The following is a 138,014-nucleotide window of genomic DNA, read 5'->3' as shown; positions in this document are numbered from 1 at the left end:
TGTAGAAGTAAACCAGCATGAAATGTAGAAAGACCGAGTTGGCACGAAACAAATCCGAGGGGAACGCTGTTGCCGTCGTTAATTATTTTCCATGGTGGATCTGCACAGCATCTGTGAGGTGCTAGTCAGGCAAAGCCGGGATGCAGGGACACGAGGCCTTGCTCCACCCCTGGCTGCTGCCTGCGTGGTTGGAGAAGGGTAAATACTTTTATTTGTTTAAGTGAAGAAATAGGCAAATTTTAAGGTCAACTACTTTTTACAGGATGCATTTTAAAATACTTTGGGAAACGATGAGTAGTATTGTTGGGTTTCCCTTTATTCCCCATCACCGCCAACGCTGGTTGAAGAGGTTGCTGTGTTGCTTTTCCATTTCTCCCCCGTTGCCTCGCAGCAAAAATTGGAGACGTGGAAGAATTTAAAAAAAACCCCAACCCAGGAGTAGCGTTTCCTAGTGATACGCCCATGTCCTTGGTTCTGTAATAGCTGTGGTGGTTCTGTGTTTGTGTGGCTTTACAAAAATGAGTACTAGAGCTAATCACTGGATTTTCTTTGAGAAGTCTCCCAGATAACAGAGCTTTTTAAGAGTAAATTCGCCGTAATAGCGGAAACTGGGATGTTGTCATTGTACCTGCTAATGTTTTATGCTCTGTGTGGTGGAGAGCGCTGCTCTTCAGAAGGGTTTCCAGAGCTGGAAATGTTTCCTTTGCATACTAGTTCTTGCAGGTATTCACCAAGTAAATAAATATATCAGTATAATAAATATATCAGTAAATAAATATATCAGTATAATAAATACTTGGTGTTCAGTTATCACTGGGAATGGAATGTTACCAGTGGTAACTCTCTAATCAAGGTAATTATTCTCATATATTTTTTTCTGCTTGAACGTTGGACCTTCTGGATGGGTCAGATGGGCTGACACTGGTCTGATGTCTAAAGAACCATGCAAATGTTTATTTACTACTTCGAATTACTGGGTTCACCTCCTGGGTTTAGAAATCCAAGTCCTGTCTTGGCTGGGGAGCAGGTGAAGAGCGAGGCACCACTAGAACATTAGAGAGGACTTTTAGGCTGCTTACAAGGTTTATTTGTTCATTTCTAACGTCTTTATCTCAAGATCTTACAGTGGTTTGTCAAAGATTCTCACACTTACTACGACTTTAAAAACTTGGTGACACTTCCAGAGGTCTCCAAAAACCCCCTAGAGAAGGTGAATTGAAAGGAGGCCTGGTCACATTTAAGACTTTAAAAGAAAACCAACCCCAAGCAGGAAAAGCCCCACTCTTCTGATGCTCCTTTGCTCGCTGCAGACTGGATAGAAGGGAGTCCAAGAAAGTCGTAATATTTATAAAATGTCATTGTTGGGATGGCGAGACGGGCTGAAACACTGCTCTGAGTGTGAGAGGACTAAATGGGATCCCACTGGAGCAAAGTTTTAAGATTTAATCGGAGGATAAGGAGCGTCTGCTGTGCTTTAGCATTTCATTTTCTTGGCAATTTCTAGTTGTGGTAATGGAAAAATGGATGATACTCTGAGGAAAGGGAAATAAACAGATTTTCTTATTAATACAGTAAATTCAAATCCAATAGAGCAAGTAATGGAATCTGGTGGGTAGCATGTTTAATTTTGAAGGATCAAAACAGTTTCACATGTTTCGAAGCAAATTAATTGAAGAACTAACCTTATCTTTTCTTTGTAAAGCAAAACCCCACCTGGCCTTGAAGTCTTTTAAACTGCAACTAACAGGCCTGTTTCTGTGTTCTGTGAATTTCTGATACACTTCGAATGTGTAAATATTTACAACATGTAAATGTAAATAAGTAAAAGCAGTGTAAATATTTAAGCCTCTCACACCCTGTGAGGAGCAAAAGCCACCTCACCCTTTTACTGCTGAGGTGCCCTGTGATACATTCAGGTTTCATGTAGGTGGAGCACACAGACATTTATTTACATCTCTGTAGCTTGGGCAGTAGGTTCTGGCTGTGTCACCGCTGGCTGCATTTAGCAAATGTCCTATATATTTTCTATTTCTAGATTGGGATTTATCTGGAAGAGCTAAGGATGGTTTGTTACTGTCTGAAGAATTCCTTCTTGCAGTTTCCATGGTATTTCTCAGGGGGGGTTAGCAAACTGGAGATCCTCTTAGGGCTTTATTCTAAGTGGAAATGGCCAGTTTCGCGATGCTGTGAAATTCTTAAGGTGTTTATGACACCAAATCCTTCTGAAATTGCACATCTTGAAGGACTTTGTCAGATCTCATTGTAGTGGCAGGGTGGGAAAGGCAAAACAAACTGTGCTGCTTTGAAGAGGTAGGTTAACTCACCCACACTGGTGTGAATGTTTGGGGACAAACGCTGGTGCCTGTGGAAAGTGGCGGGTGTGAGAACTCGTGAGAATTGTGTGTGGCACCGTCAGCCCTTCAGGCGCCGTGAAAAGTGAGCAGAAAGGTGGCGAAGGAGAAGTTTGGGCTTCATTCCTTGTGGTCTTGAAAGAGCTGTGGGAAGTAAATAGAACTTTGATTAAATGGGGATGATTTTGCTGGACAATAGAAATTGATTTTAAAACCCCCCAAAACAGAAAAAAAGCCTTTATTTTGTAAAGGTTTGGAGTTGGTTGCATCAGAGCTCAGCTAAGCTTAGGTTTAACTGTATGTTTGGTAGTCTTTACGGGGAATTTGTAACAGGAGCTGCAGAAGAGTAGTTTAGAAGATAAGAACACAAAGAATGTAGTAAAAATAAGCCATAATCTCTGAAGAAGGGCTTTATTATTTGTGTTTTGTGGCATCCTAGAAGTTGTCCGCTGGGCTGAGTGGGCTGAGGTTGGGAAGCTGGGGGAGGTGAATGTGTCCTCTGGGAACTGCTTTCACTGAGAGCATCACCTGGGCGGGTTCTGGAGGAAGAGTTTGTGCTTTCAAGCTTCTTTAACATGAGAATTCTCATTCCTTACCTATCTTATGGAAAATGGTAGCTCTATTTTTTTTTTTTTTATGACCTTGAAAGAGTAAAAAACACCCCTAGAAAATTATATTTTAATTTTCTGCCTTAATTTCTCCATTCTGTGGATTTGAACGAGCACCACAAATGATACAGTAGCCAACATATTTTCTGTAGTGTGTCACGGAAGAAGCAGCTGAATATGGGTGGAAGCTGTGCGATCCCATAGGAACCAAACCAGATTCTGTCCTGAAAAAGAAATTCCTCCCCCCACCTCTTATTTTTGTGTGGAAAACAATCTTTTCTAGCCTGCTTGTCGAGGTGTTCTAATGGACTAAAAAAAAACCCTCTGCATTTTTACTCAGTTTTGTAATGTCAAATGGCTTTACACGTTCCTTACTGTTCCATGTGTTAGTGATTATTTTTAAAGCTTTGCTGCAGTGATGTATCGAACCACATGGCACTGAGCAGTGCGACGTTTTGCTCTTAAAAAGCTGGCAAAGCACCGTGTTGAGAAGGGATTTGAACTTATTTACAAAATCCCAGTAGAAGCATTTGATTTCCTATAGGTGATTTCCAGGATGGGGAAGTGTGAACGCTGCACGTGTTTGTGTGTGTAAATTCAACCCAAAAAAAGTGTGGCCTGAGATTTCCTTTCACCTTTTTAAATTCATTTTGTAAGAGTGCTTATTGGGTTGTCTGGTATTAAGGATGCTGGAGGATTTACTGGTTAGATGAATAATTTCCTACAGCTTGTAATGTAAACGAAATTGTGCTCTGGAATGAAAAAAAAAAAAGCTTCATCTTGGGAGTTTTATTTATTTTCACTGAGATTTAGGAGAGCGTAGTCATTCCTGTCATGTGGAATTAAAGCAGTGGTAAGGAGTTGCACATACCAAAGTATGAAAATGGATGTAGCTAATTGTGATAGCTGTATTTCAGGTTGTAAGGACAAGTGGGGAAGGCTTTCATGAAGTAATTAGAGTGTTTTTTAATTTTAGATTTCTCAGTGATTAAATTCTTTCTGGAGCACTGAGTTACAGTTGGAAAGGAATACATATGTGTTATTTTATGTGTCTTAATATTGAAACAAACTGATGAAAAATAGTGCCAAGAGAATTTTAATCATGGGAAAAACAAGCTCCCTGAAACCTCCCATGCAGGCTGCAGTGTATTTTGTTTTGCTGGGGACTTTCTTCGCCTCTTTAAAGAACTGAAGCGAAAGGAGAAGAAAGTGAATTTAGTTTCATTACATAATGCAAACCTTTCCCTACCATTGTCTCCATCTCCTCTTTTCCGCTTAGTTTGTCTGCCAGCGAGTGATGAATCACTGACTTAGAATGGGATTTAGGGTTTTGAGTGGGTTGAGAGATGCCTCTGCTGGGGACGGCTGAAAAATCAGGAACAATGAGGTTAAATGTAGCTGTTCGGTCTTTATTTAACAATCTGCAAGATGGCCTTTGCTGATGGAATGACTTAAATTCCACATAATTTTGCACCTGAGTATTTTTAATCTTTTCTGGTAGGACAACACAGTTCAGCACACTCCTGCCTGTATGGGAAAAAGAATGGGGCCAAGATTTTTAGAAAAGAAATTGCAGAGTAGGAAGCCTCCGCTTCAATTACCACAAAAGCAACAGTAAATCCTCTAAGAGTCGGGTGAAACACCTAATCTTTACCTTTTGTTCGCATAAAGCCATGTGCCGCTTTGATGTTCCCTCTGTACAGGGAAGTGTGCATTAGGGAAAGGAAAATTAAAAAAATCCAGCTCAGATATTCTCAGGTTTTTGTTACCAACTGTCAAGCATTTTCACTTTGTTCTTTCTCGTGTTTCTGTTCATGTCACCCTGCATTGCTTCTCATCTAAATATAACCGAGACCACACTCTTAAATATCTTTTTTTTTTTTTTTTTTACCCTTGGGAGTACATCAAGTTTCTTGAAACTGAGCGCAGGCAGAAAATTTTCAGAGAGCTTTGAAGAACGAGGAGTTATTTTTGTGCTGAAGAGATGAAAATAAAGCAAACCTTTACACCCGCCCTTCTCAGGAGCGCCTTAAAAAAACAAGGCTACCTGTAAACGCACACACACGCCTGTTTACACATAAATAAAGCCTCCTGTGGGGAAAATAAAACCCAACCCCACCAAAAAACACCACCAAAGCTGTATATCGCTCTTTCTTAGATCTCCTCGCAGCTGGGGAGCAAATGGTGTCTCAGTCCCAAGGGACGGGAACCAGCCCCTGTGTCCATCGGCCCCCTCAGCCAGGTTGGAGGCGAAGCAGCGCTCTCCCGCCCGCGCCCCGCCGCCGAGCTGCTGACAGGGCGGCTAGGGGAGGGCGCCAACTCGCATTACCTCATCTGTATACTCTAATCTATGAAAAAAAAAATGTGCGTTGCATAATAGATTTTTATCTCGCTCTGAAAATCCGCCGCTTTAGGTCGCCTCGTAGCCTCTGGCGGTGGCAGCGGCGGCGGCAGGAGTCCGTCCCGGCGCTGTAATGGCGGATCGGTCCGGGGCTTGTCGGGAGAGGGAAGGCGCGCGGGGGCGGCGGGCAGCTTCACCCCGGGTGTGTTTTAAGCGAAAGGCGGCTGGTTTCCCTCTCCGCGGTGCCTTGGTGAGGGGAGGGGGGCGCGCAGCCCCGGGCCTGCGGCCGCCTGAGCCAAAGGGGGGGGGGTGATGGTGGTGGGGGAGAAGCACCCATGTTGTTTGTGCCTCAGAACCGGTCTGAACCGGCGGGAGCCGGCAGGGCCCGCCACCGCACCGCCCTCAGGGCGGGGCTCGCCGCGCCGCCCCTTAGCCGCCCTGGAAACCCGGCGGTTAAAAATACCTCAGCTTTCACAAAACCCTTTTTTTTTTTTTTAAATGAAAAAAAAACCCCAACCAACCCCTCACACTGGAGCGAGTTTCGCTCTTGCGTGAGGATTTCTTTTTTTTTCTCCCACAGCGCGGTGGCTCTGCAGTGCAGCGGCGGTGCCTGCCTAGAAGCGAGGTCTGAGGGAAGCAATCGGGCTCTCCCGACTAAATTACCCTCCTCGGGTTGCTTTTTTTAAATTTCACGAAACCTTCTTTCAGCACTTGATGTTTTGCCCACTCAAGAAATGCATTTTCCCGCTGAAAGAATGAGAATTCCCCCCCCCGCCCCCCCGAGAAAAACCCCAACAATGGATTTAAGCCTGCCCACATCCTACTGCCACCTCTGCTGCGGTACCAAGCAGCTAGGATGCAGCCACGAAATGGAATAGACATTGGGGTTTGGACTCGATGGTCTCTGGAGGTCCCTTCCAACCCCTGCAATGCTGTGATTCTGTGATTTCAACGTTGCTAACCCCTGTGGAAGAACACCCCCCCCCTCCATCTTTGATATGAAAATACAGTAAAATCTTTAAAAACGTTATCTGTGAGTGGGTTTTGCAAATTATTTTATGTAGTATTCCTTGTATGATCTGTCCTAAAAAGAGTGGACTTGTGGCAATTAATACCCACGCCCCCAGTACTCCCGATAATAGTGGGCAATTACAGGCTCTAAATAAGCAATTAAGCCTCTTCCTAAATTTGCAGAAATAAGGGTTTGTCTAAATCTGATTTGTCAGTCTTTGTTTCTGTAGCTGGGCCCAGAAGGGCAACTGCTGCTGCTCCTGCTTTTTCAACAGTGCATTTGATTCCTTTGCCTCTGTGGGCAGAGAAAGGTTTTTGTCTTTTTCCAAATTAATTTCAGGAGGGGAGTCTTAAAAATGCATCATGTTTGGGAAGGGAGTCCTAGAAAAATACCTCTCTTTTATGACAGTGATAACTATTCTGATTGTCTAAAGCGACTTACTTGGTTTGCATCCTGTTAAAGAGATTTATTTTAATGCTGTAAAGGCTTCTTGCAATTTGGTCCGAGTCTTTGTTACCAGATATGAGGAGTTCTGACAGCCACATCCAGACCCTCATGTGAACCTGCCTTTAACCTCTGCTGGGGAAGGAAGACCTGCTGTGTTTTAAAAATAACATTACTAAGTCACCTGTGGACAGCTGCAGGTCTGCAGGATAAGGAGGCTATCTGGAGCGAAGCTTGGCAATTTCAGGTCTTCCTAACCTCTTCTTTCTTTCAGGAATTGTGGGAAAAACCTGAGCCATATGGAAGGCATTGCTCCCATCGGTGTCGGGGGAGATGTTGTACTCCTGAGTTTTGTGTTGGGCTGTTCATTAGGCACTAAAAATTGATTTTCTTCCCGCGGGTGTGCTGCTGCCTGAGGAAGGTACGGTGCTGCTGGTGGGTTGGGTTTGACTTCGGGGTTGTGCGTGTGCGTATTAACAAAATGGTCACTTCTAATTGCGTTTTTAAGGCTTTGATTTCCTTCCAAGTATTTTGCTTAATCATCTTGAGTAGGCTGAGGGAAGGAAAGAATTAGCTGAGGTCAGGGAAGTTGAAGCTGCCCGTGTTACTTCTCAGAAGCCAGGCTGCTTCTGAGGGATCCTGAAGGCAGGAAGAAATCTGCCTCCCATTCTCTTCCTGCTGTACGCCGAAAGAGCGAGGGGAGATCAAACTCTGAAACAGCCAAACAAAACAAGGAAATGGTGTAGCATGATAGGCAGCGTTGGCTGCTTCCCTCTGCCTGAATGGTCCAGATTCCCTTTTCTTCGAGAGAAATGCAACTGGGATGTGAATCATCGCTAAAATAGATTAGAGGGACCGTAGTCTAGAAGTGCCTCCTTGTCTCCAGTGATGATGAAGGGAGTCTAGACAGCTCAGATGGAGACACATACATTACAGGCACCAAAAGGTGGGGGAGAGGATTCCTGTCGTCAAGACCTTTGGAATAATGGGCAGTTTAATAATTTCTAATGAATATTCACGTGGAGGGATGAATCGCAAAAGAGGAAGGCTGTATTGAACGCTTCCTGAAAAAATAGCAGACGTTGTGATGATCAAAGGGAAAATCCAGCCACCGCCTGTGTTTAGTCATACGTGTTTCCATTAAAGCCTACACAGAGTGTCCCTTCACATCTTCAAGGTCGGTCTTGCAAATAGAGCCTTCAAGTTTTTTCCCAAAGCAAATGTTTTCTGCTCTGCCAGAGGGAGGACCTTCCTCTTAAAACATAAGGGCTGGGAAGAAGAGCTCTCCTCAAGGCCTATTGGTGAGACATGGGCATTAACCTTAAAAACAACTAGGTAATAGATGCTGTGCTTTAACCAAGGTCACAGGGATGTGAGGGAATGGTAACCTTGTTGGGGAAATAAAAACAGTATCATCCCTGAATCTTTACCCATTGGATTAACCGGGTGGCTGATGCACTTAGGTTTGTCCTTAACATCAAAGCATCAAGCATAGACCATCTGTGACATCACGAGTGCAGAAACCACTCATGATGGCATCAAGGTTTTAAGCAGGAAAGCTGCTTAGCGGGCTATTAGGTACCCCTCACCAGATCATTACGGCCAGCTGGTAGTACTGCCTGGAGAAGAGGCTGCAGCACATACACAATATATATGTGTCAGGATGTCATCCTAATTTTTTAGAATCTTGAAGGAAAAAGCTCAGTTTCCAAAAGGAGGAAGAGGGATATGTGCACTGTGCAGATGCCATATTAATAAAAACCTTGTGGTGTTATTTATTAAGTGGCTATCACAAGAACTAAACCAGCCCTCTGTGTGCATGGCATTAAGAAACACGACTTTTCTAAGAATCCCTCCTCCTCGCAAGTATCCTGTAAGAAAGGTAGAGGTTCCTCTGGTTCCTGATGCTTGCTGGGTTTCAGAAACCAACACCCCTTCTCCTTCCAACCATGGGGTCTTTCTTATGTTTGGAGAGGTGAAATGTGGAGCCCTTCAAAGACGTTGCTTTGAAAAAAAATCTGGGGTTCAGCATGTAGTTGCTTCATTTAGCTCAAAGCGATGATTGTGGCTAGAGACACTTAAAAGTCTAGGGTGGCAGGAGAAGGAGCTTCTGGAGAATCGTTTGTATGAGCGGGAAGTGGTTTTCAGGGCAGCCTCCTCGTTTTTTTACACAGTTGCCCAACACCTTCATTTTTATACCTGGGGAAAAATCCAAAAGCCTCATCAGACACTTAAGAAAAGGGAATAATTAAGGCACATCTCCAGCAGGTCCTGGCAACAAGGGCATTCACGTATTTCATTATCTTTCATCTGAGTAGAAAGCTTTTCTAGTATGATAACGTGTGAAAGAAAGGCACTGTTCTCCTCCTGAAAGCAAATTCCCAAGAATGAGCAGCACTGGGTCCCCACGGACAAATGGTGCCGGGCTGGGCTGATTGAGAGATGCAAAGTGCCCTACTTATTCTGGCTGCTACAGGTTTGACCTCCTTGTATCATCTGACACCTCGTTTGGTAAGAGGTTGCTGCAAGATCTCAAACCCTCAAATTATGTAAGATTTACACAGTTGCTTTGAACTTAGTCCCTCCCTTCAATGTTTGTTTACTGCCTCGTACGTCCTGTTGTCTGGATTGTGAAGGATGAATAGTCACAGAAAGGAAGCTATCCGGTTAGTGCAAATATTCTATTCGTCTTGGCTTTCTAAACGCGTGTGGAGCTGTGTTTATCCCTGTTTCAGAGCCTGGGAACACACCAAAGACGTCCTGCGCTGGTCGCTGGTCGGGGCTTTGCTGGGTAAATGCTGCCTTGTGAGTTTTCTGTTTGTTTGTTTGTTTTGAGGAGGTGGGAAGCCAGGAACGGTTTGTTGTGTTTCTCCAACAAATAGATGCTATCTAACATCTATTTCATAAGTAGTTCGCGTTCGTTTTGCTTCTTAGTATGCAGTTTCCCCTGTAACTTCAGAAATCACGTGTAGAAAAAAAAAAAAAAAAAGGAAGATGCTTAATTAATACTGTATGTGTGGCTTACAGCCTGCGCCTCGCTGTGCTGCTATGGTTTGGAGGTTTTTAAAGGCTGCTCTCTGTCAGCACTAAATCCCAGCAGGGAAGCACGCAGGTGGGGCACACAGGCTTTGCGTGTGGGAATTCCTCGGAGGACTTCTCTTCTGTCCCTGATCTCCAGTGTACCAGCTGCCTTGCCTCACGCTGCTCCTCCTTTCCCAGCCCTGGTAGCTATATGCTGCTGCTGCTGCCATGTGCTGTGGAGACTAGGGATGTACAGGCAGTCGAGCCGGGGAGTTGTGAGGATGTAAGGCATTTTTCTTTTGTGTTTTCCCCTACTTTTGCATTTCCCCCCCACAAATACCAATGTCCTCGCCCTTGCTTTACGATCTCTAGTTAATGTGGAGGAACACTCCCAGGCTTTTGGAGAAAGGGAGCAGGATGTGCATCTTAAAGAGACAGTCAGTGGAAGTGTCCCTGGGCTTCCGACCATGTGGAGCTTTAATCACTGAGTTGTAACCAGTGCTGCTGAGTTAAATTACAATAGGGTGTTTTTTCAGAAGTTACTCTTAAGAGACAAACACAAAACCCACTCTGTCATATGATACTGGTTTGGGTTGGGGGTTTTTGTTTGTTTGGGGTTTAGGTTGGGTTTTGTTTTTCTTTCTAAGGCTGGTATTGCTGTATATAGCTGCTCAACCAAGGTAAAGATACATTTTTCCCCACCAACACGATGCATATTTGCTAGGCTGTGGCGGTTTACCTGTTTCATACAAAAATTGTCTTTTTTATTTTGTTTTTGTGACTTTAAGTGTTTTCTACTCTGGTGAAATTGCACAGAAAGTTCTACTTTTAGTTGTATTTTTATTTGCATGTGGGCAGAAAATGAAGTAATTCCCAAATATAGTCCTAGCCAAGAGATCCATCTGTTCTCTGCATTTTTAAATGGCAAATTAATCCTTAGCATACAACTCATCAAATGTCTTCTCTTTTATAATGTATGCTGCCTGAGATCACAGAAATGACATTTTTTTTCCCAGGCCTTCCATTTTAAGTAGTCCTTTAGGTGAGAATAACAGCTACCGTTCTGGTTTGACAAAGTGCTCATGTGTATATTCCAGTTTGCTGTTGTTGGTCTAAAAAAAAGGATATTAAAAAAAGCCTCCAAAGTTATTCTTCCCTTCATCTCTTTGGTGCTTCTTTAAATGGCTGTAAAAGACAGAATTCTCTTTGAAAAACACCCTGTACTTACTTCTGATGGAGAACTTCAGGTTGTTTTGTGCATTTTCTTTTAGATTTTGCTCTTTGGACAATGGTGACCATTTTTAGAAGTACTAAACTTCCACAGCATTATCTGCCCTAAATGGAATTTCTATATTAAGCTTCGCATGTTCCCAATTTCACTTAAGAGGCATTGTTTATCAGCTGTGTATCTTGGCATGCCTTTCATTGCAACTCCCATCTGAAGAACAATTCCATTTGTTTAGAAGAGAGGATGCACCATTTCAAAACTGCTCCGAATTGGGAATTTCAACAAATGGCAGTTTGTGTAAGGCTAAAAACCAGTGCCTTGAAGAGGGAGGTGAGGAGCTCACTCTGCCTTCTGGCAGGGTAATAGAGCACAAGGTTAGGGGCCGTGCCGGGAAAGGAAGGTAAGGAGCACCCAAGGATGGAGTCACTGTACAACAGACAAACGAGCTCTCAGGGATGCAGGGCATAAAACCAGTGCCAGGGTTGTTTGTTGGTTTATTTTAAGGTGTGATGAATGCTTTTCTCAAAGACAAAGGTGGAGTTAATTCTGCAGGTCTTTTTGCCATGATTTCCCAGCAGCTTTATGCTAAAAAAAAAAGGGGGGGGTTATACCACTGCAAGACTGAAATAACCCAGGGGTGAATCAGAGCTGGTGCTTTTTTGGTTTTAACCTATGGGTGAAAAAGGTTTTTTTATCCAAAAAACACCTAGTGCTCAACACAATGTTATTATAGTTAAGGCAGAATGCTTTTAAATTTGTATTACCTGTTTATTCCTAGCAAATCATTTGACAGTGCCTGTAAGGCAAAAGAACTTGCTTTTTACTCCTCAAGTAAATGTGTAGTAACAAACTTGGACGCAATAGTGGTTGCATTTTAATTGATATTTTACTCGCCTGGCTTATAGACAAGCACTTAGAGTAGGGTTGGTGTGTTTTTATAAGATGCATAGTAGATCTCTTCATGAAAGCAGTGCAGCTGTTGTTTAGGAAACTGCCTTTAAACATTGCTTTCTCGGTATTTTGAAAAGATTTGGCCTCCCGTGAGCCAGGAGATCAAGTTCCTCAGCCTGCTTCCTCGGTGATTCATTGAATGACCTTGGGCAAAGCCACTGGCCTCTTCTTACCTTATTTTTCCATCTGCAATGCAGGGACGTTAAGACATCCCAACCTCCCATGAGCCTTGAAATAAAACGTGGGGTGGGGTTTTTTTTGTTTAAAAGATTTCATATGCTCTGAGGTGACAGTTGCACAACATTAATTTAGATTGTCTGCTGATAGCTGGCAAAAGCTGTTTACTTTAACAGTGTTACACTAATTTTGGCTGAAGGGTTGAAGGCAATTTTTCTTCTAGAGCGAACAAGCCGTTCCTCTGCTGTAACGGTGAACTCTGCCCTGCTGTTTTCTTCTAAGAGTCGTTGGGATTGCAGGCTTTATCAGTGCTGGCAGCCTTGAGCAGCAGCTTTTCTACAGGCAAGTCCCAGCAGCGTTTGAAATAATTTGGATGAAGCCTGGTGTGGTTGGAGGAGGTGGGAGTTTTTTGGGGTGGCTGCAGCAGGACTTTTCACAGGGGCTGGTTCTGGACCCAGGGCTTCTTCCCTCAATGTTAAAAATCAGAGGCTCTTTTGGGCTCTCACATTCTCACACCCACCCTCTTTCTTCCCTCTTTGCATCGGTGGAAGTTTAATTGTGGGAAAGCTATGCCAAAGAGCTGGCTTTGTACTTCACCCTCAAGGCCTCAATGACTTTAATCTTTCCCAGCACCAAGCTCTTGTCACCGTGGCCCTTTGCTGAGAAAGCATTTCCTCCGGCTTCCCTGAGTTTCGTTTTGAGCGTGAGCCGGTCCCAGTGTTCCCAGGGAGTATCCGAAGGGGCAGGCTGGGGAGTCAGGCAACTCCAGCCGCTCCCAAGTTCACACCAAACCCATCCATGGCCGAGATAACAGCCAGCGCAGCATAGGGAGCAGAGGGCTTGAGTAGGGTCTTCCAAGCAGTAGTAAGTTGTCACTGCTGAGTTGCCTGTTCACTGCCTAGATAGGACGATGTGTTTGGAACCAAGATTGAATTGATTTGGTTTTTTTTTTTTTCCCCAGGTTAGTGGTTTTTATTCTTGGCTGTACCAAGTTCAAGCCTGAGGACTGAGGGATGTAGGTCGAGGAGTGAGGTGGTAACACTGACTGTGGGGTTGGGCATGGTCTCCGTCAGCCAGACAAGGATTAATATAAACATACATATTTTTAGTGATTGTGATGGATTATTCATTTGCAGGGCAGAAATAAAAGGAGGCTGTGGCTGTCTTGGAATTGTCAGAGCATTTGGCTCCAGGGAAAAGGTGGTTCTAGGGGTGGGAGTAGTCCTCTGTCCTGAGCAACATCTTCATTTTTAGCATGATTCATTTCAGCCTGCTGTTTCTCATTGAAGTGCAGGTGTCAGACATCGTGCTAAGATGATTAAAGCGAATATATTAATAAGGCCTGTGACAGAAATTAAAATGTCATGGTAATAAGGCAGTCACTCAGCATGGGTTAAATATATAGTAAATATTATCTGGAGACAATGTCATAAGAAATGTACCGGCCAAAGACAAAACACCATGCTGCAGACTGCCTGTGTTATTTGGCCAGCTGAGAGACAGCGAGTTGCCATGGCTGTGTTACTTTCCCATGGCCTTGAAACATCACTTAATTTCATTTATTTCGATTTAGGATTCCAGCCCAGCAGGAGATTTCTAAGTCTCCTTTCTGGGGCCTGTTAAGACAGAAGAAGTTAGGGGAAAGAGGATGTCCTAATTCCACTCACTTGTCTGCAATATTTAATGATCTATCTTCAGAGCAGTAAATACTACTTTTATTTGTTGTGTGCCTTTCACGAGCGTTCTCTGCCTACATGCAGTAGGTCCTTTCTTACCCCCTCCTTCCCTCCGCGGATTGTTTTATCATAGCTGTGTGTTGTTAAATACTTCTGAGGCTGCGTGTGTGACATGTACAAACCAAAGTTCCTTGGGTGGCAAGTTCTCAGCGGCTTGAAAGGGTGCCAAGAATGTCAGGCAGTCTCGTCCCAGCGTGCTTTGCACCGTGAGCTCCGAAGGTGCCTGAGGCCGGGGTGATGGGCACATGGTAATTACACCCAGAGAATATTAGATGTAGCTCTGTGCTCCCTGGCTTGCTTTCTCCACCCTTTTCACCCTGAGCAGCCAGAGTCTGCTTATATACTTACTGAAAATGTAAAGCTTTGTTATGAAATGGGAGAGTGGGGTTCAGGCTTTTTGTGCTACACACGTGTGAGCTGAGCCTCTTCAGCCACTCGCCTCTACTCTGCAGATAGAGTAATGACTTGTTACCTCTTGAGCTCTGCATACAAACAAACTTTGCCTGGTTTCCCTGATACCTTTCACAGGTTCACTCCTCCTAGTTAGGGAAAAAACCCCAATATTCATTCCTGCAGATGTGACAAATGGGGTTTCTTCTCCTTACACACACACTGATGTGGACTGATAATACACAGGGTGCATCGTGTGTACAAAATGACTTGCTTCTCACTTACATATTTAGGTCAGCACTGGAACCTGCTCCAACAAAGGGATGCTAACCTCTGCCCAGACCTCTTGAATTTTCATCCTGGTCGTTAGTGTGGCAGAACATCCATCTGGATTGTTGGAGTAACCTGGTGTTCATTGTCTGCGTTTTATGGGAATGGGCTGCTTGCTGTTCTTATTACAGACCTGCAATTTGATGTGTGCTTTTCTACTTGCACATGCGTAGAGAATGGGGGCAATGGTGGTTAAATACTTCCTTAGATTAATGTAGTGTTTAGTAGTAGGACAGAAATAGCAGCCTGTAATGGACCTCTGCATCTAGTATTTCAGTATATCATTTTTCATCCAGAAGAGAAGTCAAACTATTTCATGGGCAGAGATCCTTTAATCTATAGATAGAAAGGAATTTGATTCATTTTTAAAAGGTTTTTCTTTTTTAAGCAGTTAGTGTCACTTTTTTTGCTGGATGTTGGGCTGGCAATAATCAGGGGTTTTTAAAAATTATTTTTTTAATAAAATGAAGGGATATTAGTGCATTGAGGATACTTAACACAGGTATTTGTGTCTTCTGGGTAGAGCTGATCAGCACACAGAACTGTCACCAACTGGCTTGTGCAGCTGGTGGGTTTGTTTTTTTTTTTTACATAGAGATCATCTACGGTGACTTAACTGTGATCTGAAAAGGGAGGGACAAGAAGAAAGGGTTCCTGTTGCTTCCGACTGTACATTAACTTTGGATTTCCTGACCTGACTTGGGAATCTGCTGCTGACATCAGCCGTGAGAACAACCTGCCGTCAGCTGGGACTTGTGCTGAGGGAGGTTGTCTTGTGTTATTGTCCTGAATAGATCTTTCTAGGAGATAATCTTTACTTAGAGATTATTTTGACAGGGTATTGGATCATAGCTGATCTAGGCAGAGTTCCTGATTTCAGTTAATTTTGGTAGGGAAAAAAAGGTAATCGCTCTGCATATGTCTGGAAAATGAATCCTGGATCATTTACCAGTTCTGGTTAAACATTTTTTAAAGGCAACTATTTAAAAAAAAACAAAACCAAAAGACAACCCACATTTAATTTTTTACTTTCTTTTTTCCTGCTGGAACTTGGCACGTGTTCCCTTTGATTGAAAAAATCAAAGGGTTCCAAGTGATTTTAGGTGGCTTGTTTCTTAACTTGCTGACAGTTGGAGGTTGGTTTTGTTTTGTTGTTGGGGTTTTTTGTTGTTGTTGTTGTTTTGGGTTTTTTTTTTTTTGGTTGGGTTTTTTCTTTCTTTCCTACCCTGAAGCTTGGCAGCTCATCGCTCCCCTCACGTGTTACTGCTTCTCTCTTGCTTGATTTTCCACGAAGGCTGCGGTGTTTCCTGCCTGCTGTAAGGAGGGGGGTAGTTACCAGCCTTACAGCTGACTCACCCTTCTCAAATCAATTCGCAGAAATGACGATTGTCCCACATTTTAAAACTGCACAAAAAAAAAAGGTAGGGCAGGTTGTGAGATCCCTTGATTCAGCGCCGCAGCCATTGACGGAAAGCAGCGGGTATCCTGTTACATCGACTGGTTTGGAGTCTCTCTTTTATCTCCTTTTTTCTGGGGAACAAAGAGAACCCTTCACTTTGTATTCTCCGCTCCAGCGCTTTCATTTTTTCATACATAAACCCAGCGTAACTTCATAGTTAGTTACTACAGCTGCAAAACGGAGTTGGTTGAAAAGATGATGTTGCTGTGGAAATGAGGGGTGAGTTATATAGGGGCCGTGTAGCAGGATTTGCAATGCCATCTTTGCAGTTTTAAGGGAGAAAAGGAAAATTCTGTGTGCTAAATTAGCTGCAGTGTACGGAAACAGGGTGTGTTTGGGGCTCGGTTTTGGTGAACCCCATTGCTAGATTCTCACCCGTTGAGTCCTTGGGACTCTGCCCATACAGATAAAACTTTAAGGCTGGATTATGAGTAGATTTTATCTTGATTAATAGATACATAGTTAAATACTGTGAGTAAGAGCACACACATCCTTAAATCCTTGTAGGCAATTACAGAAGGCAGACTAATACTTTAAAAGAGCTTGTAAACTATGCTTGTAATAAAGTGCACATGTGAGAGAAGGATGTTGTGTCCACCTTATTAAAATAAGAACAATCTTCTTTATAGCTTAGGTTTTACATCTGATGTGGCTGACAGTAAAATCAAAAGATCTCTGTTCTGCCTTGCCATGATGCCACCATAAAAGCTGGAGCAAAAACCGGCTGAACAAAAGAGCATCTGAAATCCTTCCTGGTTAAAACTTCCAAGTTCTTCCTTAAATGAGCACACATCACCAGAAAAAGTCTGCGAACCACCGAAGAGGCAACTGAAAGCCTGAGATGTTTAAAGAAGCGAATTCCCAGCGCAGGCTCCCTCTCCCTGCAACGCGTGTGTTGTGACAGCTCAGGAGATTAGTTTTTCTGCTTGCTGGCATTCTGCTCCGCTGAGTTTACATGGATGTTGAAGAGCAGGTTTTCCCGTGTTGGGAAAAGGCTGTGTGCCAGAGCACGCCGCACTCCTGGAAGAAATCAGCTTAATGCTGTTAGTGGAACTGCAAAATGAGGTTACAAAGCCATTTTCTTCACTCCGTGTTTGGCCTGTCCTGAGACCTATTGATTACTTGAAATACTTTCAAGAAGGAGCTTATCAGTGTGGTTATTTTAGCCTGTCTGGTATATCCCCCTGTTAAATTTCCCCTTGCTTGTTTTTCTAAAAATCCTTGCAAACCAGTTTTTGCTAGAAGAATTTTTAGTAACTTGTATTTTCTGGGAGTTGGTGAAGGGCAGTTATTTTCAAAAGGAGTCACAGGGAAAAGAAAAAAAAAAACAACTTATTCCCACTTTAATACCCTGGGAACATGCCCTTGCATGCAGCTTACATGCTTGAGTTTTGTATATTTTTAAAGCTGGGGTAGTTGAAAAGGAGTTCTGTTTTTCTGCTCGAGACGACACATAATTCACTGTCAGATGCTTTATTTTGATTCTGCTCTGTGCTATAACTGGATGACACAGCAGCTATAATTAACTCTTCCATCATTCGCCTATTCACAGAACATAAAACCTTTGACTTACTTCTGAATTATTATATCCACATTTCTTCAACTGGAAAAGCAAGGAGGCTTTCCCTAAAGAAAGGGGAATTGTTCCTGTTACCACTTATTATTATTTTTCCCTTTCTCCTTTCTAAAAACAGAGTCAGGAAATAATGATTATTATTTTTTCTGGAATGTCTCAGTCTTCATTTCCTTAAGGACACACATCCCAGAATCTCCCCAGGGAAGTGGAAATTACCAGCGTGATCCCCATTTCCTAAAATTTTGTGGAATTCAAATTCTTGGTGTAGAATTTATCTCCCTATTAGGCTGCTGCTTCATTGCTTGGACATCTCACAGTGTTACCCAGAGATTATCTTTCTTTTTTCCCCCCAGTGGAATGCTGTAATTTTAACAGTATGTTCCATATTTTAACCATTCTCATAAAAAGCTAAAAATAACCTGTTCCCATTTTGAAGCTCTGCTCAAATAGAAATTCAATGCTGCCTCTTACTTAAAAGATAGAATCTTAGCAAAGTAGAGTATTCAAAATGCAGTAGGAACTGTGTCATTGATCATAAGACCCGAGCACCAAGATGTGAGAAGGCAGAGGCTTGCTGCAGCCCTGTCTTATTTTAGCCTCCCCTGGGGGAATGGTAAACACACGGTGCTGCTCTCAACTTGGGAATTATTTTCAGCTTCTCCCCACACATGTTTTCTGACTTTATTTGTGTATTAAATATAAGTTTCTCTATTCTTTGCCAATATATTTCATGGTAGTAGGGGATTGCTGATGTTAACCCTTGAGACTACTGATGGCCTGTTCACATGGGGATGGGTTTGGCCTCCTTTTCCCAAAATGCTGTGGGGAACTTCAATTTAATGAGGACTTGGGGTGATCTGGAGCTGGCAGGAGGGGGAGGGAATGGGATAAATAGGCAAAAAAGGGGAGAGCAAATTGCAGTGTGCTTCCCTGTGAGTGTTATGTTAACAAGGAGGTGAGGCAGGAATAAAGGTGGTTTACAAGTTTGGAAGAAAAATGAGGCTGTGGGTGGACATCTCATCTCAGTGGTGGGAAATTCGGAGCTGAGAAATGCAAAGGACTAAGATTTAGTAGGGGAAATACTCCTGGCTATGAAATAACAGGTTGGGTGGTGCTGGGCAGCTGCTGCCCCTTGGCGAGCACGTAGCAGAGTCTACCTCAGAAGAGGAGGGCAGGAGGAAGGGCTCGGGTTTTCGCTCTTTTACTGGCATGGCTTTATTTTCTCTCCTCTCCCAAAGCGACCCTGAACTTCCTTCTCAGGGGACAGAGGAGTAGGAGGAGAGTGTGTGGGAAAGACCCACACAGCTCAATATCAACTGGATGGGAAAGGGTTGTAATGGGAGGGTGAAATCAGGAGAGTTTCTCATGTTTATTATTACTTCTGCATTTTTGACCTTTTTTGTTTGGCTTTGTTTTTGATCTGGGGTGTTTTTTATATCCTCCTTCGTTTGCAAGCATTTTGGGACAGACATCACTCTCTTCTGCACCTCCTAATATAACAGGGACAGAGCCCAGGGGTGTTTAGTACTGTGCCACAGCTCTCGTTACACCAAGATGTTCAGAGGAAAAAAACCAGCAGTTTTCTGGAATGTTTTAAGAAAAATGACTGTGTCAGTGTTACCTTCACTGTACCCCACAAAAAAGGAGCATAGTGGAAGAGGTCACAAAATCAAAGCATGAAAATTGATTAGATGTCTGAAACAGTTACCCTCAGAAAAGAATAGAAGATGTTAAATGGTTTAACATAAGGAGGGAGTATAAGAAGCCTATGAAATCATTCTAGATGGGAAAAAGAGATAATCTTCCTCATCATTTTTCAGATAATGATGTGGAGAGGAACATAAAAATGAAATGGAAAGCAGCGGGTTTAAAACTCGACGAGGTTATTTTCGTACGTGGCAGATCTCTCCCCCTCCAGCCTCCGAGTTAAAATTCCAGCAGAATTTTTTTAGAGCGCTGCTCGTGTAATGGAGAATGAGAGTCTCCAGGGTTATGTCAGACAAAATTATTTTTAGCCATGTTATAAGCCCTTGTGCCTCGGGGAAGAAATCAGCCACTGAAGAAGATGACGTGTCCCCACTGGGCAAGCTTTAATAACATTATTCTCTGTATTTCTTGCTCTCCTGCGAAGCATCTAACGATCTGCACCGTCAAGAGTTGGTGGACTAGATTGACTCTCTGTATGATGATCTAATATGCAAATCCTGTTCTGCTGGAGTTATTGTTTGTAAAAAGATGTTCCCTGGTCTGAATTCTTTATGCCCTGAAGTTGGCCGTTGAGGCTGAGCTTGCAAATGGTGTTTGCTGGTTTTTACACCTCTACACAGGTTATTCTCCAGCAGTTGATGGGGAAGAAAACTTGCTGTGATGTTCTCACGTGAGATTTTTATAGTGGAGGTTGGGTTCTTTTTGTGAAGATGCTCAGGAGGCAGTAAAGAGAACTCTGGGGTCAGCTCTCAGATTGACAGCAGCACCTGAGAGCATGATAATATTTCTTTTTCATACATAAGAGCACTGGGAGGGATTTTTAGGCTTCAGCAGACCTGCGTGTACCCTCTCTGTATTTCTCCAGTCTTCCCACACGGCTCCTAAGCTGATACAACATTGTATTACACTTAATTAAATCTCTGCCATTGTCACGGTGTGTAACAGGATCTATCTGACATTTTACCCATATTCGTTTCCCTGGCTGTCTCCTCTGAGGGCTCTGTAGAGGAATATTTGTAGAATGACTCTAAATTCCTGCGTGTAACTGGGCTGTGTTACAGAGGCAGGGTTTTCTGCATCAGACAAAGGACAGAGGAAGGCCTGTAGACAACCAGAAACTCCTGACATTGTGCTTTTTAATGAAAATACCCGTGTCCTCTGGTCACTTTGCATCTCCATGCACTCATCTCTCCTTTCCTTCGTCCTGTTTATAGCAGTGACTCCAGCAGCAGCTCGAGTGACGAGTCCCCGGCACGGTCAGTTCAGTCTACGGCTGTCCCAGCGCCCGCCTCCCAGCTGCTTCCATCTCTGGAGAAAGATGAACCCCGCAAAAGTTTTGGGATCAAGGTTCAAAATCTTCCTGTGCGCTCGACAGGTAAATTCATCTGGGGGAAGTGAAGTAGGAAAGGAGGGAACAGGAAGCAGGTTAGGGACTGGTTGAATAATCTGTATCGTGTCTTTGACACGGCAGCCACGTGCTGCATCCAAGGATGGGATTCTGTCTCTGCTTCTGCCTTGGGTTTTGTGTGATGGTGGGAAAATTGCTTCATTAGTGGCCATCTGTGAGCAATCCTGCAGGTCCCCAGCTTGAGTCCCTGGGCTTGAGCACTTAGAGCTACCAGAGCTGGCACATCCAAACAGCAACGTGGATTTTCCCAGGGGAAAACCTGAAGCATCTCTCATTTTTCACTTAAAACTTGGGCCTTTTATTCTCACCCTGTTTCACTTTCTTATTTAATGCAAAAACTTCAGGGTTTTCTGTTTGTAGTGTTGAGTGCTGTAAAACACCCGTGAGCATATTCATAACAGCATTGAATATTGTGTGGTAAATAATGCAAGAAAGCACTCAGAGAGGAGTGTACGTGATCACACCCCCTTCCCTGTGCTGAATGCAGGAGAGATGCCACAGAAAAAACCAGCATGGGATCATTTGTAAAACAGTTTGTAACATGATTCACGGATACGAAGGCACTGGCTGAATTGAAATAATATATATAGACTTTGTGAGCAGCACCCTCACAATGTTAGTGCTCTTTCTGTAGGTTTAATTTCTGTAACATCTCTTGAAGTGACATGATGCTGAGGCAAATGCCCCACAGATCCCAGGCAGATTGTGTGGTCGTGAGTCAGATTCTGCAAATTCAGATGAATCTGCTTAGTTACCTTTCCATATGGACTGAACTGAGGGCTTCAGAACTTCCATCTCTGCTCCGGGTGCCTCAGCCTGGCTTTGGAAAGCTGCTCTATGCAGTACCTGTGTGGGGTTATTAATGAAGTAACACTCTCTATTCCTTCTTCATCTTGAATTGGATGTCTCTTAGAAGTAATAACCATATGCTGTCAGCTTCAGCAATGTAAAAATGGGTTTAAAAGTGGAGGCAAAGGAAAAGGTCAGCCAGAAGGTTTTGACATTGGCAACGTTAACACCCAGAGGTAAAATGGCACCTTGTGACCACCGAGATTTGGGTTAAACTGGGTGAAGTCACATTTCCAGAGGAAGATCAGATTTCTTCCTATCGTACAAGATGCTATTAAATAAAATAACATTTAAACCCCCCCCAAAATAGGGTGTTTTGTAGTACTAATGTTTATTTGTTGCTTTAGATACAAGCCTTAAAGATGGACTTTTCCATGAATTCAAGAAGTACGGAAAGGTGACATCGGTGCAGATTCACGGGGCTTCTGAGGAGCGGTATGGACTGGTGTTCTTCCGACAGCAGGAGGACCAGGAAAAAGCACTAAATGCCTCCAAAGGAAAACTCTTCTTTGGCATGCAGATTGAAGTCACAGCCTGGATAGGACCAGGTAAGGTCAATCCTCAATCCTGTTCTTGGAGACGTGTCTGCACTGAGCATATTCACAGGCTATTGTGAAGAGGCAGCACAGAAGTAGGAAATATTAAAACTCCTTTTCTACAGAAACAGATTTTAAAGAAACTGTGAAATCCATGGGAATAAATTCCAGAGCAAGAAGAATGGATGCTCTTAGGTCAGGGAGAGAGTTCCTGTCTGAAACCTCAGAGAAGGAACCCTGCCATCCTCTCAGACAGTGAGATCTGCTGGCTGTTGGAAGAAACAATCTCATCTTCCATGTGCCAGAGGAGCAGAAGCCAGTGGGTGGTGTAAGCGTAGCACTGAGTCCTCATGGGCTTGTTTTTCTGCTTTTCATTAAAGCATATAACAATGGCATCATTTTTGAAGCTAAGGCAGCACAGCCCAAATGACCGACCAGTGCAAACTGTAGCACTGAGCCACGTGGTTAAATCTTGAGTCAGTACTTCAATTGCTTGTTTAAAAATTGATCCCTGAAAACAAACTTCTTCCACGTGATGTTCCCCGAGTACAGCGAAGCCTGATTTGAATTCATGCATTCAAGCAGTAATACTTGTTAAAAGGAGTGAATTTCTAGTTAAAGGAGTGAATTTCTAGAAAAGCAGTCAGCTGCCTTTCACCTGAGGATGCTCGCATTCCTCAGCGCTCACCCTGTGGTGTGATGCAGAGATTTCAGATTGCACATCAATAACAGTTCACACTGTGTATTTTTGTCAGAGACCTTGGTTACTCATTCAGATCGTATCTGCTCGTCAGGAAGTAGACTTGAACAAACAAATCAACATGAACCCAACCCACATGAAAAAACACCTCTGCGCATTACAAATTTCTTGCTCTCTCTTGCTTCTAGAGACAGAAAGCGAGAATGAATTTCGTCCTTTGGATGAAAGGATAGATGAGTTTCACCCAAAAGCCACCAGAACTCTCTTCATTGGCAACTTGGAGAAAACAACCACCTACCATGACCTTCGCAACATCTTCCAGCGCTTCGGTGGAATAGTGGTATGTGAATCCTTCCTACGATATAAAGCAGCATTGCTTGTTCTTGCTGTAGAGACCTGTAAAACCCTACGTGCAGCAGTAATTCATAGTGTCAATGACAGATAATTCAGTCTATATAAAAGTCTGAGTCATTCATCTTGCTGGAATATACCTGAAAGCTTTGCTTTGCATTTGGAGCGATATCTTTGCACGCTCGTATAGAGGGGAGAACTTAGCAGTAGAAACAGCCCTAGGAGCATTTACAAGAAACGTGTCTTCTCCAAGCTTGGAGCGCTTGCAGAAAAGCCTGGCTGGGTCGTCGGGATGTAAATACGCCTGGTGCTGTTTTCATGTTGAATCATTTCAACTCTCTGAAGTCTCAGTTCCCCTGTTGATTCCTGAAACAAAGGGTTCGGTTGCTGCCTGGGGAAGTAGCCATCGGCGGTCACAGCCTGCGCCCTGACAATGGGGCAGAGGCGGCGCGGAGCAGACGGATTAGTGATGACACATGTGGGATTTGGGGTTTCAGCTGAGCAGGCTTATCTGAAGGAGATAAAGCAGCAGTCGCCCCCCTCCTCCTCTCACGCCACCCTCTATCAAGTCGTATCAATACTGCACTTGAGAGAAATCTTCCAAAAAAAAAAGGTAAAACCCACCCACAGTGAGTTCAGTTAATTGTATCTGTGCTTCTGCACTGATAGTTCATGTACTCACTGGCATCTGTGGCCGCTAGTGAACGTGCTGTGCCTTACTCATTCTGTTCTGAAACCATTTTTGTAACTGTTGAGGCACCAGTCACGTCCTGGGAGCACCATAAGTACTTCCCCCCAAGAAGAAGGGGAGGTGTTCTTCCGTATTCGATGTGGACAAATACAACGTTGACATTTTGTGATGTCTGGCAGCTCTTCAGCATCCAGCCTCCCCTGTATCTTTGACATCAACATCTGATTTGTGAATTCGTACCCTGTCTGTGGCTTAAACCCTTTTCTACTGTTCTACCAGCAGAGCTGTCCCGATGAAGATGCTTATCACTAGTAGCACACTGCCTTGTTAAATTGTTTTTTCTCTGAAGTAGCACTGTCCTGTCAGCATTATTAATTGTGCAGAATCGAGCAGCAGTGCTGCCTTGCACAGTTCCCCTGAAAACTTACATGCTCAGGTGCAAAAGGGACCAGCTTTGTAACCTTTCCAGTGGGTAATGAGCGAAGTAATGATGTTTTATTTGCCTGTCAGACAGAATTGCTTGCCCAGGGTGAGTGGTCAAGTGTAATTTGCCATGGTTGCAATCGTGCTACTTCAGACACTTGGAAATGTAAGTCCTCTGTTAGTGTTCCACTTAAGTCATTAGGCCAGGGTTGTAGAAGTCTAAAGAGTTGTGTAAATCTCCCTGTTTACTTCTGTTTTCCCAGTTAAAGAGCTCTTGGGTGAGACCATATCAAACTACTGCCTCGTCCCTAAATTTATTAACCATGAAATTAGTCTGTCCTGCATGTAGGAACATTGGTGCTTAAATTCACGTGCTGGCCTTGGCATGGAACTCGCAGAGGAAACTTGTGCTGTTTAAACAAATAAAATGAAACACTCCACCTTCTATTTTCAGCTCAGAATGAATCATAACATCATGAGTTTCTTCAGAGGCTTTCGGTACATTTGCCCAGTACTAATGCTGAACCTGAATGTTAACCAAATGTCAGCTCCCAGCTTTCCTGGGTTTTTGAAACTGATTAAAGTCAGTCTTCATGAGGTTTTTCGTAGCCTTCTCGTGACTGTGCTTACTTTGAACGGGCCTGTGGTGGCTTGGGATCAAATACCAGCAGCGATAGAAGTTGAGAATCCTTTTTTTTTTGCCTTTGCAAGTGCCAAGATGGTTCAAGGGACGAGTCCAGCATCACTTTCTGTTTCTAGGAACAGGACGGATCATGTTTATTTGGAAAAGAAACCCCACTTGCCTCTTGGCTCAGAAATGAGGATTGGAGCAGGTTGTTTCCACTTGAGCCTTCACAAGCAAAAATTAATCTGTATTTCTTTGATTCTGAGTTGTCTCTTCATGAGATAATATTAACAAACTAAAGCTACTGTTTGTTGATCAGGTCAGGCTTACTTCCACGGGGTTGAATTTTAAATCTGTGTTATGAAGAGCTTCCTCTATCAGTGGTGAGGATTTGGTTTTGCTATTGAATGAGACAGATCAGAACAGGGAAATTTTAAACTGCCTCCTATTGTTTAAATCTTCTCTCTGAAGAAAATAGTAATTAAAACAGTGCTTGCTGTGCCATGTGTCTCAAAAAAAACCCCAACCTAATCCATTTAGCTCTGATCAACACTGTTAAATGTCTTTCAGCCATTCTGACTGCCGTTGGTTTTGGTGTGTTTTTTTTCCCCAGGATATCGATATTAAGAAGGTGAACGGTGTTCCTCAGTATGCATTCCTGCAGTACTGTGATATTGCAAGTGTGTGTAAAGCAATTAAGAAGATGGATGGGGAATATCTTGGAAATAACCGGCTCAAGGTAAAGAAATCCCCCCATGGACTCCATCCTTCTCCTTGATACCTTCATCATAGGCTATTTCCCAGCAGCGTGGTTGATGGAAGTAAGATGTTTTTTAACATGTAGCTCCGATTAGCCCACGATGCTTTCAACCACCACCATAATTGGAACTAATCAGCATTTTCTATTGGCTATCTCAGCAATGAGCCCCAGGATTGAGTAGGCTGATGTTCCCTGGCCTTGAAGGTCCACGTTTGGCGAGGCCGTGCAGGGAAGCCGTACCGGTACTGCTGATAAGCAGAAGCTGTCAGTCCCCCAGAGCTGTCAACACATCACTTTTCAGAAGCTTTCAAATTGTAGAAGAAACAAATGTTGTCAAACACTCTATTTGTTTAAGCATGCAGAATTATTTCCATTAATTGCCATTTGATTTTTGTCTTGCACCTGCGCGAGGTGCTAATTTTAGAACAACCCCCTACAAACGACTCGCTTTCTCCTAATAACTCTTTAATTAGCCGCGCGCTGCTCAGTCGCTTTAACGCTCCTGAATTGTTACTGATGGAAGTTCTGCCCTTTTGTGTTCAGCTGGGTTTTGGGAAGAGCATGCCTACAAACTGCGTGTGGTTAGATGGGCTTTCTACCAACGTTACGGATCAGTATTTAACTCGCCATTTCTGCCGATACGGGCCTGTGGTAAAGGTAGGTGGGGAGGCTTTGGTGTGTGGTTTGAAGTTGTTACTGTCTTCCTTTCTTCCCATCCTGTCCTTTCAACCCCCGACTGTCCAGGGCTTTATAGCTCAGATAGAGAAATTGCTCTCTGGGGTGTTAATTTGGCCAACTGGGCTCTGTAGCTTTTACAGCCTGTTGATGGGATATGCAGAGCACCCTATTTTGAATGAGCCGAGGTAATGAGTATTGGAAACCGTTTGTTGCTCTTGTGCAGTACAGTCTCTCCCCAACAAAATTCTCTTAACATTGGAGAAACAACAGTCTAATTACGTAGTTACACTCATTCATGCTAATTACATAATTAGGCATAACTATGTGGGGTTTTTTCCTCAGCAGACCAAAAAAAAATGGACTTTTTAAATGCAGTTAGGATAGTTATGCTGGCCAAAGTATGTAAAAGAAGAGAAGATGATGGTGCAACATACCCATATCACACAGTGGAGCACGTTACCTGCCCCCACTGTGGGTCACTACTAGAGGTTTATGCATATGCTTAAAGTTAAGCGTGTGAGTCGTCCCATGTATTTCTCTTGGACATTAATGTGCTTAAAATTAAGCAACATGTGTAAATCTTTGCAGGATCTGGATCTTGCCTCCTTAAAGGACTTTTGTGGGTTTCTGTTGCAGCATTGCTCTTCTTTATTGTAGCTGTTGTTGCTTGAATTACAAGTTTGACGTTGCTAAAGGCGATTTGGAAATTGGGCATTTGGCAACTGACAAGTGGTACTGCAGAGTGTGATAACAAAAACTTGTTTCCATTTTGGGATTGAATGTTCCCTTTACCTTTTTTCCCCCCTAAAACACATTGGAATTTTTTCAAAAAAAAAAAAAGAAAACAAACCTAAAAGTAAACAAAGAGAAACTGCAAAACTCAGTCACCAAAGGAACAAAAATAAAGAAGTAAAATACAGAAAAACAAAATAAAGGCATAATATACCTCAAGCCACAATATCCACAATTCAAAGCAGTCCCGTGTCCTTTTATTGTCTCTTCATTACAATATGCCTCATCAGAAAAGCCTGGAAATTCACCTTGCTAAAAATTATTTTCTTACTGGTATCCTCATGACTTAGGATTTTGTTGGGACTGACATTAAGTCCTGTGGATGAGGCTCTTATTTGGTTTTTGTTTTGTTTTTTTGTTTTTTACAGGTGGTGTTTGACCGCTTAAAAGGCATGGCCCTGGTTCTCTACAATGAGATTGAATATGCACAAGCAGCTGTAAAAGAGACCAAGGGGAGGAAAATCGGTGGGAATAAAATTAAGGTGTGCAGAATGACCTCCAAAACAAACCAAACAAACAAAAAAAAAAGAGAAACAAATTGCATTTAGGCCTTACCCCTTAAATGCTGGCATTTGCAGACCGCCAGGCAAAACGAATCCTTAGTGGGACACCCATGTCCCAGACATCAAAAGGCTTAAACTCTCTATTTTTTTGATACTCGGCTTATCAAGATGTTAGGGTATCTTAACTGTTACTTATAAAGCCTTCTCCAGTATTCTGCCGTTTGTTTCACTGAACTTGTCTCTCTCAAGCTCCTGAGTGTTGGTGTCCGTGTTACTACCTCATTTACCCAAATCCAAGGCCAAAGTTTTGTCCTTCCTGGTAGAGAACTGAAGCCTGAGGGTGTGATCTCCTCTGGGATAACACATCCCTGCCTTTCAGCTGCTCCCTGCTGACATCCAGGCTCTTGACCTGGCTGAGGCAATCAGCGGTGGCTTGCACGCCGTGGCTTGGGGGGGTACAGCAGCTCCTCTTGCGTTGGCAGCTCCTTTTAACAGCAGATTTAAAATACAATATATTTTTAAAAAAAAAACTAGCTAGAAGGTACTTTCTCCTGGAGCAACATTTACAGGGATGTCTTGGATTTGGGTGAATGCGGTAATACCTGTTACAACTGTCCCATTGGTTCCACTAATTGGGGATGTAAGGTGTCAGCCAGCCCTCTGAATTATCTTCCTCCTCCTCCTTTCTTCTCTCCTAAAGAGTGAGATTTCAATGATTTTGATGCATGAGCTCTCTCATCTGGTGTGTTAACGTAGCAACTTCACACCCCTTGGGGTCAGGAGTTGGATATGCCGTAGTCTAGTTTTATAGACAATAAAATGTGTGGTCGTTTCAAAGTTTCCTCTCTGGTGTTTGTGGGTCTTGCCACTCAAGCAACTTTGGAATAAGCAACCCCCATGATGTGTGTGTGTGTCTGTGCTCCACTGCTGTGGCTGTACAAATGTCTAGGTTGTTTTTTTTAAAAAACAGAAGGAACTAGAATGTTTACAGAACGGCATTATGTGGAAAACACGTAGCTAAATCCATTCTAATCCTTAATTTTTTGCACAGCTATCCCACTAACTTCTTAATACTGTCACCCGAGCTAGAAAGCATCAACTGAGTAGCTAGAAGAGTGTGAGCTGCAATTCAGGAGGCTGGGTTCCTATCCTGTCCCTGCCTTGCTATATAACCCCAGGCAAACAATGTGGAGCCTGAAATAGATTAATGATACTGACCTGCTATAGCACTGCATCGAGATAAAAGGGACCTTGGAACCATAATTGGAATTGTAGTGCTAGAAACATCAATACCACGATAATAATGTGTATTTTTCCTGCTGCTTTACTGAACAGAAACCTCAGTCTGGCAGCGTGAACAACATAAGCCAGCAAGGAGGTGGTTGTATGGCTCCACACAGCTACGCTGAGTAAAGAGAGAAAGGTCTTGATTCCTGGGGGTGCATAGGGCTGGTCCTGAGAAGCAGTTTGACCTTTTTTCACTAAATATTATCATCCCCACTTCCAGTTCTGCCTCCCATCCATCTTCAGCCTGTGCAGCAGGCAGTGAAGTGGTGTCAAAATGGGACATTTCCCTTGACTGAACGTGATTTTACCCTTTGTTTTTCAGGTGGACTTTGCAAATCGGGAAAGTCAGTTGGCATTTTATCATTCCATGGAGAAAACGGGTCAAGATATCCGAGACTTCTATGAGATGCTGGCAGAAAGAAGGCATGTGTCTGATAACCCTCATTACAGTATTTTTAATTGCCCAGCCTTGTCCTAAGTGCAATAGAACTTTCTTTGAGGTTCTAATTACTAAACAAACACTTGGTTTTGTTCTGCTCAACTTCACCTCTCTTTCTAAAGCTCTGTTAACAGCATTTTACTGTATATTCATGATATTCTACCTTTTCATTTTCTTTTTGGAGGGTGGTCAGGCTTAACCCCTGCAGAGTAACACAGACAGGATATCGCACATCCGAAGCACAGCCGATGATTGCAATTCATCCTTAGGGGGAGGTTTTGGCTATCTGTGTGATCTGTGTGTTTAGTGTCTGGTTACTGTGATGGGTCACCAGGACACAGTTGTGAGTCATTTGTCTTTTCCTAGGCATGCAAAGAGTAGCATATCTGTCATGCCTTCCTGCACCCTGGAGAGAAATGTGTATGTTAACGCTGTGTATATACTCAGATAAACCACAGCAGCTCATCTCTTGAGCAGAGAGTAAAATCTGATCTTCCACTTGCCCCGTTCCAACAGTTTAGTTTATTAACTTGATGGAACAACAAGATACAAGTCAGGCTGCAATTTACTTCATTTTATTTTTTCTTTCTTTCTCTGGTTGACATGAAAAATGTCTTCTGTGTCTCCAGCATCTGTCGTGATGGTGTCTGGCTGTTCTGACTGTGCTGCAGAGGCATGTGTTCCCCCTGCACATCCACTTATCTCTGCAGACCCTCACTGGGAGCAGCCTGGCAGAAGCACCCTGCATTTTGTGCTCCTTTTTTTTTCCTGCAGTGGCATTATCTGTGTTTTTATTACAGATGACTATGGTGAAGGCTGAAAAGGGAAGCGTGGGTGCATTTTTAATACCTTCAGAGGCTGGCTTAAATCGTTAGGGTTCTGGTTAGCTATGAGTAAGCTCAGCATGACACTGATTGTACCTGTGAACTAGATAAATTCGATGGTTTTCTTGCAGCAAAATAGATTGCTTTTAACATATATGCAAAATTACTGGATTTAAAAGCAAGGGAGATTGGGAAATCAGCAATCAGGATTTTACATAATGAGAATAAATGTGTGCATTGCGCGGCACTTGCCAGATGTTGTGATGTGCCAGCAAGCATGCAGGAATCATTCTTCTGAATGACACCAAAGTTCAAAAAAGTGCATTACTGGATGTTTTTGAAGGCACAGGAGTCAGCTGGGCTTGTCTTCGCTGTGGAATAATTCAGAGTGGAGCACTGATTTCTGGAACAACATGATACTTGGGTACACGTTAGGCTTGTTTTTCCCTTTTCTCTCATTATGCTCACACAGTCGTTACGAGGTGCTTAGAAATAATGAATCATAGAGTGATTGAGCAAGCTCTGCAGTGAGTCTTACAACTCTGCATCTTCTGGTCCTCCTCTGAGCTCCTCCTGGCACTTCGTGGTCCCTTCCAGTGATGCCAACATCTGCACTACCAAAGTTTTCTTAGGTCATAGTTGTAGCCAAGACCCAAAGGAAATAAAAACCACCAAACAAAACACCATGATTAATTTTAACTTCACAACTGCCTTTTGCAAGGTCCCACTTCACTCACAGGATGAGGTTTTTGCCTCTTGTGTTTTCTTTCTCCGTGTTCTTTTTCAATTTTTGATGTTTCTGAAGAGGTGGAAGGTGCCAGCTTGGAATATAAAACATAAACTGTGAAGCCAAATAAACGTATGTGCAAAACACAGTAATGCTGGAGAATTGGAGCACCAGCTATGTGCCACCCTCTGCTGAAGAGGAATGTTCAGTGTTAGAAGTGGCTTATTTTTGCTGTTCAGAGGTACTGAGGAGATAATAAAGCTAATTGCTTGGCTTATTTTACCCAGTGCCTCCCAAGAATCCGCCTGTTCTCAAACAGTAGCCTGATTTTCTTTGATTTTTGTTGTTGTTGACTTGATCTTAACTGTAAATAGGTGATGTCAGCATGTCATGCGCAGCCACAGATCTGATCTTGGAATGAAATGAGCACTTACCACGTTACTGCTTAGTAATGGAGAGGTTCTGGCCTTGAGTTTTGACTTGACTCATGTTTTTGGAGGTTGTCACCGTGACAGGCTGCACGTGGGCACGCAGGCAGGCGCTGCGTAGGTTTTACCTGAATTTAATGCAGTATTTGAATAGGGCAAAAAAATGAAGCAGTGAGAGTGGTGAGAAGATACTTAGCATAGCCATCACAAGGTGACCACTTAACTGCAGACAGTATTGGGTAAACTAATAGTGTTTCATCCACCAAGTCGTGGTTAAACCTCTGAATGCAGCTGGGTATGCTTGCCTTGTTGTGTCTATAAAGGAATGGTAATAAACCGATTCCCCTACATAGCAAGGAACGTGGTGACACAGTATGCTGGTTGAGAAGGAAAACTAATCTCTTTATTCTTATCTTTAGCAGAGATGAAAGAAGAGGATCTTACGAGTATGCCCCTGATCGTACTTACTACGAGACCGTTCGGACTCCGGGGACGTATCCTGAAGATCCTCGGCGAGAATACCCAGCTCGAGGCAGAGAATTCTACGCAGAGTGGGATCCCTACCAAGGAGACTACTATGACCCACGATACTACGATGACCCACGGGAGTACAGGGATTACAGAGGCGATCCGTACGAGCAGGACATCAGGGAGTACAGTTACAGGCAACGGGAGAGAGAGCGGGAGAGGGAACGGTTCGAATCCGACCGGGACAGAGACCACGAACGGAGACCAATTGAACGGAGCCAGAGTCCAACGCACTCCAGGCGTCCCCAGAGCCCCGGAGCGTCACCCTCACAATCAGAGCGTCTGCAGAGCGATTCAGAGAGGAGGATTTACAGCAGATCATCGGATCGCAGTGGCAGCTGCAGCTCTCTGTCTCCTCCACGATACGACAAGCTCGACAAAGCCCGCGTGGAGCGCTACGCAAAAAACGAGAAGGCTGAGAAGGAGCGTGCGTTCGACCAGGAGAGAGTCGACAAGGAGAAACGCTTGGTGAGAAAGGAAAAGCCTGAAAAGATAGAAAAGGAGAAAACTGAGAAGCAAAAACGAAAAGCAAAAATCCATTCGCCCAGCTCCCAGTCCTCTGAAACGGATCAGGAGAATGAGAGAGAGCCCAGCCCTGAGAAACTGAAGGGCAATAGTAAACAGAGTAAAGAGAGAGGTGACAAAGAAGGGACGGCTAAAAACCGCCTGGAATTGATGCCCTGCGTTGTGTTGACCCGGGTCAAGGAAAAGGAGGGGAAGGTTATCGATCAGCCTGCTTTGGAGAAACTGAGAGCAAAGCTTGACAATGACACTCTGAAGTCCCCGCTCCTTGAACAAAAAACACAGACATCTCAAGCTGAGCAAACCAAGTCTGAGCAGTCTAAACTGGAACCTGTCAGAACCAAGGTACAAAAAGAGAAGGCCCTCGCCAGTCACGTAGAAGTGGTGGATAAGGAGGGAAAAGTGAAACCCAAAAAGCACTTGAAGACAGAGCAGACTTCCGAGGGGGCAAATGCTGTGGATTTAGACAAGTTGGAGGCTCGTAAAAGGCGTTTTGCTGATGCAAATCTGAAGCCTGATAGGCAAAAACTGGAAGCAAAGAGAAGCAGCCAAGATGAGGAAGACGCACGCGTGGTTTTGAAAAAGCAGCTTGATGCAACTGCTTCGTCTAGAGAAACAGCAGCGGTAAGGGAAGGAGAGCTGGAAAGAAAACCCCTGAGGAAGGAGATGCTGAAAAGGGAATCTAAAAAACTCAAACTGGAAAGACTTATTCCTGTTACTAGTCCCAAAGAAATTCAGGAGACTCTTGCTGTTGGCGGGGTTGGCATGCGTCCCACCCTGGATTTGCAGGCGAGGTTAATGGAGGCAGCTGATGAGCCAGTGGAAGTTCAGGAGCTCTCTTCTAAAAAACCAAACCCCATAAAACCCCAGCACAAACAGGTACAGTTACTAGACGACCAAGGAACAGAGAGAGAGGACTCCAGGAAGAATTACTCTGGTCTTTCTGAAGACACACCTGAACATAAGCTTGGCCAAGAGAAACCTCAGTCGACTGATACAGAGGAGAAAATTGGCATTGACATCGACCACACGCAAAGCTACAGGAAACAAATGGAGCAAAGCCGCAGGTTAAAACAGCAGCTGGAAATGGAGATTGCAAAGTCTGAGAAGTTTGGCAGTCCAAAGAAAGATGTGGATGAATATGAAAGACGGAGCCTGGTCCACGAGGTGGGAAAACCTCCGCAAGACGTTACCGATGACTCTCCGCCGAGTAAAAGGAAAAAGACTGACCAGTTTGACTTTGAAATTAGCACTAAACGAGAAAGAAACTACCGAAGCTCTCGTCAGGTGAGTGAGGACTCCGAAAGGACGTCCTGTTCCCCTAGTATCAGACACTTCCCTTTCCATGAAGATGACGACACACTCGATTCTCCGAGGCTGATGCCCTTAAAGGAAACCAAAGAGTCACCTAAAATAGAAGAAAAGGGTCTTTCGTACTCCAACATGACTGTGAGGGAGGACTCGCTGAAATTTAATCCTTATGATTCCAGCAGAAGGGAGCAGATGGCAGAAATGGCTAAAATAAAACTATCTGTGCTGAGCTCTGAAGATGACTCGAGTAGGTGGGAAACACAAGTGAAGCAGGAGCCTGGTAGAGTTGATATCAGCTTTCCAAGCAGCATCGTCAAAAGAGACAGCATCCGCAAGCGATCCGTCCGAGACCTGGAACCCGGGGAGGTGCCTTCAGATTCAGATGATGACAGTGAAAACAAACCCCATTCCCCAAAAGCCTCGTCGTTGCTAGAGAGTTCCAGGTTGTCTTTTTTATTGAGGGACAGGGAAGAAAAGTTACGTGAAAGAGAGGAAAGACTGTCAAGTTCCTTAGAAAGAAACAAATTCTACTCTTTCGCCTTGGACAAGACAATCACACCGGACACAAAGGCTTTGCTTGAGAGAGCTAAATCTCTGTCTTCATCCAGAGAAGAGAATTGGTCCTTTCTAGACTGGGATTCAAGATTTGCTAGTTTTAGAAACAACAAAGACAAAGAGAAGGTTGACTCAGCTCCAAGACCCATCCCTTCGTGGTATATGAAAAAGAAAAAAATCAGGACTGATTCAGAAGGGGGAAAACTGGATGATAAGAAGGAAGATCACAAAGAGGAGGAACAAGAGAGACAGGAACTGTTTGCATCTCGATTTTTGCATAGTTCCATCTTTGAACAGGACTCCAAGCGCCTGCAGCATTTAGAGAGGAAAGATGATGATCTGGACTTCATTTCTGGTAGGCTGTATGGGAGACAGTCTTCCTCTGATGGGACTAACAGCGCGGCTGATCTGGTGCAAGAACCAGTGGTTCTCTTCCACAGTAGGTTTATTGAACTGACACGTATGCAGCAGAAAGAAAAGGAGAAAGATCAGAAACCCAAAGAGGTGGAAAAACAGGAAGATAAAGAAAACCGTCCAAAAACACCAGAAACGGTTCCTGACAGTAAAGAACCAGAACACAAAACTTCCTCGGTGGTTGGTCCCTCCTCGGGTGCTGTCGTACAACAGGAACCAGTGCCAGTTGCTTCTGAGAAGGTAGTGAACGAGAAAGCAGTGGTGGAACCAGCTTCAGTAAAAGAAGAAAAACCATCTGAACCTGCTTCTGCGCCAGAGGAACAAAAACCTTTCCCTGAACTTGCTGCTCCCATCAAAGTTGAACTGCCTGAGCAAACCGACCCCCTGCCAGTCACAGAAGCGAGTAAAGAAGTTGTTGCTACAAGCCTGGCGCTGGAAGAAGACACTGTGTCAGCAGAGCATCCTTCATACTTGGATACCAAGCCACCCACTCCTGGAGCTTCATTTTCCCAAGTAGACATCAGTGTAGATCCAGAACCCGAAGCTGCCCAGTTGATTCCACCTCCAGCCAAGCTGGTTCAGAAGTCTGATGAGGCTGCTGAACCTAAAGAAGAAAATCCTCTGCCTTCTGCCAACGCTGATGCTGGCACCAATCAGAAGGTAGAGGCGGCTGCCGAGATCCTGCCGCCTGTTTCTGACAACGACATGGAAGTTGAAGCTCCGGTTGTTGTAAAAGACAAGAAGTCCTACAAGAGCAAACGCTCCAAGACCCCAGTGCAGTCGGCTACAGCTAACGTGACAGAAAAGCCCGTCACGAGGAAGAGTGAAAGAATTGACCGTGAAAAACTCAAAAGGTCAAGTTCTCCTCGTGGGGAGACGCAGAAACTCTCTGAATTGAAGGTGGAAGCGGAGAAGGTTTCGAGGAATGCTGCTAAATCTCCTAGTTCTGCTGCAGAGCCAGAAAATGTGGAGCCGAGCTTGCCGATAGGCCGGACCCGGCGCAGAAATGTAAGGTCGGTCTATGCTACCACAGGGGACAATGAAGGCCCCTCTCCGGTGAAGGACTCCATGGAGGTCACTAGATCCACCAGGAAGAGAGTGGAAAAGGAACCACAGGAAACGGTGGCAAGCGTTCCTACAACCCCGAGGAGGGGAAGACCTCCAAAAACACGCCGTAAGCCGGAGGAGGACATCTCACCAATAAAGACAGAGCTGGTACAGCAAGAGCCAGAGGAGACTGAAAGTAAAGATTCTGTGGAAGCCCCTAAGCCTACAGAAGGTTGGAGGTCTCCTAGATCCCAGAAGGTAACGCACGGTCACTCCTCTGCTGCTACCAGCCAACAGGGGAAGAAAGGGAAGAATGAACCAAAAGCCGATACTGTGCCTGAATCTGAGGATGCCGCTGAAAGAAGTGGCCAGGAATCGAGTGCTGGCGACAACGGCAGTAAAGCAAAAGCCACTGAGAAAGAACTGGCAGTGAGCGAGCAGAAACGTGATCGGAAAGAACTGGATGTGGAGAAGAACCAGCTAGAAATCCCCACGGTTGAGATCACTGAGAAGAAGCCGGTGCCAGAAAAGGTTACGAAATCCAAAAGGGGAAGGTACAAAAATACCAAAACGGTGGTAGATAAAGCATCAGTGTGTCTCAAAAACGTGGAAATACGCCTCAATGTGGATGAAGTCAAGGGCGCCTTGCGACCAGCCGATGAGGAGACCGAACCGGTGGCGGTGTCTCCGGCCAAACTGAAGAGCCCCCAAAAAGAGGACATCTTGCCACCCCACTTTGCTAAGAACGAGGTAGAAGATTCATTCCCAGAAACGGAAAAAGAGGTGATGAGGGAACCAAAGCAATCCCCTGAGGCTGCCCAGCTGGCAAAGCAGATCGAACTCGAGCAGGCCGTGGAGAACATCGCAAAGCTCACCGAAACTCCTCCGTCCATTGCTGCCTACAAAGACCCGGCGGCAGACGTGCCTGAAGTGCGTCAGGAGGAGGAAGGGGACAAACCTGCGCATCAGGCTAGTGAAACAGAGCTGGCAGCAGCCATCGGCTCCATCATCAATGATATTTCTGGGGAGACTGAAAGCTTTCCTGCACCCCCGACGTATCCGGCTGAATCGGAAGCTGAAATCCCCGCAGAGCCCTTGGTGCTCCCGTTGCCTCGGGAGGAGATGGAACCTGAGACTGATCAGGCAGTGAATAATATCCTAGAAACTGAGGCTGCCGTTGAGCCCACGGTGCAGCCGGTTCCCAGCTCCACCCCATCAGCGGTAGAGACAGAGAGCAAGGAGGCTGAAGTCAGCTTCAGTGAATCCTCCAACTCCGCGCAGGAGGCTGAGACCTTACAGGAGGCTGAAGTTGCTCGGAAGGAAAAGGGCCGTCAGAAAACCACGCGGCAGAGACGCAAAAGGAGCACGGGCAGAAAGGGTGACGCTGCTGAAGTCAACACCTTTGAGCCAGAGAGACCGCAGAGCAAGTCACCCCCTGCCACTGAAGTAAAGACAAAACCTGAAGAGGCCCCGAAGGAGGAGAAGCAAACTAAAAGTGCAGCTCAGGTGTCTGTAGAGCCAAGTGTTCCTGATGTCAGCAAGGCTGCAGCTGCTGACGTGGCCACGCATGAAGCTGTCGCCGAGAGCAGCACCTCTCCGAAAGCACCCCCTCCGGCTCCTCTGGACCTGGCCACCCCGCTGGTTCCCATCGACGAGGGGAGCCAGAGTGGGTTCAAGATACGGTCACCCATGGAGAACGCGCCCATCACGCCGCCGAGTGCCCCAGCTGCAGCCCTTCCTGCCGCCCCTCCGGCAGCAGCCAAGCTGCCCACCCCTGCGCCTGCCACAATCGTCCCCCTTCACTCTGGCGCTGCCAAAGTGCCAGAGTGGATGGTGAGGCACGAGGAGTCCCGTGCCCGTTCCACGCCCCCGCCCGCTCTCCCACCAGACACGAAGGCTTCGGATATCAATACAAACTCTAGCACTTTGAGGAAGATCCTCATGGAGCCCAAGTATGTCTCAGCCACAAGCATAACCTCCACACACGTCACGACGACGCACGCCGAGCCGGTGAGCGCACCTCGTTTGGATGAAACCCCCCTTCACCCCGCAGTAGAGGCCATAAAGCCTGTTTCGGAGGAGAAGCCGGCAGTTCCTGTCACAAATGCCTTGGACCCACCGGCAGCCGAAGCACCAGTGTTCAGTGAGAAGGAAAAGATAAGTACTGTGATTGCTCCCAAAGCCACTTCGGTTATCAGCAGGATGCCCCACAGTGTGGATCTGGAGGAGGCTCCGAGGATCACCTTGGTGAAGCAAGCTCCCCAAACCCAAACGTGTCTCGTCAACGCCCCCTCGCCGAAATTTAAGCAGAGGTCGAGCACAAATGATAACAGTAGGTTTCATCCGGGCTCGATGTCTATTATTGAGGAGAGGCCTGTAGAGACTGGGTCCAGTCCAGGGCTGCGCGTGAACACCTCGGAAGGCGTGGTGCTTCTGAGTTACTCGGGGCAGAAGACGGAAGGTCCTCAGCGCATTAGTGCCAAGATCAGCCAGATTCCCCCTGCCAGCGCTGTCGACATCGAGTTTCAGCAGTCTGTATCCAAGTCTCAGATTAAACAGGAACCTATCACGCCGTCTCAGCCGACGCCGAAAGGCTCCCAGACCTCGGCAGGTTACGGGACTGTTTCTACCCATTCTTCTTTGGTACTGGGAACGCCACCTTACAACACGTCGCCTGTCATCTCCTCCGTTAAACAGGAGCGCACTGCGCTGGAGAAGTCCGACGCGTCCCACCTTTCTGTCCAGACTCCAGCATCTCAGCCTGGTAAAGTCCTCACACAGACTGTAAACACTCCACCTGTACTGGTCCACAACCAGATGGTTGTGAACAAAAAACTCTCTGATCCAGCCGCTCTGAAAGTGGAGACCAAGACTCTGCAACCTTCCAACTTGAGTCCTGGAGTTAGTCCTCACCACCCTTCCCTCTCTGGGAAGATGCATTCAGAAGCAAACCACGTCAGCTCGGGACCCAGCACCCCAACTGACCGGGCTATTTCCCATTTGGGGGTCACCAAACAGGAGCCGCACTCGCCGCGTACGAGCGGCCACTCGCCGTCGCCGTTCCCCCGAGCTTGCCATCCCGGCAGTACCTCGTCTCCGGCTTTATCGAGCAGCACCCCTGTCATGCTGGCTCCGGGAATTCCCGTTCCTCAGTACATATCCAGCATGCACCCTGAGCAATCGGTTATCATGCCCCCTCACAGCGTAACGCAGACTGTGTCCCTGGGCCATCTATCCCAAGGGGAGGTGAGAATGAACACCCCTCCTCTCTCCGGCATCCCTTACGGCATCCGCCCAGAAGCGCTCCACTCCCCCAGAGCTGCTCTGCAACCCCAAATCGAGATCAAACCTCAGCGATCCAGCACACCCCAGCCAGCTCCCATCCGAGACATCGTCATGCCTCCTCTGTCTTCTCAGCACGCCTCCGAGGAGGAGATGCACTACCACCACACCACGGTGTGCAGGGGACCGGCCCCCGTTCAGTCCGACGTGCTGGTGATGCAACCGGATTACCGCATGCACCCCACGGGCATCAGGCTGGACCAGTACAACGTTCCCCGGGACGTGAGGATGATCATGCACCCGCACATGGCCGCCGTGGGCGAGCACCACTCGGAGACGAGACAATCCCGAACGCCCGAAGGGGCTGTGAAAACTCCTCCTGTTAGTAAAACCCCACAGCCCGGAAAGGAGACGCCAAAATCCTCTGAAGGCAAGATGGCACACTCTCCTCACAGCGAGCCCCGGCTCCTCAGCGTCCCCTCTAGCAGCCAGCTGCCTGGACTGCCTTTGACGCAGCCGGTGGTGGTACCGCACGGGGTACAGATCATGCACCCCGCGGGGAGCTCCTTTCACGATTACCGGTCGGTCTATGGCGACATGAGGAATTACCATACGGCGGCACAGCTCGGGCATCCTCAGTTTCCGGGTGCCTCGCCGATTGGGTTGCCTTCCCGGAGCATGACCCCATCTCAGGTGAGAAGTAAAACCCTTTCTTCTCCTACCTGAAATCTGGAGCTCTCTGGGTTAATGACAGCCCTGGTGCAGCTCTGTGTGGCCCCGGGAGCCGAGCTCAGCACTCTGTAGTTAGTCTCCAGGCCCTACTTCAGAGCATAGCACAAGAGCAGCTATTTTTATTTGGGAAATAGGGTTTGGATGCTGCTTAGGGGAAGCTGTAAAAAAAATCTTGTTTGCTTAACTGCACTAGGACTCCAAGCAGAAGGTGGGAGGTGGCCCACTGGTGTCTGGATGTAGAGTTGTTGGGGTGGTACGTGGGTTGAGGATGGGCTCAGGGCAGGCCTCGGGGGATGTGGTTGCAGCTCTTTTTCACAAGTGGCTGCCAGGCGTGGCTTTGGAGGCAGCCTGATGGCATCGTGGCAGCCTTATCCGTGGAAGAACGAGTTCAGATAAGCCTGTAGTTTGAGATCCTCCCTTTTTTCCCTGCCACGTGCTTCCCAGGGTCTGCCGGAGGGTGAGCACTCGCACGCCAGCCAGCCAGTGCGCAGCAAGACTCCCCAGATCCCCCAGGACCCCAAGGGCCCGCCGGCCGCAGGACCCGAGCAGAGTCACCACCCCACTGTAAATAGGCATGCGGCACCCATGGACCCTCACGTCCACCTTCAGAGGGCACAAGCGGACACGGGCCAGACCTCGTACCCTTCACCCGTCGCCATTTCTATGAAGCAGGAGCTTCCGTCGCCGCACCAGCCTCCAGCGGTTCCCAAGCAATCCATGTTCATCCCAACGACGTCGGGTCCCGCCGCCCCACCGGGGCTGCCCCTCAACCGCCCCGAGCCCCAGTCTGCGCTCAAACAGGAGCCGTCTCCTCACCCCGTTTCGCAGAGACCTGTGGATATGGTTCAGCTGCTGACGGTGAGTATCGCTCCAGCCTCCTGCTCCTCACCCAGGGAGAAGTAATCCAGCTCTGGGTAGCTCATCTCGCCTCTGGCACCAAAACACTTCACATGCAGAGGTGGTGATGGATCATCTGTCTGGTTCTGGGGGGCTGTTGCTGTCCCTGGTAAATTTTAGCCGTGTTCCTGTTTACGTGGTGTTTCCAAGTGTCTCTTGGTAAGGCGCTGTTAACACAGAGCAGCGTTGCTCTCCTCATCTCAAACAGCCTGCGGGGGTTTTAGTGTATTAAAGGGAAAAAAAACACCAAACCCCTTCCTGAAATACAGAGACTGAGGAAGAGGAGGGAGATGCTGAAGAACAGGCACAGTCATGGGACTGTGAGTTCGCTGGGCACCGAGTATTTCCCACGTAAACTCCAGCAGCTCTCCTGTTCCTGCTCTTAGTCAGTTCTTCATTTGTAAAAGAGAAAATGGTCTTTGCGGCCACGCTGTGTGGGAAGCGTGAGGCTGGGAAGTGCTCTGATGCTGGGATGAAGGGAGCCACCCAGGCATCTTAGCCAGCCAGAAGGACAAAGGACAGAATTAATGACTTAGCAGGTCCTACCCTGAGCCCGGTGTGGTGCATGTGAGGAGCGATGAGATGTCACATCTGCACGGAGCCCTTGGAGCAAAGCGGTGCTGCCGTAATCACCTGTGAAAGCATCAGAGACGCACGAGCAGCTCAGATGGGATTTAAGTTCCTCTTTAATAATCTTTCTCCCTCTCTTTCTAGAAATATCCCATTGTCTGGCAGGGCCTTTTGGCTCTAAAAAACGACACGGCCGCTGTTCAGCTCCACTTTGTCTCCGGGAATAACGTCTTGGCGCACCGGTCCTTGCCGGCGCCGGAGGGAGGGCCGCCGCTGAGGATCGCCCAGCGCATGCGACTGGAGGCGTCGCAGCTGGAGGGCGTCGCACGCAGGATGATGGTGAGAGGATGGACCTGGGCTGTTGGGAAAAAAACCCTCGGCCAGTTCTTTCGTTGCTTGAATCCCATTATTTTGGGATTCTAGGAACAACCGGGTGATTCCCTTGTCCCAAAGAGTGTGAAAGATGGGATGTGAGCCATGGGTGGGAGGTACTGCTCTGTGCTCGTAGCAGAGGGGACACTGGAGCTGGGAGACTGCTGAAGTCACCTGTCCCTCAGCCTCCAGAGCTGGGAAACCCTCAGCCCTGGAACAAATCCCTGCCGGCTATAACTCAGATGAGTAAGGATGTGGGCATTCCTCAGTCCTTTTCACCATCTCCTGGGCTGGCCCAGCTTTCAGTGCATCCTTTGTTCCCTTCAGAGAAGGTTTTCCACCATGCATAAGGAACGTGTGTCAGGAGCCAGCCTGTTCCTGGCAAAAGCCTTGACTTGAGGACTGGATTTTCTTCGCAGGTCGAGAGCGATTACTGCCTGTTGCTGGCCTTGCCCTGCGGCCGAGACCAGGAAGACGTTGTGAACCAGACCGAGTCACTGAAGGCTGCATTCATCAGCTACCTGCAGGCCAAGCAGGCCGCAGGGATCATCAACGTTCCCAACCCCGGCTCTAACCAGGTATTGGCAGGAAAAGCCCCGTAGATAAAGTAAACCATCAGATAAACACGACCACGAGCCATCCATCCTCAGTCTTTGCTTAAGTGTGTAGTTGAACTGTTTGGGTTTAGTGCTAAAACAACCCCTCTGTGTTCACCGTGCTGCTTCCTTACAGCACCAGTCCCAACACACCGATGTGACCCATAGAATTACCACAAAGCCAGAAGGGAAAACCCCAAACATATGTCCAGGTTGCTCACAGCCCTGTGTCTCTGCCTGAAAACAAACTATACCCATTTCCCAGCTCTCTCTGCACTGGAAGCAGCATCCTCCTTTCTCCCTTGTTACCATATCCTGATCATTCTGGGGCAGGTGGAGTTTTTCTTCCTCTTCCCCACACGTAGACAAAACAGTCAGGTTTTGGCTTTGGTGATTCCAGACCTTGCAGATGTGGTGGTGGCATCGAGAGAAATTCAATCTAGTCCCTGGTTCTGAAGAGCCCAGAACACAGGGTTGGTGGCCAGAGTGATGAGAATTAATGAGAATTGATAAAAAATTATGAGAATTGATGAGAATTAATGGGAATTAATGGCAATTAATGGCAATTTTCTCCTCTCAGAATAAACCCCACCAACTTTGCCATCCCTGTGCCAGCTGCTGCAGGGGTTACAAGCCATTTAGCACCCAAAAACTCACCCGAATGCCCCACTTTTAAACACTTTGATCCAGCCCCTCACCCTGATTTGTCTCTGGATCTGTGGGTTGGGTTTTTTTTTTTGGCTTGACCTTTATTTCCCTCTCTCTCCCACAGCCTGCCTACGTTCTGCAGATCTTCCCACCCTGTGAATTTTCAGAAAGCCACCTATCCCGCCTTGCCCCGGACCTCCTCGCCAGCATCTCCAACATCTCTCCTCACCTGATGATTGTCATCGCGTCGGTATGAGCTGTTCTCTGCTTACTGACTTCTTTCCAGTTCTCTTTTTGTTTTGGTTTTTTTTTTGTTTTGTTTCCAAGGCCCTGCAGCAAAAAACAAACAAACAAACAAACAAACCACCCCAAAAACATTTAAAAAAAAAAACACAAAAAGAAAAAAAAACTCCCACAAAACCCACAAAAAACCCCCAAAATATTAAAATAAAAAGAAAAAAGAGAGAGAAAGGAATGAAAGAAGAAAATGCTGCCAGACTACCAGCCTCCTGCCCTCGATCAAACTGTTGCTGGGCAGCGGTCGCGCTGCTGCTGCTGCTGCCTCGTATGTTTACATATTGCTTTAGCTTACGGACAACTGATGCACTCAGCAGGTGGACTGGTGTGGGGTTTCTGTGCCTCCTTTTGGGGAAAAAAAGAGAAGAAAAAGAAAAAGAAGAAAAAGAAAAAAAAAAGAAAAGGAAGGCTTATTTTTTTTAACAAAAATTTAAAAAAAAAAAAGGAGAAAAAAAAGAAAATAAGAATTTAAAAAAAACAAACAAATAAAAAAAGAACCTGAACTGCCTTTGCACTAAATTAGTGACTTGGACCTTTGCACAGTCGGGAGACACACGCTGTGACGCTCTTGGATGTCTTTGACACACAGTTGAAACAGGCGCCGTGGACTTAAGGAACCGAAGCAACGCAGGACCTGGGGAACCTCTGCAGGAATTTGTGGGTCAAGGATCATTTCACAACGTTCTTCGCTTTCGTTTTGGGTTTTTTTGTTGGTTTTTTTTTAATTCTTTTGGTTTGTTTTTAAAAACAAATCGGATTTTTCTCCGTTGTTGGTTTTATTGCCCGTTGGTTGTTCCAGGTTGGGGGGTATTTTTTGGGGGGGGGTGGGGTGGGGTATTTTTTTTGGTCTCTTGATCTTTTTTGGTCTTTTTTTTTGTTTTGTTTTTTTTTTTGGTTTTTTTTCCTTCATTTGGGTTTATTTTGGTTTTTTTCTGGATGTGAACCTTCCTCTCCTCCACTCGCCCCTGCTGCAGCCGTCTTCTCTTCATCTGGGATGTACAGTTTACACTGAAAATAAAAACAAACCATGGAAAAAAAAATGGACAAAAAAAAAATACAAAGCAGAAAAGGAAAAATAAAAACCAAACCACAAACCACAACAACAACATAAAAGGGAGAGAGAGCTCTTGTCCTTCCCGGTGGGATATGCAGAACTCAGTGGGTGTGTGTATATATAAATATATATATAATATATATAAATATATATAATACTGACTTTAAAAAAGAAATCAAATCCCCACAACATACATTTTTTTTTAATCTGTGCCAAAAAAAAAGAGGAAAAAAAATAAAAAGGAAAAAAAAAAAAGGTGTTTTCAGAGGAAAAAAAAAATCTTATTTTCATACTCAGACTTTGTATTTGTCACCCATTTGTAAGTGCTTCATTTAAACACCCCCTTGTCTCATCAGCTGTGGAAGTGTTATACACTTGTACAAAAGACTTTCAACCCCTCCCGTCCCTCCCCCCTTCCCAACACTTATTAATTTATGGAACTTGGGTTTATTTTGGGGTTTGTTTTTTTTTTTTTGATGGGTTTTATTTTTTGTTGTTGTTTTTTTGTTTTATTTTTTGTTGTTGTTGTTGTTATTTTTTTTTCTCAGCAAAGTTTTGTTTTGTGTGTCCATTGGATTCCAAACTTTATTAAAAAATACAAAACACCTCGGAGCCCCTGTCGTCCCTCGGCTGCTGGGCGGGGGGAAGGGAGGGAGCTGAAACGTTTGGGGGACCTTGGAAAGTTTGGGGGAGAAAGAATTTTTGGGGGGAAAGTGGAAAATCATCAAATTTGGGGGGGGGGGAATGGAAAATGATCAATTTTTTTGGAAAGTGGAAAAATCATCAAATTTTGGGGGGGGGGGGAAGTGGAAAAATCAGATTTTTTTGGGAAAAGTGGAAAATCATAAAAATTTTGGGGGGGAAGTGGAAAATTTGGGGGAAAAGTCTAAGATTCGGGGTTAGAGCTGGAAGATGTGGGGAGAGGGGGGAAAATTGGGGAGAGAGCGGGGAGAGGTGGGGGGGGAGGGGGAAGATCGGGGGGGGGGGGGGGGGTGTGTTCCCCAAGGAGCCAGTCCCTTGGTTTAAAAAGGGCAAAACGGTGGTTTTGGCGGAGTGACCCCCGAGTTCCGCGTTCCCGCCCGCGTGCAGGTGGCGGGTGACCAGCAGCCGCCAGTTCTCCCCCCTTTGAATCTCTGTCCCAGGCTCCATCCTGCCCCCGCGTGGCGCCACGGGGGCCTGACAGCCCCTGTCCCTCACCCCAGCCCCGGCACTGGGCTGGGGGGGGGGTGGGGTCAGGCCACTTCCCCACGACCCCTGCGGTGGGGGGTGGGGGGAGGGGGGGAGTTGTCTCCCTTATCCCTTGCCCCTCCCCCCAGGGGGTGTCACACGCTGCAGCCGCCCCGTGTCCCCTCCCAAAGCGCAGCAGTTAGAAAATATCGCCATTTATTCCATCTCCACCCAGAAATCCACTTTTTACACCATTCCCAAGCAGCTGTTTGTCTGTCTGTCCGTCTGTCTTTTAAATAAGGGGGAGGGGTGGGGGGAAGTCACTCGGCGGGGGGCTGCCCCTCCCCGGCTGTAGGTGCAGGAACCAGGGGGGCTGCAGGGGGTTCGGGGGGTCCCTCGCGGGCTCGGAAGAGCAGCTCTCCGGCGGGCAGGACCTGCTCCGCCTGCCAGGTGGCGGCAGCGCCGTACTGCTGGTAAAAGTCCGTGTCGGCCTGGAACATGACGAGGGCCTGGGCCGTGTGGATGCGGACGTGCTGCGCCAGGCTGCTGGCATCCAGGAACTTTTCCCCGCAGGAATCGCAAGCGTAGAGGATGTGGGTGTTGGGATCTGGAAGGGAAAAAGGGAGGAGAGCTGGGGTGGGGGGCGTGGAGAAGGGGTGGGGGACAGGACCCGGCTGCACCCCCCACCCACCCACCCTTTGCCCGGTCCCCCCCTCACCTGCCTCCTGTACTTGTTTCACCGCTTTGGTGATCTCGGCTTTAAGTGCTTCGGTTTCATCTGCTGTGACTGCGGCTGCTACAGGAACCACTGGAAACAGACATTGGGGGGGGGGAAACAGACATTGGGGGGGGGGAAACAGACATTGGGGGGGGGAAACAGACATTGGGGGGGGGAAACACGTAAGGGGTGAAGGGGACGCTGGCTGCAGCAGGATGCTGGCTTTGGCTTGTCACTGGGCTTAGCAGCAGGACCCAGCCCAGCGAACGTGGGCTCCACACCCCCAATAAGCCTTTGGGATCCCTCCCATCTGCATCCCCCACCTTACAGAAGGGGTGCCGAGCCCCCCTTCCCAGCTCACCCGTGAGCTGCGTGACCGCGGTGGCAGCCAGCGCCTCAGTGGCCAAGGTCACCATGTCATCAGAGGCCACGGTGACAATGTTGACCTCGTCGCCTTCCTCCGGCTCCAGGATCTTGATGCCGGCCTTGCCCTGGTGAACCGTCTTGACGTGGGAGCGCAGGTTGTCCACCCGGTTGAAGCCGCGGCCGCATTTGTCACACAGGAATGGCTTCTCCCCTGGGGACACCACAGGGGCGCTCAGAAGTGAGTGGGCCAAGGTTTTGGGAGGGGATGGGGGTCCCAGAGGTTGAAGGAGGCGCCGGCAGAACTCACCGGTGTGGATGATGATGTGCTTGGAGAGGTCGCCCACGTTGACGAAGGCTTTGTTACAGACGGTGCACTTGTGGGGCCGGATGTTATCGTGGTGCCGGATGTGGTTGGCCAGTTGACTCGACTGCACGAACCTTGGGGGATGCAGAGAGATGTCACCCCCCATTCCCAGCGCTGGAGGTGACACCCTGGCCCCTCCACTGCTCTCAGCCCCACCTCTTGCCGCAGCGTTCGCAGACGTAGGGCTTCTCCCCCGTGTGCTGCCGGACGTGGGCGATGAGGGAGCTGGCTTGGGTGAAGGCTTTGCCGCAGATTAAACACTGGCACGGCTTCTCTCCTGGGGGAGCCCAAGGGGAAGATGGTGAAGGGGGTGGGTTTGACAACCCCGGGCTGGGGAGGGGGTGTGAGGCTCCCCTTTAAGAGCAGAGCGGCGTTCCTACCCGTGTGGATGCGGACGTGGCGCTGGAGCGCTCCGGGATCGGCGAACTGGCGCTGGCAGTGGACACAGACGTAGGGCTTCTCCCCACTGTGGATCCGGAGGTGCCGTTTCAGGTTCCCTGAGAGCAGATGAAGCTCAGCCAGGGGGGACAGGGGACATGATGCACTGACACCCCCCCACTCCCCCTTTCCTTCCCAGTCCCCCCAATAGCTCCATGGGAAGACCCATGTTTTTTTATGGAGCGGGAGTGCCACAGCACTGGACCCTGGAGCCAAGGATCAGGCAGTGACATTGAGGTGGGGACAGCCAGGACAAGTATTTGTTGGAGCCCTTGTGCCTGGCAGCAGCGTGGGGAGGTGGGAGGAGACAGATCCAGTATCCTTCTGGGAGCAGCCTGGGGCTGTGAGCCCACAGGGACCCCTCCCAGCACCAAAAAAGGGGTGAAATCTCTGTGGCACAACCGTGGCCCCACAGTGAGAAGGTGAAACCCTCCAGCATCCAGGATGAAATCCTTCCCTGGCTGCGTTCCCAGCACGGAGCCATCCCTGTCCCCACAAGGAGCCATCCAAACCTCCATTGCTGGGACCCCACCACCCCCCAACCCCGCGCTACCTGAAGTGGTGAACTGCTTGCCGCATTCCCGACACTTGAGGGGCCCGTCCGCGATGTGAATCTTCAAGTGAGCCTTCAAGTTCCCCACCTGGGAGCAGACAGACACACACAGAGTGAGCCCCTCCACCCCCAGCACCCCCACCTCCCTCCTCAGGGACCCAAAACTCCATCAACCCCGTTCTTCCACCCCCTCCTCTCAGCTCACCTGGTTGAACTTCTTGTCACAGTGGGGACACTTGTGCTCCTTGTCGGTGTCGTGGGTCTCCAGGTGCCGCATTTTGGAGGTGGGGTCGGAGAAGGAGCGCCCACAGTAGTCACACTGGTAGGGTTTCTCCCCGCTGTGGACCAGCTGGTGCCGTTTGAGGTTGCCAGAGGTGGTGAAGAGTTTGCCACAGTCATCACAGCGGTACTTGGCCTCCCCCGTGTGCCTCTTCTTGTGGAGGTTCAGCAGGCTGATGAGGCGGTAGCTCTTCCCACACTCCTCACAGCTGTAGGGCTTCAACGGGCTGTGGAGAGGATGGAGGGCTGTGGATGGGGGGAAAGAACCAGGGTGCCGAGCTCCAGCACCCCAGCTCTTGCCCATCCAGAGCCCGCATGATGTCTCAAAGCAACATAAACAGGGTGGAAGGATAAATCTCCTCCTGAACCACCCCAAACTGCTGGCAGATTCCATGAGGATTTGAAATTATGTGGCAAAAGCCCCACAGTTTTTCTTTAAGTGCTTCCTGCTCCAGCCCTTAACACCCTCAGCCAGCTGCCAGCACCAGCACAAAGCTTTCTCCACACAGCTCAGCCCCATGGCACCTCAGGGTGCCCAGAGCTACCTCAGGGTGCCCAGAGCTGGACATACCTGTGTGTCTTCTCATGGGCTTTGCAGGCAGCCGGGTCAGAGAAGGCTTTGTTACACTCCCTGCAGGAGAAGGGTTTCTCCCCAGTGTGGATACGGATGTGCCGCTTGAAGTTACCGGTGTGGGTGAACTCCTTCCCGCAGTCCTAGGGACAGGGACAGGTTTGGCCTGGGGGAAGGAGGAGGAGGTGGGGGGGAGCAGTGACACCCCACATTCCAGAGGGGGTGGCCTCACCTCACACTTGTGGGTGACGGAGCCGTAGGCCTTCGACTCGGTCCTGTCGCTGTAGGTGCCCGAGCGCAGCAGGCGGGTCTCCCCCACGTTCTCCTGCCCAGAGTCCGTGCTCCCCGACTCGTTATCTTCAGCGTTCTCTCCGTTTTCCAACTGGGATTGTTCTTCCTCAGGGATTTTACCTTCCTCTTCATCCTCTGCCATCATCTCCCCCTCCTCCTCCTTCCCTTCCAGCTCTATCCCTGCAGGGATTTAGGATAGGGGGATGCTGGGGATCAGGAGCTGCCTCAGAGACACAAGTTCCCCGACCTGTATTTCCTTACACTAAGCCCAGGTTTAAGGTGATGGGGATGAGACCAGCACTCTGGTACTCGGAGGGGGCCTGGTGCTCCATCAAACCATGCAGGAGCCAGGGTCAGTTTGGATTCACATGTCCTTTAGACCTAAAATCCCAAAGCCTGTGCAGACTGAGGAGTGTTTTCCCAACCTCTCCTAGTTCTGCCCCACAGGAAACAGCTCCCATGGGCTCTGTGACTCGCTGGAGATGATGTTTGTACAGCAAAACTCACAGGGACACTGTGAACTGCACAGAAAACCCAGTTCAACCCTGGCCCAGCTCTGCCTCAGCCCTGTGAAGGGAAGGGGAAGGTGGGGAGGTCCCTGCTGTTGCCCTCACTCCCACACACACCTCCTGCTTCAGCACCCGGAGAGCTGCTGCCCTTCGCCACGGAGCTGCCGCTGCTCTCCACGGGCTCCACCAGCTGTGGGGGGCTGGAAAATTCAGCACTGGGGCCCACTCTGCCAGCAGCATCCGTCCCTGCAAGCAACAGAGTGTCTGAGGCACACTGGAGATGTTCAGCCTGTCTTGGGGATGGCCAACAGCAGGATTTCAGGTGTCACCCACCAGTGACTCACCTTGTTCCCCCGGCTGCGCCTCGGGCTGCGCTGCTGCGGCCACGGGCGGCTCTTCCTTCCCCTCAGGATCAGGAGGAACTGGTTGGATTTTGTCAAGATCACCCAATGCTTCTGCAGTCGGTCTCTTGTCCTCAGCAGCTGCCTTGTCCTCTCCTGCAAGAGATGAAGCAAAGTGCTCCAGCTTCTGCTGCCTGCGTAGGGACACCCTCAGGGCTGCTGGAAGGATCCCCAAATCCCACAAAGGTCTTCAACCAGTGGTGCCACACAAGGGGATCAAAACCCCATCCAGATGCCCTTCCTCACCATAAGCTGTGAGTTTAGATGAGGCTGGAGAGTGCTGTCACTTCCTGGGGCAAATCCCAGTCTTCCCAGTTGAGGAAAAGGGAGGTGGCTACATACCCATCTCAGCTGGGAGACGCTGGGTCTCGGTGGGGCTTTCCCCCGGCACGGAAAGGGACTTGAGAGCGTTGCAAGCACTGACAATCTCCTGCATCTGGAGGAAACCTGCCACAGCCAGCACATCTTCCACGTTGTCAGGGTTTAGGCTGAGCTTAGCTGTGTACATGAACTCCAAAACCTGGCCCAAGCCTGCGAGGGAGGTGACACAACCAAAATTAAGCTCCCACCTCTCGGCTCCACAGCTTCCAAAAAGCCCCAACCACAGAAAACAACCAGCTGAAGAGCCTCCCTCAAACTCTAGGGACCACTGGGGGGGAAAAATCCTCTGCCTACCTGCTGCATTGCTGATGTCAAGGTGCACCACGTCCTTCTGGTCGACAAAGAGCATCCTGAAGTACTCACTGCAGGCTGCCAGCACGGCTTTGTGGGCTTTGAAGTCGATGCCGTCCACCACGAAGGTGCAGTCACACAGCAACCCCAGCTGCCGCTGCTGGTTCAGCTGTTCCAGGACTTGTTTGCTGTGCTGGGGGAAATCCATGGCTGTAGGGAGAAGAGAAAACCCAGGGAAAGGGGTGGAGGGTGGTGAGATGGGTGCTGGAAGCCTGATGCCACATGAGGAAGGGGCTGTGAAGACAGGGTAGGTCATAAAGCCGTGGACCAGCCATGACCTGACCCACTGGTAGTTAAAATCATGGCCCAAAAAGCCCCATTTCAGCCCCCTGCTCCATGGCCCAAACAGCCCCATTTCAGCCCCCTGCTCCAGCCACCCACCTCCCCCACCCAGTACGACCCCCAAATTCTCCTTTAACAGCCACAGTGCTGGGCAGAATGCTGACTGAACAGGGAATTGGGGGGTGGGGGTGGGGGGTGTTCCCCATTTTAACAGCATTTTAAATATATTTGTTGCTCTTCATCCAGCCCAAACTGTGAGAAGGAGCCCTGAAGCCTCCACAAACAGGAATGCCCTCGTGCCATCAGCATGCTCCCACCAAGGGTGCAGCAGGGAAGGTGTTTGCCAAAATCTCCAAGGCCCAGCTCCCTTCAGGCACACACATCACAATCCTGAGGGATTATTAATTCTTTCATGGCACATTCAGAGGGAGTTCTCTCTGTTCACAGCACAACTTCATCAGAGGAATGCTGGGAAACTCCTGGGAACAGTGCAATAGCCCATTTTTCAATGATGTCCTTGTTGGTAAAAGGTTGAGGGGCACCACAAGCTCAACCTGCTGTTCCCCCCACGATGGGTTTTCTCCTGGGATAAACACCTGCAGAGCACAGGGTAGGGAATAGAGGGCTCTTGCTGAGCTTTGTTTTCAAACTCAACCCCTCTGTGGGCTGAAGGGATTGTTTGGAGGGAGGAGGAGAAAGCAAACAGGGACTCTCCATGGTTATGTGTTTGGCCAGGTAGGCCCTGAAGCTCTGGCTGCTGGAGAAGGCAAGGCCACAGCCAGGGAAAGTCACTGCTGAGCTGCTGCCTGGTGTCTCTCTGAAGGTTTCCAGCCTGCAGCAGTTGTTTTTCCATCGTTCCAGTTTTTAAAAATCCTCCCAGGGAATTCACAGGTCAGGGAAAGGCAACAGGCTCAGCTCCACAAAACCCAGACAGCTTCCAGACAACCCCCAGCACATCCCTTCACCCGGATCCGCTCCGACGGGCAGAGGGAGCCTCCTCCTGTCTGCTCCGGGTGCTACCAGCACCTCCCTGCAAGATCTTCAGCCCCAGCATCAAACCAGCTTCCAAAAATCCTTCCCAGGGAGGATGAGAAGCTCAGACACCTCCCACATCATGGGATCACACCCCCAGGAAGCCTCCCTCCCAAGGAACACCGTTCCTACCTGCAGTGAACTCTCTGCTGTGACTTGCCCCCAGCTCTCCAAACCATGGGGTGTTTCTTAACCCAACACCCATGAGTCCATCCCAAAACACATCCCTCAGGAGCCAGAAACATCACTGTGTTTATCCAAAGCTGTCTGACCCCCTTGGCATATGTAGCACCCTGAAGGTTTGCAAAGGGAACTGGGGGTTGGGGGGAACTGGGAAGGGAAAGGGGGGTGTTTTCCCAGCTGGACAGGCAGTGCTGCCTCCGCCTTTGGAAAGGTGGGGCCAGAGACATCTCGATGGGGTGATGCACTACAAGGCTTTTTCCAGTAACTGGCAGGAGGCACTTTGGATCTGAGTGATTTTCACAGAATCCCAGAGGTTGGAAGGGACCCCCAGAGCTCATTGGGTCCACCCCCCTGCCAAAGGACAGGTCACACAGGTTGGTGTCCAGGCAGGGCTGGAATCTCTCCAGAGAAGGAGACTCCACACCCCCTGGGCAGCCTGGCCCAGGGCTCCCTCACCCTCACTGGGGAAAAGTTCTTCCCCATGCTGGTGTGGAACTCCCTGTGCTCCAACTTGCAGCCATTGCCCCTTGTCCTGTCCCCACAGACACTGAGAAGGGGCTGCCCATTCCCCCTGCATCCCATCCTTCAGATATTGATAAACATTAATAAGGTCCCCCCTCAGTCTTGTTCTCTCCAGGCTGAACAGTCCCAGCTCCCTCAGCCTCTCCTCACAGAGGAGATGCTCCAGGCCCCTACTCATCTTCATAGCCCCTCTGGACTCCACTAGTCACAGGTCCTCAGCCAGACTCTGCTCCACTGATCATCACCCTCTGAGCTTGGTCCCACAGCCAGTTCTCACCCCAGCTCACTGTCCACTCATCTATCCCCTGCTCTCTCAGCTTTGCTATCAGAAATGGTTATGGTTTCCCACACAACACTGTGTTATGGGTGGGTCAGAGCACGTGAGCGCAGCAGGGCAGAGCTTGGGACACACATTATCACCCTCACATCCCCCAGCAGATGTGATAACCTTCATATACTAACCCCCCCCCACTCCAAGCCTTAAAAATCTCAACTATATGGATCAAAACACCTCCATGGTGCCCCCCAAAAGGCTCTTTCAGGCAGAGGCACCACAGCTCCAGCACTGAGATCCGTCTCCTTCCCCAACTGAACAGGATGGGCCAAACCAGGGAGGGATTCGGGGGGGGCTAATGCCAAACCAGGCACTGCTGGTCCACCCAACTGCTAAACTGATTACCCCCCATCACTGTTGGCTGTTAAAGGCAGTGGTGCTGTCTGGGGATGTGTGTTGGAGCTCTGAGCCTGCAAACTCCAAGATAAGGCAGGATGGGTGCCAGACCTCACCCCTGCGCCGCGAGGAGCGGAGAGACCCGGGGGACGGAGGCTGCGGGCGAGATGGTTGTGGTTCCCCTCCAGACTCTTCCTTCCCCCTTCCTGGTGCTGAAGTCAGTCTCTACAGGGCCATCCTGGGAGAAATGGGATGAAAAGCTCCAGTTTAGAACCCAAACCTTGTGTGATCACAGAATCCCAGCCTGGTCTGGGTTGGGAGGGACCCCAAGGGTCACAGAGCTCCAACCCCCTGCCACAGGCAGGGACACCAACCTCCAGGCCTGGAGCTACACAAGGTTGCCCAGGGCCCCAGCCAACCTGGCCTTGAACACCCCCAGGGACGGGGCACCCACCCCCTCTCTGGGTAGCCCCTTCCAGCCCCTCACCACTCTCTCTGGAAAGAGCTTCCCCCCAATATCTAATTTAACCCTTCCCTCCTGCAGCTTCACTCCATCCACCTTGTCCTGCCAGTCTCTGCCCTTTAACAAGCTGATTCCCCTCCTGTTCCTCTGCTCCCTTCAGGGACTGGAAGGCTGCAGTGAGGTCCCCCCACAGCCTTCTCTTCTCCAGGCTGAACCAGCCCAGCTCCCTCAGCCTCTCTCCATAGGGGAGCTGCTCCAGCCCTCTGAGCATCTCCGTGGCTCCTCTGACCCCTCTCCAACAGCCCCACATCTTTCTTGTACTGGGGCTCCAGCTCTGGACACAGGACTCCAGCTGGGGCCTCAGGAGGGCAGAGCAGAGAGGGACAATCCCCTCCCTGTCCCTGCTGCCACCCCTCTGCTGCTGGATGAAGGAGCCACAGTCTGATATCACCAGCCCAGGACTGGGCACACCCCGATTTCACCTGGCTGGAGGCACACAAGCACCATTCTCCCCTCTGACCCGGTCACCGTGTCTCTCATTACCCAGTTAATCACTGAAAAGCTTCATTATAAGAACACCCACACCTGCTGCACCCACTCACAGGGATAAATACAGCAGCTACCATCCCAGGCACCTGCCCACAAGAGCTTCATTAAGCTCTCTCCTTTATTAATGGCATTAACCTCTCCCCAGACCTGTCACCTCAGCATCTAGCTATTAAAACCCCCCCAAAGTCTCCATAAATGGTGGTGAAATTAGTGCCCTAAACCTTGCCTCCCAACACTGTCACCATCCAGCCAGCTGGTTTTGTGTTGAGAAGAGAAAAGGGGAGAGGGATTTTATTTCCTACCCACCGTCATCTCCTTTCCTGTGTGTCAGCAGCCCTGATCCTTCCAGTCTCTGTGAAGAGGAGCCCGTCCTCCTTTCCAGTAGCCAACTCTGAAACAGCTTGGGTTAAAAAAAAAATACAATTAAGAGCTGATCTGACCTGATCTGCTCAAGGTAGAGATGTGATAACAACGTGAGTCAGGAAATTGAGGAGGACTCTGGAGTTTGTGGCAGCAAAAACTGGCTGGTGAGTTTGCTTTCAGCAGCCCCAAGTGATGACAGGCAGGGAGAAAACACAGTGAAGGGGAACTAAAAGGTGAAAGATGCAAGGAGAGGGATGAGCAGACACTCTGGACCTCCCTAAACTGAATGGACACCCCACAGAGCCCTTGGGTATTTAGTTTTGGGGGCTGTGGACAGGCTTGTGCAGCTCCCAGTGTGGTGGGACGCAGCAGCGTGGGCAGGGCTGCCTGCAGGTAACCAGAGCCCTGGGCTGCAGCAGGCAGGGAGCCAGCTGAGCAGCAGAGATGTCACCAAACCTCCAGCTCTGCCCTGAAAACCGCTCAGATGACCGACTAGGAAACCTCCCTCTTCTTCCAAAATAAAAAGAACCCAACCCCAAACAACAAACCCCCAGAGCAACCCACAGCCCCAGTCTCTGTGATGCTGGGTGCCTGCCCCATGGCTGGGATCTTGGCAGAAGCTTCTGAGGCAGAAATGCAATTAAGGAAGCAGGACTTGGCCAGGGAACACGTCATCCTGTGCTGGAGAAGCGACATCCGCAGAGGGACGCGGCGCTGTCACGGTGCCAAGAAAGATGCCAGGAGATGAGAACAGCTCCCTTCTCCCTTGGAGCCAGCCAGCTTGGAAGTTTCCTCTGCTCTTCCTCTGCCTGACCACGTCCTTGACACGCAGGGTGGGCCAGGCCCCTTGTAGGGTGCCGGGGAGCTGACCCCGCCCAGCGCTGCCTCTCGGGGCCAGACGCCTCACCGCGTCCCCACGCCTGGGGAGTGACAGGGCTTCCGCTCCCGACTTTGCCCCAAATCACCCCGCGGGTGCCCTGCTGAGGGCGGGCAGGCCGGCAGGAGCCCTGCAAGAGCCGGCAGCCCCCGTTCCCCTCCCAACAGGCGGCCTAGGCCTCGGCAGCGGTCCCGGAGGGCTCGCAGGGAGCTGGGGCAGGGGGGAAGGATGTCTGCCTGTAAATCCGGGGGGGAAAGAGCTGCCACGGCCGCTCCCAGCGTGCTGAGGGAAGAGGGGGCACCTCCGGCAGCCTCCCCACGCCGCCCAGCCCGGCGGCCGCAGCCCCGGAGCCCCGCGGGGCGGCTCCTTCGGCGGGGCCTCCCCGCCGGGCAGCGAACTGGGCCGCGGCCCCCTTCCTCTCACAGGCCCCTTCCCCTCACAGGTCCCTTCCCCTCACAGGCCCCCTTCCCCTCACAGGCCCCCTTCCCCTCACAGGCCCCGTCTCCCCCGGAGCCCCTCCCTCCGCTCCCCTTCCCGTCCCCCAGCCCCGTACCGGCTCCTCCCCGGGCTCCCCGCCACCCTCCTCCCGGGCCCTGCCCCCCGCTACCTGCCATGCCGGGCCCGCCCAGGGCCTCACATCGCTGCCCGCGGCGCTCACCGTGACACGGACCAGACAAAGGGCGCCGCCATCTTGGCACCGGGCGGAAGCGGCGTCTCCCCCTTTTCCCCGCCCGCCCGGCGCGGCCCCACGCATGCGCAGCCCGGGGAGAGGAGGGGGGGCGAGTGGGACGGCGGGAAACCGCGCAAGCGCGGCCCGCTGTGAGGCGGGGCCACACGGCACGCAGCGCGCATGCGCAGGAGGGGGCGGCGGGGGTGGGGTGTGGCTACTCCCGCCTTTCCTGAGGCGAGCCGCCATGACAGCCCGGTGGGCAGCGGCGTCCTTAGTCCCCGTTCGGTCCCCGGGCCGGTCCCTGCGGCTCGTTGAGGGGCGGGTGGCCCCGCAGCGCAGCGCTCCCCGCCGAGCCCGGGGCTCCCAGCCCGCCTGCCCGCAGTGGGGCTGTGGCGGGGCCGCGGCTCCGGGCTGTCCCGTCCCCGCTCCCCGGCTGGAGGATCTCCCCTCCCGTGTAAACACACACACCCCACACACCCCCCCCCCGGCTCTGGGGATGGACGGGGCAGGCTCCGGGGTGGGTTTTTACCCCCTCCCCTCCCTGCCCAGGGAGGCTCCCGGCGGAGGGAACCCGCCGGCCGGTCACCACTAGATGGCAACGTGTGACCGCAGCGGGCGGCTCCCCTGGGCGGGGGCCACCCGAGGGGGCATTTTGGGGCAAAACCAGGCAGAAAACATCCCAGGGGCTCCCCAAAACAACGCCGCGGCTCCTCACCCCCGTCCCTCCCACCCCCTGAGCCGCGCTGGGGGGGCTTTACCAGCCATTAACGGCTTCTACACCAACTTTTTAACCATTAAAAGCATCATCCCGCCTGGAGAGTTGCCTGGAGAGTTGCCCATAGAGCGAGGGGCGATGGGAGAGCTGCCTGTGCTGGTGTGTGTCCCGCACCGCAGGTGTGTGAACCCGCAGCCACGAGTCCTTTCGGGATAAGCGAGGACGAGTTGACCTCAAAGCCTGAGAGCAGCAACAGGAGCTGCCAGGCGTGTGGTAGCTATAAACAGCCGCCCGCCCCGAACAGGCGCCTGCCTGTTGTTTGTACACACAGGGAGATGGAGCCGGGCCCTCGGGAGGGGTTGTTTTTGGACAGGGTTTGGGGGTCCTTGGGGGTTGGCAGGCAGGTGGGAACCATCGGCCTGGCTTGGGGCGATGGGTGCGGGTGGGTGAGGGGAGGAGGAGGAGGATTTGGTGACCTTCCAGGTGGGCCGGCGGCCGAGCGGCTGAGGGAATGGCTCAGAAATAGAGCGTGTCGGGGAAGAAATGAGTCACCCCGGGCTGGAAATAAACGGGGCCGCGGGCACCCGAGGGGAGCTGAGGCGACTCCTCGTCCGTGCGCTTGTGAGGAAGGAGGAATCGCTCAGAAACATCCCCCCCACCTTGGGCCTGAACCCCATTTTTTTGGGGAGAGGAAAAGCATCAATAAAGCACAAAACCCACTGAGGAGGCAGCAGCCAGGCGCTCTCAATAATTTACCACAAGCTGTATATACAGAGACAAGCTCCAGCGGAGGGGTGGGGAAGGGAACCTCGCTCCCGGCGGGGCTCTTGGCACGCTGGATCTTCCCCACCAAACCCCCCCTGGGAGGAGCCCAGAGCCCCGTCTCCCCTCTGGAGTTTCTCCAGTGGGCAACCGGGATGCGTCTCTCTACTCCAACCCCTCCGTTTCCCCTTCCACGGGGGAGCGTTCCCATCCCCTACCCCGCATCCCACCTCTTTCCTAAATCACCCAACTAATTAAGGAGGGAGGGAGGGGATGGGATTGGGATTGGGATTGGGGGAAGGAAAGGAAAGGGACATTCCTTGCGATTCCTCAGATCTTGATCTCAGTCCGGAAGGTTTGCTGGACGTGGTCGGCGTGCTTGGCGGGCCGTCGCTGAGCCCGGATGGTCAATGTGCCATCATCCCCCAGTGAGGATGACACCGAAGTGGGGTCCACGTCTTCGGGCAGCTGGCATTTGTGGGTGAAGGTGTTCATCACCGTGCCGTCCGCTGCCAGCTGGGGGAGAGAAAAATGGGTGAAAAGGGGTCATTTTGGGGTGCAAACAGGATGGGGCATGGGGGGGGAAATCATCGTTCCGTGCGCTGGGGTGAGGCTGGTGGTTGTACCTTGGGTGTGGTGGTATTTGTCACCCTGAAGGGACAGGAGGGATGTGGGTGGCATCAGCAAGGGGACAAAGGCGCTTGCTGTTTTGTTCCCCACCCCCCTGGGAGAGGGGTAATTGCAGAGAATGAGTTGGTTGGGTCTCAGGGGCTTCGCTCATGCAAAATACGGGGTGAAAACACAAGGGAATGGTTAATTGAGCCCCCATGGGGATCATGGCTGGGGTGTTAGGGAGCCGGGTGGTCCCTGTGTCCTGTGGGTGGGGATTTTTGGGGTACTGCTTTGGGAGTGAGTGAGGAAGGGAAGGGGTGGGGAGCACCCACCTTCTCGGCGTGCACCTCGATGTGGTTGTTGGAGGTGGTGACGATGATGTCCTCGGGGGCGAAGTCACTGACGTCCACTGTGAACTGATAGGTGTTGCCCAGGGTCTTCACCGTGCCCGTGTTGCTGGGCCGGGCTGCTGGAGGAGGAAAGGGGGGGGGGGGGCTCACAGCCACGTTGCAGTGGGGGTCCCACCCCCCAAAAAAATGCTTCTCCCACAGCTCCCACTCTTCCCCAGTCCCCCCAAGAAAGGGCTGTACTGGCACGAAGGGAGCTGAGGCATCACCAACACCCCATTTCACCCCACCTGCCTACAAATGGGGTGACAGCCCCCCCCCCCCTTTTCCCCCCAACCCCAAACTCACCTGAGAACCCCAAAGTCTCACCACGGGGCCGGCCGAAGCTCCCAAAAAGCTCCATAGCGCCGGCGGGGGACACTGCGCTCGGAAAGCAGGCGAGGGTCTCACGCTCATCCACCGCTCCCCTCCCACCCCCCGACCCCCAGCTCCTGCTGGGGAGGAAGAGCAAAAACCCCTCGTCCTCCTCCTGGTGAAGGCGAAACGGGGCCGGTTATTTCGGGGGGGGGTGTGAGCTTGACGAGCTTTATAAAGCCTCGTTAAGGCTCCGGCTGGTTGCCAAACCTCTCGTAAAACGAGCTAAATTTAGGACTTGAGCTGGAGAGGGTGGAAATTTTTCCCCCTCTCTGTCCCACCCCCCCCCCCATCCCATCCCGTTCCCCAGCTCCACGGACGGCGTTCCTGCCTATTCTTCATAAATAATAAGGATTCATTAATGAAAAGGCTTATTAAATACTCCCTGCTCCGAGGGTTTGGAGCTTGGAGGTGGTGACGGAAGGGAAAGGGGTGGGGAGGGGAGGGGGGGGGGGGAACCCGGCTTGCTCCGGCCAGAGCGGGTCCATCTGCTTCGCCAAGGTCGTGGGGTTTTTAATGAGCTCGTTTGTAAACTCAGTCCCGTGGTGGAGCCTGAGGTGGAAGGGTGCTGAGAGGAAACAAGAAAAGGAGGGGGGGGGGAGAGGTGTTTAAGGTGGGTTTTCCTGGCCCCCAAATATCCCCGGGATGGAGCATCCTGTTCCTGGGGGGCTGCGGGAGGAGGAGAAGGTGCTGGTGTTGGAGCAGAGCTGGAGACCCTGCCCCAAAGCCCGGAGGAGGCTCCGAGGTGAGACCCCCACCACCACACACACACACACATCCCCCAAAGAGGGGGGGAATTTGGGTGTCAGGGTGGGGAGGGTGTTTTAGGGGGAGAGGTGGGTGTCATCGCCCCCTGGTCCTGCTCCCCTCACAGGGTGCCTGGAGTGGGTGAAGCGGCAGCTCTTCCGTGTCGGGGAGGATTGGTATTTCCTCTTCATCCTGGGGGTCCTCATGGCCACCATCAGCTTCATGATGGACCTCCTGGTCGCCAGGCTCTACGAGGGTAACCTGAGGGGTGAAGGTGGGGGTGGAGGTGGGCTTTGGGGGTTCACTGAGGAAGGGGGAGGGGGGGGGGGGGGGATGTATTTGGGTGTATGTGAGGGCACCTCCTCTCCCAACACCCCTTCTCCAGCCCACCGGTGGCTTTACCGAGAGGTGGGTGACATCCTGGTGCTCAAGTACCTCTCCTGGACCATATACCCCATGGCACTGGCAGCCTTCTCCACAGGCTTCTCCCAGAGCATCACCCCACACTCAGGAGGTGAGCTGGCAGCACCCCAACCACCTCAAAATCCCTCCTGGTAGTGGATGAACCCTTAAAATTTGGCCCCCCACCACCCTCCCAACCCTTCCAGGCTCTGGCATCCCGGAGCTGAAGACCATCCTGACCGGTGTGGTGCTGGAGGACTACCTGGCCATCCAAAACTTCGGGGCCAAGGCAGTGGGGCTGACCTGCACCCTGGCCTGTGGCAGCACTGTATTCCTTGGCAAAGTGGTGAGGGATCCCCCCCTTTTTCCCCCTGCTTCAGCACCCTTCATCACCAGCAGGTTTGGTGGGTGCCAGGGGTGAGGGATGCTGACATTGCTGTGTGTCCCCTCCCCTGCTCTGTCTCGACACCCAGGGTCCCTTTGTCCACCTCTCTGCCATGGCTGCAGCCTATCTGGGGAAGATGAGGACCTCAGTCACCAGGGAGTATGAGGTGGGGGTGCCACCACCCCCTCCCCCCAAAAAGGGGAAAAATTAGGGGGGGGGGGGATTTTATTTTATCCCCCCCAAAAATAGGTCATGACCAACCCCCCCCTCCCCACAGAACAAGTTCAAGCAGAACGAGATGCTGGTGGCAGCACAAGCTGTCGGGGTGGCCACGGTTTTCGGGGCGCCCATCAGCGGTGAGGACCCCTCTCCCTCCCTCCCTCAGAATACTCAAATCCCACCCCCCTTCCCTCCTTTAATGCCCCCCCTCCCCATGATTCCAGGGGTGCTTTTCAGCGTGGAGGTGATGGCCTCCCACTTCGCCGTGCGGGATTACTGGCGCGGCTTCTTCGCCGCGACCTGCGGCGCCTTCATGTTCCGCCTCCTCGCCGTCTTCAACAGCGAGCAAGGCAAGGCCAGAGGGGCAGGATGCACCCCCCTGCCTTCCCCTTAACCCTCCTCTGGGGGCCCTTAGCATTTCTGGGGTGCCCACCCCCAAAACCACACACTCAGTCCTCCGCCCCCCCCCCAGAAACCATCGCTGCTGTTTTTAAGAGTGACCTCAAGATTGATTTCCCCTTCGACCTCCTGGAGACATTCTTCTTTGCCATTGTGGGGTAAGGAGGGTTCTGCTTGTACCCTTCCTGATCCCTGCCCATTCCCTCCTCTTCCCTGCCCCTTCCCTGCCCATTCCCTGCCTGTTCCCAGCCCATTCCCTGCCCATACCCAGCCCATACCCAGCCTGTTCCCTGCCCATTCCCTGCCTGTTCCCTGCCCATTCCCTGCCTGTTCCCAGCCTGTTCCCTGCCCTTTCCTCCGCAGGGCTGTGTGTGGGCTGGTGGGCTGTGCCTACCTCTTCTGCCAGCGCTGGCTGCTGGCAGCCGTCAGGGAGAACCGGCTGACGGCCAAGCTGCTGGCCACCGAGTCCGTACCGGGCGTCCGTCTGTCTGCACCCTGCGTGTCCGTGTGTCGTGTACCCCCTGCTCCCCCCTGCGCATCCGCATGTCCCCTCTGTATCTACTCCGTGCCCACTGCATGTCTGTCTGTCCACTCCCTGCACATCCACCCTGCGTGCTCTGGGTGTCCGTGTGTCCACCCTGGGTGTCCTTATGTCCATCCCAAGCACCCTGGGCATCCATGTGCCCACTCCAGGTGTCCATCCCCTGCACCCTGGGCATCCCCTGGGTCCCCCCACCATGCACCCTGCCCTGTCTGTCTGTCCCTGCACCCCCCCAGCCCCATCTCTGCCCCCCCTGCAGCAAGCCCGTCTACACGGTGCTGGTGGTGCTGCTCCTCGCCTCCATCACCTTCCCGCCTGGGCTGGGGCAGCTGATGGCTTCCAGGGTGAGTTGGGGGCTCCCCAGGGGCACCCCGACACATCCCAGAGGGTGGGTGCTCAGGGTGTCTGTCTGTCCAGCTCACCATGAAGGAATATCTCACCTCCCTCTTCGACAACCGCACCTGGGGCTTGCTGGTCCCCAACGCCTCCTCGGTGGTCGATCCCCCCGGCGGGGACCCTCGGGGGCTCTGGCAGGAGTGGTGTCACCCCTCTGCCACCTTCTTTGGCACCTTGGTCTTCTTCCTGCTGATGAAGGTACCCATGACACCCCCCCTCCCCAATCTCTATGCCCGGCCCCCGAGATGGTGTCACCCATGGGGATGACCCCCCCCTCCCCCTATTTTGGCTGGGCTCTTCCCCCCCCCCCCCAGTTCTGGATGCTGATCGTGGCCACCACCCTGCCCCTGCCCGCTGGCTACTTCATGCCCATCTTCATCTACGGTGAGTCTGGGGGGGGCTGCCGGCCTGGACCAAGGGGGAACCAGCCAGCTTTTGGGGGGGGGGACACAGGGGGGGTGACAGCCAGCCTTGCCAGGAGGTGTAAGAGGGCTGTATTCAGCTTTGGGGGGGGGTTACATCCAGCCCAGGGTGGGATACAGGGTTTGCATCCCTTCCCAGGAGGGCAGTCACCTCCAGATGTACCATTTGGGGGTGGCTGCTGGGGGTCTTCTTTGCCCCTCCCCACCTTCTTTGCCCCCCCACCCCCCCTCATTTTAGGAGCAGCCATTGGGCGCTTGCTGGGGGAGACGGTGGCCCTGCTCTTCCCCCAGGGTCTGCATCCAGAGGGGCCCCCGCGCCCCATCATCCCCGGCGGCTACGCCCTGGCTGGTGAGCGGCTGGGAAGGGGAGGGGGGGACATGAACACCCATAAGTGGGGGGCACCCCCCACCCAGACACTGATTCCCCCCCACCCCCTACCACCACCTTCTGGTTCTCCCCGACAGGCGCTGCTGCCTTTTCGGGCTCAGTGACCCACGCCATCTCCACGGCTTTACTGGTGTGTGAGGCCACTGGCCACCTTGGCCACGTCCTCCCAGTGGTCCTGGCCGTGCTGGTGGCCAACGCCATCACCCAGAAGCATCAGCCATCCTTCTACGACGGCACCATCATCGTCAAGAAGCTGCCCTACCTGCCCCCCATCCGCAGCCGGCACATGGCGTAAGCAGGACCCCCTCCCCCACCCGGCTCCCTTCCCAGCCCCCCCACAGATTTTGGGGTGATTTGCTGCAAAATGATGAAAATCTGAGGGGTGGTTTTGTGGCCTTTCAGCTCCTACCAGGTGGTGGTGGAGGAGTTCATGGAGGTCCAGGTGGTGGCCTTACCCAAGGATGGTGGCTTTGAGGAGGTGCTGGTGGCCTTGGATGCCTCTGCTGACACTGAATACCCCGTGGTGGAGAGTGCAGGTGGGATGTGGGGGTGTGTGGGGTGGTGTGGGGCCCATTGAGAGACACACGAGTGGCCTTGTCCCCCCTCCTCCAGGGTCACCCACGCTGGTGGGCACCGTCAGCAGAGCCCAGCTGGTTGCTTTCCTCCAGAGCCACAAGCACCCCCAAGCCCCCCCAGGGGAGAAGGTAAATGGGAAAGGGGAGGGGGGTGTAAGCACCCCACTGCACCCAAATAGAACTGCTTTCCCACCCCAAAATTACCATGTCACCTTCCCCAAGCTGGCCACCACGGGGACACTTGGGAACGACTGCACCATTGAGCCCATCATGCTCCAGCTCTCACCATGGACCTCCCTGCACCAGGTTTGGGGGGCGGGGGGGATGACACGACACTCTGGATGGAGCTGGGAGCCACTAACCCCCCCCAGTGACTCTGTGTCATGGTGAGGGGATGCATCAGGGGTGGCTTTGTCCCCACATGTCCCTGTTGTCACCCCCCCCAAGACCCATCACCTCTTCGAGCTGCTGAAGCTGCAGCGCATCTTCGTCACCCGATCTGGGGAGCTGGTGGGAGCCGTCAGCAGGGCAGAGGTGAGGGGGGACACAAGGGGGTAATGGGGGGGGACACAAACACCCCCCCAAGGAGGGGACAAGCCCCTGTCCCACCTCCTCTGTCCCCTTGCAGCTGCGCCGAGCGATCGAGGAGCTCGCCAACCCCAAGTGACGACTGTTGGGGACCCCGGGGGTGTCACCCATGGAAAGAGGGGGGGTCCCAGCCCCCAGGTGATGTGGTGGTGGTGGTGGGGGGTGTGTGTCCACCTACCTCACAGGTTTCCAGGTTGGGGTGGGGGGTGGTTCTCCAGCAGATTGAGCTCTTGAATTAAATCCATCCATCCATCAATGCTCCCTCTTCTTCCTCCTCTTCTTCCTCCTCCTCTAGCCCCATGGGGTTCATTTTGGGAGGGGGGGGGGAATCATTGCCCCCACACCCCACAGCAGCGCTCAAACCCCCCCATGCCCTCCAAATCACCCCAGAACAGTGCCCAGCCCCAGGACACACACCCAAGTGCCCCAGTCTCAGGAGCACCCCAGTGGGTTCCCCCCTTAATGGATCCCCCTGTAATCCTCAGTGCATAATTATCCTTAATTATTGCAATTAATAAGGGGGGGGGGGTTTGCAACCCCAAGATCCTGGAGTAAATCATGGGGGGGGAGGCTGAGTCCCCCCACCAGTTCTTTGGATTCCCCCCCTCCACCCCCCACACTGGGTGCAGTGTTTTCTGGGGTGTGGCGGGCTCTAACGAAGACATAATTAAGCCTGCTGGGGTAATTAAGCATGGAAGGGCAGGTTGGGTGAGGCAGGCATGCCTGGGCTCAGCTGGAGGAGAGGTGAAGCGGGGTCAGCACTGGGGAGACACCCCAAAAGCGAGGCGGGTGCTGGGAGAGGCACTGGGATGGGTGCTGGGGTGGGGCTGTGGGAGCCTGTGAGGGTGCTGGGGGAAGGGGAAAGGGGGGGGGTGCAGGGGGGTACCCCAGAACCTGCATCACTCACTCAGGGGGCTCAGCAGGGCGAGGAGACTGTGGGGTCCCAGCACCACCACTTGTGGGGGGGCCATGGGGACCACAGCACCCATGGGTGATGCCCCCCCACCCCTGGCCCTCACCCCACTCCAGCTCCCATGGGGGTCAGGGAGGGGGGTTGCCAAAACCCAGCCAGGCACCATGACAGCTGGGCTGGGGTTGGGGAGGGGGACACACACCCCACCCCAAAAGCCCCTGAGTGGGAGGGGATGACACACGACACCCCAAAGGCTCCACTCCCCCCGTGCCTCAGTTTCCCCTTTACCCTTATCCAGCCCCACCATAAGCAAACAGAGATAAGGTGCTCTGGGTGCCACTGTGCACCCAATTCCGGTGGGTCCCCCCCCCTCCTCTTCCCTGCTGGCTCCTCCTTGGGCGCTGCCGGACTTTGAGCAAGGACAGAGAGCAGAGGGGGGGGCGGGGGGCCAGTGCTGAGACCGGCAAACTCATAACACCCACGGGGCAGCCCAAACCTCCCCAAAACAGCGCAACCCTCCCCCCCAAATCTTGCTTTTACAAACCCTCCTCCCCTCCCAAGCACCCCCAGCCTTTTCCTGGTGGTTTTGGAAGGAAACCAAACCCCTTTTCCCGGCGCTTTCCCCCCAGCCGGGTCCTTTGCCGGCCCCGGGCAGCCCGGCCCCGCTGCCGCTCGGCTCCGGTGCAGCAGCGGCCGAGGCAGAGCAGCCAAATTCCTCCCGGGCATCGGGGAAGGAAAGAGGCCCCGGGCTGGGAAACGCTCCTCGAGCTTTGTGAACCCCTTAAAAACCTCCTAACCCCCCCTAAAAACCCGCACACCACCTTAAACATACCCTGAAAAACCTCCTAACCCCCTAAAACCCCTCACAACCCCTTAAAAAACCCTAAAAAACCTCCTAAAACCCCTCACAACCCCTTAAAAAACCCCTTAAAAACCTCCTAACCCCCTAAAACCCCTCACAACCCCTTAAAAAAAACCTAAAAAACCTCCTAATCCCCCTAAAACTCCTCACAACCCGTTGAAAAACCCCTTAAAAACCTCCTAACCCCCCTAAAACCCTTCACAGCCCCTTAAAAAAACCCTTAAAAACCTCCTAACCCCCCTAAAACCCTTCACAGCCCCTTAAAAAAACCCTAAAAACCTCCTAATCCCCCTAAAACTCCTCACAACCCGTTGAAAACCCCCTTAAAAACCTCCTAACCCCCCTAAAACCCTTCACAGCCCCTTAAAAAACCCCTTAAAAACCTCCTAACCCCCCTAAAACCCTTCACAGCCCCTTAAAAAAACCCTAAAAACCTCCTAATCCCCTAAAAACTCTCACAACCCCTCAAAAAACCCGTTTAAAATCTCATAATCCCCTAAACCCCCTCAGAACCATTTGAAAAACCCCTAAAAAACACCTCCTAACCCCCCTGAAAACCCTCACAACCCCCTAAAAACCCTGACAACCCATTAAACCCCCCCTAAAAAACCTCCTAACCCCCCTTAAAACCCTCATAACCCCTTAAAACCCCCTCAAAAACCTCCTAACTCCCTAAAAACCCCTTCATAACTCCTTAAAACACCCTTAACCCTCCCTTAACAAAACCCCTTAACTCCCCTTTAAAAAAAAGTCCTTAAATCCCTTAAAATCCCATTAAAACACCTCAAAACCCCAGTGGAAAAGCCCCCCCTGCCCCTCCCTGACCCCTCTTTGCCCCTCGATCCCCACAATCTCCACAAGCCACAACGAAACCATTGTCTAGAAAAGCAAACCCCAAAAAAGGCACATGTTTATTGCAATCAAAGCCCACCCCCCAAAAAAATACCCCCTGAACCCCTAAAAAATCCATTAAACAAAAAATAAAAGGGGTGGGGAAGGGATTTGGGGTGTTTTTGGGGTTATTTTTCTCCCCCAACGTCGCAATAAATATACAAAAATAGAATAAATTAGGTTAAAAAATACAAAGGAAAAGGTAAAAAAAAAAGGGGGGGGGGGGAAATAAACCCAACCAACCACCCAAACCCCAAAAAGGGGGGGGGGGGGAATAAATAGGGGGAAAAAGCTAAAAAATAAGCCAGTTTAGGGGCTTATTTTTTTGGTTTTGTTGAAATGTGGGAGGGAAAAAAGAGGCCCCCCCCCTCAAAAATAAAAAACCCCTTCCCCCAGCCCAAAATGAGCTTGAAATTGGATTTACATTGGGGGTCTTTTTAGGGGGAAAGGGGGGGGGGAGAGGAGGATGGGGGTGACACCTGCTTCATCACCCCCAACCCCAGAGATAATAATACTATAACCCCCCCTCAAATAATAATAATAATAATAATAGAGATAATAAATAAACCCCTCAGGGGAGGGGGTTGGGGGGGGAAGGGGGTGTCTTCATTTGGTGTCTTTCAAGTAATTTGAGGGGTGTGTGGGGAGGATGGGGGGGGGGGGGGTGATGGGGTTTAAATGGGGACCCCCCCGGCCCCGACCTGCTCCTGCAGCCCCAGCAGGCTGTAGGCGATGCGCTTCTGGTGCCCTGGCAAACGCACCCCGATCTTCTTGATGTCCCTGGAAATCAGGGTAGGGGGGGAAAAGTGGGGTGGGGGGGGGTAGAAAAAAGAGAAAATCAATTAAAAATATATATTATATAGTTATTGGGGTGGAAAGAGCCCAGAAAAGGTCTGGGAGGGGGGGGAAAGGAGGGAAAAGGGGGGAAAAAGGGTGGTGGTGGGAGTTCTGTAGGGATGGATCCAGCTTTTAACAACCCCCCACTGGGAAAGGATCCAGCCCTGAGCATCCCTTGGGTTTGGGGGAGCTGGGGGATGTGTGTGGTCCCCCTCTCCCTGCCCCAAACTGGGCTGTTCCCAGGGGATGGAGAGCTGGATGCGGCTCACCCCGACCTCTCCATCTGGATCCTCGGCTGGGGAGCGGTTTAATTCCATCCCCTCACCCCCCCACACACCTTGGGACAGCGCTGAGTCCTTTCCCAGCACGTCCCCATCCCCATGGGAACTGGGAGGGGAACCCTGTGGGGTCCAGGAATCCACAGGGAACCCCTACAGGGACTGGGACCTCATGGGGAACCCCTATAGGGGCTGAGACACCACAGGGAACCCCCATGGGGACTGGGACCCTATGAGGAACACTCATGGGGACTGGGACCCTACAGGGATCCCCCACACGAACCAGGACCCTAAAGGGAACCCCCACAGAGAACAGGACCCCACAGGGAGCCTCCACAGGGACCAAGACCCCATGAGGAACCCCCACACGAACCAGGACCCTAAAGGGAACCCCCACACGAACCAGGACCCACAGGGAACCCCTACAGGGACCAGGACCCTAAAGGGAACCCCCACACGAACCAGGACCCACAGGGAACCCCTACAGGGACCAGGACCCCACAGGGAACCCCTACAGGGACCAGGACCCCATGAGGAACCCCCATGGGTGCAGGACCCCCCGAGAACTCACTCGCTGGTCATCTGCAGGACCTTCTCAATGGTGCTGTATCCCGAAGCCATGAAATGCTCCGTGTACTGGGGCATCCTGATGGACTCCAGCCATTCGGGGACGGAGCGGAACGGGATGCCCTCCGAGCCACCCGTGCTGGGCAGGCGGATGGAGACCCTGGGGGGGGGACAGGAAGGTGGTTACCAGAGAAAAATGGGTAAAATCAACGTGAAAATGGGAAAGAAATGCAAAGAAAAGGTAGGAAACCCCGAATATCCAACTTGGCTGAACCAGTGCTGAAACCAGCAGGGACTGGGAAAGGGGGTGGGAATAAAAGTGATGAGGAAAGGGAAGGATGGGAGGGGAAAAAACATGGATGTGGGAGGGAAATAATGCCAAGGGGAGAAGAGAAATGATGTGGGAATGGGAGAGCGATGAAGTTACGGTGGGAAGGGCACAGTACAACGCTGCAGGGAGACGCTGGGATGCTGGGAGAGGGGGGTGTGACAGGGGAAGGATGCAGAGGGTTAGGGTGAGGATGCGAATGGGGTGATGCAGAAGTGCAGAGAGGCCATAAAAATGAAGATAGAATGTGAAAATGGAAGGATGCAAAAAAGAAAACCACCCAGAAAACCCCCAAAACCCAACCCCACAGCGCCTAAAAACCCCCAAACCAACCCCAAAGCACTCAACCCCCCCCAAAACACAACCCCAAAGCACCCAAAACCTCCCCCAAACCAACCCCAAAGCACCTAAAGAACTCCCCAAACCAGCCCCAAAGCATCTAAAAAACACCAAAACCAACCCCAAAGCACCCAAACCCCCCCAAAACCAACCCAAAAGCACCCAAAAACCCCAAAACCCAACCCCAAAGCACCTAAAGAAACCCAAAACCCAACCCCAAAGCACCTAAAATCCCCAAACACAACCCCAAAGCACCCAAAAAACCCCCAAACCAACCCCAAAGCACACAAAAAAAACCCCCAAAACCAACCCCAAAGCACCTAAAACCCCCCAAACCAACCCCAAAGCACCTAAACCCCCCCAAACCAACCCTGAAGCACTTATAAAACCCCCAAAACCCAACTCCAAAGCACCCAAAACCCCCCAAACCAACCCCAAGGCACCTAAAACCCTCCAAACCAACCCTGGGGGTGATGGAAGGGTGTGAGAAGCGATGCCCAAGTGATCACCCATGGGAAATGGTGCCGTGGAGATGGAAGGATGTGAAGGGTGATGGCTGAGATGGAAAGGTGCCCGAGGAAAAGGGGCTGTGGAAAAAGAGGTCCAGGGAGGGATAATGTGGAAAAGCATCTTCTGTGGAGATTCAGGAGCTGGTGAGGAGGTGTAAAAGGTACCAGTGAGGTGAAAAAGGGATGTGGGGAAGCGGGAGTGTGGGGTGAATTAGGGCAGGGAGGAGCAGGAGGCGACGCTGGAGTGCCTGGATGCAGGAAGGAATGAGAGGGAATGATGGGGAGTGGGATAAAGTGGGAGATGGAAAAAATACCGGGGGGGGGGGGAAGAAAAGAGATGGGAAGGATGCAAAGTGACTCAAAAGGGGGAAATACTCATTGCTGGGGGGGGATGAAAGACGGGGGAAGGCTTGGGAAAGGGCGAGGAGATGCGGAGGAGGAGAGCTGAAATCCACAGAAAGTGCTGGAAAAGGACTGGAAGGAACATGCCCCTGAAAGCTGAGACCCCCTCCCTACCCCAGCCCCAGGGGCTCACCGGGGGTCGAAGTCTGCCAGGGCCTTGAGGGACTCGGGGGCGCGGATGAGCTTGTCCAGGATGCTGACGATGTCGGCGAATTTGGGGCGCCGGCTGCGGTCCTGCAGCCAGCACTGCAGCATCAGCTGGTAGACGGCAGAGGGGCAGTCCAGGGGCGCGGGCAGGCGGAAGCCGTCGTTGATGGCGTTCATCACCTGGGAGGGGGGATGGGGTTGAGGGGTGTTTCATGTGGATGATTGACAGGGTGGCCAGGAGCCAGCACTGGGTACTGGGGGCTGAAACAATGGGATCCTGGGGGGCAGCAGGAGGAGTGTGGGCAGCAGGTTAAAGGAGGGGATCCTCCCGCTCTGATCTGCCCTGCTCAGGCCCCACCTGGAGTGTTGTGTCCAGCTCTGGGCTCCCTGGGATAAAAAAGTCAGGGATCTCCTGGAGAGAGTCCAGAGGAGGGACACAGAGATGATTAAGGGCCTGGAGCATCTCCCCTGTGAGGAAAGGCTGGGACTGTTCAGCCTTGAGAAGACTAAGGGGGAACCTTATTAATGTTTATAAATATCTAAAGTATGGGATGCAGGGGGAATGGGCAGCCCCTTCTCAGTGTCTGTGGGGACAGGACAAGGGGTGATGGCTGCAAGTTGGAGCACAGGGAGTTCCACACCACAGAATGAGAATCACAGAATCACAAGGTTGGAAGAGACCTTTGAAGATCATCAAGTCCAACCATTCCCCATCCTATGCTAAACCACATCCCTAAGTACCTCATCAACCCTTTTTTTGAACACATCCAGACCACATGGGGAAGAACTTCTCCCCAGTGAGGGTGAGGGAGCCCTGGGACAGGCTGCCCAGAAGGGTGTGGAGTCTCCTTCTCTGGAGAGATTCCAGTCTGGATGCCGACCTGCGTGCCCCGTCCTAGGGAGCTGCTTTGGCAGGGGGTTGAACCTGATGAGCTCTGGAGGCCCCTTCCGACCCCTGTGAGTCTGTGATTCTGTGATATCCCTCCCCCAAAAAATAACAGGGTGTTGGAGGAGGGTGGGGGTGCTCACCTCGTGGTTGGAGAGCTCCCAGTAGGGCCGCTCGCCGTAGGACATCACCTCCCACATGACGATGCCGTAGCTCCAGACGTCGCTGGCGGAGGTGAACTTGCGGTAGGAGATGGCTTCAGGTGCTGTCCAACGGATTGGGATCTTCCCACCCTATGGCAACATTGGGGTCAACCCTTTACCACCACCCCCACCACCACCTTACCACCCCCTAAAAACAACCCAACCCCATCCCTGACTCAGCCAATGCCACCACCTTGGTCACACTTACGCTGGTGGTGTAGGTGGCTTCTGGATCATCTTCCAACACTCTTGAAAGCCCAAAATCAGACACTTTGCACACCAGGTTGCTGTTCACCAGGATGTTCCTGGCAGCCAGATCCCGATGGACATAATTCATGTTGGCCAAGTACTTCATCCCGGCCGCGATGCCCCTCAGCATCCCCACCAGCTGGATGACACCAAACTCCCCTTCTTTTTCCTGGGAGATTAAAAGGAGAAGGAATCCAACCTCAGATCTACCTGTTGTCCCACCTCTTGTGGTGGGTTTTTGGGAGGGGGGGTGGGTTGGGGTTCCAACACCCTGGTAATCTTTGAGCAGGGATGGGATGCTGTCCCTGTGCTTCACCTACCCTCAGGAATTTATCCAGCGCGCCGTTCTCCATGTACTCAGTGATGATCATGAAGGGCTTGTCTGTACAAAAAAAACCCCCAACCAACCCCCCAAAATAGGTCAAAACCCACCAACAACCCCTCAAAAACCCACAATTCTCCCTCACCCCCAACACCAGCTCCCCAAAGAACCCCTTAAAGACCCCAACCTCCCAAAAATGAAACCAAACATCCCCAAAACAACAAAAACCAACCCCAAAAACCCAACTTCTCCTCCAACCCCCCCACCCATTGTTGCTCGAAACACCCGGTTTTTATATAGAGGAGGGGTTTTGGGGTGGTTTGCTGGGAAATTGGGAGGGGCACACACACACTCACATTTGGAGACGACCCCTTCCAGGCGGATGATGTTGTGGTGGCAGAACTGGCCCATGATGGTGGCTTCGGTCAGGAAGTCCACCCGTTGCTTCTCCGTGTATCCCACCTTCAAGGTCTTGATGGCCACCGGTACCTCCTTCTTACCCCGCTTCAGGGTGCCCTTGTAGACCTCCCCAAATTCACCTGCTCGGAGGAAAGGGGGAGAGCAGCATTTAACCCCCCCCCTTCTGCTCTGATTTTGGGGTGCTTTGGGGCGATGAAGCCACCTGAGAACATACCGGCACCGATGACCTTCTGGCGGGTGATGGAGGACGGAGGGATCTCAGTAGTGAACTTGAGCATGGCTTGGTTGGGGTCTTCGTAGGTGTGCGGGTCAACGTAGGTTTTGAGGGGCTTCAGCTGGTCTGTGAGGGGGTTGGGGGGGGTGGTCAGCACCAATGTCACCCCCCCCACCCATCCCTCTTGACCCCATCATCCTGTTGCTCACCTGACTTGGAGAAGTAGACGTCCTCGGCGGACTGCCGTGGCCGCGACCTCCTCCTCCTGCAGAGAAACAGCGGGTTTGTCCCCCCCCAAAATCATCCCTCCCCCAACTTTGCTGGGGGAAAACTGGTATTTTGGGGGGTTTTCCTTCTTTTTGGGTTGTTTTGTTGATCTCCTTACCGCCGGAGGACGTAGAGGAGAACAGCCAGGAGAACAACCACAAAGATGACACCGGCAACGGAGCCGCTGATGACGGCGGCGGATGCCATGGCCTCAGAGCCTGCAATTGAAGGGGGGGTTTGGGTGAACTGTGCACCCCTCCAGCCCCCCAGCCCCAAAATGCTGCCCCTTCCTTGGTCCTCACCCTCGGGCAGGGTCTCAAACTCGTGCTGGGGGCTGTAGGCACCGTGGCCGTCCTGGGTGAGCGCCTGGACCCGCACCACGTAGGCGGTGGCAGGGGACAGTTTGGGGAGGGTGACGGAGGTGCCCTCGCAGCGCAGCACCGAGTAGCTGTTCTCATCCACCTGGGGACATGGGATGGAGTGATGTGGATGGAGAAGTGACATGGATGGAGGGGAAGAGCGGAGGGGTGATGGGGAGGAAGGCAAGGATGGGGAATGGGATGGATGGATGGATGGATGGATGGATGGATGGATGGATGGATGGATGGATGGGGAATGGGATGGGGGTGACATGGATGGATGGATGGATGGATGGATGGATGGATGGATGGATGGGGACAACATGGATGGGGATGATATGGACAGATGGGGATGACATGGATAGGAATGGGGGTGACATGGATGGATGCAGATGACATGGATGGATGGGGACAACATGGATGGGGATGATATGGACAGATGGGGATGACATGGATAGGAATGGGGGTGACATGGATGGATGCAGATGACATGGATGGATGGGGACAACATGGATGGGGATGATATGGACAGATGGGGATGACATGGATAGGAATGGGGGTGACATGGATGGATGCAGATGACATGGATGGATGGGGACAACATGGATGGGGATGATATGGACAGATGGGGATGACATGGATAGGAATGGGGGTGACATGGATAGGGATGACGTGGAAGGATGGGGGTGACGTGGGGTCACTGGCTGAAGCCGTGACACAGGACAGACCTTCTTGCTGTAGGTGACCTCATATTTCCAGACCCGACTCTGCTGCCGCGGTGGCACCGTCCAGGAGAGGACCAAGCTGGTGGCCGTCCGTCCATCCAGGCTCACCGACGTCACCCGGGGTGGCTCTGCCGTGGGGACAGGGACATCTGGCAGGTGTCCCCATGGGGAGGAGAAGGTTTTGGAGGGCACCGGGGAGGGGGGAATCCCTTACCCGTCTGGTTGACGCTGATGGTGGCGGTGGCCACGCTGCGGCGGTGGCTGAAGGGTGACACGCCGTTGCGGGCCTCCACCGTGAAGGTGTAGTTGACGTGTGGCTCCAGGTCGGTGACGGTGACCCCCGTCCCCGTCATCTCCCGGGGGGGCTGCGAATAGCGGACCCCCCCGTCGCAGGGCCGGCACTCCCCGCTCTCCGGCCAGCACTGATCACAGGTGACGCTGTAGGTGACATCCCCACGGCCACCCAGGTCGGAGGGGGGTGCCCAACGCAGCTGCACGGCAGCCCCCAGCCCCACGGCTGTGACGCTTTGGGGGGGCGATGGGGGACCTGAAGGGGGGAGAAGGGGAGACAGAGAGCTTAGAGAGGGTTGGAGAGGGGGGGGATGGCCACGCCGTGCCTCAGTTTCCCCTCCCCCAAGTGTCACTTACGGGTGCAGGGGTCCTCGGGGGGGTCCTCGGGGGCGCGGAAGAAGCCGTCCTGGCAGGGGCAGGCGGTGGCGGCGGCGGGGGAGGGCAGGGTGTGGGGTGGGCAGGGCTGGCACCCATCCGGGGACACCGTGGCCTTGAAGGAGCCGGGGGGACAGGCTGTGGGACACACACACACACACAATGACACAGGGGAGACCCCAAACCCACCCCCAAACCTGTCCTCGCCCAGGTGGGTTCTGGGTGGGCATCATCCTCCACCCCGAGCACCCAGAGTGGGGTTTTTGGGGTGTTTCACCTCGGTTTGGAGGTTCTGTTCTTACTGGGACCCTGCCTGTGCACTCCCCACCTCAGCCCCCCATTCCCCAGCTGAGCCCTGGCACGCTCGCTGCACTAGTGATGCTTGAGGGCGAGGACCTGGGGCGGGGAGGGGGGGTTCAGTGCTCCCACCTCATCCCACCACCCCAAATTGGGGATTTTAGGGGATTTTAGGGGATTTTCTCTTATTCTGCAGCTTGGCACCCCAAAAGTGGGGTGAGACTCCCCCCCTCATTCCACTCCCCCACCCCAGCTGAGCCCTGCTGCACTCGCTGCGCTAGTGATGCTCCAGAGTGAGGACACAGGGGCAGGGGAGACAGTGCTGCTGCCTCATCCCACATCCCCAAATTTGGGATTTTAGGGGATTTTCCCTTATTCTGCAGCTTGGTGTCCCAAAAGCAGGGCCAGACCCCCCCCCCTTTATCCCCCCCCCCACCCCAGCTGAGCCCTGCCGCACTCACTGCACTAACAACACTCAAGAACGATGATCCCAAGGTTGGGGAATTTTAGGGCCACCACCTCATTTCTCCCATCCCCTGACACGCACTGAGCTGGGGCGTCCTCAGCACCCCTCAAGCTCAACTCTTTCCCCCTCCCCCAAACCCTCAAAACCCCCCAAAAACCCAACCTCCCCCAGCTTCCCAAACTCTACCTTGGCATTTCTCTCCTGCTCTCTCGTAGCCAGCCCGGCACAGACACTCCCCAATGGGCACCAACCACTCTCCATCGGGGTTACAGTGCAGCACTGGAGCTTGCTCGGCCACCGCGTCCTCCACGCACGTTCCCCGCACCTCAGCCAAGGTCTGGGAATCCACCCCGGCCACAGTCTCTGGGAAGAGGGCCATCCCCCTCAACACACCCGGGCACCTCTTGTAATAGATCCTGACAGACAGCAGAGCCACACAAGCTCCCAAATCCTGGAAAGCCAAGTAGAAGCCCTTCCTTCGGAGAGGCCCCACCGAGCGGGTCTCCACGTTGAGCTTCACGTTGCGGGAGGCGAAGTCATCCTGGACCGTGATCTCATCCGGGGCGATGGTGTCGATCTTCCTGAACTGCCTCTTCTGGAAGTTGGTGCCATAATCCACGTCGGACTCGGCGTAGTAGAGGTTGAAGGTCTCCTTGCAGGAGCCACCGCCGGCCGTGGGGAAGCTGTTGCAGTCGCGGACGGTGAACTGGAGCTCGATGAAGATGCGCTGGGCCACCCCGCGGTAGATCCAGTTGGTGCGGAGCCAGTTCTCCTGCTCGCCCTCCAGCACGTTGCACACCGAGTAGATGTAGATCAAGGAATCGTTCAGCACGTTCTGCAGCAGGTCCCACTGCACAACCCAAACCCCACCCCGACCCAGGAGAGAAACGGGAGTTATGGTGGGGAAACTGAGGCAGGGTGGGCAGTGCCCTGGTCCCCACTTGTTCTCCTCACTGTGGGTGTCCCCATCCTAACTGGTGTCCCCATCCCCATAGGTGTCTCCATCCCCATGGGTGCTCCTGTCCCCATCCCCATGATGTCCCCGTCCAAACTGGTGCCCCCATCCCCACGGGCCCATGGGTGTCTCCATCCCCACCCCCATGGTGTCCCCATCTCCATGGATGCCCCTGGTCCCCATCCCCAAGGGTGTCTCCATGGGTGCCCTGTCCCCATCCCCACAGGTGGCCCTGTCCCCATGGTATCCCCATCCCCATAGACCCATGGGTGTCTCTCTCCATCCTCGTGGATGTCCCCATGGTGCCCTTGTCCCCATCCCCATGGTGTCCCTCCCTATCCTAAGTGGTGCCCCCACCCCCATGGGCCCTCAGGTATCTCCATCCCCATCCCCATGGGTGTCCCCATCCCCATGGTGCCTCTGTCCCCATGGGTGCCCCGTCCCCATCCTAACTGGTACCCCCATCTCCATGGGCCCATGGGTGTCCCCATCTCCATGGGTGACCCCATCCCCACAGGTGCCCCTATACCCACGGGTGCCCCCGTCCCCATCCCCATGGGTATCTCCATCCCCATCCCCACAGGTGCCCCCGTCCCCATCCCCATGGGTATCTCCATCCCCATCCCCACGGGTGCCCCCGTCCCCATCCCCATGGGTATCTCCATCCCCATCCCCATGGGTGCCCCCGTCCCCATCCCCATGGGTATCTCCATCCCCATCCCCACGGGTGCCCCCGTCCCCATCCCCATGGGTATCTCCATCCCCATCCTCACAGGTGCCCCCGTCCCCATCCCCATGGGTATCTCCATCCCCATCCCCACAGGTGCTCCTATCCCCATCCCCATGGGTATCCCTGTCCCCATGGGTGCCCCATCCCCAGTGTGGGCTCTTGGGGAGCTGCTGCCCAGCGGGGCCGGATGGGGGGGGTCCCCAGGCACTCACCCCTTTGCCGTAGGGCTGGGTCAGCCAGCCCAGCTCCCCCTGCGCCTTGGCGAAGTCCAGCAGCACCACTGCAGGCAGAGGGGACATTAGTAGGGTGGACACCAAGCTGGGGAGATGCCACCAGCACCCACAGACAACCCCAGGACACGCAGCTGCCACCAACGCACCCAGGCACCCCTCAGACCCCTCTGGGATGTTCCCAAGACCCGTGGACGTCCCTGGGACCCACAGACATCCCCAGTCCCGGCAGCTTCCCCTGGGACACCCCCAGAACAAAGGGGAAACTGAGGCGGGGCTCCGCGGCGAGCCCAGGCGGCGCAGACCTGCCGCGACACGCCGGCTGCCCCGGGGAGGGCGGTGGCCGGATCCAGTGCCCGGGAGAGGAAGAGGAGGCTGCTGCTGCCGCCGAGGGCCGGGAGGGAAGCGCTGACTGGGATGCCCCCCCCCCTCCGCCCCCCCCCACCTCCCCACCTCGGTGAATCACCCCCCAGGAATGCGCCCGGATGCCTGGGTTCACACCGGCGGGATGGGGCCCAACAGGGCGGGTGGGGGAGTCCTGTGTGTGTGTGTCCCCTACCCCAAATTCCTCTGCTGAGAATGGGTGAACTCGTGACATGTCCCAAGAAGGGAAAGGCTGGGGAAGGGGGGGACTCCGAAAGCTTTTGGGGAGGGGGGCACACACACGTGGCTCTGCCTGCTCCCCCCCCCTTCCCCACCCCGTGCCCGGGGTCAGGAAGGATGCTGGGCGGATATCCCGGCTTTCCTGCGCCTGGAATTCCCCCCCCACACCTCCGGAGAGCGGAAAGGGGAGGGTTGGGGGGGGGGGGGGCTGGTGCATGAGTTGAGTTGGTGGGTTCTCTGCGGGGTGTCCCCACCTGCCCCCTCTCCACTCCCCCCCCCCGGGCTGGGGTGGGGTGAGTCAGGGCACAAACCCGGGGCCGTGGCTGTTGCGTCAGGGGTGCAGCACCCAAAGTCACACCCACACTCGGGGCCACCGGCACCGCTGGCACCCCCAGTGCCATCCCCATGGGTGTCTGCACCCCTCTGCCACCCACCATCATCATCATCACCACCTCCACTGACTTCACCACCACGGCCATCGGCACCACCAGCACCCCCCCCAACCAACCAACCCCCCCCCGAGACCCCCCGCAGCCCCTGTGCCATCCCTGTCACCGTCCCCAGCTGCACCAGTTGCCATCACCACCGTCACCATCACCATCCCCACATCCCCACCCCATCCTGCCCCAATCCCAACCCCAATCCCGTTCCCACCCCAACCCCATCCATCCAGGACACCCCAAACCTGGGCCAGGCAGGACCCATCCAGCACCCCCCCTCCTCCCCCTTCCCACCTGATTTCACCTCCCACAAGCCACAAGAAGCAAAATCCCCCCCAAACCCCCCTCCTCTCCCAACACTCCCCCCTTCTCCCCCCAAAACCCCAACATCCCCACAGATCCCTCCAGGAATCAGCACTCTGGGAACCCCACAGGGGGTCACCCCGCTCCACCTTCTCCCCAGCATTAAAAACTCCCTATTTTACCTTTTTTTTTACCCATTTTTATTTGAGGGGGGGGGAGGGAGGGATTATTTCCCACCCCAAACCACCCACCAGACTCCGATATCCCCACACCGGGCTCGGGCTCCTTCCACCTTCCCCTCAATCCCCAGGGATCAAACCCTCCGACGGAGCTTTTACCCGACCTCAACTCCCCAAAACTTCCCAAAACTTCAAAAAAACTCTGGAATTCGGGGGGGTTTTGAACCCAAACCCCCCCAAACCCTCACCCCAGGAGGGGTGTGAGGCGGGGGCCGTCAGCTGCCTGGGTTTTCCCAGCATTTTTGGGGTTTTCCTGACATTGTTTCCCAGATCTCCGGCCGGGATCCTGCCCGGCCCACGGCAGCCATAGGAAACTCTTGGTTTTAGGGTGATTTCCCCCTTTTTTGGGGGTTTTGGTGGTAGTTTGTATTTGGGAGGGGGGTTGTTTAATCCCCTCTACCCTAACCACCCCGTCTGGCTGTTTTCAGGGGGGGGTCCAGCCCCCTCCACGCGCCGGCTGCTCCCGGTGGGAAAAGTTGCCCAAAACTCTTGGGTTTCTCCCCACTTTCACTTATCTTCCTCCCCCCCCCCCGCTTTTACCTTGTGCCCCCCCTCATTTTACCTTCCCCCCCCCTCCCATTTTACCTTTGCCCCCCCCTATTTTAGCACAGACCCCCCTTTAAACACCCCCCCCCCCAACCCTGTGCCCGGGGATTCGCCTCCACACCCTGGGTGCCCCTTTGTAAGGGGGGGGGGCACCTCCCCTCATGCTTTAATTTAGGGGGTACCCCCATCTTCCTTCATTTTGAGGGGTACCCCCCACCCTCCTTTCTTTTTGGGGGGCTCCCCCAGCCCCACATAGCCTCTCAGCCCCCCCCAAACTTACCCCAAAACCACTCCACCCCTCAGAGTAACCCCCCCCAGCACTCAGCCTCCCCCGCAAAGAAGCCCCCCCCGCACCCCAATAAGCGAGTTTTGGGGTGTCCCCACACTCGGAGCTCACCTTCCTCGGCTGCCAGGGGGGTGACTGCGGTGAGGAAGAGGAGGGCGAAGGCCGGGGGGGTGCCCACCATGGCGGGGGGTTTTCTTTTGGTGGGGGGAGCGGGGGGGAGGGGGAGGCCCTGGCTGCACCCCACAACCGGCAGCACCCAGCGCTGTAGGGCGTGTGGGGCTGAGCACCCCGCTCCTGTTCATTCATGTCCCTAATGATGTCACTGGTCACGCCCGCTCTTAAAGGGACAGCAGCTTCTCCCAGTATAAACCAGTAAGGGACTGGGAGACTGGGAAGGGGGGTGGTGGGAAGGGGGTTTGGAGGGGGGGTGAGGGATGAAGTGAGGGGGGGGGTGGTGCCCCACAGCTCCTGCCCCGAAGGGGTTAAACACCCCCCCCCCAACCTCCCCCCCCTCTTCATTCATAAAGCAGCGTGGGAAGGGGTGGGGGCGGGGCCAGGTTACTACCAGCCCCTCCCCCCGCCCACCAGTTAGAAACTGGGGGAGGGGATGGGGGGGGGGTGTCTGTCTGTCCATCCGCCCACCCGGTCAGCGTGGGGGGGATGAGGGGAGGGTGGGGGGGGGCGATTCCCGCCGGGATAAAGCCCGGCCCAGAATCTGCTTGTTCCGGCCTAAAAATAATCCCGGCTTTTCCTTCGCGCTGCAGGGGGGGGTGGGGGGGGGGCTGGGTCCAGCGGGGGGGCCGGATCGGGCCCCCACATCACCCTCCCCCCAGCATCCCAAACCCTGCATCACCCCCAGCACCCCAAACCCCAGGAGCACCCCGGGGGCTTTTAGTGGAGAAACAGCAGGTTTGGGTCACAAAGCACCTTTTTCTGGGGTGGGGTGGGGGGGGGCTGAGGCTGCGGTGAGGGGCTCCCCCATCCCACCCCAAACCTGCCCTGTTAAAGGGGGGGGGTGGTCAGGATTGGGGGGACCCCTCACACCCCGGGGCGACGCCAGCAGTGATTTGGTCTTGATGCCAGAGCAGCTCGACCAGGGCGTCGAGCAGGGGGGCGACCCGGGCCACCCCCCTGCGCCCCTCCCCAGCCCCCGGCCCGCTGCCCGCCCGCAGCACCCGCAGCCCCCAGGCCCCCTCGAACGCCGTCACATCCTCCTCTGTCACGTCTGCCTGAGGACACAGGTCGAATCTGGGGGGGTGGGAGTGTGTGTGTGTGGGGTACGTGGTTAAGGGAGATACTGACACCATGAAAAATCCCCCCCCCCAAACCAAAACCCCATGAAAATAAATGGGAGGTGACGATCCATCTGTGTAACGAAGTGTGCACGTTCTCAGCCTACTGAGATGCCCAATGGTGGGAAACAAGGGGGAGCAAACCCACTGAGGGGATGATGTGCCCCCCCTCCAAGGGCCCCCCCGAGAAGGATACTTGGTGCCAACGACCACCCTAACGAGGTTTTCTTCATCAGGGCCAATCACCCGGCTCATCAGCGCTGGCAGCTCCTCGAAGGACGAGCGGTCAATGAAGGAGAAGAGGAAGAGGATGGCGTCTGCCTCCTCCTTACAAGCCTGGAGGGGGTGTGTAAAGAGACACAACCACCATCACAGGGAGGGAGGGAAGGTCTTGTGTGTCCGTCCCCCCCCCCCCAAAAAAAACCCTTGTGTCCCCCTGACTCACGGGCAGGAGATGCTCAAATTTTTTCAGGGCTCCATCCCCACAGTCCCAAAACTGAAGCTGGAAGATGACGGGGCGGCCGCTGGCCCGCGGCTTGGCCGGCCAGAACACCGTGGTGGCCTCAATGCCTGGGGGACACACACACACATGACACACCCCATCACCCCCAGGGACATTGGGGTGGCTCTGTGTGTGTGTGTCCCCCACCATGACATACCCAGGGTCTCGTGGTGGGTGGGGGGCACGGGGGTCCCCGCCAGCGCAGCCACCAAGGCCGTCTTGCCGACGCCGCTCTTGCCGGAGAGGAAGAGTTTGTAGGTGACCGTGGGGGCTGCCAAGGCCGGGGGCAGCACCGGGCGCTCCAGCAGACCTGGGAGAGGGGGTGTGTGTGGTGTTTTGGGGGGTGAGGGGGTGTTTTGGGGGGTGAGGGGGTGTTTTGGGGTGCTGGCAGCCCGGTTTGGGGGGCAGGTGGGGCTCACCGAACACTCTCCGCTGGTTCTTCTGGAGGATGGAGTCCAGGTAAGGGCGGCCGGCGGGGGAGAGGAGCCAGCCCGGCTCCAGCACCGAGCCCCCCTGCGCCGCCATGTGCCCCCCCCGGCACCTGGGGGTGCAGGGAAGATCGCTCACCCTGCTTCCCGCGTGGGGTCAGTGTGGGGGAGCGGGCTGTCCCCTCCTTCAGACCCCCCTCCCCGATCCTGGGGTCCCTCACCCCTCCTATAGGTATCTTGCCCCCTCCCCGGGTCCCAGCACTCCCCGTGGGGTCCCTGACCTCCCCCCATGGGGTCCCTGAACCTTCCCATAGGGTCTTTGTGCGCCGCTGGCCACGGATCCCATCATCCTCCATGAGGTCCACGACCCCCCTATAACATCCCTGAACCCTCCCATGGGGTCCCTAATCCCCCGTCCTGGGGTCCATGACCCCCTCCCGAGGTCCCATGGGGTCTCTGTTCCCCCACCCCGGGTCCCAGCACCCCCCATGAGGTCCCTGAACCCTCCCATGGGGTCTCTGTTCCCCCCCCAGGTCCCAGCACCCCCCATGAGGTCCCTGAACTCTCCCCTGGGGTCTCTGTTCCCCCCCCAGGTCCCAGCACCCCCATGAGGTCCCTGCCCCCCCCTCCATGGGCTCTGTGACCCCCCCCGGGTCACTAACCCCGCCATGGGTGGCGTCTCCGCGCCCCCAATGAACTCCTCGCCCGCCCCCCTAAACACGCACACGGGGGACACGCCGCAGCCCCTCCCCGAGCCCCGCACAGGGGCTGTACCCCCATCCCCATCCCCGCCCCCGGCTCCGCCGCTGCCCCGCGCGGCCCCTTTAAGGCGCGGCCCCTCCCGCCTCACCTGCGGCCGCTTCCACCTCGCCGTGACGTCACGCAGAGGGCGTGGCCCCGCTCCAGCTCCGCCCCCTCCCCGCGGCGCGTGCGCGGGAGGCGGGAAAGGGGCGGCACGTGGAGCTGAGAATCCCCCCCCCCCCCCCCCCCATCCGCCCTCCCCACGCTCCTGGTTATGGGGGGGGGCGGCCCGGAGCCCTGAGACGGGGTGGGGGGGGAGAGCCCGGCCCCCCGCCCGCCCCACAGCATCAGCACTGGGGGGGCCGCAGTGCCCGCACCCCCCAGTCCCTCAGCCCTCCCCCCGCGCCCCCCTTTGCCCGGCGCCCCGACGTTCCCTCCTGGAAACTCCGCCGCTCCGCAGCCCCCCCACCGACCCCTTTCCACCCGGGAATTACCCCAAATAACCCCCCCATTTCGCCCCCAAACTCGCGGGGAGGGGAGTTCCGCCCCCCATCCATCCCCACCCCCCTCCCCGAAAGGACCAACCAGCCGCTTCTTTTCCTTTTTATTTGTTAAACAGCTAAAAATTCATCCGGATGGGGATGGGGGGAGGGAAAGGGACCCATTAACCCCCCCATTCCCCCCCCCCATCCAAAAAAAAATGTACACAAGAGTTTAAATATCACCAAAAACCGCGTTTCATTCCTGTGCTCAGCCGAGCCTGGGATGAGGAGCTGGGGGGGTGAAGGAGGGGGGGACAGGGGGGGTGACACCTCGCTCACAGCACCAGCGGCTCACAGGGAAAAGAAGGGGTGGGGGGGGGTGTTTCCATGTGTATCCCTCAAAATCTGGGATGAGTTTATGGTTCCCAGCGACGCAGAACATGCCTTTCCACGGCCGATGGGGATGGAGGAGGGATGGGGATGGCCCTGGCTGTTGGGGCTGGTTAGAGAGGGGGGCGGATTTTGGGATGCCCCAGGGAGACTCACCCTCCATCCCTTTTCTGACTTCTTTTCCAAGGTGGATGACAACTCACATGCAAAGGGGAGAAGGGAATCGATTCCCAAGGCCTGGCTGCCTTCCCCACAGGTCACACAGTATTTCACAGGTCACCCCGGGGTGCTCCTGAGGTTTTTGGGGTAAAACAAACCTGCATTTTGCTTTTTTTTTTTTAAAGGATAAATCAAAGAGGTTTTGGGTTGGGAGAGGCTGGATTCAAAGGATGGATTTATTTACAGAGGTGGGAAACGCTGCAGAAGAAGCAAACCCCTTCCCTGCTCCCCACCGGCCTGGGATGTGATTTAAGGCTCCGACCGGCAAAAAGCTCAGTGGGGAGAGAGGGAGGGGATAGAGAGGAGGGGGGAAGGGGCCACATCATGGCACTGCCGGTTGGGAGAGGGTGCTGGAGGCTCGGAGACACCCCCCACCTCTCCCTGCCCTGTTGAAGGGAAGGAGGGAGATCATCCCAGGAGGACGCACGGGTTCAATCCCTGCGGATTTTAAGTGGGTGGGAGGGTTGTGGGAGGGGGTGTGGGTGCAGAGGGGCGATCGAGGCCCCTCAAGCTTTCAAATTTTACCAGTTTCAGTCTTTTGACTGGAAAAAAAAAGGCCCCCAGTCCCAAGGTAGAGGGTGCAGGTTCAGCCTCAAAGGCGGTTGGACTGGAGAGTCAAACCCTCTGAGGTGAGAAGGGCAGCAGCAGCCAAGGGACTGAGTTTTGGGGGATAAAAGGGGCTTTTTAGAGGAAGAGGTGCCTGGTTTTGCTGCTCAGAAGGGAGCAGGGCTGAGCCCAAGCGCTGATCCAGCACAGGGCAGGGAGAGGATGCTAAAGCCCGGCTAGTTTTTTAATATTTTTGGCATTTTGATGCAAAAAAAAGCCCCCTCCCTCCATCCTTAACCCAAAGGCATCATGTTTGTGTGGAGCAAACAGTGCTGGAAGATTCCCAGTGGGATATTGCTGTCATTTTCCTTATGGAGCTAAGCATAGAGATAATCAGCACCAGCCATCAGCCTCCTGCCTGTGGGTATCGGGTTGGTTTGTGTAAATCTCCTCTCCTCACACCCCACGAGGGGTTTTGGATTGATCCAAAGCCCCTCAATCCCCTTGGAATATTAAAACCAACCTCAAGAGGATAGCAGAGGGTGGATCTCCCTACCTGCTCACCCCAAATCCTTGGCTTGGATCGTGTGGGTTCTTCCCCTGCCTTTAAACGCGACTGGCTTAAACTGGGGTCTGACTGGGAACCGGTCAGGGCAGCGCTGGAGGTTTTTGCTTGGATTTTTTATTGGTTTCTTTGCTCCCTAAATTCACAGTTTGAACACCTGTGGGGTAGAGGAAGGGCTTGGGGAGGAGAGGGGAGAGCCGTGGGGAGGGAGGGAGGGAGGGAGAGAGGGGAGAAGGTGATGGCGGCCAAGGGTTGGGGGCCGCATTATCTCTTTGCTCTCACAAAGTACAAGGCATTTGTTTTGGGATAGTATTTCACGTTTTGTTTCTTGTCCATGAGGCCACCAAATATGATTAACTCCCCTCTGCCTTGCACCACCGTGTGTAAACTGGTTTCTGGCGGCCCCACCACCGAACTGCTGTTGAACACTTTCCATTTGACTCGTCCTTTTTCCTTCGTGTCTTTAATGTCCAGCACGTACATCTGCATGGGTTTGCAGTTCATGCTCTGGTATAAAGGCTTCCCCACGTTGAGGGATTGGGGAGGGTGGTGGCCCAAGCGACGAGCGATGGGAGGTAAGGAATGGCTGTCGCTTTGGGCAGAGCCCGGACGAGCTGCTGAACCCGTCTCGGTACCCGGGGAACCCGGGGAAGAAGCCAGGGGAGGGCTCAACGCTGCAGAAGCTGAGGTGGATTTGGAAGAGAGGGCTTTGACAGCTTCCAAGCTCCTCCGCAGTGCACCGGGGGAAACGGCCCCCGGGAGGGAGCTGGCGACGTGGGGCGGCGTGTGGATGCCGTTGGTTTGCTCGGGGGGGTTCCTCACGCTCGTGCCGACCGTCCTGCCCTCCACACCGTCCATCTGGCAGATGACAGAAGGTGGTTTCTGTTCCCAGCTCAGCTCAACGGATCCCAACCGCAGGTCTTTCTGCTCTGGCAACGACCCTCGTCGCGGCGCCAGGGCGAGCCCGACTTTGAGGTCGTATCCTTCGGCTGCGGAAGGCGTGCTGGGGGATACCAGCTGCACGGGGCTGTCCAAGGAGGCACCGCCGGCCACCGTGGCTCCGGGTGATAAACTCCCACCGTTGAGGACAGGGGAATTCTCCCCTCTGGCTGGGGAGAGGCTGCCTTCCCGGGAACCAGAGGGGGTTTGCCTCTGCGCCCTGGGTCGCAAGGTGCCCCAGCGGCCGTTGACGCAGGGAGCTTCGTCCGTGTTCTTGACGGGAGACTGAGAGCGGAACTCCCGCGTCTCGGGGACCAGGGCGGGCGGCGTGGCACTGATGGGAGAAGGACGAGAGTTCAAGCTGGGACTCAGCGGGGCTCTCCCACTGGGAGCTTGGCTAAAGACCACAACACACTGGCCCACCTGGAAGGGGAGAAGGTGGGAGAACAGGTTACAGTGGGCAGGGCGGCTCTTCGCACTGCCTAGGGGGAAGGAAAGGGGGTGAGTGAGCAGAGAACCCCCCACAGCGTATCCGTACCCTGCAAGCAGGATGGCACCACAGCTCTGGGGCTCCATGGTCTTCGTTCTCCACCTTGAGTGGCTGCCAGGTCCAGGGGTTCGCGTGCATGTGCAGTAACCAGGCGTCTTTGAAGAGCTGTGAAGAAAAGCATCACGGATTGAGGAGCCCAGTTTGAGGCCGAGGAGCCCAGTTTGCTGCTGAGATCATCCCATCAGAGGCAGGAGTAGTGTTTGCTGCTGCACACAGAGGAATGGTGACCCAGATCAGGATCTGACCGCTCTGAAGTGACTACACCCGACTGTGGCCGGGGACAAATCCCTTTATCTCCATCTTCTACCCCAGTATAAAGTCAGGGCTAATTCTTCTGAGGCTCAATTAACCTCAGTGAGCTGCTCAGGTAGTGCCTGGGGTGCTTTTATTCTTAATTAAAGCAGCTCCAGCAATAGCCAGACAGCTTCTCCAGGTTATCTACCGCGTGGGTGCCCAGATCTGCAGGATAAAATGCCAGCTGGGTAACGTGCAGAGTACTCCCTCTCTCCCATCCAGCACCCAGGGCGTACGGTCACAGTGAGACACGTGCAGTTCACACCCATGCCCCACCCCCCCAGGACACTTACTGCATTGGGACCACCACAGCCACCCAGGATTAAAATGGTTTCGTTGTCTATTACGATCTGGAGGGAGCAAAGAACAGTGTTTCAGAGCAGGAAGGATGCAAAACCACCCTCAGCACCTCTGGGAAAGCCTCCAAGCACAGGCAGAGCCATGTTACAGCTTCTGAGCTGCACAGATGCTGCTGAATTTTGTCTGCCCCAGGATGAGGAGTTGAGCTGGGACTGAGAGCCAGTTTTGCTGGACCAGAGGCAAAGTGGGATGCAAGGCTGACCCCACAGTGTTGGCTCAAGCAGCTCACAAAGCAGTTCCTCTTCCAGAGGAGAGCAATTCCCCTTCCTGAAGTTGAGCCAAGGGGACTCAACACCCCTCTTTGCTACAGGGGAGAGGCAAAAGGGCCTCCTGGGAGCCAGGCACCAGACCCTTTGTCTCCTTTTCCAGAGGATGGAGAGAAAGGCGATACATTGAGCACGACCCATCTGATCTCTTTCATTTCCCTGCTAGGCTGAGATGAACCATGTGCTGGGAAGCATCCAACTGTCCTCCTGGGGACCATAGAGGGAAGGCAGGGATGCCAGTTGTGGCACAGACACCTGCATAGAGGCGGGTGACTCCCACGAGCTCCCTGCCTGGGGCAGGCAATAAAACAGGCACTGCCAGCGCCGTGCTTTGAGCAGGTACAATACCAAGTGGCTCCAATAAAGAGGGCCTGGAGCCAAACCAACTTGTGATAACATTTCATTGATCTTAAATGCCACAGGGAACGATCACTAGGTGAAAATAACTATTTGTTTTCTAGAAATGCTCATTAGAGTTCTGAGTCATGTGCAAGACACAGCACGGTACCTGCCTGAGCGTTAGGGAGATCAGAAGCGCAGCCTCCCCGAAAAGAGGGGTAGGAAAAACAAGGGCCTGGCAGGCAAAGACTGTGAAGATAACTTGGAAATCAGGTGCTGGCTTTCAGGCTAGCTGAGAGCTGCCTGGAAACTAAAGCTGGGCCTGGTTTATCTGTGGGAGTGTGTGTCGGGGCTGAGGGGAGCTGAGGCAGCGCAGGGAGCTCACCTGAGACTGGCCACCTCGTGGGTGAGGGCTGGGCCCAGAGATGTTGGGCTTGGACCAAGCCCACTGCTCGAGATCCAGCACCCAGACATCGTTGCTCCTGCAAGGATGAGACAAGTGTTGACAATACCAGTGGTACAACCAGACTTCTCCAGGTGCTTGACATGTGGGTTTCAGGGCAGAGGTTTATGGCAAAATTGGGGATTTTTGTGAGCTGGAGCCTCAAGGGGACTCACAGACCCCAGAACCCCGTGGAGATTTCCTTCTGAACCCCTCTGAGCTACACCAGGACCACAACACCACGTTCCTCACTGGCAGGAGGGTTTGCCCCTCACCCCAAACTTACATCTGCCGGGATCCCAGTGAACCCCCAAAGACGATCATTTTATCTTCCACGACACAGGAGGAGTGTCCTGCCATGGGAGGGGGACCATGCGTGGTCACGATGCAGTTCCACCTGGGGGAAGAGGGAGAGAGATACTCACCCTGGGGTAGGGAAGCTCCAGGAGGAATGGCAAAATGAAAAATCCCAAGGGCCAGCAAATCAAAATCCTCAAGAACACATTAGAGAGGAAAAACCTCCACAGATCCAGACTGGAACAAAACTAATTAGAAAGCCAACGTGCTAAACATTTTTGCAGCATGACAAAGTCACAGGGCCAAGTTGGAACCATCACCCCTTTCAATTAAGTTCACCCTGAGTTATTTCCAACGTGGTTTAATTACAGTGTTCTAAGGACACTGCCCAAAAGTGCATTGGATAATTGACACTTTTCAGGATGAAAAGTTCTCAATGAAAGAGGAGCACAGGAACCATTGCTGCTTTGATACAGAGTTCAACCCTTTCTCACACACAAGCATCGGTGAGAAAGCTGGGTCTGAAACCAGCTGAGTGGTGATTTAAAGGGGAAAGGCAAATTCCTGCCACTGCTGTGGTCACTGCTGGATGATTTCTTGGAGTCCAGGGGCTGTGAAGGAGACAGCTCACTGAAACAGTGCACATACTTGCTCTGTCATGTCTCCCTTGGAGGCCCACAGGAGCTTTGAGTTTCAGACCATGATGAAGCAAGACCTCCAGGAGCTAAGGTTTTATCCCCTCTCCTCAAAGGTCTCAACGTCTCACAGCCAAATCAGGTGTTTTAAGCATTCACAGCCAGATTTCCCACCTTGGCTGGGTGAGAACATCTGGGGACTCTGGCATATTGGAGGTCTGAGTTGAGAGCAACCACCACCCAAGAGGTCCCAGACAGCAGCGTGCCCACGTCTCCAACATGCTCTTGTGGTTTTCTGTTGCTTTTTTCCCCTCCTTCTGTTGTTGCAGTAAGAGCATGGCAGACACACCAGGATTAGACACACCTAGGAAACCAAGTTTCCCTAGGAGCCAGTCCCAGGAGAGCTCAGAGACACCCTCCAGCATTCCTCCAGCTGCTTTACAGACACATTTTTACAGGATCAAAGCCCGGGCTTCAAATCCAGATGTGCTCTTACCAGTTTTTGGAGGGTGAGTACGTATGGATTTCATCAAAGAACCTCTCTGGCTGGTGCAGAGGGTAAGGGCTCGGCCGTGTCCACCCACCAAACAGCACAAGTAGATCCTTGTAGACCACCAGAGTGGCCCCAGCCTTGGGTGAGGGGTACGAACCTGGACAGGGAGAGAGAAGGGGAAGGTTAGGAAACAGTGCTCAAAGGCAGGCCCTGAACTCTGCAGCAGAGTTTTACTCCAGTGTGACAACACTCCACAACGCTCCACCTTTAGGGGGAAAAAAAAAATAGAGAAGCAGAAAAGAAGGCAAAATTAGAGTCAGGAGCCTGGGAAGAAAACTACTGCCAATTTGTGTCATGGTAATTAGTAGGAGCCTGAAAGCACATCTCATGGATGGCAAAACATCTGTCACTCACTGGCAGGAAATTGCTAGCTTTCCAATGTATCCCTTGAAATCATTGCTTTAGCACTGAGTAAAAGCAGTAATTACCTCCCAACAGCCAGTAACTTCTCCCCAAGGAAGGAGGGAGAACAAATACCAATTCTAACCCATCCGGTGTTGCTTGTGGCAGATCGTTTGGAGACCCACACACCAACCACCCCCCCTCTTTCTTCTTTTTTTTTTTGGCAAATGGCAGGATTAAACCCCAAAGGCTTTGCTGAGTGAATGAACAGTCACTCCTTGAGTCTGGGGAACAAAGTGTTCCTCAAAAAACTCGAGAGATGTTTTGTTTGGCTTGTTTGAGGTTGAAAAGGCTCCACAGGGGTCACAGACCTCCTGAGTTGGATGGCAGAGGCAAGACAATGGTGCCATCACGATATGCTGTGCTTGGAAGATGCTGTAGATCCCAACAGCTTCCCTGCAGCACAGCAAAGCGTGGATGGAGCTCACCTCTCAACCCACTGCCACGAGTGCTGCGTCACCTCCCTGCCGCTGGGCTGGGCGCTGAATCGCTGCCCAGGAAAAGCCTCTCCAGTCAGGGCTGACACATCTGAGCATCCTCCTTCCCACAACCCTCACCAGGGAAATTCCTCCACCTCTGCAGTCACGCTTTCCAAACCATCCTCAGTCCATCACCTCCTGTGCCTGGCTGTGGGAATTGGAGGCAGCTCAAGGACAAGACCCACGCGTGGCCACGGGAGCACCGGCACCCTCTCCGAAACGGCTGGTACACACCACAAACCGACCTCTCTCCTCCCCTGAACTAACAGGGTTTTGAGAAGCATTTTTAGCAGAACAGAGAGGACTATTTTTAAAGGAAACCAGAGCAGCTATTTAAAGATGCTGCAGCTTGGAAAAGCAAGGGGATGGCAATGGGTTGCAGGCAGCGGGGTGGTTATGAGCCCAACCAAAAAGCAACCCCCTGGTCAGATGCAGATGAGATGGCTGCAGGGTGCCTGAGCCTTTGTCCAGGGACAAAGCACATTCCCTGCTCCCAGGATTGTGGCTATGGGGGGGATAAAGCTACTCAGGAAAATTCTTGTGCTGGGGGCACATATATAGATCACCTGAGGTCTCCTTAAGGATGAGAGTGTAGGAGAGGGTCACACTTAATCACTCCCTGTTCCCAAATTCCATAGTTTCATGGCTGTGAGCAGCTTGATAATCCAAACCAGGAGGTTTCCAGCCTAAATATTTCCCCAGCAGAGCATACAAGTGCTCTCCCAAGCTTGGTATTGCAAGCTTGATGTCTAGAAATGTTTCTACATGACTTGCAGAGAAGGGGCTGGCTGGGCTCCTCCGTTGAGGACACCACAAGGCAGCACAGGGTGAAAGGTGCTGGGTTTAAACTGGGTTATTTATAAACAAAAAGGGGTAACTGGAGTTGTCCTGGGTTGGAGAAACAGATGGGCACGTTGCTCAGAAAAGTCTGGGATGGCACACAGAGTGAGAAAAGCTACCTCTGTGCTTGACCCAAAGGTCAAGCCCAGCTTCAGACAACCAAGAGGTTCCCAAATGAGTCAACAAGATGCAAACAGCCCAGGGCAGAGGCTAGCCCTAGTTTTTCAGGAAGCTCTGTCTGTTATTGGACACTGTAGGGGTGTAAACGAGCAGAGTTTCAGTCTGCTACACAGGACAGAGCTCAGTTTTGCAAGTCAAGGAAGAGTTGGCCTCAAAGCCTCTTCCAAGATGCTTCCTGCAAGAGAGACGTAAAAGAGCTGGTTATACCAGACAGGGCTTGAGCAATCCCGTGTGAGAGCAGAAATACGTGGGCAAAGAGAGGCTGGAGGCTGGAGAAAGAACACGGCTTATCTCTGAAGCAGGGGAGAGCTGCTGGGTGCTGCTCTCCCCATCCCTGGGAAGATGGGAAGCATCTGGAGGGAGGGAGGGAGGCAGGGCCCTGCGCAGGCAAAGGGGGAGAGGCGACCCACAGCCTTTGTGACTTCAGGTCTCAAGTATGCAGAGGCGCACAGGGACATCAAAGGGACAGGGCTCAATTCCCTGGGGCCCCCTGTAAGGACCTGCTCAAAGTCCGGGCTCTTCAGAGGATGTGCCGAGCCGGCGTTTCAAAGGCTTTGCAGGAGCAGCCTCCACACGGGAGGGCTGCAGCCTCTCTGGGATCACAGCAGCACATGGAACTGCTCCTGTTCCTCACCAGGGGCTGGAGTGCTGGCAGAAGAACGTGGTTAGCCAACTGCAGCGGCTTCCACCGCTCCCTGGGTCAGGGAAGCACTGGGAGGACTACTTCTGGCTGGGTTTCCAAGCTCCACGCCCTGCTAACACCATCCAGCCCGATATCAGGTTATCTCTCCTCAGGGATAAAAATTCAAGCAAGGAGAGAGTGTAGCACAATTAACTACCCCTAAACATAGAAGGCAACGTCTCCTTCCAGCTGACGCTGTTCATTCAGTTGGGATGAGGAGCTAAAAGCTGGGCCCAGCTATTTCTTTTTCCAGTTGATGGATTTTCCTGGCTCACAAAGCACAGACATACTTGTAATAAAAACCAACCCACAAACAAACCAAGATCTCCGGCTTCTGCGGATGTTTGGAAGAGAAATGCTGGCCTCTGATGGCTTCTGACATGAGCTCTGGATGTTATCTATTTAGGATCTGTCCTTACAAGCATTTTTTTAAAGCCCATTTATTCAGCCCTCTAATGCAACTGGAGCAGCACACGCAGAGATCAGCAGCCACAAAAGAAAAGCCTGGCCATAAGGGCATGTGTCACGTGAATTTCCAGACTGGCCTTTTACCTTTGGTAGGCATGAATCCAAAAATGAATACCAAGCAGAGCTTAAAATAAACACTAAGTGAGGAAAAAGAAAGAAAATAAACCAAAAAAAACCCCCACAGTGCCTGATTTGGTGGGATTGCTTGGATGAAAGGATCTGTTCAGGTCAGTATTGTTTGGAGAAATAATTGTAAGAGAGATGTGCCCCGTCCCTGGGGGTGGTTCAAGGCCAGGTTGGATGGGGCCCTGGGCAACCTTGTGTAGCTCCAGGCCTGGAGGTTGGTGTCCCTGCCTGTGGCAGGGGGGTTGGAGCTCTGTGACCCTTGGGGTCCCTTCCAACCCAGGCCACTCTATGATTCTATGTGCTGGAGCTAAGGGTTTATACTGTTTTTGGGGGAAGGTTAAGATCTAGAAAGAGTTTGGAGGGGGATATCAAAGGGATAAATTTGGGGGGATTTTCCTAAGGCAGATTTATGGTGATAGAGCAGATGACAGTTAGGAACAACAGCCAGGTAACAACAATACTGGGTCTGATGGGTTTCTCCAGCCACCTCAGCTCCAGAGAGACAACTCGAAGTCCTGTGACTCCGATGAGCCCATCGCCATCGTCACCAGCAGATTTGATTCACCCCAAACGCCAGGATAAACAACACCAGCCCCACAGCCCCGTTTCCAATTTCAAAGCTGAGAAATAGAAGTCAGCTCACCCAGCAGCCAGTGGATTTTAATGCACAAAGGAAGCCAAGCTCCCAAGGTTCAAAAGCTGCCCGCAATCTGCACACCAAAGGTGGAGGAAACCGTTCCGGCACCAGCAAACAAACAAACAAAAACCAAACAGGGGTGAGGTGATGGCCCTGCTCCCCTGTGACTCAAGCCACACTGGAAACACAGCAGCTCCCTGCCAAAACTGGCCTCTCCCTGCAAACAGATCTGTTTTGTTCAACAAATTACATCCCATCACAGGGATGCGCTCGATTTGGCGGGTTCCTTCTTGTAATTGTGAAGAAAAAGGCAGAGGGAGATGCTGGGCATTAGGTCTGAAAAGGAAAGCTTGCTGGTGCTCCCTGAGTGGTCTGTACCTCTAGAAAGTCAAGACAGTTTCAGTATGACCCGTCTGCAGATGAACAAAGAGGTTCACAGGGTTTCACCCCCCCCTGTTGCTGAGGGAGAGTCAAAAAGAAGGGTTAAAAAGTAAATTCCTTTTGAGAAGGGGAACAAAATTGACCCAGTTGTCAGAGCAGAAACGGGGATTTTAAAAGCCTCTGACTCAGACCTTTCCTTGTGGGAAGAGCTGGTTGTCTCCTTGCTGCTTTAAACCCTGTACCTCTCTGGGGAGCTGCCTGTGAAACTGAGAGCTTGTGCTCACCCCCACGGCTTGGCAGAGGGTGAAACGGCTGGGCTGCCTCCGACTGACCGGCACAGCCGGCCCGATGCTTCGTCTGGATTTATTAGCCTGACTTTCAGGCTGGCAGAGGCTTCAGAGATGCCAAATCACGGGGTCTAATCTGGAAACCTCATCCACCCTGGCAAGTGAAAGTCCATCCCAAGCTTGCATGACAGAGTGATGTCCCCAAATCTTTCCCCTTTGATGGGAAAGGGAACCAGAGAATAACAAACCCCTTCACCTCCCAGGTGAGCTGGGATTTTTTCCACACCAGCCTGTCCAAAATTATCCAAAAGATTTTCTTTCCCCCCTTGAAGTTTCACAAGAATCACAAGGTCGGAAGAGACCTTTGAAGATCATCGAGTCCAACCATTCCCATCCTATGCTAAACCACAAAGGGTTCACAAAGGGAAGATGAAGGAAGCTGGGGAAGAGCGGTCCAGAGGTTGGAATACAGCATGACTGACACAAGTCAAGCATCCTGGTGATCCCTGCATTAACAATGGATTTGGGAGACACCAAAGGAGAGCTGCTGCAAGAAATGCTGCCAGCTCCACAGCACTCTGTACACTGGCTCTTTCCATAAGTCAAGTTGCAGCATTTAGGCCTCAGTGAGTGGCCAGCTGCCTCCAATCCAGCACCCAAAAGTCACCTTTTTTATCCCTGAGACGTTCAAAACTGGGCACTGGGATTCCAAACATTTCCAAGCCCTGCTTTGATTGGATGTGCCTAACCCTTAAAGCTTTTAAAAGCCAGGAAAGTATCATTTTCCCCCCACCAAAGCCACACATGATTTAGTGTTCCCTCAAATCTAGCTTTAAAAGAAAAAACAAACCTAAAAAGAAGAGAGTAAATTCCTTGCTCAGAAGATGGGAATTCAGCTTTGCAGGAGTTTAAAGAAAAACCCAACAACATCCAATTTGCCTCTGCACCAGAGAAACCAAAACCTTCTGCAGGCACAGGCATCTGCTCAGGGAACGCAGGGGAAGAGATCTGCATGGCATCACAGAGGGGTTATTTTGCAAGGTTGGGGGGATGTAACCAAGGCATAGCAGCCCCCTGGATATTTACACCCCAAAAATGACTCTGCTGTTCTCTCCTTGGAGAGTTTCCACCCTACAATGACACAGACTCATGGTACAAGCCCAGTCAAACCAACGGTGTTGAACCAAAGGGCTGGTTTCTCAGCAGAGGCAGCAATCCCCCAGGCAGGGTAAGTCACTTTGCTTTTGCAATGTCACAGTCATTATTTTGCCCAGGAAGTTCTTACACACCACGGCTCTGAGCCCAATAAAGTGGTGGAAAAGGAGCAGCAGTGCCCTCTGAACCCCGTGCAACAGGATCATTGAGTCACTAAGGCTTGGCAAAAATGTCCTAACACAGCAAGTTGAGCAAACAAGGAGGAGATAAGAGTGCCAGAACGCCCCAGGGTTTTGTGTTGTCCCCCCACCTTATCTCTCAAAAGTTCCAAAAGAGGATCACTGCAATTCATGCACCTCCACGCTGCAGGAGAGGTTTTACTGGGGTCCATCCCAAGTGGTTCTCACCTGCAGCATCACTCCCAAGATGCTGACTATTAGTTTGGGCGAGGTCACCCCGAATTCCCCTTTGCAATCCTCTCACTTGGTTTTGGGAAATGCAAATCTGGCTCTGTGGTAAAAGGTGCTGCCGTTGCAAAAGCTGCTTTTCCCTTTGGGTGGGTGGAATCCATCAGGAGAGGGGTGGCAGCAGGGACAGGGAGGGGATTGTTCCTCTCTGCTCTGCCCTCATGAGGCCCCAGCTGCAGTCCTGTGTCCAGAGCTGGGGCCCCAGTACAAGAAAGATGTGGGACTGGTGGAGAGGGGTCAGAGGAGCCACGGAGATGCTCAGAGGGCTGGAGCAGCTCCCCTATGGAGAGAGGCTGAGGGAGCTGGGCTGGGTCAGCCTGGAGAAGAGAAGGCTGTGGGGAGACCTCATTGCAGCCTCCAGTCCCTGAAGGGAGCAGAGGGACAGGAGGGGAATGGGCTTGTTAAAGGGCAGAGACTGGCAGGACAAGGGGGATGGAGTGAAGCTGGAGGAGGGAAGGGTTAAATTAGATATTAGGAGGAAGTTCTTTGCAGAGAGAGTGGTGAGGGGCTGGAACGGGCTGCCCAGAGAGGGGGTGGATTCCCTGTCCCTGGGGGTGTCCAAGGCCAGGTTGGATGGGGCCCTGGGCAACCTTGTGTAGCTCCAGACCTGGAGGTTGGTGTCCCTGCCTGTGGCAGGGGGGTTGGAACTCTGTGATCTCTAGGGTCCCTTCCAGCCCAGCCCAGTCTGTCATTCTATGATTCTATGAATTGAAATGCCAGGCAGAGATCCACCTCCCTCTCCTTCAATACTCCATTTTCCACCCCCCTTACACGGTCCTGTACCCCTGCAGACTTTCAAGGGACTGGAGTAACAGTCTGACATCCTACACAAAGCAGCTCTGACGCTAATTAAAGAGCTCAACACGCTTGGTGAGAGAAAGGGTTGATCTGCTCCCGCGCCTTGTCCTCCCTCCAGGAGGCAAACGGAGGGATGGAAATTGCTGTATCAGACTACACAAGGCTGTAATAACCACCTAATTGTAGGGAAGGGACTGAGGTATGTGTGGGCTAGCGGAGGAGCGCGGTCTGGCTCTGCTGAGCTCTGCAGTTTGCAGCTGGCATCACGCTCCCGTTGCGTTCGCCGCAGCACGAGGGAGGCGGCAGCAGCGCTGCAGACAGAGAAGCCCCAAAACGCCTGGGGTTTGGGGGAACGGCTGCTGTGTAATTTGCTGAGGTTACAGCTACCACAGGGCCAAAAAAAAAACCCCTCAGCCATCCTTTAGTAAGGCATCCTGTGGGCAATCAGGAAAGCCTACTTGAGTTAAGTGCAAAAAGCTCAGCGTGGGGATGAGCCTCAAAATCCTCTGCTTAAAACCTGCCACCTACCTACCGACAGCCCCAGCACAACACACAAAGGAATATTCAAGTCCAGCTCTTTTTTTCCCCCCCCTTCCTCAATCCAGTAAGTCCAGCAATTAATGCCAAGCTTGCTAAATATTTCATGTCAGGAATAGATACTCACCTTTTGGACTGCAGACAAGCATGAGCTGCTGCTTTGTCATTCCGCATGCCTCCCGGAGTTAAGGAGATCTTACAACGGATGCTTTGGTGAAAGGATAGAGAAATCAGGCTGTGAGCATCACACATGAGCCATGTGCTTTGAAAGCACAGCCTGCTGGCTAGGGAATATACCATAAAGTGGATATTGGGTACTCATTCTTCAGTATTCCATACATAATGTTGGTGCATGGGGTACTTACAGCAAAGGCACGACAGCAGATCAGCTTAGGGAAGGAAAAACCTGGAGTTGGGATGTGTGCCCGCTGGCTGGGAAGCCCTGGAAGGAGCACTTGCCGATAGGTGTCAGCACAGCCTGCCCGAAGCCTCCAAGCAGGACCTTTCCAGAGGCTCCTCAAAGCTCCATCCCAGCCAACAAGAGTTAGGGAGCTATAGGAGAGGGGGATTTTACTTCGCTGGCCCAAAAGACGGACCTGCCTCTGAGAGCGAATGTACCTGCTGAGGCTGGAAGGCTTTGTGATAGATCCAAGAGGAGAGGGGATTAATTGGGGAGGGCTGGTGGTCAGAGGAACCTCCAGCACACCTCAGTACCTGCCATGCCTCTTGCCAAGGGCAGTGCCCAGGGGTGACTGCGGGAGTGGATTCAGGCTATCAGCTTCCTCTCTGGTGCAATGTATTAATCACCTCTGAGACAACACCAATGTAAACAACAAGTATGTGTGGCTGGGGCGCCCGTGCACATATTTTTAAGGCTTCTTTCCTGAAAAGGAAATAACCCAGCGAGGTTTCACAGATGCCTTGGCTGGTCTCACAGCTCCCCGACAGCTCACAAATACCTTGGCTCCAGTCAGCCAAGCTCAGGCAAGCAGATAACTGCAAGGAATTAAATTCTCTGCAGGGCTGTGAAATCAAGTGTCGGGAAAGAATCAGCCCCCCAAAAGGGAAGAAGAAAAATCCTTCTAGAAAAACAACCCCCCATGAAATCAGCCCCAATTTGTGTGTAGGGGAGCACTGGTTGGCAAGATTACAGGGCTGTGCTTTGAGACTATTAAGAAGCACATCACTCTGCAAGTGCTGCCTTTCTGAGGCAGAGGAAGGAGCACTGCAGGGAAGAGGTATCTATCTGCTCATCACTTCAACAGCAGGTGCTCAAAGTTTCACCCAAATCTCAGGTGTACAAGGCATTCACGGTTCCCAACTCACTGGGAGCTCCTGGATGCTCAGCACCATTGACACACCAGGGTTTATTTGTCTATACAAGGATGCCCAAACCCCAGAACCTACTTTTTCAGATTTCTTATTTACCAGCAAAGCTGCAAACAGCTTTCCCCAATTTTGGTACAGGATGCTTGTCAGCAGTATTCTCAGATGGCCCCAGGTCACATTTAAAATCACAGAATCATAGGGGTGGGAAGGGATCACGAGAGATCATCGGGTCCAACCCAGCCCATAATGAGCATGTGCCATCCACGAGACTGAAAAGCCACGTGCATCAGCCAGCCCTTGAGAGCCAGCTGCCCTGTGCCTGCTTGAGGCTGCCTTTGTACCTCACAAACCAGGCTAAAAAGGCTCTGTATCCATCCTGGATGGCAATAAAGGTGACAGTGGGAGAAATTCCTCTGGTAATCTCCAGAGGGATCTGTGCCCAGGGAGCTTCTCTCTGAGAATCTACATCTGACAAGGTTAAAGCAACAAGCTGCTGCTCAATCCACGCCAATAGTGTATTAACAAGGGGTGCTCCATGCAGGGAGACCCAAGAAGATGTCTAAGGAGGAGAATCCCTTACAGGCAGGGACTTAAAATCCTGGATACACCCCTCCCATCATCCAGAAGAGTATTACCAAAACCTTTCCTTGTCGAGCCTCTTGCTCTCCTGGATGCAGAGGTTTGCTGGCTTTCCAGCAGCAAGGTTGCCAGCTCCCATTCGAGCAAACACTCCTGAAAACCCCCTGAGAGCTTTTCTGACCAGCTGGGTGGCTCCTGCCCTGCTGTCTCCATGAGGAAGAGGAGGTGGCAGCCAGCAAGCTGCGGAGCATGACATGGAAGGGAAAGAAGAAACAGGTCCCCCATGTACAGATGCTCAGCTCTTCCCTTGCCTTCAGGTCCCCAGCCCTGTGCTGGGGTAAGAAAAACAGATCATTGCTTAAAAAAGTAATCCATTTCCCTTCAAGCTGCTTCTCTCCCAGCCTCCTCTGCTGCATTTCACCCTCTGCATTCTCCATCCCAACATATTCCCACCACACCAGGCCAAACTGTCCAAGGATGGACAGGAGGGCATCCAGAGGGTAAAGCACCTCTCCCTGTGGAAGCACCATGGTCGGAGAGACACGCCTTGCTGACCTGCTGCCAGAAGCAGGCAAGTCGCTGCTCCGAGGAGCAAATTTCCCACCCCAGGGGCTGTTCCCCCCTCCCCAGATAACAATTTGCTGAACTGTCACAGCCCACAGCCAGGAAGAGGAGAGAGAACTCAGGACTTGTGTTGGCCTGCTGATGTAAACCCATCTTTACCACGTCTCAGCACCACTCTGACAGCTCATTAGCTGCAAGACGGCGCCGCTGTCACCAGCCTCGAGTCCTGGGCCCGTTCCCACCTCTGTATGTGGGCGGGTTGGCTTCTCCAAAGCCATTCCCACCTGCCTCCAGCACTGCATTCCTGCAGTGCCCTGCCACTCCTGCAGTGCCCTGCCACTCCTGCAGTGCCCTGCCACTCCTGGGCAGTGGTATACCTGCAGACAAGGTGAGGCTGGCTCCTTAATTTAAACTGCCAAACAAGCTTGTCCCCCCCAAGCTGTAAGAGGAAGAAAGTTACCTGCAGAGGTCATTAAGTCACCCTGTATGGGGAGCATTTGGAAATGCTACAGGAACCCAGCAGAGTTCATTGATAAGGATGATTTAATGCTGGTGGTGGCAAGGGGCAGGCTGCAGGAAGGAAGAGCCACGTGGTGAGGTGGCTTTCAGATGCAGCCCTCAAGAAGGCAGAGTTTTTTTGGGTTCTTTTCAACCCTAGGGCAGTAATGCACATCCATTTCCCATCACAGTGACCAGCTGAAGAATTTAGGGGCTTTAGTTTTGCAGTGTTTAAACGACCATCCTCTCCAAGCAGGTGACTGGTTTTGTAGGGAGCGGATTCCTGGGCAGAAAACCCCTCAAGAGTGGGGAGCCCTGGGAAGAAGAGCCCTGAAAAGAAGAGGGAAGCCTTCTGGCTTTTCCTGCCTGGATTGGGGAAGGCTCCTGCAGGATCGATCCCTGCAAACAGCAGATCTCACACCCAACTTGTGTGTGTTTCCTACCTCTGTGCTCCTGGCACAATTCACATGATGCTGCTGGGTCAGCGTGATTCAGAAGACAATGGATCCAGATGACAAAGAGCTTTCAGAGGTTAAACAGAAACAAGAAGAGAGGCCACAAGAACAGAGCAGGACAGGGCCTGGCAAATCAAAGGCAGGGCAGATGTTACCCTAAACCCATTCAGATTAGGCACCTAATAATATTTAATAACAAATTTCATTAGAGACATTTTTTGAAACCACCCAAGTGAAGAAAGAAACAAATTAGCATCCTGTCTGCCTCACACAGACCAACTGAGGGACCAAGAGGCACCAAGAAGCACTCAAGCTCTGCAAAGCCACAGCCCAGAGCCTGCCAAACAAGCTCCCAGCTCGCTCTCTGGAAGGGCTGACAAGGAGTTTAAACCCTATATTCAAGGATGGTGCTTCCTTTGGAGAGCAGGGTGTAGCTCACCGTTCCCAAACACAAACCCAGCCGCCAGAACACTCCCTGCAAGGTCAGGTTTTGCAAGAGGAATTGTTTAAGGTGTGCACAGACACAGTTCTCACCTGAGAGCAACAGGTTACCAGCTGGTGTACCTGCAACAGGATGACTCTGACATGCTCTGCAGTGTTTCTGGATGTACCACCAGCTAGATTTCTCTAGTTGCCCAGCTGCTGCTTTGAAAGATGTATTTGACCTTTTATTTTCACACTGCAGCTTAAGATTTTAGAGAAGCCAAGGCCTTCAGCACTCCTCATCACTCCCAGCCTGAAGAATATATATGGCTGTCAAAGGCTACTACCACTTTGCTCCTGGCTGTAGATCTTCTAATGCCCAAAACTGGGGGGGAAAACTCAATATATTTAGTTGGAGAAAGTAATTCCAAGTAACCTGTGCTGTGGCAGGATCCACCCTAAAGGATGAAGCCCAGAAATGTCTGGGTTTGTTTCAGAAGGGCAGAGATGTGTGTGATGATGAAGGGCAGCAGTGTGATGAGCAAGGTCCAGTCAGACAGCACTCACCAGGATGAAAGGCAGAGTTTCCTCACTCCAGGCTTGAGGGCTGAAAGAGGCTTTGATTGCAGTGGGAAAATCAGGAAGTTTTCAATAACCACATGGGAAGTTTTAGCTCTGCAAAAGCAGAAATACACCCTACTGCTGCTGAACTCAAAGGGCAACAGGGAAGAAACAAAGCAGATCAGGAAGAGAGCTGAAGAAACCCTTTCCTCTCTTCCAGGCTGCATTCCACACTAGGATAGAAGAAAGACACTGTACCTATTGCAAGGGTTTTCCATCCATTTCCCTAACCTGCTCTACTTTGAAGTATCAGACACCCTCAGTCAGGAGCTGTCATCATAATTAGAGATGTTATTCCAAGCTGGGTATCTGCTCCTTGTTCCTTTGGATTCCCAGGAGACCAGTGGCTCAAGGTGATCCCAGGTTTTTAATAAAAAAAAGTTAGGCACACCTTCAATTAAAAAGGGCTGTTCAATACCACACTGAGCCCAGAAACACGGGTGCACAAAGACCATTTTGCAGCCCTCCCCCCCTAAAGGGTTCTAAGTGGAAACAAGTTGGGCTGAATTTTCAAAGTTGATTTTAAAAACCTGGTTTCCTTCCTTGCATACGTGGTTGTTTTGCTAGGAAACATCTTGCAAGCTCTGTTCTGGTGTCTCAGGGATTGGCAGCAGTCCACAGAACAAGAAATACTGTTCTAGAGAGGCTACTGGTGTGGTCAGGGCAGGATTTTGTGGGGTTTGGGGTTTAATTTCCAAAGCAGGGATGTGCCTTAGATCGCTGGCTATGTTGCCACAAAGGGAGTCAGCCTGCAGCAGGAACAGAGGAACTGCAGCACAGGGTCAGGGCAGCAGATTTCAGCAACAAGGGTCAGATCCTACAGCCACCCAGAGAAAACAACAGGAGATGCAAAACACAACCATGGACTGAACAGCCTGCACCACCTCAGGAGAGCTTTAGTTTTAAATCCAGAAGGTTTCCACAACTGTTTACTGTTTAGAAACCCCACTGATCCCTTGGATTACCCTGTAAGGTATTTACACTGTGCATGGAGGCATCATGCTGATTTGGGGGAGCAAAGGGCAAGGATGGCTGCCTCTCTCTGCTGCATGTCCCTTCCTGGGGAAGCCCAGTCCTTCGCTGTGCCTCAGGTGTCCTTTCAGCTCCACAAAGCTCATTTCACCCAGGAGGCCCCGAAAGAAGCAGCTCACTCCAGATCAGGACCAGCCTTCCAAACTTCACCAACCATTTTGAACACTTGCCATTGTTTTCTAGGAGATGATGGTATCTTTGCTCAGGGCAAGGTTTTCACACAGCTTCAAGGAGGACAAGCTGCTCCCATGACTAACGGGCAGGGTTTTTTCTCAGCCAAGAGTGCCTCCCACCACTAAGGGACCACATCTGACACAACTACCTGGGGCAGGTGACAGCAGAGTCTCTCCTACCTCCTTTGGGCTGTTAGTTTTGTTGACACAACAGCATCAAAGGCACCTTCCCCTCAGCTCACAAGGGGAAACTCGATCCTCAAACTCCAGCAGCTCCCACTCAAAGCGAGGAGGGGACCCGGGGGAATGAAGAGAGCTGAGAGAAACAGATGTGGGTGAGGTTTTTTCACACACTTACTGCATCATGTTAAGGCTACTGGGAGTGTTTTAAGTACAAATGTCAAGCTGGTGGTGTCTGCTCATTTTCAGGCTAAAGCAGTAGGATACAGGGAGCATCAGTTGCTCCGATGAGGCTGTGAACACTGACAAAGAGGATCAGAGCATCTAATGAACAAGTTTTCCCTCCAAGCCTGTTTTTATCCTGAAGTTTTGAAAAAGAGATGAGAAGCTTTCCCATCTCCCCAGCAAAAGCTAATTCAGCATTGCTACAGGGAGACAAAACCACTGGGAAACAAGTCCTGGAGAGCTTTACTCCCCCGACGGAAGGGTGGACGTAGGGCCAGCCGCTCAGGCTGCAAACAGGAAGAGTGGAGCCCTGAGTCTCCTGGACTCCTCTGCTATCAGAGTGGGATATCACAGCCTGGCAGTGGGAAAACACAGCCCTGCTAGGTGGGGACTGGGTCTTGCCAGCTCTCTCACCTTCCCAGGCAGGCACAGGGAAGATGGTAGTATGTAGGAAGATGGGATGAAGGTTGGCTGAGGATGATAAAGCAGAGACAGCAAGGAGGATGCACAGATCCTGTAGGATTTCAGCATTCCTCTCCCTGCAAAGACCTGGCCTTTCTATTGTCATTCCTGACTTTGTAAATGCAGTTACAGACCTGTCCCAATAAGCCCCTGGAAACACAGGGCAAAGCTACCAGCACTTTTCTCTCTGATTTTTTTCTTTTAAAAAGGTATTTCCCAGCTCCATGCAGGGCTCTGACAGGCTGAGACTGAGTGCAGGAGTCCAGAGGAACAGACACTAACAAACACAGGAAGGGAGAAAGTCCGTGGAGACACACAGTCGGACACAGCACAGGCAGCAGGAAGGGTAACTGCCTGGGGAGCAGCAAGTCCTTCTGCCTACTAATTACCCACTGCAGCCCGAAGATGACACAGACAGGAGATGCAGAGGACAGTAAAGGGCCAAAGCTCTGCAGCTCCTGTGATGCCCACTGCATCAAACCCTGGGAGTCTCTGTTTTAAAGAGGTTTTGGTTTCATTCCTGGCTGTTCTCAGAGCTCGTTTCTAGGGGTTTCACCAGAGAACTGTCGCCACCAAAGTCATCCTGCCTGCACCCTCACTGTGAGAGCAGCATGCTGTAGCTTGAGTTAGAGGAGTCCAGACTAACCCTTGCCTCCAGCTGGATAAACAAGAATCCAGTACAAACCACCTCCAGCTCTCCATCAGGTTCTCTTCTGAGCAGATAGGCTAAAAGTCAAAGAAGTGCCCAGATTTAATAATGCAAATGAAGGCAAAGAAAAGCATCCCTGACACAGGGAGAAAGGCATCTGCCTCTCAAGGACCACCTACCCCGGGATAACTGCGAGCTTCCCACATAGATACAGGCCATTAATTAGCACTCCCCTCCTGCTCCTGTACGTGGGAGTGAAGGAGGTGGGAAGTTGCTCCCAAGTGGCCAAAAAGGCTCGAGGGAGAAGAGTTGAGAGGCATTCCTGTTCAGCTCCAAAAATAGAGAGGCTGCTGCCTTACACCCTCCTTTGTAGAGCACTAACCCCACCAGTGAAAAGCGCTACATAAAAGCTCAGCATTAACTCTCTTGTTCGACTCCAGCCTAATAAAGCTGAAAGGAGATGCCATTGTTTTAGATCTAAGCAAAAAAAATACTTTGAAACCTCAAAAATTAGGGTTTTTTTAAGCAATTATCTCCCTCCTCCGTCTCTGAGACTAAAAAAACACGGGCCAATTATTTCTTTGAAGGCTAACTATTTACTCCTAGATGAAGTGCAGCAGCTCAGGCTGGAGATGAATTATCCAGCTCTGATGTCATCTAATGCCTGCAAGTAAGAAAGCCCAAACGAAAACAAATAACAACAACAAAGGGTGTTTTCTCCTGGAAAAGCCCTTCAGAGAGGGAAAAGGGATGAAGCTGTTTCAGCTCACCTGAGCTGTGTCCAAAGCATATAGCACGGCCCTGGCACCACGGTCCCAGTTCCCTTTAGGTAGTTCTGCAGGGTCTCATGCCTGTGCTTCATGAGGGCATAAATAGAGCATGATCAAACCTCTCCAAGCAAAAAACAGCCTTATGGAAAAGCCATCCCAGGGAGGGGGTTGAGTCACCTTCCCTGGATGTGTTTAAAAAAAAAGGGTAGATCAGGTACTTAGGGATGCAGTTTAGCATAGGATGGGAATGGTTGGACTTGATGATTTTAAAGGTCTTTTCCAATCTTGTGATCCTGTGATTCTAGAGCAAGGGCTCTATAGAGCCCATAGAACCAGGTGTGGGAACTTCTCCTCGACCTCCACAAACAATTAACCCCCACACACATTGAGTGTTAATCAATCTTTTTAGAATCAATCCCTCCTGCCTTCCTTACTCCTGACTCCTGAGTTTCAAAGCACTCTGCTTTTGCCCCCTCCAGTCACTAATCTTTCCCAGGCAGCGGGTGCCAACCCTCTGGTTAAAGGCACCAAAATATAAAAATAATAATATATATATTTAAAAAAAAAGCAGCTATGTGTAAGAAACCACCAGCAGCACAAGCGTGGGGTGACTCATCTCCTCTGAAAACAGAGGAACAAGAGCGCTCTCTGTTTGGTGAGACTGCCTGAAGTTTCAGTTGCGATCCCATCTCGCTCCACAGGCTCATGACAGCATGCAGAAACATCTCCTCAGGGGATCTTCCCATGGGACTTAACTCTGACACATATTCCCACAGGACTCGTTCTTTTTCAAAAGTGTTATTTGTTAGTAAGGCAGTGGGAATTTGACTTGGTGAAATACCAAGAGAGTGACTGTGAGCAGAGTCGGGTGCCGGACTCGTTACCGCCACTGCGAGTCGTGCCCCACATTCAATCCGACGGAAGAACTCGCTGGGCTGCAAGAATAGATGTCCTGGGTCAGAGCAGAGGGCTGCGGCGCCTGGTATCCTGTTTATGCTGCTCATGGCCTCTTCTCCACCCCTGAGCAGAGGGAGAGTGCTATGGTGGGGAAGGATCATAGATTGGAAGGGACCTGGAGAGCTTATGGGGTCCAACCCCCCTGCCAAAGTAGCTCCCCAGCTCATATTGCACAGGGCGGCATCCAAGCAGGGCTGGAATATCTCCAGAGAGGAAGACTCCACACCCCCTGGGCAGCCTGTCCCAGGGCTCCCTCACCCTCACTGGGGAAAAGTTCTTCCCCATGTTGGTGTGGAACTTCCTATACTTCCAACTTGCAGCCATTACCCCTTGTCCTGTCCCCACAGACACTGAAAAGGATGAAGAGCAAGAGCCTATTTCCACATAGGTGTAGGCTGCTGTTTGTTTTCTTCCTCCACAGCTGCTTCATGCTCACCTGAAGGCACCACACAGTGGATGCACAGACACAAGAAGTCAAAACATTAAGAGTTGTGCAGACTCCTAACCAGCAAGCAGCCATCAAGCACAGAGTTACACGTTACCATTTCAAAGCAACGCTCAAACAATTCCCAGATAACACCAGGACACAGAAACCTCTGGATTTTGAAGGATTTTGTATAAGAAAAATAGTGCCAGACAAGAAAATACCACTTTAAACATGAAGCAGGGGCAGAGGGAGTCTGTACCGGCGCAGACAAGTCAACAAGGAGCACTTGGTGGATGCTGAGCTCCTTTTCTTCTTCCTACTCCTGATTAAACATGAAGTTTCTGCTGAAATAACTGGCTTAATACGGCCTACCCCCTGGCCCTGAGAGCTTCCCTCAATTCTTCTGCTTTTGTCCAAGTTATTTTAGTCAGATTCAGAAAACCAAGTGCACCCTGAGTGACGTTCTGTGCACAAAACCCAGTGTGGGAAATCATTTGTGGCGTTTTCCTGCCCCGCTCCGAGCGTGGGGACTGGAGGAATGTACCTGGTTTCCCACGCTCTGCTGCTCGCTGGAGGTAGCCCGCACGGGCATGTCTCCTCCACTCCTCCAAATACCTGAAATGGCAGCTACTGGAGTTATTAAAAACCAGAATAAAACCTGAGTTCTGGGACAACTGGTATCAATATAAGCTCTTAGGACTGAGGTAAGCATTGCTTCTTCACCCTGCACTGCACAAACCAGCCCTGAGCAGCTGCTCCAGACAAAGAGAAAACACAGCACAATGCCATGACCACCAGAACCCTCATGTTCTGCAGCACAAAAAAAAGAGAAGATATAGCCTGAAATCCACTCAGATAATGAGAAAACACATAGGAAAACAGAGAATCAGACCAGGCAGCCCTGGGGATAAGGCAAGATTTGATAAATTGGAAGGAGGGGGGAGGCTTGTACATCTGCTGCCTCTCACCTGATGCCAGGGGCCGGATCCACTCCTTGCTATTCAGGTCAAGTCTCCAGAGGTCGTTGAAGGCAGCGTTACAGCTGCTCTGCGTGCAGCCACCGAACACGTACATGGACTGGTTGGCATCATAGTAACACGCACCTGGGGGGAAAGCAAACACCCACATTAGCCAGTTCTCTGCCCTTTGTGTTTTTGGGTGGAAAACAAGATGATCACTTTTATTTCCCTGGCTTTCAGAGGGGAGGGAGAGAAGCAGACAGGCTGTTCCGACTCCCACAAAACCATCGGCCAGCTTAGGGGTATCCCTGACCAGTGCAAACCTCCAGTAAGAATCTTCCAAGGAGATTATCTCCTCAAGCAGAGCTGCTCCTGAAAGTGCAAAGCGAGCTGCCTTAGAAGCCCACAGTTAATTAGATTAACTGTGATTAACACATTCAGCACACTTACCTTCTCTAAGCTAGTTCGCAGGGTTTATAGGGTTGCCAAATCACACTGAGAAGCTGCCCTGTGTTACCCAGACCTGGTTGCTGGCTCTCTTTTTCCAAAGCTGACAGCATTTCACCTTATGTCCTCATAGAAAAGCATCACTGAAGCATTCCCCTCACTCCTTACAGGATGGGATTAGACAGTGAGATGTGGAGCAGGGAGGGAACATGATGCTTGACAACCTCTCAGAGATACCCAGGGAAATAAAGAGCTTTTGGCCTGAAACCCAACTCCAGAGCAAAAACCCAACCCAAAACCTGTGTCTACCTTTGACAGTTTGTCCCCTGTGGTACCCACGCACCTCTAACAAACTGTAAATTAAACATAGAGCAGATAAGCTGAGCAAGTTCTATGTGCTGTGGAAGAACAAGGAGGATTCAAGCATGTTCATGGAAGTTCAACCCCTACAATTACCAAGTTCAGCCCCTACAATGTTGTGGTCCTGCTCCCAGACAGGAGCTGAGCACCATGCAGCTGCTCGCTCTACGGGTAGGGGGAAAGAAGAAAGGGAAAAGGTAAAAAAACCCAAGTCAAACCTCATGGGTTGGGATAAGGACAGGTTACTGGGACAGCAGAGAGAGAAAGAACAGTAATCCCAACTCCCAAACACCATTACACCGACTGCTGGAAAGAAAATCAACTCTACCCTAGCCAGAACCGGGGCACCCAATTTCTGCATTTCCCTCCCCAAACATAACAAGGTCCACTGACTCTGGATGATGACCCCTTCTCTTCACATCCTTGAGATCTTTGCAGGGTAGCAGCACCCCTTCCATGTCCTGCCCAAGGTGAGCAGCAGGGTGAGAGCCCGACAGCGACAGGGCAGCTTTACCAGACGTATTTGCATTGGCTCTGAAGTTGGCAAGTGGGGAAGGGAACTGCAGCGCCTGCTGCGGGTGACGGGGCAGCAGGTTCTCCTGCATCCACACCCTCCATGGGCTGGGTGCTGTCTGCTCCTCAGCATGCTTCAAATTCAGGTCTGAAGATTGAAATTCTTGGGCTCTCTGTAAAATGTTTCCCCTTTCTTCCTCCAGAGCACTACCAGAGAACCCCAAAGCTGTATGGTGGGACTGGCAGGGGACAAGCTGAAGCCTTGATGTGTTTGTTGGGGTGTTGCTCTGTTAGTTACTGCATCTTCCAGGTCATATCTAATGGTCTCCAGATCCCAAGAATTCAGCATCACACATACAGATGGCCCCAAAACATTAAACCTACATTTAACCTACCTGCCTGGTTATATTTAAAGCCAATTCCCTTCCAAAAAGAATTTACATTCCCCTGACACTTGTCTCCAAGTCCCTGAATTCCACTCAGAACCAAGGCATCTCTCTCTGTAGCCCAATTTCATATACAAGCATCCTCAAAAAAAAGTCATAAAAATCTAATGTATATAAAATAGCCAACCCTGTCCTAGACTGCACCCCCAGCAGTGGGACCTGCAGGAGGGCAGCTGGAGAGGGGCTGGGAGGCAGAAATGCTTCCCAGAGAGAGGGGAATCCCTGGTACAGGGTGCCCAGAGAAGCTGGGGCTGCCCAGCTGGCAGGGTTCAAGGTTGGGTTGGATGGATTTGGGCACCCTGGGCTGGGGTGTTGTCCCAGCCCATGGCAGGGGGGGGCACTATGGGGGCTCTGAGGGCCCTGCCCACCCAAACCTTTCTACAATTCCAGTATCAACCCTCCCAACCTGAGCAAGGCCCAGGGCAGCATCTGGCCTGGGGGCTAAGACAGAGGGTGGTAAAAAGCCCCAGCATTTATTCCATGCTGCAGCAGAAGCAGGGGGAGATGCTCGGCAGGGCTGTGAGTTGTGCTGTTCCTTCCCTCTCTCTCTCCATCACATGCTGCACACAGCTGCTCACTGGTTAAAACACTCAGTTTAGAAGAGCTGACCTGACAGGACCCAAGGCTGCTCCAGAGCTCGTAGTGACATGAAAGCTTTTTTTCTCTAAAACAGCAGCAAGAAGGAAAAAAACCCCCAAAACCCCAAATCCCCAGAAAAAGGAGCAGTGGGAGCAAAGGGCTGATAACCCACTTCTGGTAGGAAGAGAAAATCACTCAGACCAAATCCCCAGAAGAAGCTGTCCCTGCTTCCAGCCTTGCTCTAAGGCCAGTACAAGCACATCCCTTGTTCTGGCCCTAAATTACTGCAGGCTGGAGGTAGGTGTTCCAGTGTGAAAGAGCTCTTCCACCGCAGCCCCCCCTATACCCCAGCGATATCCATCTCACTGCTCCCAATGAATCCCGACGCCATCAACCGGCGCTTTCAGGCGCCTGAAGACAATGCCAGGGCTCAGCAGGGGACACCGGGATGCCCCCTGGCCTTTGCTGAGCATCCCATTGTCTGACCCGGGGCTCGTCCTGCGTTGAAAAGCCAGGAGCCCTCGTGCCCTTGGCTTTTAGTGACAAGTGCAGGGCGCTTTGGTGACCACACAGAGGGAGAGGGGGGAGGCAGGGGATGTGCTCGTAGGGTGAGACCACCCGGCTCTCCCTTGCTGTATCCACACGGGGTCCTTATGCACAACTGACCCTCTTCATAGAATCACACACTGGTCTGGGCTGGAAGGGACCCCAAGGGTCACAGAGCTCCAACCCCCTGCCACAGGCAGGGACACCAACCTCCAGGCCTGGAGCTACACAAGGTTGCTCAGGGCCCCATCCAACCTGGCCTTGGACACCCCCAGGGATGGGGCACCCACCACCTCTCCGGGCAGCCTGTTCCAGCCCCTCACCACTCTCTCTGCAAAGAACTTCCCCCTAATATCTCATCTCACCCTTCCCTCCTTCAGCTTTACTCCATCCCTCTTGTCTTGCCATTATCTACCCTTTTAACAAGCTGATTCCCCTCCTGTTCCTCTGCTCCCTTCAGGGACTGGAGGCTGCAGTGAGGTCCCCCCACAGCCTTCTCTTCCCCAGGCTGACCCAGCCCAGCTCCCTCAGCCCCTCATCTCCACCCACATCTGACCAAACTAACCTAAACACACCCCTCCACTGCACATGGCTGCAGAGCTCTGTCTGGGGTGGAGGATAAATTGATAGTGGGATAGCAGATTTACCCAGGATGGAATAGAAGAAGAAATAATGATTAAGAGCATGTTTACAGCTTTACCTACACCTTCAGACTCAATCCTTTGGACAAGGTAAGACCCCTTGTAGGCTGCAATGTCACCTCCACCTGGGAAGGCACCAGCCAGCTCTTCACACCCTAAGGAAACTGCAATTAAATCCTGACACAATGCAATGCCAAGGATCCTCTACTTAATCTTTCTGGAAAGCTCTAGTTTCCTTAAAAAAAAATCTAACTGCTACCTAAACCAGGACAGGTGAGGAGCCTCTCATCTCCTCCCCATGCCAAACCCTTGGCAAGCATGGCTTTCACACACCAGCACAGCTCATTTATTATTTTTGAGGGGAGGTGGCAGCATTCTTCTCCTCTATTTGGATTTAAAACCAGGCCAGCCATGACGTCCACACAGCATGCATTTTAATCCTAGACTAAAATAACTTAAACTCTGCTTTCCTGGTTCTTCTTAGCAAGCCCTTTGCAGCTTCTGGAGCAGAGGAAGACAGATCATTTTGGAGGGGGAAAAAAATTACCAAAAGAAAGCTCAATTGAAAGCTCTGGTTTCTACCAGCCAGAGCAAATAAGGGCAGGAAGGTGTGAGTCCCTAGGGCCTTTAGTCCCTTTTTTTGGGTGGAAAACAAGCAGCTGGAGATCACTGGATACATTTTTAGGTTTTTTTTTTTAAAGTTAAGTCCTGCTGAAATTCAGTGTGTCCCAGAGTTTTGCAGAGAGGGGGTATTTGTGTCACTGGAAATGAAGAGAAAAAATATTTCTGATGTTTGAAGACACCAATACCCAGACACAGAGCCAGCTCATTTTGAATGTGTTCCTGTTCCCCCCTCTGTGCTGCATAACAAAGCATCAGAGACTTTCACCCCCAGCACAAGATAACCCAAAGATCAACTGGGAAAGAAACCCCGAGTACAAAGCCCATGCCCTCTGCGATAATTAAAGGGCACTGACTTTTTAAACTTCAAGTGCATCAAATAAAGCAGCTTATCCAAGTTCAAAGGTTGTATTCCCCACCAGAGAGAGGGGAAAGAGCCAGCTTGGCTATTGAAATCCCACCATGACCCAGTCCTTGGCTGAATGCAGCAGGGCAGCTCGGTGGCTGAAGGTTGAAGGCCCTTGGTGTCGGTGTTCCCAGCAGCGCCCTGCCAAGTCACTGCTGCAAGCTTCGTACCTTGAGCTGCTGGCACAGCTCCCTCCAGCATGGGGTTGGGTTTGGAGGGAACCTCTCTGCTCCCAACTGTGCTTTGGTAAGAGAGCTGGCAGGATGGTGGTGCCAAGAAGGGAGGGCTGCAGATGAAAGCGCCCCGGTCCCTCTGGCTGGCACTGGTGTTTACACCGACTGCGCCGCAAGTTGCGGCACGATAAGAACGCGCCAGATCTCTGAAAGCTCAGCAACTGCCTCCGAGTCTGGGGGTGGGGGGAAAAATCCCACATCTGTCTCCTTATTCTCTAAAATATTCTTTTTCTGCTCCTTGTGGTGCAGGGACTAAGTGCTGGCAGAAGGCAGTGACTGTACTGAGCAAAGCTGTGCGATAGGAAGAGCAGAGCAGCCCATCCTCTAAACCAAACAACATTCCAGCTTTTCCCTCTCCCAGGAAAGCCACAAAACTGCTTTAATTAGTCATCCCCTTGGTGCCATGCTTCCCCAGACTGCATGGAAAAAAGAAATAAATCACTATTTAAAATTAGTCACTCTCCCATCAAAGGATCAATGTTTCTGGCACAACGGTCGGCATTCCTCCGCTGCTTTTCCGTTGCTGCCTCCTGACAGCGCTCGCTGATTGTGGGCAGTTATTTAACCACATGAGTCATGGCCTTGCTATGGGATTTGTACAGTTCATACTTTAGGGTTATAAAAGAATTAGATGACTCCTGCAAAACATTGTACCTGGGGTTCAGCTCAAAAAAAAAACCCCAAACTCCAAACTTTGCACAAAGGATTTTCTTCCTGTACAGTTGTGTTAAAAACACAGCATCATTCATAGAGTCACAGACTGGGCTGGGTTGGGAGGAACCCCAAGGGTCACAGAGCTCCAACTCCCCTGCCACAGGCAGGGACACCAACCTCCAGGCCTGGAGCTACACAAGGTTGCCCAGGGCCCCATCCAACCTGTCATTGAACACCCCCAGGCATGGGGCATCCACCCCCTCTCTGGGCAGCCTGTTCCAGCCCCTCACCACTCTCTCTGGAAAGAGCTTCCCCCTAATATCTAATTTAACCCTTCCCTCCTTCAGCTTCACTCCATCCCCCTTGTCCTGCCAGTCTCTGCCCTTTAACAAGCTGATTCCCCTCCTGTTCCTCTGCTCCCTTCAGGGACTGGGAGGCTGCAATGAGGTCCCCCCACAGCCTTCTCTTCTCCAGGCTGACCCAGCCCAGCTCCCTCAGCCTCTCTCCATAGGGGAGCTGCTCCAGCCCTCTGATCATCTCTGTGGCTCCTCTGACCCCTCTCCAACAGTCCCACATCTTTCTTGTACTGGGGCCCCAGCTCTGGACACAGGACTGCAGCTGGGGTGTCCCGAGGGCAGAGCAGAGAGGGACAATCCCCTCCCTGTCCCTGCTGCCACCCCTGATCATTGATACCCTATGATGCTCTGCAGCTTTAATCAAACCCTTCAGAAACCCTATGGCTCATCCCTAAAGCCTGTTATCAGTTGCTGTATGATCAAAGGCCTCACCAAATGTTCCCTCCCCACGAGGGAGCGGTCACTCCTATTACTTATTCCTTATCAAACAGTTTTTCTATTACTCCCTTCAAAATTGATAGGAGACACAGTGACCCCTATTTAAAATTCTCTCACTTGTCCTTTTATGCTCCATCCCAGCACTTCTGGGATATTTCTAATAAATCCTGGAAGAGAGAAAGCCCTACCCAGCTTCTTTGATGCCAGCTACCGGCGCCTGTTAACTTCAAACAGCTCATGCCTGGGAGATGACGTCTTCCCACAAAACCTGGCAAATCACTCACCCCTAAAAAAACAAAAGGGGGGGTTGTGAATCCTCCCTCACTCTCCCCCCCCTCCTCCCATCCCTTCCCAAACCTGTTCTTACTTCACCTTAGGATTTTATTTCAGGTCATAGGTTTAGAGATCCAGTTGGAATTTTTGCTTTTAATGAGTTGTAGCTTCAGTTTACTAGTGGAATCCACCCACAAACATGCCACGACTTTGTTGTAGGGAAAACAGATCTGGAGAACTGCTTTAAAATTAAAAATCAGTTTAAGTCAGTAAATGAGTTTATCACAGAAGGCTCATCTGGATTAAGTGCCTTATTAATAACGCTTCTGGAGCGATGGAGGGCTGAGCAGAGCCAGGCCTCTGTCAAATAGGGAGGCTAATACAGATTACATGCTCTGAGGGCAGTGGCTTTAGTAAGACTACTCATTTTGGATCAGTATTAACTGCAGCACACTCAGAGAAAGCTCCTGTTGGGCAGCAGAATTAATTAAAAGAGCCCACTGCAGTCTTTGGTGCAATATTTGGGCCTTTTTCAGGTTATTTCTAGCTAGCCTTAAAGCTCACCACTTGCAAAAAGGCTGCAAAAATTGAGGGGAAAAGACATGCAAATCTGCAAGTCATCAGTAAAGTAATAAGACAGGCTCATGGCTCTTTTTTTAAGCAGCTTTTTCATGCTGTAGGAGGTCAAGGAAATCTTTGAAGAGCGCAATGACTTCATCAGAGCTTCCTGCAGTGTCTCCTGGACTTGTCTTGGCAGGAGAAATCAGTTCCTTCATAAATTATTACTTGGGGAATATGAAAATTTGATGCCTGCTCGCTCTTGAAATTGCAGGGCTTACACTGTGTTTATTTACCTTTAGAAAAAAAAACAAACCCCAAAATTTGCTGCCCAGGAAGAACCACCTCCCAGAGGGCTCAGACCCAGAGACGAAGCCACAAGGACTGAATTTTTGTCATATTTGACTAGGTCGCCTGGCAGAACAGGCTGAGGCAGCTCAACTGTGTGAATAACAAGTTTTATTTAAGTCTTTTTTTTTCCCCCCTCAAGGGAAATGTTTGGGTTATTTTCTGTTCCATTCCAGAAACTTGGAAGCAGGGCAAACATTCAGCCAGACCTTAAGCGGCGCCGTCAACCCAATCGCTTACTTCTACTGGCAAACACACCTGCCTCAGCCTTCTCACATGGCAGCTCTGGGGTTTTATTTTGAAGTGAGCTACACTCAGCCTCTTCCAAATGGGTTTTACTCACAGATGTGGATGATCTGCTGTAAAAAGTGGCCAGTGTGCATCTGTGAGCACTGTGGGTATGCAAAGTCATCGACTTTGGTGCTAATGACTCGAGTCATCGGCCAGGAAAGCCAATGGCATCCTGGCTTGTGTCAGGAATAGTGTGGCCAGTAGGTCTGGGGAGGGAATTGTGCCCCTGGACTGGGCACTGGGGAGGCTGCACCTCGAGTGCTGGGTCCAGTTCTGGGCTCCTCACCATCAGAAGGACATTGAGGTCCTGGAGCGAGTCCAGAGAAGGGCAACCAGGCTGGGGAAGGGGCTGGAGGGTGAATCCTCTGAGGAGCAGCTGGGGGTGTTCAGCCTGGAGAAGAGGAGGCTGAGGGGAGACCTTATCACTGCCTACAGCTACCTGAAGGGAGGGTGCAGAGAGGTGGGCGATGGTCTCTTCAGCCAGGGGACAGGAGATGGGACAAGGGGCAATGGGCTCCACCTGCCCCAGGGCAGGGTCAGAGCAGATGGGAGGGAAAAGTTCTTCCCTGAAAGAGTTGTCAGGGCCTGGAAAAGGCTGCCCAGTGAGCGGGTTGAGTCCCCTTCCCTGGATGTGTTTAAAAAAAGGGTAGATGAGGTGCTCAGGGATCTGGTTTAGCACAGGATGGGAACGGTTGGACTTGATCATCTTAAAGGTCTTTTCCAACCTTGTGATTCTGAGTTCTGAGTCTAGAGGCTGAGTGAGGTTTTTAATCAAAGGGAACACCATGGAAAGGAGCCTGTGTGTAAACTCAGTGAAACCAGGAAGCAAAAAAATCTCACCCTGACACTTCCTAGAGGCAACAAGCCACTAACCATGAGGAGCAGTTACCAAATCCCCTTGTTCTGGTGCAAAGTGCTTGTGTTGGCAGAGCTGAGTGAGACACTGACTGGTTGACACTCAGCATGACACAGCCAGATCCCTTGGCTGCAGCTTCCCAGCACAAAAAATCAAGGTGAACAAAGCTTTTCTCTGGCTGCTACTTACTGTGGGAGAAGCGTTGAGTGATGGGGGTGCCAGGGTAGGGATAAGTGCGACTCTCCCACTGGATGTTGCCTTCTTGCACTGCTTTGATAAAGCCATGATAACACTGATGGGCCACACCTAGGGGAGGGAAAAAAACAAGACGTCAGCAAAATTTGGGGCATGTTAGGAACAAACTGTGCCTGCACAGTTGCACAAGCAGCGTGACAGCAGCTGTAATGAACCCCTGTATTTAGATTCTAAATATGCTGGTGGAAAGTCAGAGGATTAAAGAGAATAAAGAACAGGCACTCTGCAAATGTGGGAAGTCAGCGGCGTTCACTGAACTGATTTACTACGTTTGTGCTATCTGTTGGGTATCTGTCTGCTCCTGGCACAGCAGAGCCTCTGTGGAAGGGGTAAGGTTATTCACAGAGCTGCTTTTCAGCCTTCTCTGCTGCAACACAAGCCTGCTGTCCCTTAATCACACCCCCAGAGGAGCAGCCACCCTTCCTTTAATGCTCCTTTGAGGACAAATAACGTGCAATAATGAATTTCTAAGAGCGTGTGCAGGCAGGCACTGCACAGGAATCTAAAATAAACACAAGAGGAGACAGTGGTGATAAAAGTCAGCGTGTCTTCAGTGAAAATATTCCTCCTCAGCCACACGAGGGAGAGGATCTGGCTGAGAACAGCTCCCCTGCAGAGCAGGCCAGCCCCAGAGCTGCAATTAATTCGGCGTATGGAGTACATGTGTCTGTGCTGAGAGGGGGGCCAGAGGCTGCTCCTGGTGGAAAGCAAAGGCTCTGCTAAAGATTTACAACTGCAGCGGCTCGGCAGATGCTCAGTGGCATCTGCTGTGCTAGGGCTGCCCTAACACTAAGGACGCCACAACCTGCCAAGATTTCTTCCCCCAAGGATTTGCTTACTGAATGCCCTGTGTCAAGAATGCCCCCAGAAAGAAACCATGCTCAGGGATATTAAGCAGGAAGTTTGGGTGGTTTTTTTTTTTTCTAATAAAAATGATAAGAAAAAAGCAAAAAGCAGCAGCCTGGGGTCCTCAAGCAGCTGGTCCCCAAGAGTCCTGTGGGAAATGTATTCCGATCTGTGGGATTTCAAAGCAGATGTATCCTGACAAACAGGAAAAATTAACCAGCAGCAAACAAATCAGATGTTTACCTCACACGACCTCTCTGCTTCGTGGCCAGCAGGTTACCAGTCACATCCCTCTTTTTATTGTGGTGCTGTAACTGCTGCAGAAGTGGCACAGCTGCCCAGCACCACTCATCTCCCCTGAGACCTAAGACTTGGGCAACTCACTCCAATGCTGCCTCTGGCTGCTCATCCCTACCCTCCAGGGGTGTTTCCCACAGTTTCTTTTGGGGTGAATCACCAGGTGCTTGTTCATTCCAGCTGCATCCTTTGCATCTCTTCAGGCTGCTCCAGGAACAAACATCCGTGAGAAAGCAGGGCCAAGCAGCAACTCAAGGGCCACAGCCACTCAAAAAACACCCTTTCAACAGGGGTGCAGGCTGCTGCTGACCCAAAATTATTTGGAAAGAGGTAATTTGGGGCTCAACTCCGAATTAGCTGTGTTTGTTTGGTTTGGCTTTTTTTAACCTCTAGCCTGTTAATTTCTGGGCAAGGCAGAAAATGCCTGGAATCTGAGCAATGCTTTTTCATCTGCAGAGGAGGCCACAAATTAGACATCACCCCACACTCCTGCCAAAGGCGTTTCTCAGCCGACAGCCGCTCCGCATTCTCCAGGAGAAACCAGTTACCGTTGTGCAGCAGCCTCATTTCCTATCATAGAATCCCAGACTGGTCTGGGTTGGAAGGGACCCCAAGGGTCACAGAGCTCCAACCCCCTGCCACAGGCAGGGACACCAACCTCCAGGCCTGGAGCTACACAAGGTTGCCCAGGGCCCCATCCAACCTGGCCTTGAACACCCTCAGGGATGGGGCATCCACCCCCTCTCTGGGCAGCCTGTTCCAGCCCCTCACCACTCTCTCTGTAAAAAACTTCCCCCTAATATCTAATCTAAACCTTCCCTCCTTTAGCTTTAGTCCATTCCCCCTTGTCCTGCCATTATCTGCTCTTTTAAAAAGTTGAATCCCCTCCTGCTTATAAGCTCCCTTCAGGTACTGGAGGCTGCAATGAGGTCCCCCCACAGCCTTCTCTTCTCCAGGCTGAACAAGCCCAGCTCCCTCAGCCTCTCTCCATAGGGGAGCTGCTCCAGCCCTCTAATCATCCTTGTGGCCCTCCTGTGAACCCTCTCCAACAGTTCCACATCCTTCTTGTATTGGGGGCCCCAGCTCTGGACACAGGACTCCAGATGGGGTCTCACGAGGGCAGAGTAGAGAGGGACAATCCCCTCCCTGTCCCTGCTGCCACCCCTCTGCTGATGGAGCCCAGGATACCATTGGCCTTACGAGCTGCAAGAGCCACTGCTGGCTCATGTTAAGTTTCTCATCCACCACAATCCCCAAGTCCTTCTCAGCAGGGCTACTCTCAAGAAGCTCTTCTCCCAGTCTGTATCTGTGTCTGGGATTCTTCTGGCCCAAGTGCAACACCTGACCCTTGGCAGTGTTGAACCTCATTAGGTTCCCCCAGGCCCATCAACTATCGACTGAGCTGTGGTCTCCTCTTCAAACTGCCTGGGTTGTTTGGTTTTTTTAAACAAAGCTTGCAATCAAAATGCACATCCCCACCAGAAACATAACAGGAATCACCCCATGTATTAAAAAACACACTGACACAGATTGCTTTGCTCATCTCCTCCTCCAAAGGTTACCTACTTGTTTGTTGTGCTGCATATATGGAGCATTAAAATGCCCCCATAAGGCTTCAGAATTAATGCTGCACAGAGGCAAAGTGAAGTATCTGTATCTCAGGGCTACTCTTTCAGGGAGTTTGAATATGTAGATCTCTATTAATGTAGATTTTATATCCTACTTATCTTCAGGAGAGCTGTAAGAACCAGGCATGGGTTTGTTTCCAGCCAAAAGCATAAGCTTTGGGAAGGTTAATTACTGAGCAAGATGCAAACGAAGCATAATTACAGCCACATTAGACATGGGATGCTGGCAACAGGGGACTGATGTGTGGCAGAGAGGAAGCCTGAATGCAAAATCAACAGTGCAGGGTAGCAGCACACAGGGAGCAGCTCAAAAAGCAACCTAAGGGAGCAGCTCAAAAAGCAACCTAAGGGAGCAGCTCAAAAAGCAACCTAAGGGAGCAGCTCAAAAAGCAACCTAAGGGAGCAGCTCAAAAAGCAACCTAAGGGAGCAGCTCAAAAAGCAACCTAAGGGAGCAGCTCAAAAAGCAACCTAAGGGAGCAGCCCAGTTGTGGAGGGCTTGGAGTTTCATTCTTTTAAACTACAAAAGATGCTGAGAGGCTCAATTCTGCACCACTGTTACCAACACCTTCAGCAAAGCAAGCGACCCAATGGCTGTAGTTTGGGTTTTTTTCCTGGCATTTTACACAAGTTGAATTTCTGAGCTTGAGGGGGAGAACAACAGGAGAGGCTAAAGCAAAGAGCAGCTGGGATAGGAATCTGAGCTCCCACAATGAGGAAAATGCACTCTCACTACAACTGTTTGTACCTTTGATTAGTCGATACCACTGTTTGCAGACAAGGGCAGCAGTTTTGTGCTCCTGATAGGGCGAAAGGAAGGAGAGGATATATTCCAAAACCTCTTCTGGGAGCTCCAACATTGATCTGTTATGCCTTGTCTCCTCCACCTCCAGCTCAGCATGTGGGTCATCATCTTGCTCCATCGTCCCTTCAACCACAGCATCTTCTGGATCCACGGCCATGAAACCATCATCTTCACTGTCCGAGGAGCTGGCCATGGCATTCCACTTCACAGCTTGATGGGGAGAAAGCAGGAAGACAACAGTAAAGTCACCAAGAAAACAAACAGCATCAGCAATACAGCTACAAACAGCACACGTTACACCAACACTCATCCAGCTCTACCCCTGCACACTCCCAAGTGGAGGATGTTTTTGCAGAGCTCCGAACGAGCTGCTCAAAGGTTAGGAAGAAGCTGCTCTCTGTTGGTGCAGCTTTTTCCCAGGCTGCTCCATTTCCCACTGCTCTCAGCCCTACACAGCAAATAACATAAACCCACTGGAGGAAGAGCTGGAACCCCCTTGCTGGGCAGGAGATGGTGGTTTGCACAGCAGGGCCGGGCAGCGATGGGGAATGGGATCCCCACCAAATCAAGAACAACCCAAGGCAAGACAGGATGGAAGTGACAGCTCTGCAGCACCTCCTCCCCTGTGAAACCAGTTTCACCAGCGAGCCTGCTTTACCCCAAGCAATTTCTCAGCAGCACAAAGGAGGAAAAAAAAAAGAAAATCCCTGTCCCTTTCTCCCTTAACACCCCATTTTCCCCCTCTTTTTCATTAAATACTTGCACACAGTTCTTCCTGGCAATAGGTGAGGAAAGAGAAAACCCCACAGGATTTACTGCTGATGAAAGGCTGGAATATCAAATGTTGTATCTCCAGCTGTTCAGAACAGCTTAAGTGTATGGTAATGTCCTGGTGACAAAAATACATCATGAAATAAATCTACCTTAATGAGCAGCTGTGTCTAGTCTGGCCAGTGGAAATGGTCTGCAGTTAAACCTACACCCACCACTGTGGGACCAACCCCTGGACCCTATTTCCTAGGAAGCAGCTGACCTGTCCTGGGGAGAGCACTCATAGTCCCAGCAGGTGAAGACTGAGGGATGCAACTGCTCTGTGATTATACCCGAACAGACAGCCTGAACCAATGAAACCACTCATGAGGATAACACAGGGAGTTTCTTTTCCAGACACTGCAATCTCAAACTCCCTTTTTATCTTCCTAGCACAGCAGGGTGTACCAAACAGGACAAGCTCTCAGCTCTTACATTGCTCAGTGTGAGTTTCTCCTGATCCCAGGGAGCAGCCCAACCATCCCCAGATCGACTGGAATGATGGGACACAGATCAAACCAGTCCATGGGACAAATCCCACCTGCAGCAAGCCCAGGAAACAAACCATCTTCTCAAGAGGGATACCATGGTATGGCTTTTTGCCCAACATACTTAAATACAAGTACCTGGCACCATGTTGGTTAAAATATACCAACTTATTTTTACCAAGCTCCTAGTATCTCAGAAAACTTATCTGGAAGGAATTGAAGTTAAGTAAGCTATGAGGAAAAGCCAACAAGCTTTCAGCGATGCAAACCCTACCATCTTCCCCAGCTAAACCCAGGTCTTTCCCATCCCAGCATACACTGAGCCAAAGAGCCATGGGAATAGCAGCCAGCAGAGACGTGGAGCAGAAGAGCTTGCCATGACAACTAATTTATGCTGAGAAAAATTACACTCCACAACATTACTCTCCACTTTTGTCAGGTTCCCTGATGAAGCAGCTTCAGAAAATCCTAGAGGCTGTCAATCTTTGGTAGAAACCACGTCAAAATGAAGCTTGCAGTTCTCATCCTAACAGATGCTCAGCACGTTTTGCCATGTCGGGAAATCCTTCTTAGAGTCAATGTTATGACAGGGAAAGGCTGAAACCCAAACGCTGCGACACAAGCGCTGCTGCTGCCAGCACGCTGCATTACACAGCAGATCACACTCAAATTCCCAAAGATTAACAAATGGAAAACTTAAAAAGCACTAAAAAAAACCCCAACCCACCCCAAACCCAATTAAAAACCAGAGGGTTGGGTCTTTTCCAAGCACAAGCATCCATCCCTGTGAAGCACACGTGCTGATTTCCATCCTGACACAGCATGGAAGGAAGCCAAGTGCTCCCGGGACTCCGATGCTGGGATGCGGATTCACTCGAGCTGGGGAGGGGTTGGAGGAATGAGGGTCTGTCCTTGTCTCACAGCTTGGGAAAACAGAGTAGCATATCTACCCAGATGGAGCAGAAGGTGTTTCACCCCCTAAATATGTGCTCTAAACCCAAACAGAAGTGGATTTGCACCCAGATCAGGTACAAGGGGACACCTGCAGCTGACAACACCAAACAGAAGCCTGGGCTCAATAGGTTCACATGAGACATCTGTTGTGTTATTAAGGTTTAGAAGCAAAGGTTATGTGTGTTTCCCAACAGCTTTTATTTATCCCTTAAATAACACCCAAACCCTGCTGGAGGAAGCCAGATGAGAAGGGCAGGAATGAAAACCTGGCTACTAAGATTTTATTCCCCCCCCCCCCCCCCCCCCCCAATTATTAAATACCAATTTCGATCCTGTGGAGCAGGCTGGGGAACAACACAACACAGCAAATTAATTACAAGCATGGAACAGTTTGGAAGTTAGAAAAGCATCTCTAAGACCCATTTCAATGATGCAGGAGGAGCAGGGAAACCCCTTGATGTCTCCCAACAACACAGCTTGTGCAGATGCGGGGATGTCGAAGCTGCACCGAGTCTTGTTCGGTCTTAGCAGATCACTTGTTAATATTATAAGTATTCAAATGCATCTACTTGCTAGATCCTTGCTTTCTGAACATTTGAGTGTAAGAAATAACCCTCTTCCAAGTTTTCACACCCACACTGTGTTATTTTTCTTAAGGAAAACAAGACCAGCAATAAACTCAACTCCCAGAAGACCAGTCGCCGTCAAAATAACCCTTCAAGCTTGACCTGCCAGAGGAACAGCGGGCTGGGAACAACCACCCCCAGACTGCAAAGGAGGAAAGCCCTGTCCTATAACCCTGCTCCAACATCAGAAAAGGAAAAGAAACCCACAGAGAGAGTGAGCTAAAGCACCCCAACCAGTTCCTGCTACCAACTATTCAGATGCACAGGATAAAATCCCATGCCAGTGTTTTTACTCGTTATCTGACCAGCAGAACAGAGGGATGGATGCAGGCAGGAGGATGCAGTCAGTGCTCTACCACACATTCTGGCTCTCCAGGTGCTCTCTGCTTGCACCAAGCTGGGCTTCAGCTTGTCCACAGGCTAAAATTAATCTCCAAGCACTCAGAAAGCTGCAGTAAAGGGGTTTAAGCAGTCGTGTCCTGTCCAAAAGTACGTGCAATTCAATTAACTCACTGGGATGGATCCAGGAGTCCCTTTCTGCTTGGACTGATCGCTCTGAGGGCCAACAAGGAGCCCCTTGAAGTATCATATTATATTCTGCACCTTACAGCCTTTATATTCCAGCAGCAGAACCATTTTATGGCATTCAGAAATTAGCCTCAAGCCCTACCAAGGGAGGATGGCAGCTGTTTAAAATAACATGTAAAGAAACATTAGAAGGGCAATCGAAACAGAGCTCTGCCAGAGCTGATCAAATTTGCCTTGCCCTTCCTAAAAGCTGTGTGCCTGCCAGTTGGCAAAATGCTTTATAATTCTTTTTCTCCTTTCATAACACTTCAATTTTCTCCCCTTCCCCCCCACCCTTGAAATTATTTAAGAACCCGCTGTTTATTCTGCTAAAGTAATTATTTGCTGCATTGGAACAAGCAGATTAAAAATATATTAAATACAGGCAAAAAAAAAACCATGGGTAAAAGTACTTCTCAAAGGCCAGCAGCGACATCAGGCAGCCAGCAGCCTCCTCCTGCAACACCCCTCTCCACCCAAAAAGGTTCTCCTACCTGCAGGCACCAAGGACCCCAATTCACAGGCGTGGGTGGCATCAGTGGATCCAGTCTGGAGCTACCCCCTCTTCTCCACAACTCTCAGCTGTTTTATGAAGCTCTTGGAACACACTGGAGGTTTTTAACCTGTTTGGGTGTTTTTTTTTTTTTAATTTAAAAAAAAAAGTCAACAGATTTTTTTTTAGGGGGAAAAAAGCCTCCAAGGGAAAGTTCTTGAATGAAAATAAGAGGCTGTGTAATAGTACTGAGTCAGAGCACATTAGTCACAAGGGAATGCTCATTTTCACATGCCACAAAAAATTCTCTCTCCAAACAGAATCGTAGAAGCTATGTTCTCACTCAGGGAGAAACAAAAATATATACTAAAGGTGTGTGAAAGGACCAAGCCCTGGCTGGCTGCTTCAGCTGGAAGGAGAAAGGGACTCTGCAGAACAGAACAGCTAATTGCACTTGGCAATCAGGAGCTATGATGTTAATTTAGGGGTGGAAGACAGCAACTGCCTCTAACCCACTCCAGACTCTTCCTCATACTTTGCAACTGCTTATTCTGCTTGTCAACAGCCCCATCAGCATGGCAGGGTAGCATTTATGGAGACATTTAGACCTTTTAGGCTTATTCTCTTACCCTCTTAAAAAAAAAACCCCAAAACAACCACCAAAACTATTCCAGACACATTTAATATGTCTTAGGCTGCTTTTCTTAAAAACAAAAGGTCTATCTGTATTGGGAAGGCCTGTTTTTGCACCATTTTATTGTTTGCCTCATGTAGTTGTGCCATCAAAGGCTTCAACAGCAGCTTTGCCCCCTCCAGTTCAGCTCTGGCTACTATTAGTTGCCCTACAGAAGACCTGAGCCCTTTTCTAGTCATACAAGAGGAAGAATAAAGCACTAATTCCCAGGCAGAAGCACACTAGTTTATGAAGGTGACAGCACAGATCTGAGGAGCCAAGGGATTCAGGGAAGGGATAAATACCATTAAATAAGATGATGCTGCCAGTCCTCCAAAGCTTGCACCAGTTAACACATTTGAAAATCAACTGCTACACAAGTTCAGTACCAGAACACCACCACCAAAAGGGCAGATTTTAGTCCAAAAAAATGAAAAACAAACAGTGGGAAACCAAACAGTGAGCAATATCCTGTCTGTGCTGCTGCTCAGCATCGTGCTCAGACCGACCAGCAAGACCTCGGGGAAACCTGCACCGCGCTTCTCCTCTTATCCCTGCAAAACAGGCAATTGCAAGTCCTTTGAAGCACAGCTTTTCCCTTCAGATGCCTTTCAACAGGAAATTGGGGTGGGTTTTCTTCCCCCCCCCCCTCTCTGAGCTTCACCCAGGGAACTAAAGGTTTCCTAAATTTCACCCTCAAGTTTGAAACTTCAGACAGCTTTCCAGACTGCCTCCCCCCTGCCACGTTGTGCCTGTTCAACCAGTATTTTTATAGAGACTCCAAAGTGACGTGATTTCATTTTACAGGGCTGTATAACCCACACCACACTGCAATGAAACCGTGTTTCATCTGAATTTTAGTGTGTATTATTGCAATAAAAAGGTTTAGAAGCTCACCCAAAATCCCTCCCACCCCCCTGCTAATTCGATTCCCCCTCTGTTTTATTCTAAGCTAATGTGGAAAAAGACAAATAAAACAAAGTAGTAATGTAACATCACACATCTGCTAAGAATAAATTAATTAAAAATAAATTAAAACATTGAAAATGAGAAAGAACAAATTGAGGTTTATTCTGGATTGGTTATAGGAATACAGACCTAGGCAGCAGGTGTTTTATATACTCGCTGTTGGTGTATGGTTGATGAGAATAAAAGGAAACAGCAGACTGTAATGACACCATGTTTCAGGTGTACACAGCAAAACCTGTCATTCAATTTTGCTAATGGAATAAACAGGACAGGACCTCAGAACTGGCCTAAAAAGTTTCATAAAATATTAACAAATCAAGAGCCAGGACAAAAAGTGAAGAGACCAAGACCATCTCCAGGTATTCCTGGCAGAACACAGCTAAACAAGCTGAGATTTCTAACAGCCATCCATCCCCCCACCAAATGCATCCAGAACAAGCAGGATTTGAGACTTTCTGGTTTCTTTTGACAGTGTTATTACCCTTAAATATCTTAAGTTGTTTAAAACCTGTTAAAATCTGGCTTGATAAGCATCAGCAGAAACAGCAGATGCTCTTAGAATTCATCCCATCTACTGAAATCCTTCTACAATTTGTAGGGCCATAAATAAGCAGCATTTTACACTCACACACTCCCTCTACCGGCTCCCTCCAAGCCTTTAATTAAAATTATTCTTGTCTAAACTTTATCTAGCAAAACAAATCATCATGATTCATTGCAAAATGAAAGCAAAAACCACATGCTAGCCAGAAAAGAAGAGTGATCCCTAAACAAGCAAATAAAAGGCTTTGAGACTTGGAAATAGAGGGGTTTTTACAAGATAATATGCAGACGCTTCTCCTCTTGTAATGCTCCTCATATAAAACCATCTGATGCCGTTTTGGGTACCTATCCAAACCTGCCTGGGATGATTCATCAGTGAGAAGTTCTGCTCCATAATGCCAAGTTAACACAGGACAGCAGATCCTGAAAATACTTGTCACCTCCCTCCTTTGTTAAGGCAATGCAGCAGGGCTGGAGCTCAGTGGCAGCGCTTGGAAAGCTGCAGGTGAATTGATTATTTTGAGGACAGCCTGTAAACATGACACACTGACACCTCTTAAACCTGCCAAAGTCCCTAAAATTCATTAATCTGCATATAGATTTCAGGCAAACAAAGGCAAATTTACAGTTGAACTGCGAGGAGCAGTTCAGATGCTACTGATGTAAAACCCTGTCTGGTTTTGACTGTAGGAAAAATAACCCTGAAAACACAAATACAGACACATTGTTTCTGGATTTACATTTCCATACAGCCCAATGCCCATTCCTATGCACAAACAGCCCAGAAAGCCTTCTCAGGCAAAAAAAATCACATGAAAAGCATGGAAATATCCTAGAAAAGGGTTTGCTAATGAAAGTAGGATGTACCCAAGCATGCCGGGCGACTTCATTCCTGATTTAACAGACCAAATTAAGATGCTTATTCAATGAAGTTGGGATTATTTTTCTAAATAAACTCTTTTCTTTGCACAGTGTAAACCTGATGAATCCAAACAGCTGCTCCCAGCACAATTCCCACTAAACTGCTGCCCACACGCAGGAAACCGCAGTCCCCAAGGTGAGCACGTGTCAAGCAGCCACTGCCACAGGAAAACAGCCCATGGCAAGTGTCAGAGCCCGACCCGGCGCACGACTTCCTTGGCTGGGAAAGCCCTGGATCCTATCCACCTCCTCCAGCTCAGCCAGCAAAACAAGGCAGCTGGGGAAAGCAGCAAAATGGCATTTCCTATGGATGCATCCCTTGCCGGCGAGCCTCTGCGCCTGCAGCACAGCTTGGGATGCTGGACTTTTTCTCTTCCCAACAGCTCCTCTGGGCTCCAGGATTTGGAGCTTTCTTGGCCTTGGTGGGATCTCTCTTCTCCCTTTCCCATCCTGTGAAACTTGGGGGAACTTAGGGTGTTTGAGACCTTTACCCTTTCAGTGAATCAGGCAGAAAGGGGCAACTGGATCAGGAATTAACTGTCTGAAAAAAACCCCACAACCCTGGCAAAAGCCTGTTTTGAGACACACACACACTGTTCTCCATGCAGCTTCCTTCAGAAACCACTGGCACTTCATGAGATGTAAATAATCAGCACTAATACCCATGCCACAATGTTGCCCATGTAAATTGGGCAACCTCTTATACTTTGAGCAGCAGGACAACCAGTTGAGATTTAGGTTTTCAACACCCCTGCAAAATTCAGGCTTAATATTCCACTGCAGGAACGAAGAATGAAGCTTTAGCACTCAGGAAAAATAAGTTAAGCAAACACTAGGTCAAGGTCAGGGTTTACCAAGGGGGCAACCTGTCACGCAAGCGCTCACATTCAAGCCTCTCAGTTGTCCCACTGCCCCTGTGACACCCTCTTTGGCTTTGCAGGAGCAGGTGAAGGGGGAGAGATGGGAAAGAATTTAATGTTTGCAGTAGGGTAAAGTTATTTTGCAGTGTAGATCCACGAAGTGCAAACATTCTCCTACTGACTAAGAAATCTAAGTCATGAGCTACCCTGACACATTTCATTTGACAAGCTCAAGGGTACCGAGTTTCAGGCCAACAGAAAGGATGCACTGGAAAAAGCCATGCATTAGCGTAGGCTCAGGAGCCAAGGTTCAATTTAAATCGATATCCCCAGCCTTCAGAGGGGCTGCTGACTTTGCAGCAGCGTGCTGATGCAATGTTTTTACCTTTGTTAGCAAGCAGGGTACCAAGATATCTAATACCATCTCGACAGGGACATTATCAGTGCTGCAAATGATGTTCTCCTCCCGATCTTAGCTCCTAGCAGCAGATGAACTGCTTGGCTGTAACAGGTATTGTGTGTCTAACTCAATAAGGGTGTGTTTTTACGATGTCCACTTGTCTAATCCCATCAAATAAATTCACATGCCATCTTCAAACTAGTTTGTGTAATTCCCGGTGCAAAGCCTTTGATGAAAGCTGCCAACTAACAGAGTTAACCATCTAGCAAATATTGCCCAGGAGCGAGGCTGGATCACACCAAAGGGAATTTAAAGGCAGATCTGTTTGCTAAACAGCAATCACAGCAATATAGAAAAGAATTTCTTTCTCTCCATGGTGGGGGGAAAAACAGAGTTTATGAAAGAAAACCCTCTGGCCATGCAGTGTCGGTGGGTGTCGCAGCTCCTGGCTCGTAAGCACCACAGGAGTAATTAACCCCATTTTATAGGTAAAGGAACAAAAAGCATGGAGAAGCCAAGGTCAAGCAAGCCCTCAACAGCACTGGGATTACAATGCCAGAGGTTTCAGGCTCCCTGTCCTGTGCTGAAGAAATCAGGCCACCACCTCTCCCGAGTTCAGATGAATATGCTGATGATGCCAAGAGCTGGGGTTTATTTTTGATGGGCAAGCTGGAAACAAAGCTACACTGATCAAAGCATTAAAAGGTGATGGAGAAGAGCTGAGATTTATAAAAGGCAAGCACAGAGCTTGCCTCGACACCCACAAAGAGGGCTCGAAACGTGGCTCAATTCAACACTGGGGTTTTTTAGCAGAGGGCATTAAGCAGGGAGAGCAAACACCCATCTATCTCCACTGATAAATGACTACGTACCCCCTCGTCGCACCGTGCCAAGGTGGATGGAGAGAAGAACGGTGCCTAAGGGTCTGTGAGCACCAGACTGGTGTGGAAGGGCATCGCCAGGATCCGGCAGAGAGCGGCTTCCAGGCGGGACCGACTGTGAGGCAGCGTGTCTTCTCCCTCCCTCGCTCGCATCCCGGGCCGCCCTCCCTCCTTCGCTGGTGACTGGCAGTCTAGACAGCGTCGCTTTTATTCATTGTCAGTGAGCACTGGGAGAGCTCTTCCTCCCAGAAACCAGCACCTTGGTGGGGGAAAAAATCCCCAACAGCTCCTAACAAACAGCAGTGTCATTTAAAGCCAGCAGCAGACGACTCCTTTAAATCCTTCAGGAGGTAAAGCAGATGGAAAGGTAAGTACTTTCCTGCTTGGTGATACAAACCAGCCCGTGGGGTGGTGGCAATTGCAGCCCTATTATTATAAAACAGGAAGGACTGCTCTGCGTCCCTTCCAAGGCTTTAAAGGGCAAAGAAATAGGGCTAAAGCCACGCAGAGGATCCACACACCTCAGTGTGAGGGGTGGCAAACAGCCCTGAATGCCACCATGCAGACCTTGGGAGTGACTGAGCCACCTACAGAAAGACACAACCCAGCAATTCTATTTTAAATAGATTTCACTCCAGTTTGGCCCACCCAGCAGGCTGGATGAGGACTCACTGCTGTTTCCACACATTTTGAGAGTTTGCCTGCCTTGTATTGGATTGTCTTTACTCCCCAGCTAATGAAAAAGGCAGTGCAGTGAGAAGCAAAAGCACCACTGCGAAAAGCAAGGGTTATCTTTCCATCCTGTATGCTGTACCTTGTGTCCCACATGTCCCACCCCGAGCTGCATTACAGAGCTGTGTCTGCAGAACGGGTCCAGGAGGTTTCCCCAACTGCAGCAGCGACAAGGAAAGAAAACAGCCAGCCTAAAAAACAAATGCAGGAAGAGCGTGCATTCAACAGGACAGATATTAAAAGCGGCTGCTGGACAGAGGAACTGAATTCTGAATTGCAGAATGGATGCAACAACAATGGTACAGAAGCAGCTCCTAGTTGGTTTTCTCATTTAAGGTGTTTTTGGGGAGGTGCCTTTGCTCGATGGCGAAAGGATCTGATGTGTTATCCAACCCCAGCCACGAGAAAAAAACAGATTCACTGAAAACCTTTAACTTTATTGCCAAGTTACACTTTTTAAAGAGGCTCAATACCCTGCACACCCTCAGCCCCTTCCCCTGGAAGCTCGCTGTGAGGATAACTGCACCTAAGGGATTTGTGATCCTTTGTTCCAGTATCACCACAGGCTCTCTGGAGCAATAGAGAGCCGGCTGTACCGGTTAATACACACGACAGATTTCCCAACGTAAAAAGTTTTGGGATGGACAGTTTCTTCCTGCAGCCACCCTGATCTGACAGCCAGATTTTTACATTTATAAGCTGCTTTTTATCCCACAACCCCACAGCAAGCTGGAGATGATCTTCTGCCAGCTGAAGTGTGTCACTTGCAGACAGACCGTACTGTCAGCAACAGTAGCAGGAGGAGCAACGATTTCTGCAGCTTCATGGGAAGATTTGCTTAGGCAGCACGTAAATCACAAAACAGGGATTTTCTGGTAAGGTTATTGTGTATTTCTGGTAAAAATCTGCAGCGTTCAGTGACAGCCTCTTGCTTTTACACCTCTGGTACAAGGCAGCCCGGCAGCAGGTCACCTCCTAACATCGTCCTTTCACAACCAACTCCAATAAAAGCATCTTTTCACTGAAAACGACTTAAGTCTCCTCCTCTGGAGATGTTCAAGACCAGTCTGGATGCCAACCTGTGTAACCTGTCATAAGGAACCTGCTTTGGCAGAGGGCTTGGACCCGATGATCTCTGGAGGTCCCTTCCAACCCCTCTGATTCTATGGGGCCACCACTGCTGATGGGAGGTTTGACAAGATCAGGGGCAGAGGGGAACCACAGCACAGTATTAACCTAACAAGAAGCCCCAAATAAATTCAAATAGCTCAACCAATATACCTTAAACCCTCAGAATCTCACCTTGTTCTGAAACATGCACAAGCAGGGAACAAATAAAAAGCTGAAGTGTTTCAAAGTGAATCTGAATATGAAGAGACACGGCGTGTTTTAGCCACAAATCATTGGTGCCTGAACTGTATCGGGGGGAAGGGGAGGGTGTGAATTTTTTACATCACAGATGTTTCAGTAGGTGTTTTAGCAAGCAAAGATAAATATTTTTAAAATTGCCATAGAAATGAGGAAGCGAATAGAGGCCCCAGCACAGTCTGATGTGAATTAGACAAAGCTCTAGGAGCACATTTGCAGCTCCTGAAATAGCAAGCTCCTGAAGGCAAGATCCGTGATTTCTGCACGTTGCTCAAGAGGAGTCACAATTTTCCATGCAATGTGTCACCTCACTCTCCTTTCATCTCAGACACAAGCCAGTTCAAAAGGGATTCTGACCTGAATTTCTAAAACTACATCAAAAAGCTGCATTAGCCGCCTGGCAGCGCAGCGCAGATACCTCGATACATCTCTTGGGGACATCACCAACTGCAGGTGGCCCCACACAGGTCAGAAAACTCACTCCAAAAGGTGCTCTCACCTGCAGAAGGCACATTATCAGAGCCAGAGTCCTCTTTCCTCAGGCTTTTATCTAGACTTGGACTAAACCTGAGCTTAGCTCTGGTGCTAAGACCTCACAAACATCCCCACACCGTGCCACATTTCAGAAGGCAAGAGCTTGAAGCTTATTTACATCCAACCTTAAAAAAATGTGTTAGGGCAAAGCCCAGATTGATGCTTTACAACAACAGCTGCCACGACTAAATACATGGGGAAAAATAACTTCCCCCAGAGGCACAGCTCTGTTTACACAGAAAGTGGGAAGCCTTTTTCCAGCAGCACTCATTCACATCCTGTGGGGCTGGCTGTAACCAGCAGCAGGCTGCACCGAAACCCAACACCTCTTCCAAGCCCTGAAAACAGACCTTTAAGAATCAGTCATGGGCTGGAAATGCAGGGAGGATGGACCATCCCTGGCCTCACACAACAAAACTACAGCTGGTGTCACTCCTCCTGTTAAATGGGAAGATTATATACACTAAATTTCCTGAGATGAAGGAGAGGATGGTCGAGTGCATCCCTGCTATCCTCAGGAACAAACACACCACCCTCCCAGAGAAGGTGCTGGATCCAGCAGCTACAAATACCAGAGACTTGAAATCCCCAAGTCAAAGGTAACAAGCGTTCAGCAGTGGCAATAAACCATCCCCATCTCTCCACCAACCTCAGGCAGGGCAATACCACCATTTGTTTGGCAGGTGAGATTTCTTCTGGGGCTTCTCAGACAACTAAACACAGTGAAAGTTTGAGCCCCAGAGACTTCAGGCTGTGGCAAGCTCAAAATTACACATGCTGCCTTTAGAAGTCCACAGGAGTAAATCAGTGCAATAATAAAAGCCTCACCTGCATTTCCAGCCCAAGTGTTTCACTTGCCACTGTGGAAAAAATGCTGCTTGGGTGGAGTCACCCACCCATCAGTTAAAACACCAGGTAAGACGTCAGGAAGAACACAGGCAAAGCATCTTCACTGTGAGAAAACAACTGCTGGATGTGATTCTGCTGCTGCCAGAAGCACACAGGCACAAAAGCCCTGGTGAAGAGGACTGCAACCCATGTGGTGACAACTGTTAATTTCTTCCTTTGCAAGAGAGGCATCACCCAGACCTGGTGACATGCCCATGATCCTGCCTGGAATTCTGTTCTCTCCCAACACCAGGGAAAGACCGACCCCAGGCAAACCTGAGGGATATAACCTCAGGAAAAGGCACCGGTAATCAGCCTTTCTCTGGCATGAGCATGAGGAAAAGGAAGGAGAGAAGGTGGTGGGAACACACAGGGCTACAGAAATGAGGAAATAACAACGAGTCTGTGAACTCTTGAATGAACGCCCAGCCCAGCTCAGGTCTGTCTCTCCAGAAGGGCCAAGCCCTCTGGGCTGTAACCACTGTATTGCAATATAAAGCAGGTTGTGGGGAGAGTGCAGCATTTGGGGCTTCACCTGCGAGGCAGCAGATCAATTCAGCCCTCAGGCTCCTTCGCTCGCGAAGGGCAGGGTGGGTAGAGGCATCGTTACACCCAGGATACAGATTTAGGTCAGCAGCATCTCAAGTGTAATTCATTTTAATTCACTGTCCCCTTTAGTGAAGGAGGAGACTTCCAGCTGGGGACCTGCAGCATGAGCCAGTCTCACCAGTGATAATTAAAGCCATCTGAATACAACCACCATCCCCTGTGCTGGACTGGGTTCTCTCCCAAACAGAGCACAGTCCCCACGTAAGGAACTGATCTGCCATACTGCAGGCAAGCACTGCAGTTTGCACGACTTCTCTTTTGTTCTTCCTCCAAGCATTAATTAGAGTTTAGCTTATTAAGAACGAGATAGCAAGGCTCTGGCTCCTAAGAAATACCCAGCCCAATGTGAAAACCCAAACAGGTTTGATGCAAGGCACATCACCCCGGAGAGGTTTGGGCAGCATCTTGCAGGCAGCATGAGCTAATCCTCCCAAGTGAGACCCTGCAGCATCTGCTCAGCCCAGCCCCGTTGTGACCGACAGAAAAAAATGCATTAAAAAAGAAAGGAAAGGCATTCTTAAACCACTGACAAGAGATTATCATCAAAGACAATAGGAAGTAACACCCCAAACCCTGTTGGGCTGGTAATACCAAGCTTGCTACGACCTATTGATAGAATACAGCGCTTTCAGGAGCAAACCAAATATATATATATACACACACACGTACAGGGAGCAGCTCAGGGGGCATGAACACGGTTCTGAGTCGAGATGTGGGTTTGTGTGGAGTTATTTGTGAATAACTGGAGACTGAGCCTCACCTTTGTCTTCACACATATGAGGTGAGTGCCTCAGGAGCAGCCCCAGCACCCCACAGCCAGCAGCACCAATCCCCCTGCGCCTCAGCGCTCCTCAACACCCATCCTGATTTTTTAGGGGTCAACCCGAGGGTTTTGGGGGTTTAGGTGGGGTTTGGGGGGTGGAGGGGAGGGGCAGGTCTTGCCCAGCCCCGGCAGTGAGGGCTGCCTTCACCTTCCCCCCTCTCAAGCCGGGCTGGGGAAGGGGCCTCCCCGCCTCAAGGGGAGAAGCAGCCGTCGGGGAGGGGCTACAACACCCCGGGGTGGGGGTTCTGCCCTCGAAAGAGACCCCAAAAAAAAGAGATAGGCGGGGTAAACAGAAGCTCGAGCCCTCGGGGCGCGGCCCGCTCCAGGCGAGGCCTGTCCCGCCCTGAGGGGCCTGGCGGGCCGGGCCCGCCGCCGCCGCCGCCCCACTCCCCAGGGAAGGGGCGCTGCCCACGGTCGGTTCCCCGTCCTCCCCCACCCCGAGGAACCGCAAGCGCGGAGCCGCTCACCTGCCGCCGGCCAAACCGCCCGCCGCGGCCGGGCCGAGGCCCTCACGGCTGCAGGCGCCGTGGCCGCCGCGTCTCCCGGGTGACGGCTCGTACCGGCGCCGCCATCTTCCCTCCCCTCAGCCGCCACCGCCGCCGCTCCGGCCACGGCGGAACGCGGACTGCGCAGGCGCCGGCCGGCCCCGCGTCACATGACTATAGGGAGGGGGGGGTGAGCGGGTCAGGTGGCGCGGGCCCGCCATGATGGGAAGGTCAATCCTCCCGCCCCTCCGCAGGACGCGGAGCCCGTGCTGGGGGCGCCGCCATCTTGGGGGGAGGCGGCGCCAAGGGGCGCAGGCACCGCCCCGCCGCCATGTTGGAAGGGGAGGGCGCGCCGGGCCGCCATGTTGGGGAGGTCGGCGCTGAGGTGAAGGTAGCGAGGCGGCTCCTTCTCCTCCCTGGCCGCCGCCTTTCTCCTCACGCCTCGCCCTTCCCTCGGCTCCCCTTCTTCAGCCGCCCCGCGGGGAGGCATAGCTGGGGCCCGGGGGTCCTCCTTGTCCACGGAGTCATCTCCCCTGAGGCTCCGGCTGCCTCCTGGGGCAGTGGGTGAGGCGGGGATGGCTGAGCAGGGAGAGGAGAGGGCACCCAGCCCCAAATGGCAGCAAGTGGCTGTTTAGCTGCGGTGCTGAGGGAAGAGGGGAGCCCTCGGTGCTGCTGGAACCTGTCCCCGTGGGGGGTACGTACGCCTGGGCACAGCAGGTCCACGTTTTGACCTGTGGCTGGGTTGAGGGGTGACGTTATTCCTCTGCAGGAGGAGTAGAGGAAGGCACCGCCGTCCTTTCTGTCTTACCCCAGACCTGCATCTACCACCCAGGCTGTGGCTCAGCACCCCTGACCTGTACCCTGCCGAACTGGATGTGCCAGGTGCCTTGCAGAGGGCTGGAATTACCTGGAAGGAGATGCAGGATTCGCCTGTAAGTGTGGAACCAACCCAGTGTTCACCCTGGGTGGGTGTGTAAGACCGTTCAGGTCAGACTCCCAAAGGAAACTGTGGCACTCAGCACTGTGGCTGGGAGCAGGATTTCTTATGGCATGGGCAAAACCAGCAGGATGGAGGGAAACGTGTGTGGAGACTGCTGCTGGGGTGTTAACTATGCTGTGGATGGAGCCAACCATGCCAGGCACTGCTAGTTCCTGTTTCCTTTGGAAAAAAAAACAATTAGAAGGATGGGTAGGAACAGCCCGAAGCTGCTGCACCCTTCGCACCCACCTCACCTCTCCCAGGGAGGTGAAACACCATCTCCTGCCTTTCCAGATGCCAAAAAAGTTGAAATCTGAGGACATAAACACCCCTCCCGAGGCGCCCCCGCTGCGCTGTGCACCCCACAAAACCCTGTTAACACCTTTGATTTCCACAGGCACCCCAAACCCCGGCTGTTCCCTGCCCAGATCTGGGGTTTGGCGGGAGAGGGGGCGGCTGTTGGGGGAGCGGGTGGGGGTTGCAGAGGACGAACCCCGGTGTTGGTGGCAGGAGTTTTCTTGTCTTTTTAGCTGGAGTAATTATTATAATTCTATAATTTATGTGTTTCAGAAGCCGCTCGCCACCTGCCGGCGAGCTGCTGCCAGGGAAAGCTGTAAGGATTTAAGGGCAGCTTAGGTCACTCCTTGCCCCGATGTTCAGAGTCACCAGGATGGGAAAAGCCTTTTGAGATCGTTGAGTCCAACCGTCCCTGTCCTGTGCTAAACCAGCTCCCTGAGCACCTCATCTCCCCTCTGTTAAACACACCCAGGGTCGGTGACTCAACCCCCTCCCTGGGCAGCCCGTTCCAGTGCCCCTAACCCTTGTGGGGAAGAACTTTCCCCTCAGATCTGATCTATCCCTGCCCTGGGGCAGCTTGAGGCCACTTCCCCTTGTCCCATCTCCTGTCCCCAGGCTGAAGGGACCACCCCCCGCCTCTCTGCACCCCCCGTCAGGTCACTGCAGGCGGGGGATCAGCTCCCCCCCCAGCTCACAGCTTGACCGGTCAGCCGGTCCTCCCTCCCGCCAGGGGGCGCCGCCGCCAAACGCCTCTCCCTTTCCCCGCCGCGCTCTTGCCCCGCCGCGTTCCCGCCCCGCCGCACGTGGCCGCCCGCAGCGGCCGGTGGCGCATGCGCTTTCCCCTCCTCCCTCCCTTCACTCGTTCCCCTCCCGCAGGCGCCCGTCGGGTGAGTGCCGGTAGGCGGTGGAGGCGCATGCGCACTGCGAGGGGAGGGGGGAAAGGGAGGCGGGTGTGAGGCGGCGCGCGCATGCGCGGGGCGCGGGCTGGCGGCGGCGGCGGAGGGGAATTAAAATGGAAGATGAGGAGGTCGCCGAGAGCTGGGAGGAGGCGGCCGACAGCGGGGTGAGGGCGGCTGAATGGGGCGGTGCGGGCGGGCCGGAGGTGGGTAGGGGGAGAAGGGCAGGCGGCGCGGCGGCGCTTGAGGAGGAGGAGGCGGTGGGGCGCGGCCGGCGGGGCGGCAGGCTCCGAGCGCCTGCTAGGCCTCTTAAAGGGGCCGCGGCCTCGCTCAGCGTGGGGGGGTTTGGGTGGGCTGTGGCTCGGCCCCGGTCTCTCCTGCTCACCTCTTCCCCATCCTCTGGTGCCTGGCTGCTGCTGGGAGCCGCTCCTTGCCCGCCTTTCCTCCCCCAGCTTGCTACTCGTTCCTGAAGCCCACCCCCGTGTTCCCCCTGCCCCGTGGCTCTGCGGGCAGAGCGGCGGTGGCTGGGCAGGGCGGGTCGCAGCCGGGCCCAGCCCTGCCGGGAGCCGTGCGGGAGGTGCCGGGGGTCTGGCGGGTGGCTTTCTCCCCCCCCTGGTGAGGGGCTCTGGCTAAGGGTGCCTCCCCGGAGTCGCCTCATCCCTAGCAGGGCCTTTGGGCAGAGGTGGGTGGTCCCTGTCTCATAGGTGTAGCAGCGGGGCTGGGGGTTCGCATCACAATCCCTCCCTCCTCCTTGCTCTAGGTGAACGTGCTTCCTCCATAGGGCACAACGTGGGGAGCCTTAGCGTGGCCTAGAGCGGCTTCCAGCGTTACAGCTGAAGTTCTCTCCTGCTTTCAATAGCCGGCTCAGTAGCTGAAGTTTTCACCGTGTCTCTCATGCTGAGGGACTCCGAAGCCTTTCTGTGTGTTGGCTTGCAAAATGAAATGGTTCTTTTAGCAGGGGTGTGGGCGGGTGATCTGCAGGGCATTCACAACAGCACGGTGAGAGAAGGGAAACCTTCTCAGCCGCCTCGGAGGGCAGGAGGGCTTCGGGAACAATGACTGGGTGAGGAGACTGAATTTGAGTCTGGCCAGGAGATTGGGTTACAGCTGCTCAGAAAGAGGGGAGCAAAATAGACCCTGTAACTCAATGCCCTGGCCAAGCCAGAGATGCCAGTGGCAGGCTGGCAGGGTAAGCCAAGCGCTCGCCCTCTCCTCTTGCCAACGCCGTGAGACTGCAGTCCTGGGGAGCCTCGTGCTGGGTGCTGGAGTTAATTCTGGTGCCTGTTAAATCCCTTCCATGAAGGGGCACATAGCTTGAGTCTTGGGAGCTGATGATAGCTGTGGCCTTGGGTAATGGTTTAAAATTGCAGGGCTGCTCAAAGCCCAGCCGTCGGTTGTCTCTCCTCTGTGTCCTTTCAGCCTGTACCTGTGAGGTGTTCTTTTAAAACCTGTAAAAGGGGTGGGGGGGGAAAAACCCTGTCACCTTTCCTTTCTCACTTCCTTTTTCAGTCCAAGCTACTGAGGCTTTGTGTTCATAAACTCAGTGGTGCTTGTGCTGCTGAGCAGAGAGGTTTCTTGAGGAGCTGCTGCTGCTGCCCTCGCAGCTGCGTTCGCAGTTGTTGGGGCTCTGGATGTCTGCAGAAGCAGTTGGAGCAGTGGGAAGAGTGAGCTGT

At 51.7% G+C, this 138,014-nt stretch overlaps 9 protein-coding genes across 12 annotated transcripts in view; 4 read left to right on the top strand and 5 right to left on the bottom strand.

Moving 5' to 3' along the window:
* Positions 1-25,065: 25,065 nt before the first annotated feature.
* LOC311200288 (msx2-interacting protein-like) lies at positions 25,066-38,572 on the top strand (the record flags this gene model as incomplete). The annotated part of the gene is made up of 6 exons (XM_084274489.1): positions 25,066-25,122; positions 25,528-25,653; positions 26,218-26,331; positions 29,257-29,357; positions 31,772-38,493; positions 38,547-38,572. Exons 2-6 carry the CDS (start codon positions 25,618-25,620, stop codon positions 38,570-38,572), a joined length of 6,999 nt encoding a protein of 2,332 aa, XP_084130615.1. The 5' UTR covers positions 25,066-25,122; positions 25,528-25,617.
* Positions 38,573-38,703: 131 nt separating this feature from the next.
* Positions 38,704-44,782, top strand: LOC311200549 (msx2-interacting protein-like). The gene is made up of 5 exons (XM_084274811.1): positions 38,704-39,704; positions 40,188-40,601; positions 41,355-41,549; positions 42,002-42,160; positions 42,951-44,782. Exons 1-5 carry the CDS (start codon positions 38,853-38,855, stop codon positions 43,080-43,082), a joined length of 1,752 nt encoding a protein of 583 aa, XP_084130937.1. The 5' UTR covers positions 38,704-38,852; the 3' UTR covers positions 43,083-44,782.
* A 739-nt stretch (positions 44,783-45,521) lies between these two features.
* Positions 45,522-56,203, bottom strand: ZBTB17 (zinc finger and BTB domain containing 17). 3 transcript variants are annotated; one of them, XM_084274792.1, is made up of 17 exons: positions 56,115-56,203; positions 54,574-54,667; positions 53,367-53,493; positions 50,510-50,716; positions 50,177-50,365; positions 49,778-49,930; positions 49,551-49,697; positions 48,866-49,104; positions 48,634-48,776; positions 47,989-48,289; positions 47,784-47,871; positions 47,173-47,289; positions 46,949-47,069; positions 46,736-46,866; positions 46,424-46,639; positions 46,063-46,152; positions 45,522-45,951 (listed from the first exon to the last, which is right to left on the bottom strand). In XM_084274792.1, exons 4-17 carry the CDS (start codon positions 50,712-50,714, stop codon positions 45,665-45,667), a joined length of 2,427 nt encoding a protein of 808 aa, XP_084130918.1. In that variant the 5' UTR covers positions 50,715-50,716; positions 53,367-53,493; positions 54,574-54,667; positions 56,115-56,203; the 3' UTR covers positions 45,522-45,664. The 3 variants fall into 3 exon arrangements, with proteins under 3 accessions (XP_084130918.1, XP_084130917.1, XP_084130919.1); XM_084274791.1 differs by having other exon boundaries at positions 53,372-53,493; XM_084274793.1 differs by having other exon boundaries at positions 49,551-49,679; positions 53,372-53,493.
* A 1,409-nt stretch (positions 56,204-57,612) lies between these two features.
* Positions 57,613-59,161, bottom strand: HSPB7 (heat shock protein family B (small) member 7). Of its 2 annotated transcripts, none has more exons than XM_084274618.1 (3): positions 58,962-59,161; positions 58,599-58,735; positions 57,613-58,170 (listed from the first exon to the last, which is right to left on the bottom strand). In XM_084274618.1, the coding sequence occupies exons 1-3, from the start codon at positions 59,014-59,016 to the stop codon at positions 57,985-57,987; spliced, it is 378 nt and encodes a 125-aa protein (XP_084130744.1). In that variant the 5' UTR covers positions 59,017-59,161; the 3' UTR covers positions 57,613-57,984. The 2 variants fall into 2 exon arrangements, with proteins under 2 accessions (XP_084130744.1, XP_084130745.1); XM_084274619.1 differs by having other exon boundaries at positions 58,599-58,732.
* A 511-nt stretch (positions 59,162-59,672) lies between these two features.
* LOC311200408 (chloride channel protein ClC-Kb-like) lies at positions 59,673-64,168 on the top strand (the record flags this gene model as incomplete). The annotated part of the gene is made up of 19 exons (XM_084274634.1): positions 59,673-59,772; positions 59,902-60,030; positions 60,160-60,288; positions 60,383-60,522; positions 60,650-60,727; positions 60,839-60,917; positions 61,005-61,130; positions 61,253-61,337; positions 61,543-61,644; positions 61,980-62,064; positions 62,138-62,314; positions 62,431-62,500; positions 62,777-62,887; positions 63,004-63,217; positions 63,329-63,462; positions 63,539-63,630; positions 63,724-63,807; positions 63,949-64,035; positions 64,130-64,168. 19 exons carry the CDS (start codon positions 59,673-59,675, stop codon positions 64,166-64,168), a joined length of 2,061 nt encoding a protein of 686 aa, XP_084130760.1.
* Positions 64,169-66,765: 2,597 nt separating this feature from the next.
* On the bottom strand, positions 66,766-79,775 carry EPHA2 (EPH receptor A2). Its single transcript, XM_084274605.1, has 17 exons — positions 79,680-79,775; positions 77,134-77,201; positions 75,423-76,086; positions 74,456-74,611; positions 74,022-74,354; positions 73,811-73,935; positions 73,026-73,185; positions 72,842-72,941; positions 72,666-72,721; positions 72,457-72,582; positions 72,179-72,361; positions 71,821-71,882; positions 71,460-71,669; positions 71,192-71,341; positions 70,149-70,342; positions 68,442-68,597; positions 66,766-67,535 (listed from the first exon to the last, which is right to left on the bottom strand). Exons 1-17 carry the CDS (start codon positions 79,747-79,749, stop codon positions 67,430-67,432), a joined length of 2,919 nt encoding a protein of 972 aa, XP_084130731.1. The 5' UTR covers positions 79,750-79,775; the 3' UTR covers positions 66,766-67,429.
* Positions 79,776-80,526: 751 nt separating this feature from the next.
* CPLANE2 (ciliogenesis and planar polarity effector complex subunit 2) lies at positions 80,527-81,887 on the bottom strand (the record flags this gene model as incomplete). The annotated part of the gene is made up of 5 exons (XM_084274541.1): positions 80,527-80,816; positions 81,057-81,196; positions 81,306-81,430; positions 81,520-81,672; positions 81,782-81,887. The coding sequence occupies 5 exons, from the start codon at positions 81,885-81,887 to the stop codon at positions 80,588-80,590; spliced, it is 753 nt and encodes a 250-aa protein (XP_084130667.1). The 3' UTR covers positions 80,527-80,587.
* A 2,958-nt stretch (positions 81,888-84,845) lies between these two features.
* FBXO42 (F-box protein 42) lies at positions 84,846-119,750 on the bottom strand. Its single transcript, XM_084274646.1, has 9 exons — positions 119,489-119,750; positions 115,906-116,022; positions 107,160-107,294; positions 89,352-89,505; positions 88,210-88,320; positions 87,867-87,963; positions 86,810-86,866; positions 86,211-86,327; positions 84,846-86,095 (listed from the first exon to the last, which is right to left on the bottom strand). Exons 1-9 carry the CDS (start codon positions 119,736-119,738, stop codon positions 84,998-85,000), a joined length of 2,136 nt encoding a protein of 711 aa, XP_084130772.1. The 5' UTR covers positions 119,739-119,750; the 3' UTR covers positions 84,846-84,997.
* A 16,633-nt stretch (positions 119,751-136,383) lies between these two features.
* Positions 136,384-138,014, top strand: part of SZRD1 (SUZ RNA binding domain containing 1) — a 13,652-nt gene continuing 12,021 nt past the window's right edge. The window contains exon 1 of the mRNA XM_084274537.1: positions 136,384-136,508. Coding sequence (XP_084130663.1) covers positions 136,458-136,508 — 51 coding nt within the window. The 5' untranslated portion in view covers positions 136,384-136,457. The remainder of the gene's footprint in view (positions 136,509-138,014) is intronic.

This window comes from Gallinula chloropus (assembly GCF_964237585.1).
Source record: "Gallinula chloropus genome assembly, chromosome: 23".
NCBI lineage: Eukaryota > Metazoa > Chordata > Aves > Gruiformes > Rallidae > Gallinula > Gallinula chloropus.
The sequence above is the reverse complement of the archived record's forward strand: the minus strand, read 5'-3'. Positions and strand labels throughout refer to the sequence as shown.

Bases quoted from the DNA above. Each gene is read 5' to 3' on its own strand.
- LOC311200549 (XM_084274811.1), top strand. From the start codon at position 38,853: ATGCTGGCTCCGGGAATTCCCGTTCCTCAGTACATATCCAGCATGCAC. The intron at 39,705-40,187 runs GTGAGAAGTAAA...CGTGCTTCCCAG, and splicing joins GGAGCATGACCCCATCTCAG to GGTCTGCCGGAGGGTGAGCA. The intron at 41,550-42,001 runs GTGAGAGGATGG...TTTTCTTCGCAG, and splicing joins GCGTCGCACGCAGGATGATG to GTCGAGAGCGATTACTGCCT.
- EPHA2 (XM_084274605.1), bottom strand. From the start codon at position 79,749: ATGGTGGGCACCCCCCCGGCCTTCGCCCTCCTCTTCCTCACCGCAGTC. The intron at 74,355-74,455 runs GTAAGTGACACT...TCCCCCCTTCAG, and splicing joins CCCCGAGGACCCCTGCACCC to GTCCCCCATCGCCCCCCCAA. The intron at 72,362-72,456 runs GTATGTTCTCAG...TCCTCCGAGCAG, and splicing joins CCAGAAGGTCATCGGTGCCG to GTGAATTTGGGGAGGTCTAC.
- HSPB7 (XM_084274618.1), bottom strand. From the start codon at position 59,016: ATGGAGCTTTTTGGGAGCTTCGGCCGGCCCCGTGGTGAGACTTTGGGG. The intron at 58,736-58,961 runs GTGAGTTTGGGG...TTCCTCCTCCAG, and splicing joins TGAGACTTTGGGGTTCTCAG to CAGCCCGGCCCAGCAACACG. The intron at 58,171-58,598 runs GTGGGTGCTCCC...TCTCTCCCCCAG, and splicing joins TCGAGGTGCACGCCGAGAAG to CTGGCAGCGGACGGCACGGT.
- ZBTB17 (XM_084274792.1), bottom strand. From the start codon at position 50,714: ATGGATTTCCCCCAGCACAGCAAACAAGTCCTGGAACAGCTGAACCAG. The intron at 49,931-50,176 runs GTATGTAGCCAC...CATCTCTTGCAG, and splicing joins GCGTCTCCCAGCTGAGATGG to GAGAGGACAAGGCAGCTGCT. The intron at 48,777-48,865 runs GTGAGGCCACCC...CCCTGTCCCTAG, and splicing joins CCGTCACCCACAAGTGTGAG to GACTGCGGGAAGGAGTTCAC.
- FBXO42 (XM_084274646.1), bottom strand. From the start codon at position 119,738: ATGGCCAGCTCCTCGGACAGTGAAGATGATGGTTTCATGGCCGTGGAT. The intron at 87,964-88,209 runs GTAAGTTTGGGG...TCATCCTTGCAG, and splicing joins TCACTGGGATCCCGGCAGAT to GAGCAACGATGTCTGGGTGC. The intron at 86,328-86,809 runs GTAAGTGTCCTG...TTTTCTTCACAG, and splicing joins GCTGTGGTGGTCCCAATGCA to CTCTTCAAAGACGCCTGGTT.